Source organism: Globicephala melas, chromosome 4, assembly GCF_963455315.2.
Source record: "Globicephala melas chromosome 4, mGloMel1.2, whole genome shotgun sequence".
Lineage (NCBI taxonomy): Eukaryota > Metazoa > Chordata > Mammalia > Artiodactyla > Delphinidae > Globicephala > Globicephala melas.
The window spans coordinates 130,527,241-130,671,419 of NC_083317.1; the positions used below are offsets into that span (position 1 = coordinate 130,527,241).

At 39.0% G+C, this 144,179-nt stretch overlaps 1 protein-coding gene and 1 pseudogene across 2 annotated transcripts; both read left to right on the plus strand.

Annotated features, from left to right (window-relative positions):
* Positions 1 to 5,861: 5,861 nt before the first annotated feature.
* On the plus strand, positions 5,862 to 108,530 carry RYK (receptor like tyrosine kinase). Of its 2 annotated transcripts, none has more exons than XM_030873446.3 (15): positions 5,862 to 6,210; positions 35,753 to 35,874; positions 47,200 to 47,299; positions 49,024 to 49,158; positions 52,367 to 52,420; positions 56,081 to 56,225; positions 62,021 to 62,121; positions 65,099 to 65,233; positions 66,515 to 66,601; positions 72,029 to 72,098; positions 77,760 to 77,892; positions 78,854 to 78,963; positions 79,124 to 79,283; positions 104,012 to 104,148; positions 105,521 to 108,530. In XM_030873446.3, the coding sequence occupies exons 1-15, from the start codon at positions 5,982 to 5,984 to the stop codon at positions 105,630 to 105,632; spliced, it is 1,830 nt and encodes a 609-aa protein (XP_030729306.1). In that variant the 5' UTR covers positions 5,862 to 5,981; the 3' UTR covers positions 105,633 to 108,530. The 2 variants fall into 2 exon arrangements, with proteins under 2 accessions (XP_030729306.1, XP_030729307.1); XM_030873447.3 differs by having other exon boundaries at positions 65,108 to 65,233; positions 105,521 to 108,528.
* Positions 108,531 to 110,986: 2,456 nt separating this feature from the next.
* Positions 110,987 to 112,599, plus strand: LOC132597278 (tropomyosin alpha-3 chain pseudogene; annotated as a pseudogene).
* The last annotated feature ends 31,580 nt before the right edge of the window (positions 112,600 to 144,179 follow it).

The window sequence follows — 144,179 nt, forward strand, 5'->3', positions numbered from 1 at the left end:
TAATTTTGTTATGAATACATTTGTGTGTATACACACATACATTACACAAATATCTTTGTCTTCTTTCCACTCTTATTTCCTTTTATCATGAAACATAAGATGTATTGACTTTATATCGGTATTATTAATTTCACATCATAGTATTTGAGTTGTAGGATATCAAGAGAAGAATAAACATCACTCAAGTATTTTACCTCCACTTCTGGGGAAGAAATTAGCATGTTTTCAGTTGTACATAGGGGAGTTGTATCATGTCGGCAGAGTTATGATCTCATTGTTGTTTTTATTTAGAGATTATAGTTTAAGGAGATGTATATGGGTGCCAAGTTCACAAGTGGTGGACTTGTGATGGTCAATTTTATGTGTCAACTTGACTGGGATAAGGGATGCTCAGATAGCTGGCAACATATTATTTTGGATAAGTCTGTGAGGGTGTCTCTGGAGGAGATTAGCATTCGAATCTGTAGACTGAGTAAGGAAGATCACCCTCACCAATGAGGGTGCCATCATCCAGTCCAATGAGAGCTTGTAAAGAACAAAAAGGTGGAGGAAGGGCTAACTCCCTCTCTGCTGCCCTCTGACTTACTCCTGGTTCTCAGGCCTCAGACTGGGATTTAAATTACACCATTGTCCCCACCCCCTTCTAAGGCTTTGGATTCAGACTGAATTATACTGCAGGCTTTCCTGGGTCTCCAGCTTGCAGACGGCAGATCCTGGGACTTCTCAGGCTCCGTAATCATGACAGCCAATTCCCATAATAAATCTCCTCTTATCTCTCCTCTCTCTCTCTCTCTCTCTCTATATATATATATATATGTATATATATATATACACACACACCCACATATATTTATTTATTTATATTTATATCCCATTGGTTCTGTTTTTCTGGAGAACCCTAATACAGTTACTTACAACAACTAAGAGTGGAATATTCAATAAATACAAAAAATAGCATTTGGGAAAAATGGCTCCCCATATGGAAAAATAAAATTGTGTCATATGCCATATATAAACATAAATTCCAGATGGATAAAGGGGCTAATTGTTTTAAACGTACAAAAGCATTATAAAAACACAAAAAATATTAATTGTGGAGTTTTTCTTAAGCAAGACACAAAATGCAGAAGCCGTAAAGGAACAGATTGTGAGATTTATCTAAAATGAAAATCCAAAATTTAAATTAAGTAAAAGACATCATAAGCAAAGTTAAATGACAAGGGATACAGTAAAAGAAAATATCTACAAATCAAGACAAAAGGCGAACCATTCACTAGAAAAACAGGCAAAAGCTGTACATTGAATGGGCAATAAATACCTACAAGAAGTTGCTCAACCTCACTGGTAATGAGGGAAACTCAGATTAAAGAGTTATTTTTTCTTTCACCAGACTGTCAAAAGCAAAATGAAAAAACCCTGATATATTACCTTGTCTCTTTCATTTATGCCACTGGTGGAAGGGTACATTGGTAAAGTCTTTCGGAGGGCGATTCAGTGGAATCCATCAACATTAAAAGTTAACTCCCTTTAACTCAGCACTTCACTTCTGAGAATCTGCCCTTCTGAATATCTACGTACGTGCACAGAGATGCACATAAAAGGATGTGTGGTCCATCACCAGAACTGTGAAATCTAGCACTGTCCATCCCAACCAAAATGCCTCTGTGTGTCCTGTCATGCAAGCATCCTCAAGACCTCAATTCATTTTGATCAGGGAAAAAACAAATCGTGTCAACAATTACCCATTTCTGTAAAACTGAAAGAAACCACACACATACAGTTCCATGTATGTGATACGTGTAGGTAAATGTCTAGAGAAAGGGCTATAAGAACATACGTGAATCTGGGAGGTGGTGGAGAGAGATGATGACTTGTGTCAAAGAGGATGTTCATATTTTCTTCCAGGACTTTGGTGCTGCTTGACTCATTCACACTGCAAGTGGAGGGAGAAGGTTTAAAAAGTAAACTGCTCCGTAGTACACAGAGCAGTGTTCCCAACCGCCACGTGCAAAGGAAGGGGGTGTTTGCAGAACTTAGAGCCACCCCTTTCTAGATCCCTCCCCTAGCTGAGTGAGTGCAGTCTGGGTTGGGAGTTGTTCTCAGGGCTCTGTGAACTGGGCGTCTATCCTTGTGGACACGAATGAGCCAGGCTCTGAGTGGGCATAAGACTCCACGCATGAACACCCCAGTCATTTCCCTTAACCAGGATGTCTCACCCCTTCCCCGCTGGACCCCGACGGCCCAGTGCTTCCACCCACCCACCCTGCTGCATGTCAATCCCAAGGCTGGCCTTTTTTTTTTTTGCGGTATGCGGGCCTCTCACTGTTGTGGCTTCTCCTGTTGCGGAGCACAGGCTCCGGACGCCCAGGCTCAGCGGCCATGGCTCACGGGCCCAGCCGCTCCGCGGCATGTGGGATCCTCCCAGACTGGGGCACGAACCCATGTCCCCTGCATCAGCAGGCAGGCTCTCAACCACTGCTCCACCAGGGAAGCCCAAGGCGGGCCTTTTTTAGGAGCAGTGAAACAAGTCCTGATGATGGTAGTTTCTGGGCCTGAAATTTGTCTCCTGGAGGAGAGTAAAGTCAACCACAGTGACAAGCAAAACCAAGAGCGGGGCAGTGGGTGGAGCAGGATGACGACTGTGGCCTTCATTTCCTCCAGGCAAAGAAACCTCAGAAGGCTGAAGTCAGGGCTTCCCAGCATTTTCACACTGAGGCTTATTGGGAAATTTCAAAAGTTGCCACGCACACCCTGACCCAGGAGGGAGAGGGGACTCCTTCTTCAGAGATTGGTTGGGTGTTGTGTGAGACCAAGTACCCTGCAGAGATAGGAGAGACTGGGAACTGGTTCCCCCTCTGGGGAGTTCAAGTATTAGGAAGTCAAAATTTTAATCTTCTTCAGAAGTTAACATTTGAGTGTAGATTTTAACAGGTGAAGGATGAAGCCATGTGGATGTCAGAAAGAAGAGCATTCCAGGTACAGGGAACAGCAGTGCAAAGGCCCTGAGGTAGGATCGTGTCTGATGCATTGGAAGTACAGCAAGGAAGCCACTGTGGCTGGAGCTAAGTGAGTAGGGGAAGAGTAGAAGAAGACTAGATTGGACACAAAGGGAGGAAGGTGAAGAATGAGAACTACCTTGACATCTTGTAAGGACTTTGCCTTTTATTCTAGATGAATTAGGGAGCCATTGGCAGCCTAAGAGGCAGGGAGTGACTTGATCCAGCTAAGGTTTAACAGGATGGCTCTGGCTGCTGTGTTGAGAACAGACTAAAGGAATAAGGGGAAAGCAGGGGGTCAGGGAAGCAGCAACTGAGTCCAAAAGAGAGATGGTAGAGCTGAGATTTTCTTGACAGAGTGGCCAGCATCACTTGGAGGGCCTGTGATACTCTTTGGGGGACAGGGACTCCTTAGAACAAGGGATGCAATGTGCATACCACTTCTCTGTGTGCTGCTACCCCTCGAAGGTGTTACTGCTGTTAGTCTGGGGCAGGGCCTAGGAATTAGCATTTTTGCATGTTCCCAGGTGATACTACTGCTGGTCTGGGAACATTGACAACCACTAGCTTTTTCTTCCTAGCACTGATGAAAATGTGCAATTGATGTTTATCATACCTCCTCAAGGAAGCTCTTAAGTCACCCCTGCATCCCTGGGCCAACCATGATGCCTGGCATTAATGTCTTGAGCTTGGCTCTGGGCCAGGCATGGTGCTACCTGGAATGAAGGTCTTGAGGATCCCTGGTCTGAATGGTTGGAGATAACTGGTGATGAAATTTCCAGGAAGTGGTCATTAGAGGGAAGAGGTTAATTATAATAACAACAACAATGGATGTGACACCCACCCGTTCCTGTGTCTGCCTAGGTGTTTTACTGACATCTTCTCCAATTAAATCCTGTAAAAGCCCTGTGAATCTGGCATTATCCCCCTTATTTTATAAATGAGGAAACCAGAGGCTCAGAGAGTTTAAGTAATTTTCCCAAGGTCACACCACTAACAAGTACCAGAGCCCAGCCATGCCTGACTGCCAGACAGTTCCGTGCTCTGCTGACACCACACTCTCCCTCAAGAAGTCACTGATAAGAGGAGATTGCCTTAAAGACAGGGGCTTCCTTACAGGGGGACTGTGAGTCATTTTAAAAAATGCCGGAAAGATGCCATCCTTTAAAAAAACTCCTACTGTCTGAATTGAGAGCCTGTTCACACAGCACATTACCAGCCCCAAGCCCTTTTTTTTTTTTGCGGTACGCGGGCCTCTCACTGTTGTGGCCTCTCCCGTTGCGGAGCACAGGCTCCGGACGCGCAGGCTCAGCGGCCATGGCTCACGGGCCCAGCCGCTCCGCGGCATGTGGGATCCTCCCGGACCGGGGCACGAACCCGCGTCCCCTGCATCGGCAGGCGGACTCTCAACCACTGCGCCACCAGGGAAGCCCCCCAAGCCCTTCTTGACAGAGCCCTGGTCCCCTAATAAGTAGCAGTGGCTGCCCCAAGAGAAGTATTTTTGCTGACCTTTGTGGCTTTATCGTTCTCAGGTGGAGCACTTTTCCTCAGCCCTCACCCTCTTCTCAGCCTCCTCCTGTAGAATGATGGGCACAGTATTCTGTGCTGGGGAGTTGAGGCTTGACAAATCAAGGCTGGTTTATCTCTAAACTCAATCCATCCCTCTCAGTAGAGAAGGAGAAATCAAGTTCCAGGACTTCCCGCCTCATCAGCCCGGCTCTTCCGCCACCCACCCCAGAGAATAAAAATAGCAGCCTCCCAGGGCCTCACTGCTCTTGCAGCAACTGTGCACTGAAGCTGGGTCTGGCCCGGGAGCAGCTGTTCCCAGAGGCACAGGCCTGGTGGGAGGCATAGGGTCAGGGCAGGGCCTAGGCTGCCCACAGGGGCTAGGTGACCCAGGCCTGGCCGGGATGCTTGGAAACCTCACGAAGAGAGGCGGCACCTGGAGCAGGTTTGACGGCGACACATCAATAAATACGTCACGAGGTGCACCAGCTTGCTGGTTGGCCTTTAAAAGAGACGAGGTGTATCCGTGATTCTTAACGTCTTTCAGGGACAAGGACTCCCTGGAACAAATGAGGAGATGTACATATCACTTCTCTGTGTGTGTTCAAGCCCACACACAGCACACACTGAGAGGCAGACACATACTTTTGCACACAACTTCATATGCGGGGGGGAGGTGTCAAAGTCCAGCATGGACCACGGGTTGACAGCCCCAAAGTCAGGTTGATTATAGAGACGCAAAACGATTATAAAAAATAAAAATTTGTAATGTGTAGGAGGAATAAGGTTAAAGTTTGCAGTTTGCTCAACAAGATCTTCTTGGAAAGTAAAAGTATACAGTATATATCCATCAAAACAGACACAGAAATGTTAATGTTGACCTCCGTTGGTAGGATAAAAGGTATTTTCTCTTTTTCTCTCCAAATAAAAAACATGTTTCTCTTTTGCCATCAGAGAGGCCGCATCCAGGCATTTCCCTGAATCTGGAAGCCTACTCGGCTGCAGGCGCTGCCCGGGCCTGCCTGCCTGGACCCTTCATCCCGGGCGGGGGTGTGTGTGGTACAGACAATAGACAAGCAAACATCAGGCTGGTGACAACGTGGGGCGGGGACGGGCTCCTTTACAGGGTGACCGGGGAGCCCCTCGCCTTCAGAGAACCTGGAAACCCAAAGCGCTACTCGCCGGGCTCGGGCCCGCACGGAGGAGGCGGTGCATGCGTGCGCGCTCTCGAGGCGGCGGCGGCGCGCGCACGCGCGCCACCGCGGCCCGCCTCCCGCAGCGGAAGATGCGGCCGAGGAGGCGGCGGCGGCGGCGGCGCGCTCCGGCGGTCTGAAGCGGCGGCAGGGTGCCACGGGCCGGCGGCGCGATGAGCTGGGCGGCCGCCCCCGGCTCGGGGCTGTGAGGGGCTCGGGGCCGGGGGTGGGCGGCGGCGGCGCGGCGGGCGGCCCACGCTTCTCCTCGGCGGCGGCGGCGGTGGCCATGCGCAGGACGGCGCGGCCGGGGCCGCCGGGCCGGGGCCGCCTCCCGTGGACCCGCGGCCTGAGGGCCCCGCCGCCGCCGCTCCTGCTCCTGCTCGCGCTGCTGCCGCTGCTGCTCGCACCAGGCGCCGCCGCCGCCCCTGCCCCGAGGCCGCCGGCGCTGCCTCCCGCGTCCGCCGGGCCCAGCGTAAGCCTCTACCTGAGCGAGGATGAGGTGCGCCGGCTTATCGGTGAGTGGGGCCGCCTGCGCCGGGGTGGGCAGGTAGGGTCGGGCCCCGGTGCTTCCGGCCGCCGGCGGCCCAGTCCGCGCGACCTGGACCGCGGGCGGGCAGGCCCCAGCGCCCCGGGTCGCCTCTGGGCCCCGGCCTTTGCCTGCCTTGCTGGCCGGGAGGTGTGGTCCCTGCCCGGCCCCCGCCCTGGGCCAGCCTTCCGGCCTCCCCCGCACGTCGCGGAAAGACCCGGGGACCCCTCGGCCCCCGGCGATCTACCCCATTCCAGCCTGCTTACAGCCTCTTTAGCCTTTCGCCTTATTCCCTAGAGGCAGACTCTTCTTCCCTGCCGCTCCAAGTTTCTTTGACCTTTCCTCAACGTGTCACTCTAGGGCCCTGGATTTTGGATACTCGAAATCCACGTTTTATTTAGGTTAAATCTGCTGTGGTTTTGATGCCCCAGTAGAGGCCACACTACGGTGCTCATACTTTCTGGTTATCGTAGTTTTTTGTTTTGTTTTGTTTTTAAATGAGAGACAGAGATTGGTTATAAGGGCACTACATGTTCGTGACAGTCTCCAAATCTTGGGACCGATAAGCGTATTTTACAATAGTGAATGAATCTCCAGGTAGCCGACCTTTTAGCTTTTTCAGTACCTTTTTGGTTCTTGTGTTGGAGTTTGAACTGATTCTGAATTTCTGGGCCACTCTTCTACTTAGAATACCTTGTAAGAAAAGGAGAACTTGGCGTTGGGTCAGTTGGTGGTTCTGTGCTACCTAATTAGCTTTGTCATTGGGGAATTAATTAGAAAAATGTGACTTTGTGGATTCTGGAAATGACCTCTTAGAGGAAGTTCTGATAGAAATGGCCCCAAATGGGAAGTCTTTGGTAGTTGCAGATAGCTATACATTCACTTTCTTTTGTGTATTATGGGCCAGAAAACCACATTTTTTTTTCATTTTTATTTCATCTCAGATTTGTGGTGCGTCTAAGTGTTTGAGGGGGAAAATTATTCTTTTAAGCATCCATTAGCTGTCATTTTATTCAGTTTTTTTTGTTATAAGACTTTCTTGAGGTCTGCTGAAGTCCACTCAGTGTTAAAATGGAACTGCTTTTAAGCAGGCTGTTTAGACATTGTTACATATACGGGTTTGTCCCCTTTAACCAAAGAATGCTGTGTTTTTGTAATGTCCTGCCAGTCTATAATCCTCTTTTTAGTCTGGTGGAATTAGCTGAATTTAATTTAGCTAAGTTAAAACAGCAAATTGGATTAGTACTTGAAACAAGACTAAGGTTTAGGAAAAATAATGAATACTTATAAATTGACTCATAACATTAATTTTAAAAATATTAATGTATTATGCATGGTTTTGTAAAGGTTTTTTGGTTAAAAGCGTGTATATAATTTGTGACTTTGTTTACATGTAAGAAACCAATTGAGGTAGGGGACATGGCACAACCAGAGACTGACATTGATTGAGTGCCTGCCATATACTTCCTCCTACATGTTTTATACACATTATTTCCTCTAATTTTCTTGTGACCCAGTGAGGTGGATATCATTATTCCTCTTTTAGAGATGAGGAAAGTGAGACTTTAACTTGCTCAAGGTCACACATTTAATAATCTTTTTTTAAAAATAATCAAACATAGTGTTGACATAGGCCACAACAAGTTTCAAATTTCATTGAATGAAATAAAGATATTTATATAGAAGTTTGATTATGGCATGGTGGAAAAGAAGTCATTGCTAATTAATACTTGAAATGATGTATTTGTTACCTGATTGATGAGCATCCAGTTTGTGCCCAGGAGTGAGCTGTTGGGAAGAGGGGAGGGAGGATTTCCTCACTGATCAACCTTGGTCCACCTCTGGGACAAGGGGAACCTTCAGTAGTATTTTCTCTAATGCAAACAGAGTTGACCTGTTACAGTGGGTCTCTTGACTCTCCATCCTGCCAGATCCAGGTCCTCTCCTTCCTTCCATCTTCCTCATCTATTCTGACTTTATTTTTTGGCTGCCCCTGGCTGGGGAAGAACAATTGGGTGGGGCTGAGATGTATACCAGACATACTGATTTCTCAGAATGCAGTTTCCCACAGGAACTCTTATGCTTATGGTGTTTAAGACTACTTGAAATACTTTGTACCATGTTTTTGTATCATTATGGGTTAAATGCCTTCTGAAAGCTGACTTGGGAAACTAACCATCACTTTATAATATTTGTAAGACAATTAATTTGCAATTCCAAGTATGAAACTTATAAATAAAGTTGGTAGTGACATCTTTATAAATTGAACTGTTTGTTCTTGACATGAGAATAAGTTGTTTTAATCCAATTCATATATGCACATAGTTAAAAAAAAATCAAATAGTGCTAAAAGACCTCAAATGAAAAAACAACAGTCTTCTGCCTTTGGCCTTTTTATCCTCCGGGCCCTACTTTCTAGTGGAAGCTACTATCCCAAGCTAGCTCTTTTTTTTTTTTCCCCTGTTTTTTTTACTTTTCATATTTTGAAATCAATGTAGAATAAGCATTTCACTTCCTAGTATCATAACTGAGCAGTTGTCCTCTTCTCTTGCCCAAACCCCCCAATATAGTTACATCATTTTTAGTAAAACCAGCAGTCTGTATTTAGATTATTGTGTATATATTTATATTGTAAATTTTTATTATACATTATTATATGTATACATGTATGTATACGTACACACACACACACACACATATATAAACTCACTTGTGAGTTAAATAGTGACCCATGGTTATGTTTTCTTCTCCTGTATGTTATTGTTTATCCTGGAGCAAATAAACTATAAACTTTTTGAGTCTTTTCTATATCTATGGCTACAATCTCTCATACACTCCAAGAAATATGTTAAATGCCTTTTGATATTTTTTTTCCAGGTAACACATCAAATCATCTATCACTTTCACTTGGTTTCCTCTTAGAGACTCCCTGCTTTGGAGCCTTCCATCCTCTTCTTCCAATCTGGACAGTAGGATTATTTTTCCTGCACATACTGTACCCTTCTCTCCTGTCTTGGAGCCTCTGTTTCCTGGATCTTCTGTCTTCCTTTTTCTTTGTTTGCTTCATTTTGCTAAAGTATATCCTCAGGAGCTTACTGAGAAGGGTTGCATGGGAGGTAAATAATTTGAAGCCTTATATGTCTGAAGGTGTCTATCCTATCCTCATGCTTTATAGGTGATTTGGCTGAATTTAGAATATTAGACAGAAAAAAAAATATTTTCCTGATTTTTGGTGGCATTTTTACAGTTTTCTGGCTTTAAGGGTTTCTGATGAAAAATCCAAAATCATTCTGATTCCTTTTTTTCCTTGTGTGTTTTTTTCTTTTTTTTGTTTGGTTGTTGTTGTTTGTTTGTTTTCTGTTTTTTGAGCTTAGGGTCTTTGTCTTTAAAAAAATTCTGTAATTTTATCAGCTTCTGTGTGGGTCGTTCCTTCTGTTTGTGGTCCCTCTAGTCTTAGTGAGCCCTTTCAATCTAGAGATTCATATCCTTCAGTTTTCAAAAATGTCTGTTACTTCTGATAATTTCCTACCCATCACTTGTTTTGTTTGTTTCTGAGATATCTATTGGTTTGGTTATTGAATCTTCTGGAATTGATCTTCAGATACTCAACGTATGTTGCCTCTTATTTATATCTCTATGTTTGGAGGTGGGAAGAGGGGGAAATTTTCTTAATTTTGTCTTCCAAGCTCTTTTATTTTTAAAATTTTAATGATGATTTTAAATTTTAGAACTCTTTGTTTTCTGTTTCCATTTCCATTTCATTTTATTCTAATTTTATGGATGTATTATCTTCACTTATCTTTGAGGCATGTGTTTGTTGTTTTTAATATTTTCTGTATGTTTAACATTTTTAAAATATTTCTTCTGCTTCCTCCAATGTGCCTGTTCATTTCAGAGTTCTTTTTCTGTTCATTTAGATAGTATCTGTTGATCCTTGGCTGTCTGTAATTAAGAGTGAGATGCTGAAAAGTTGATTAGGGGAGGGCAAGCTTGTGGGTGGGTAGGTGGGTGGTCTATTGGCCTCCCTTGGAATGTGGGTGAACATTTCATTGGGAGCCCCCCCGCACACACACATATCAGCACCTTCACAGCTTCTTTGGGACTGGTCAGTGTCTGCAGAGAAGACACCTGCAGTCTGCTGCCTCTGGTGTGCTTGGTGGTACACCAGCCTCTGTGGTTCAGTTTTTTCAGAAAAACTTTGGGTCTCTTGCTGGACCTGGGGGCCCAACTGCTTTGAATGCCCCTCATCAGAGGCTCCCCCTTTGACAGGCCAGAGCCTCAAGCCAGCCTTTGGTGGCCCTTGTTGCATCCAGGGCTGAGTCCCTCCAGAGGTTCTGAGAGGCAGTGACCACTCCTTCAACTGCTTCCCATCTTGCAAAAGTTTGTTGCAATATATGTTGCATTGTCTTCTTTCCCTTTCTGTGTTTGTGGTTTAATGTCTTTGTGATTTCATTACTGTCATTTTAGAGGATTCCTAGGAGGATGGGGGTAAAGGCAAGTGGTCATTCTACAGTGTGTAAATGGTTGGGCTTTGACTATTGAAGAGCTGGTGATGTGTAGTTTTTTGGTACTAACAGTATTAGGAAGAGTAGTGGTGGTGGTCACAGAAATGGTTGACACTTGAATTTAGAGTGCTGCTGACGTGTGGCAATCTTGCCTGTGTCAGGTACAAAGGTAATCCCTGTTTTGGGTGTGTATTGTTACTTCCATAATATAGATGAGGAAACAGATGTGCAGGAAGTATGTAACTAGCTCATTCCTTGGTAGTAGGGCATGCAGTCTTGATAGAAGTCCATCGGTATAGAGACTCCAAAAGCCTCAGACGTTTTATGTGGCATCCCTGTGTCCCCAGGCCCTGCTTAGGCTGCAGTGTAGGCATCCATTTCTCCATTTTACTGATGAAGACTGATCTGGGGCCCTTTGGGCAGTGAATAGAGGGCCAAGTCTTGACTCAGTCTGGAATCCATATTGCCTCTTTGTCAGCTCTGGAGGAGCTGTGATTAACCAAAATGCTTAAGGAGTAGAATCGGCAAGCCTGCTGCCGCATGTGCTCATCTGTGGTCTTGATTATTATCTGCATTCTCTCCTGTTCTCTATCTACTTGATAATTCTAATAGCTGAGTTCCCTGGAAGTCCAGAGCTGGTGAAATCAGTCTGTGGCTGGGGCAGTACTAGGGGGTGTGGGAATAAGATGCTGATGGGTGGGGGGTATGATACAAACTGGTCATGGCAGCGGTGATGGTGGTGATAGGGAATCTGTAGGAGTCAGGGGGACTTCTGAGAATAGACTCCGCCTCACACCAATTAGATATTCACTTTGGATAACTTGCCTCTCCGTTAAAATAAATATCCTCTGAAAGAGTTAAGCGTTGTTCACATCTTTTTTAAAATCAGTTCAATACTAGTTGAGATCATTGCTCCCCAAATCAGTCCAGTAAAAATTTTTGAAGCCCAACCAAGTACCATATATTGTGGTAGAAAATGGCAATTCAAAATTACTGAATTCCTTTTCTTGAAGAACTCAAAATTTCGTAGGGGAGACTAACAGTTGTATCTACAACTATAACACTGAGATAAGAGTTATACTGCTGATTGATACATGTTTTTGTGGGAATGATTACTTTTGACTGTAGAAGGAGGGGGAGTGGAGAGGCTTAGGGACTTTCAGGAATGTGTTCCAGGAAAGGAGACATTTGAGCCTCATCTTGAAGGATGAACTTGAAAGACAGAAAAGAGGAGCATTTCATGTCAGGCAGAGAAAATAGCACGAACAAAGCCATAGCTATATGGAAGCAGATTTGTGTGAATTCAAGGAGTAGGCTAAGGTGAGAAAATTTGGCAAAACCAGGAAGTGGCAGAATATAAAGCTGGGAGGTAGGTTGCAGTTAGGTTAGGAATTTGAAGTTTATTTTATAGGTAATGAGGAACTGTTGAACTTAGGAAAGGAGAGTATACAGATAGGACTGGGTTCTAGAAAAGACAGCTTCGGCCCCAGTGAAAAGAGTGGCTTGAAGACTGAAAAGCTGGATCTGGGAAATGGGACAGAGTCAGCCTTGTGCTGGTAAGAGGAATCAACTAGGACAGTTGAGGGGGAGTGGGATGGATTTGCGAGGAATTTTCTGGGAGTTTGGAGAAGACTTAGTGGAGGACACCTCAGGGCTAAAGAAGAGGGAGGAGTCACAGAAGAATCTGAGTTTCACATTTGGGCAGCTGAACTGAAGGACTCTTTGGGAAATGGTTGAGGAAGAAGAAAGATGAGATGAGCCACTTGTTCCTCTCCTCCCAGCACCTCTCCTCCTCTTCAACCTCAGGCCAAGTGTTTGGGGGAGGGCAGTGAGGGTGTCCTCTCTGCTGGTGTCTGGCATATCCTGCCACTGCCCAGACTTTGAGGAGGTGGGTGCTGGTGGAGGTGGGTTAGCACCTTGCAGCACACTCTTAATCCTGGGCATTTGGGTAGGGTTGGTGGCATTGATGCAGCATTAATTTGAATCCATGTGTTCTTCACTGGGAGAACAAGACTGAGACATTGTGCAATTGTGGGTTTTGAGGTTTTTTTTTCCTTCTTTGTGCTACACATGTGGGAGAACTCTGTCCAGTTATGGCTAACCTGTCCCCTATGAGTCATATCCTGAGTTGACTAGTCAGTTCTGAAGGTGCTGCCTGGAACACTGTTTGGATTTTAAGGATCATTTTAGAAACAAATGAAACATGTAGGTATTTTTTTGAGCATCACAAATTGAGAAGTTCCACAGCATTACTTTTGGGGTTTTAACACAGTTATGCCAGTGTTCTGAAAAAACTTGCCAGCTATACATACTAAAACAAAACAAAACAAAAACTTGACATGAAGTAGAGCCATTAGCTACTCTGAAATTATATTATGCTTAAAAGTGTGCTTTTTTGTGTTATTGTACTTCAAGTACAATGTTTTCTAATCAAGATATTATTAAACAGCTTTCATTTATGTAGGACCTCTAAAAATGTGGTGTGCCAGAACAAAAGTGTGTATTGCTGAATTAAGTAATAAACACTTATTAATTGATTCTACTTAACTGTGCCCAGCAAGTGACAGTGCTGAATGGTAGAATATTTCTGAAAAGTAATTTAATAGGTCCCATTCTTGTTCATAAGACAGATATGTTGTGTCTTGTTCATAAATAATGAACATGTTCTTATATAAATGTCTTGCTCTCTGTCAACTATTTCACATATTTTATTTTATCAACCACTGGAAGTAGATGGCATTGGCATTTATCTATAGATAAAGCTGAGGCTCTGGGAAATTACAGAATTTGCTGGAGGTCACAGAGATGTCTAGGGCTATATGACTCTAAAGTGCATGCCTTCTCTACTCTGCTGCCTCTGAAAGTTAACAGTTCAGTCTTTATCTAACTAGATCATCTGAGGGGCTTAAACAAAGTACAGATTCCTATACCTACTCTGAGCAATTTGTTTAGGAGATCTGAGATGGGGCCCAGCCAGTGAGATTTTTGAATGGCATGTTGCATGAATTGTAAGATGTACGGCTTTTTCACATTTGAACATCTCTGAAATTGGAACCATTTCACAATCAATGGTGAATCATCAGTTAATTGACAGCTCTTTTTCTTTCTTAGTGGCATCTTAGTGGCACAAAAAATAATGGTGCATTTTAGATTAAATGAAATATAGTATTTTAACAAGGTGATTTTAAAAAAATAATAAATTTATTTATTTATATTTGGCCACGTTGGGTCTTTGTTGCTGAATGCGGGCTTTCTCTAGTTGTGGCGAGTGGGGGCTACTCTTCATTATGGTGCGCAGGCTTCTCATTGCGGTGGCTTCTCTTGTTGCAGAGCATGGGCTTTAGGTGCGCAGGCTTCAGTAGTTGTGGCACGTGGGCTCAGTAGTTGTGGCTCGCGTGCTGTAGAGAGCAGGCTCAGTAGTTTGGTGCACGGGCTTAGTTGCTCCGTGGCATGTGGGATCTTCCCGGCCCAGGGCTCAAACCCGTGTCCCCTGCATTGGCAGGAGGATTCTTAACCACTGCGCCACTAGGGAAGTCCCAATAAGGTGATACTGTGAAGGAGACAGACATAATTTGCCACCTTTCCTTTTTTTTGGGTACCTGTCACGACTTTCTTTCAGAGTTGTAAAATTCACTGGTGGTAAATTATTTACTTGTGGTAATGGCTGCGTAGTAATGTCCTTGCAGGGTAGGCAAATGATGGCAGTGAGATATTACCATTAGGTTTAAGAGCAATGGCAACTCACTTTTCAGCTAGGAAGTTGCTGGCAAGAGAAATATCAGTGGTTCTCAACCTTATTTTGTGAAAGCCTTAGGGCCTTTTCCTAGACAAGGGTGTGGATCCCACACATATTAAGTTTTGCACACTGTGATGGGGGTTCTTAGACTTTGAGGACCTTACAGGGCCCCCTGATGAAAGCTTATGGGTACACCTGAATCCCTCAAAAGCTGGTTCTGGAAGGGGGCATCTATTAACATTCTATATTTCATCCTAGGATTCTTTGACCTCCTACGTGATTTTCTTTCCTTCTAGTTTTATTGAGATTTAATTGACATAAAGCACTGTGTAAGTTTAAGGTGTCCAGCATAATGATTTGACTTACATACATCATGAAATAATTAACCACAGTAGGTTTAGTGAACACCATCATCTCATATAGATAAAATATTAAAGAGAAAAAAAATTTCATTCCTTGTGATGAGAACTCTTAGATTTCCTCTCTTAATAGTGTTCATATATAACATACAGCAGTGTTAATTATCTTTATCGTGTACATTATATCCCTAGTACTTATTTATCTTATAACTGAAAGTTTGTACTCTTTGATTACCTTCATCCAACTCCCCCTGCCGCCTGAATTAAAAAAAAAATTTGCATACATTAAGGTTTATTCTGTTGTAGTTATATGGGTTTTGACAAATGCATCCAGTATAGTATCATATAGAATAATTTTGCAGCCCTAATAAGTCCCCTGTGAAGGGGGGCATTTATATTTATTAATACCTTTCCTTATATTTTAAATGTTTGCTTTTAAAAATGTATTTATTATGTAAAATTTCAAACATTCAAAAGTAGACAGAATAGTATAATGAACCTCTGTGTATCCATCATCCTGCTTCAACAATTATCAGCTCATGGCCAGTTCTGTTTGGTCTATACTTCTCCACTCCCCAATCTGCTCCCTTGTCCTACTCCCCCTCATCTTCTGCTTGGATTATTTTGAAGCAAACTCAGACATAAAATTTTGTAAAAAATTTTTTGATATGTATCTCTAAAAGATAGGAATTCTTTAAAATTTTGTAGTAACTATTATCACACCTAAGAAATTAACAGTAATTCATAAATACCAAATATCTAGGCTTAGATCTTCCTGATTTCTAAATGAATGTTTATGTAGACTCTTGCCTGCCACCTGTTTCTTCCCTTGTCCCTGCTCCCCACCATACCATCGTTTAGTTCCTTTGGTGCCAAGCTTTTTTCACCCTAGGGTCTGCATTCGATGGTTGCTCTGCCTTATGTACTTTTCCTAGATCTTTACATGGCTAGAGCCTTCTAGATCTTAGCTTAATGTTACTTCCTCAGAGAGCCTTGCCTTCCTAGGGTTGACCCTCAGTGCCACTCTGTTCTGTCACCCTGTTTTCTTTTCCTTTTTTTTTTTAATTAATTAATTTGTGGCCACATTGGTCTTCGTTGTTGCGTGCGGCCTTTCTCTAGTTGTGGTGAGCAGGGGCTACTCTTCGTTGCGGTGCGCAGGCTTATCATTGAGGTGGCTTCTCTTGTTTCAGAGCACGGGCTCTAGGCACACGGGCTTCAGTAGTTGTGGCACACAGCCTCAGTAGTTATGGCTCGCGGGCTCTAGAGTGCAGGCTCAGTAGTCGCGGTGCATGGGCTTAGTTGCTCCGCGGCATGTGAGATCTTCCCGGACCAGACCTTGAACCCATGTCCCCTGCATTGGCAGGCGGATTCTTAACCACTGTGCCACCAGGGAAGCCCCCATCCTGTTTTCTTTTAAGTACCTGATACTTCTGTTGTTTCCATCTCGCTCTGTAGGAAGGCTAATTCTGTTTGAGTAGAGACCTTTTATATTGTTCCACTCTGTATGCCCAGCACCTAAATCAGTACCTGGCATATAGTAGGATATTCAGTAAAAGTTCAGTGAATGAATAAATGAATGAATCATATTTTCTTTTTGTTTTTTTGGATTCACTATCTTGTGCCTTACTGGGGTCATCATTCTCTTGATCATTTCCCATTGCCCGCTAAGTTATTATCCAAAAGGGGATTGGCCTGAACTTATGAATGTAAGTTTAAATAAATTAGTTTTAATAGCTTATTTCCTTTGAAGTTGCCTGATTTTCCCAAATCTCTGTCCCCTGAACCCCCCCTCTGGGTAAGGTGCCCCCCATCTTGGCTTCCATAGCTCTATACCATGTACAAACACATCTGTATCACTGTACCCATCATGTTCTATAGTTTCCCTACTGATTAAGGCTACCTCATGGCTTGGCACATAGCTGTCTCTCAGCAGACTGCTGGTCCACACTACAGTTGAAGGATGTAAAATATTCAAGAGAGATTCCGGAAAAATAATTAAAAACCAGAAAACAATTTCTAATCTTTCCTTCTGAAATGCTAACCTGCTGTTAATCCTAGCCAGTGTATTTTTTCATCTCGTACATTGTAGTTTTCATCTCTAGAAATTTGATTTGGGTCTTTTTATATCTTCCATGTCTCTACTTAACTTTTTGTGGGGTACAGTTACAATAGTCGTTTTAATGTCTGCTGATTCTAACATCTGCCAGTTCTGGGTTGGTTTCAGTTGATCTGTCATCTGTCTGTCTATCTACTTATTTTGCTTTTTTACATGCCTGGTAGTTTTTGACTAGATGGCAGACATTATGAATTTTACCCTGTTGGGTGCTGGATATTTTTATATTCCTGTAATTATTCTTACATTTTGTTCTGGGACCAGTTAAGTTGCTTGGAAGCAGTTTGATCTTTTCAGGTCTTGCTTTTAAGACTTGTTAGATAAGACAGGAGCAGTGCTCAGTGTAGGTCCAATTATTCCCCACTACTGAGTCAAGACCCTTCCGTGTACTTTCTTCATTGACCTGTGACTCATGAGGTTTTCCAGTCTGGCTGGTGGGAATAGGTGATATTCCAAAATGTATGAAGTGCTATGCACTGTTAACCTTTTGTTTTTTCTCTGCCCTTGTGTGGCTTCCTTATGCATGATCAGTACTCAGCTGAAGGCTCGAGGGGCAACCCTCTGCAGGTCTTGGAAATTCTCTCTCTGTGTAACTCTCTGTTCTCTGGTACTTTGTCCTACGTACTCTAGCTGTCTTTGTCTTTCTGAACTCTCATATATTTTGTCTGTTTTTTGATAATTTCAGACGAGAGGGTTAATCTTGTCCTGTTATTCTATCTTGTCCATAAGTGGAAATGGCCAAGGATTATCTTTTTGATTGTTTGCATCTTTTCTAAAGTTGTTTAACTCCTTAGATTATTTGTTAAAGGAGAGAATTTAGTCTAATTTCAAGAAAAAGCACTAAGGTTGTATACCTACGCATGCGTGCACATGTGCACAAATGTGGGTTTATACTAGCTAACATGGTATGAGAAAATATTGGATTTGGAATCTGCATATTTGAGTTTTAAGTCCATCTCCTCCTTCTGTTATATGTGGGTAGGCAAGTAATTAATGTTTCGGAATGTTGGTTTCCTCATATATGAGATGTATAGCAGGATGTCTGTTATCATATTGCCATAATGTATATGAAAATGCTATATAATCCTCAAAATAATTTATTTTAGTTATTGGTGGGGGATTTGTATGTTTTTGGATAAAAACTCAAATCATAGAATGTTAGAAAGAGAGGTCACTTAGACATCACCTGGTTGATTGCCTTGGGTAGCAACATTTATCACTCGCTGAGCAATTACTTATTGAATGTACAATAGGCCTTATTTTAGGGGCTTGACATGTTTTGGTGAATAAAGCAGATATAGATCCCTGGTCTCATGGCACTAACTTCTAGCGGAGAGCTAAGTGACTTGCCTTAGAAAAGAATTCAGGTAGCTTTGGAACTTGACTCCAAGTTAGCACTTGGAGTTGCTGGGAGGGAGAAACGATGTTTGTGAGTTCTCCATTGTGCTTTGAGCCCCTGGCCATAATAGCCAACTCTAAGTTACTAATGGCCTCCACGGCTGACTGAGAGTGTGTGCTCCTATTAGGAGTTGGCTATGAAAGAAATTGAATGGTGGTTATGTCAAACTGTGAGTAAATTACTCCATGTCTACTCTAGAGCTGTACTTGCAATGCATGCATGAGCTTGGTGAGATCATTTTCTTCTTTAAATAGTGCAGGAACCAATGATAAATTAGTTTCCAGAGTATCATTTTACCAGATACTAGAACATTCTCACGCTATGGCAGGGCATGCTTCATATTTTATGTTATAGTGCTAGAGATTATGGGTTACGTTTTTGTTACTATTCTTACATAGGAATTGGGGAGCACCTTTAACATCTCTGCAGTTGTGGTACAAATCACATCTTTGGGGGAATTCTTTTATGGATTTTTTTTTTAAGATGACAGCTATATTAATTGGATGTGAAATCTTGTTCCCTGATCCTGTGTTTTAGTGTCAGCCCTCTTTATAATTTCTTATCCATCTGCTGTAGTATTTTCAGATGGGGAAGGTGACGGTATTATTTGAGTCATCCATTTGAAATCAAAAGTGACAATACTCGTGAAGAGAAAAAAAGTGACCACACTCTCCCTTTGATTCCACACAACTTCTCTCAAAGGTCATATCATCACAGGTACTAGAGAGGCAAACCTGAGCACAGCATTTGTGATGGAGAGCTTTGGGTTTCCATTTTCAGGGATCACTGAATTACAGTCAAAGTTACGTACTGAAATGGAAGACACGGGAGGGGAGATGCTTGGTACTGGAATAGTTGTATCCTGGAGCCTGATCTGTTAAAGCAGTGGCAACTAATAGCCATTCCAGTGGATTGTTTTAAGTGAGCTGTTGATTTTGATCACACATCATGTACTCTTCCTAAAGTGGCAGAGTGAGGAAAGGTGCTCAGTGATTGCAGATGCTGGCTTTTCTTTGAGAGGATCAGGAGGTTCCCTTTCTTGGTGCTGACCCCCTAGCCACTTCTTAGGGACCAAAGGATGGACCTCTTGCCTTTCCTTTGAGGAGGCCAGTTTTAGGCATGGGATGAGGAGGCAGCCTGTAGGAAGGGGGTGGAGGGAAGGGGCATGTTTACTTTGTCTTCCATTGTTGATGTCTTCTTTCTCTTAAAAGCTCACTTTAATTCTTTTTATACTCTCTGTGTGTACATGTGTACTCTCAGCCCACTTCTATCCAGACATTTATGGTTGCAGGAGAAATGTAGGAGGAAAATCTGAATGGGCAGAGATCACATGAAACATCTCATTTAATCTATAAGAATATCGTTTAAACAGCTATGGGGATTGAAGATTTATGTGCTTTTTCATTTTTAATTATGAAGATAGGATGCCCCTTTCCTATAGTCTAACATTTGTAAATTCCCTTCTTATGATGTAGTTAAATATTAGGTCTCAGCTAATTTTCTAGGTATAATTCGACTATAGCTAGGTTTATGAGATTTTGATGGACAAATTGTTACTTTATTGTATTTATTTCAGTTTGTTAGTTTCCATAAACCAGGAAAATTTGAAGTAAGAGCTCTGTATTTATTTAATTTCAGCATTGATTAAAATACAGAGTATTTACTGGTTTCATACGTAGTAAGTGATTTTGGCTTTTTTCCTCTGGCTTGTATACCATACTGTCCTCAGAACCTAGAAGATTATTTTGACTAAGTAAATTTTTAACTTAAGCTTTGACTAGCATTTGGAAACCATTGATGATATCATAGAATAATAGAGTTTTGGCTGACATTTGGAAACCATGGATGATATCATAGAATAATAGAATTTTGGGGCTGAGGAGGGACTTTAACTTTATCTGGTTTAACTCCCTTGTTTTATAGTTGAGAAAATTGATGCCTGGAGAAGGTGGTTAAATAATTGATTGCCAAAGGTCACTCAGCTGCTCATTAGCAAAAACTCTGCTATAGTTCTGTTTCTACATCACTTGGTTTTCTACCTTAACTGATTCCTGATGTTTTCTTTAAAACATCATTTCCCTTAAAATTTATCTTTGATGTAGTTGATTTTTATCTACAGCCAGCCATTCATGCATCTAACATTTGAGTACCTACAAATAACCTAAGACCCCAGCCTTGCTTGTGAGGTGCAAGGTAGTGGGGAAGACAGACGTGTGAACAGCTCCTGGAATGTATTTTGTTTTGTGCTGTAAGGTGGCTCTTTTTTAAAGGGAGGTAGTTTGGTCATTGACACTAATTGACCATTGTTGTGGCCTTAGGAATCCAATAGTTAACTTTTAAAATCGTTTAGAATAATTTTTAAACTATTGTGTTATTTGAACTTGAGCTACACAGGCCAGGTCATATAGAACACAGGCCTTGAATTAGGCTTGAGCTTTTTTAAATATTGTTTAGAGGAAAATGAATATTCCTTGATGGCTGTTGAGAGTTTTGCAGAAATAACTTTGGATTTTCAGCTTGGAATTTGGGTTGTTTAAAAATAACTTATGAATAAATGTCATATTTTCTAACAATAGAGTAACATTCCTACTTTGCTGGAATTGGCAGTGAGAAATTTAAGTTTGATTATTATAGGCGAAGAACTGAAATGTTTTTCATCTTAGGTTCGAAGAGAAAACCTCTATACATTCTAATAACAAAATGCTACCTCTTCAATCCAGGGCTGTTCGCCCTTGTTCCTGCCTGCTTTCCCGCAGAGCCCCTTTCTACCTTCCACCCACTCTAGTTCCCCAGCTCTGTCCTCTGTTCTGCTGGGCCTTTCAGTTTTATCTTGTAGAGCTCCAGTTTTGTTTTGAGGTCTCCTCTGACTCTTTCATACTGCTGCTTTATCTCTTCAGCTTAACTGAAACCTGCTTTCTTCTTGTGAGTGATATTTTCCTCATAATACTTTCTAGTCACTGGAAGTCAGTTTTAGTACACTCCCTCCCCATTCATTGGGCAGGGGTCAGCTTTTTTCCTTTTCTTCTTTAAAAATAATAACTTATTGCGTGAAATTCACATGACATAAAATTAACCATTGTAAAGTGAACAGATTATTCAGTGACACTGAGTACATATACCATGTTGTGCGACCACCAACCCTGTCTAGTTCCAAAATATTTCCATTGCTCCAGAGTAAAACTCCTCACCCGTTAAGCAGTTTTTTCTCACCTCCCTCTTCCCCCAGCCTCTGGCAACCACCAATTTGTTTTCTATTTCTGTGGATTTATCTATCCTGGATATTTTATATAAATGGACTAATACAATATGAGACCTTTTCTATCGGCTTCTTTTATTTAGCATAATGTTTTGGGGGTTCATTCACATTGTAGCATGTATCAATACTTCACTCCTTTTTGTGACTGAATAGTATTCCATTTCTATGTATATACCACAGTTTGTTTCTTCATTCATCTGTTGATGGACATTTGGGCTGTTTTCACATCTTTACTATTGTGAATAATGCTTCTATGAACATGTGTGTTAAGTACTTGAGTACCTGTTTTCAGTTTTGGATATATACGTAGGAGTGGAATTGTGGGTCATGTGGTAATTCCACGTTTAACTTTTTGAGGAACCACCAAACTTTTTTACAGTGGCTGAGCCGTTTTGCAGTCCCACCAGCAATGTACAGAAGTTCCAATTTTTCCATGTCCTTGCTAACACTTGCTGTTTTCTGCTTGTTTGTTTGTTTTTTAATTAATGCTATCCTAGTAAGTATAAAGTTTTACCTCATTGTGGTTTTGATTTGTGTTTCCCTTATGACTGCTGGTGTTCATGTGTTTGTTGGCTATTTGTGTGTCTTCTTTGGAGAAATGTCTTTTCAAGTCCCTTGCCCATTTTTAAATTGTCTTTCTGTTGTTGAGTTGTAAGAGTTCTTTATATATTGTGGATACTAGACCCTTATCAAATACATAACTTGCAATATTTTCCTCCCTTTTCTAGGTTGTCTTCACCTTGATAATGACTTTCAATATGCAGGGTTTTTAAAAATTTTTTAACATCTTTATTGGAGTATAATTGCTTTACAATGGTGTGTTAGTTTCTGCTTTAAAACAAAGTGAATCATCTGTACATATACATATATCACCATCTCTCTTCCCTCTTGCGTCTCCCTCCCTCCCACCCTCCCTATCCCACCCCTCTAGGTGGTCACAAAGCACCAAGCTGATCTCCCTGTGCTATGTGGCTGCTTCCCAGTAGCTATCTGTTTTACATTTGGTAGTGTATATATGTCCATGCCACGCTCTCACTTTGTCCCAGCTTACCCTTCCCCCTCCCCATGTCCTCAAGTCCATTCTCTAGTAGGTCTGCGTCTTTATTCCTGTCCAGCCCCTAGGTTCTTCATAACCATTTTCTTTTTTGTTTTTTAGATTCCATATATGTGTGTTAGCATGTGGTATTTGTTTTTCTCTTTCTGACTGACTTCACTCTGTATGACAGACTCTAGGTCCATCCACCTCACTACAAATAACTCAATTTCGTTTCTTTTTATGGCTGAGTAATATTCCATTGTATATATGTGCCACATGTTCTTTATCCATTCATCTGTCGATGGATACTGTGGTTGCTTCCATGTCCTGGCTATTGTAAATAGAGCTGCAATGAACATTGTTGTACATGACTCTTTGAATTATGGTTTTCTCAGGGTATATGCCGAGTAGTGGGGTTGCTGGGGCATATGGTAGTTCTATTTTTAGTTTTTTAAGGAACCTCCATACTGTTCTCTATAGTGGCTGTATCAATTTACATTCCCACCAACAGTGTAAGAGGGTTCCCTTTTCTCCATACCCTCTTCAGCATTTATTGTTTGTAGATTTTTTGATCATGGACATTCTGACTGGTGTGAGGTGATACCTCATTGTAGATTTGCATTTCTCTAATGATTAGTGATGTTGAGCATCCTTTCATGTGTTTGTTGGCAATCTGTATATCTTCTGTGGAGAAATGTCTGTTTAGTTCTTCTGCCCATTTTTGGATTGGGTTGTTTGTTTTTTTGATATTGAGCTGCATGAGCTGCTTGTAAATTTTGGAGATTAATCCCTTGTCAGTTGCTTTGTTTGCAAATATTTTCTCCCATTCTGAAGGTTGTCTTTTCGTCTTGTTTATGTTTTCCTTTGCTGTGCAAAAGCTTTTAAGTTTCATTAGGTCCCATTTGTTTACTTTTGTTTTCATTTCCATTTCTCTAGGAAGTGGGTCAAAAAGGATCTTGCTGTGATTTATGTCACAGAGTATTCTTCCTATGCTTTCCTTTAAGAGTTTTATAGTGTCTGGTCTTACATTTAGGTCTTTAATCCATTTTGAGTTTATTTTTGTGTATGGTGTTAGGGAGTGTTCTAATTTTATGAAGTCCAGTTTATCTAGTTTTCTTCTGTTGCTCTTGCTTTTAATGACATATCTAAGGATCCATTGCTAAATCCAAGGTCATGAAAATTTATCCCTGTTTTCTTCTAAGAGTTTTATAGTTTTAGGTCTTATATTTATGTTGTTGATATATTTTGAATTAGTTTTTGTATATGGTGTGAGGTAGGGGTCTAATTTTCATTCTTTTTGCATGTGGATATCCAGTTGTCCCAGCACCATTTGTTGAAGAGGCTGTTCTTTCCCCATTAAGTGGTCTTGGCGCTCTTGTCAGAAATCAGTCGGCTAGGGACTTGCCTGGTGGTCCAGTGGTTAAGGCTCCATGCTCCCAATGCAGGGGTTCAATCCCTGGTCAGGGAGCTAGATCCTTCATGCTGCAACTAGAGTCCACATGCCGCAAATAAAAAAAAAAAAAAAGATCCCACACGGCTCAACTAAAGATGCCGCAACTGAAGATCCTGTGTGCCACAACTAAAACCCAGCACAGCCAAATAAATAAATAAATAATTATTTTAAAAAAATCAGTTGGCTAGGAATATATAGGCTTATTTGTGCACTCTCAGTTCTATTTCATCAATTTAGCTGTCTATCACTATGCCAGTACCACACTGTTTTGGTTTCTGTGGCTTTGTGGTAAGTTTTGAAATTGGAAAGTGTGACTCAACTATGTTCTTTTTCAAGAGTGTTTAGGCTGTTGGAGGCCACTTGCAATTCCATATTAATTTGAGAATCTGCCTTTCCATTTCTGCAAAAAAAGGGGTTAGAATTTTGATAGGGATTGCACTGATATATCCATTTGGGTAGTATTTTGACCTTAACATTAGTAATAGTGAGTCTTCCAATCCATGAAGATGGGATGTCTTTCCATTTATTTAGGTCTTCCTTAATTTTAGCAATGTTTTGTAGTTTTCAGCGGATAAACCTTTTATCTCCTTGTTTAAAGTTATTGTTAGGTATTTTATTCTTTTGCGTGCTATTATAAATGGAGTTGTTTTCTTAATTTCCTTTTTGGATTGTTTATTAAGGGACCAGCTTTTATCATGCATTATATCCTTTCTTTCTTACTTTGATTTTTGATTGTTTTGCCCCAGGACACTGACTCAGCATCCTCATCTGTTTTGATATCATTGAGGTTTATTGATACTTGTATGACCTTTGACCCATTAGAGTTGTTGCAGCCACTCAGTTGCAAGATGATCCTCAGTGACTATACCCTGACTTGCTTTCATTATTTCCCTCCCTTTATCCCAAAGGATATTAAAATCTACTGTGATTTTTTTTTTTTTTTCTCAGCTGTTACTCCTTTGACCATGCTGGTGTCCTGGTTCTCAGGTCTCTTTTCTAAATAAGGCACTCATTGAAATGGACACTTTGGACTTGGTCCTTTTCTCAGCCCTTGGAACCTCCTTGTTCTGATCAGGACACCCCAACCTACTTTCTCAGTCACTCCCCTCTACCAGGCTCTGTTTCCTGGTCTCTTAAAGAGTTACCCTTTTCCTGGCTTGTGCCCAGCTGGCTCAATATAGCATCACTGAATAAACTGTTTCCCTCATTGCCTCTCTAACCATTCCTCGCTGCCCACTTCTCTGTGGAGGCTACCACACCACTCCCAGACAATGATAAGCCTTGCTGTCTACTACCCCTGCTTTGAGATTGCATTTAATTGTTATTGTCATATTTGAAACACTAATAATTAGAAGCAATTAGAAAGAAGTAGATTATCTAGATTCTGTCCTCATTGTCTTTCACTTTTACTTAAAAATTGTTTTGAGCGTGATGGGGAAGGAAAGAAAAAAGATTACATTCAGAAATAAATGTATGATAGTCTCTACAGATTTCATCTTTTTCTAAAAATCAATTTGTTTAAAATTCTTTTTATTTTATTAATTTTATTTCCTGATTATCAGAGTAAAAACATACTGATGGGCCATTTGGAAAGTGTACAGGACCATAAAGAAGAAGAAAAGTATATGTTATTTAACCGTGCATTGGCAGTCTTTGGTAAATATCTTTCCAGTATTTTTTTCCATGTTCTCATTTTTCTTTATATGGTTGAAATCTTAGAACATGCGTAACTCTTTGATATAGATGGTACTTCACAATCTATTATGTTATGTTTTCCCTCACTCTCTGTCTTCTTACCTGTGGTCAGATTGTGGCCTATACATTTTCTACTTTATGAAATTGACTGTGCTTTTCATTATAGCTGATCACTTTTTCTAAATCTCTTATTGATGCTTTGAAAGAATTGACTTTCCTTTAGAGTATGGTCTTGGTGTGTCTGCATGTCCACTCAGCCGTATTAATTATGGATGGAGATACATGTATCAACATGCTAAGATCAGACTGATAGTTTTGTACCATGATTATACTTACATTGGGTTCTCTTCATATTTCTATTATTTTGGGAAGATTGTACTTACATTGGGTTCTCTTTGCATTTCTAATATTTGGGGAATTTTTTGGACTCCTTACATTTCATTTAGAGTTATATTCATGATGATTATACTTGAATTATTATGTATTATGTAAACCTCAGTGTAAAATGATTACCTCACGTTAGAAATAAAAGTGTTATTAACCTTTCAGTATGTTTTGGAGTAGCTTTTTTGGGGAAGGATATATAATCGGTGTATTTTTTGAGAATCTGTTGTCTTCACATATGATGAGAATTTGTCTGGGAATGTAATTCTTGGCCCGCTTCTGATTTCCCTGAAACCTATAGCTTTATTGCCTTCTCTGTCGTCTTCAGGATTTTCCATGTTATCCTTATTCAGACAGTGAGCATGCGTAGTCCAGGGATTTTCTTCTCCTTTCAGCCCCATTGTCACTGTTGCATGGAGAAGTTCTTTCTGAGCTTTGAACTTTTCACTATGAGCTTTTCAGTTCGTAGTGCTTTGCCAGATTTTACCTTTTGGTTGGGTATTTTAAGGGAAAGTTGAAGGAAGGTGTTTTAGTCATTAGAAAATTATTATTACTAGTGTTAATCTTGATATATCAAAGATATTATCTTTACCAATGTGATTTTTTAAAATTGAAATTTGTTGTTTGAGGGCTTTCTCTGTAGCTTTTACTGGCCTTCATGGATTACTCTAGGCAGTAATTGGGTTTTTGTTCAGTGCATTGCTGTAGCTGTATGCATATTTCTTTAAACATGTTTTTGAAAACTAATTTTTATTTTTCCCAGTTTAACTTAACTTTCATAGGAAATTTAAGAAAAGAATAAAAGCATAACCCATAAGCCACCATTTATAATCAATCACTTCATATTTTTTGGTATTTCCTTTCTTTTTTGAGAAATGGAACACACACATTGTACGTATACATGTACAGGGTTTCTTTTAATGCAGGTCCTCTTTTTTTTTAACCTTTTTATAAATTGAAGTATAGTTAATTTACAATGTTGTATTGGTTTCAGGTGTATAGCAAAGTGATTCAGTTATATATATAACTGAATATATATTCTGAATGTATATGTATTCTTTTTCAGATTCTTTTTCCATTATAGGTTATTACAAGATATTGAATGTAGTTTGCTATGCTATACAATAGGTCCTTGTTGTTTATTTATCTTATATATAGTAGTGTGTATATGTTAATCCCAAATTCTTAATTTATCTCCACCCCCCATCCCCTTTGGTAACCATAAGTTTGTTTTCTATGTCTGAGTCTATTTGTTTTGTAAATAAGTTCATTTGTATCACGTATGAGTGATATTATATGATATTTGTCTTTGTCTGGCTTACTTCACTTAATATGATAATCTCTGGGTCCATCCATGTTGCTGCAAATGGCATTATTTCATTCTTTTTTATGGCTGGGTAATATTCCATTGTATATATATACCACATCTTCTTTATCCATTCATCTGTTGATGAACATTTAGGTTGCTTCCATGTCTTGGCTGTTGTAAATAGTGCTGTTGTGAACACTGAGGGTTGCATGTACATGTACATTTAATTCACCAGACAAATATTTATTGAACACCTATTTTATGCAAGGGAACTATTATAGATGCCAGACATTATTAAAATTTTGCTGTATATAGTTTGTATCTTGCCTGTTCTTATTTAATGTAACATTCTAAGCAAAACTCAATTCATTAAAATTTATTTGTAACAGTCCTATTCATGGCTTCATAGTCTTTTTCAGTGTTTTTTTAGTCATTAAAACCTGTCTTCAAAGGGGAAGCTCAATATGTCACATGGATGAACAGGAGAGATTTGACTGAAGGGGTGTAATGGCTTAGAGTACCACCTTTCTCCTTCTCCAAAGAAAGAGAAATTGTTGAAAACTATTGTTCTCTGTTATGGATATATTATAGTTTATTGATTACTGCTCTGTTGCTGGTAGTTTATATTGTTACTTTTCTTCAATTTTAAATTTTATTTTGATTAATATCTTTATACATAAACATTTGAATCTATATTTGGTTTCCTTAGGATGAATTTTTCAAATTGGACTTAGTGGGTCAGAGTATAAATATTTATAAAATATTGATATATGTTCACAAATTGCTTGCTTGCCGCACACTGCCTAACATTCAGTATTGTATTTAAAGAACATAAGCATTTCTGTTACAACATCAAATACATTAAAAAAAAAAACCCTTTAAGGTTTCCAAGTCACTGAAAATAACAGGACTTATGGGAAGAATAAGGTTAAGGGCAAACCATTCAAGACCTCTGCAGTTTTCAAACCAATTACTAACAAAAGCATAATTGGTACCTTATGAGATAACTTGGACAGCCTGGTCAAACCACTTAGGGTGGCTGAGGCTGCTTCAGAGGAGAATTAAAGATGTTAAAACATAATAGGGTGGAAATCGCTGGCTTGCATGTTTTTGAGATAGTGCAGATGAGAGCAGCTTTCTAAGCCATTGGGGCTGCCATAGAGTTGGACACAAGAGAAAGTGCATCTTCCTAGGTCCAGGAACCACGCAGAGACTGGTGGTGCTCCTCTGAGGAGAGAGCCCTGCGTGCAGGTGCTTATTTTTAGTTTTCTTAAAATAGGGCTGAGAGGGCTCCTGCCTGGTGGTAGCTGAGTTGAGTAAGGGTCTTTTCCTTTTCCACTGAAAGTTATAATTCTTTACCTGCTATTACAGTCCCCCTTGCCTGGGAAAATTCAAATGTAAACTGACACAATTTCTGTGTTGTACTGGTATTGTTATTTTATTTACTAACCACTTATAAGCTAATTGGTGTTCAGGAACCTGTCTTATGACAGAACAGACTGTATTTGCTAATTTGATAGGTGAAAATTTGAACCTAATTTGAACCATTAAATTTGAACCATTAAAATGGCTTCTTTGAAGAAATTCAAACCCTTCCAAACTAGGAATAACTACCTGAGTTAATAAAGAATAGCTATTTCAGGGCTTCCATGGTGGCGCAGTGGTGAGAGGCCCACGTACCGCAAGAAAAAAAAAAAAAAAAAGAATGGCTATTTCAAAATAAATTGCTTTCAAAATCTAGTCAGGAAACAGCAACTCTGTTTAACAGTTGTATTACTGTTTCAATACCTCAATCTAGGGTAGTGAATTTAAAATTTTCAGTTTATTTTGGTGGTCATTAAGATATGGATCACAGGGCTCCAAACTTTCAACAGCTTATGTATATTACTTTATTTGTTGAGCATAGAAGTCATGGTTTTGTAGTGACTCATTTGTGGGAATGACTTCATTCAGGATTATGCAGCATTCAGTTATAGCACCAGAGAAGACAAGGAGTAGGGGTGTCAAGTCAAGTTCAAGATTGGCTGTTTTCAGGGTAGGGTATGCATGTCTTGATATAGGCTGTGGGAGAAAGTTGAGGGTACTGGTAAGAAAGTAATTGCAGTAATTGGCGTTGAGGCCAGTAAGAAGAAAATAAGGAAATAATTGCTATAATCAAATGGGAGAAACAAGAGGATTATGGACACTGGCGATATTATGAGCCCACAGAACACCTGTTGTAACAATAAAGGGAAGGAGCTGAGGAGCTACTAACTATTGAGATAATTACAGTGTAAAATTTTGGAGGTAGAGCAATTTATATATTGTCACTGTCCATAGAAATGGGTTGCTTTGGTATAGATGAAGGTTGTTGGAGTTGAGGAATAAAAGGATCATTGAAGGTTGGGTTGAGAGTGGGTTGGTCTCAGGTACATTGGGAGTCTGCCATAATAAGTCACAGGATAAGGGTGTGTAGAAATTTCATAAACTGGTTCCAGAATCCTCAGTGAATGAGGTAGCTAAGATACTGGGAAGGAGTTTTATGTGGAGTTGAATTTACAGAACTCCTAGATGTTCTTGACACTTTGAACTGTGTCTGGAAAATTTAAATATTTACACATCATTGTTATTACCAGTAATAACCTTATAACTGTTATTTATTAGGAACAATTCATTTCCCTGTGAATGATGTTTGAAATTTAAATTTGGAAGTTGTTGATCACTTAAGATTAATTCTTTTTTTCTGAAACTTTTTATGTTGGTGATAGTAACATTCTGTGGTATGCAAGCTTTTTAAGACTGGAAAAGAGAGGTAAAAACTTGTTGACTCTTTAAAAAAATTTAGGTAAACTTTACATACAATGAAACATGCAGATACAGTTGGTCGAGTTTTGAAAAATGCATACACCTATGTAACCACCGCCCCCATTAGATGCAGAACATTTCCATCACCCCAGGAGGTTCCCTTTGTAATCAGTTCACCAATCTCCCTCCCAACCCCCTCCCAAGCAACCACACTAATCTGATTTCTGTCACCACAGATTAATTTTGCCTGTTCTAGAACGTTATATAAATGGAATCATATAGGATGTACTCTGTGTACAGCTTCTTTGACTCATATTGTCTGTGAGATTCATCCCTTTTGTTACAGAGTCTCAACAGTTTATTTTCATTGCTGAGTAGTATTCCATTGTATGAATATACTCAATTGATTATTCATTCATCTGCTGATGGACATTTGTGTTGTTTCCAGTTTTGGCTATTCTGAATAAAAGTGTTATCAATGTTCACATACGAGTTTTTTTGTGGAATCATATGTTTTTATTTCTTTTGGATAATTACCTAGGAGTGGAATTACTGGGTCTGAGTAGGCATATGCTTAACTTTATAAGAAACTGCCTGTTTTCCAAAGTAGTTGAACATTTTTACCTTCCCAGCAATGTATGAGAGTTGCAGTTGCTCCACATCCTTGCCAACATTTAGTCATTCTTGTGAGTGGAAATGGTATCTCATTGTGGTTTTAGTTTGTATTTTGCTGATAACTAATAATGTTTAGCACCTTTTCATATGCTCATTGTCTATTTACATATCTTTTCTTACAAAATGTATGTTCACATCTTTTGCCTATTTTATTTAATTGGGTTGTCTTTTTAGTTTTAGTTCATAAGAGATCTTTATTCTAGAAACAAGTCCTTTTAGGTGTATGAGTTGTGAATATTTTCTCCCAGTTTGTGACTTGAATTTCATTTTCTTAGTATCTTTTAAGGAGCAGAAGTTTTTAATTTTAATGATGACCAATTCACCAATTTTTTCTCTTTGGGTTCGTGGTTTATGTGGCCAGTCCAAGAAATCTTTGCTTAATCCAGGTTGTGAAAATAATCATTTTCTTCTAGAAGCTTTATAGTTTTAGCCTTTACATTTAGGTCTGTAATCAATTTCAGATCAGGTTTTGTAATATGTGATATGTAAGATAGGGCTCAAGATTTTTCCCCCCATACCTTTATCCATTTGGTTTAGCATCACTTTAATTGAATTGCCATTGTGCCTTTGTTGAAATTCCATTGACCCTTGTGGGTTTAGTTTTGGATTCTGTTTTGTTCCATTGATATATCTATCCTTATACCAATACCACACTGTCTTGATTACTCTAGTTCTTCATCCTGTTGTGAAATAGGATGATAACTGGAATCCTTACATTACCTATGAGGTAGTGTGAGTCTTCCAACGTTGTCTTTTTCTTTTTTCTTCAAGATTATTTTGGCATTTAAATTTCATTTTAGAGTTAATTTGTTTCTTCAGAAAATCTGTTAGAATTTTGATTAGGATTACTTTAAAGCTATAGATCAATTTAAGAAACTTGACATCTTAACAGTGTTGAGGCTTATCTAAGAGAATGGTATCTCTCCACTTACTTAGGTCATCTCTAATTTTTCTGTCATGTTCTGTAGTTTCCAAGTAAAGAGGTCTTATCTTTAGTTAGAATTATTTCTAGATACTGTTTTCTTTTATGTTATGGTATTGATTTTTAAATTTTATTTTCCAATTGTTGCTAGTATATAGAGATACAAGTAATTTTTTGAATATTGGCCTTGTATTCTGAGGCTTTGCTAAATTCATGAATTGGTTTTAGTAGTATTTTATTAATAATAGATTTCATAGTGTTTTCTCTGCACATGTAATCCTATCATCTGTGAATAATGAGCTATAGTTCATCCTCTCTAACTTTTATACTTTTTGTCTTATAAATTGGCTATGACCTCCAGCGCAAGGTTGAATAGAAGTGTTGGAAGTGGACGTCCTTGTCTTGTTTCTGATCTTAGAAATAAGAATTTAAATTCACCATTGAGTATGATGTTAGCTATAGTGTTTTTGTAGATACTCTTTACCAGACTGAGAAGATTTACTTCTCTTCCTAGTTTGCCCAGTTTTTTTTAATCATTATTAGGCTTTGAATTTTACCAAATGCATTTTCTGCATCTATTGAGATGATCTGGGTTTTTGCCTTTTATTCATTAATGTGTTTAATTATATTGATTTTTAAAGGTTTACCTTTTATAAACACTTGGTCATGATGTATTAACCTTTTTCTATATTGCTGGACTCAGTTTGCTAATGTTTGATAGAGAATGTGTCTATGTTCACGAGGGAAGTCAGTCTAATTTTCTTACGATGTTTTAGTCAGGTTTTAATATCAGTGTAACATAAAATGAGTTAGGAAGTTCTTTGACTGTTTTCTGAAAGAGTTTGTGCAAGATTGGTAGTATATCTTCCTTAAATGTTTTGGTAGAATTCATCTGGACCTGGAGCTTTGAGGGAAGATTTTTAATTATTTGGATTTTTAATTTCTTCTTGTCAGTTTTGGTAAATTCAAGGATTTTTTTTATCTTACCTAAATTACTGAAATTGTCATTAGGTTGTTCATAATATTCTTTTTTTTAACATCTATAGGACTTGTAGTAACGTTGCCTCTTCCTAAATATTGTTAGTCTGTGTCTCCTTTTTTTCTTATTTATTTATCTATCTATTTATTTATTTATTTATGGCTGCGTCAGGTCTCAGTTGTGGCATGCGGGATCCTTTGTTGCGGTGCGCAGCCTCTTCGTTGCGGTGTGCCGGCTTCTCTCTAGTTGTGGCTCATGGGCTCCAGAGCACGTGGGCTCTGCAGTTGGGTCACACGGGCTCTGTAGTTGTTGGGCGCGGGCTTAGTTACCGTGCAGTGTGTGGGATCTTAGTTCCCCAGCCAGGGATCAAACCCGAGTCTCCTGCATTGGAAGTCCGCGTCGTACTCTTAACCACTGGACCACCAGGGAAGTCCCTACTAATCTTTTCAAGTAATCATCTTTTGACTTTATCCTTATGGTTAATTTCTATATTGTGGTATTTGATCAGAGAAGGTAGCCTGCATTATTTCAAGTTAGAATCCATTTTGTAAAATGTGTAATGGGGGCTTCCCTGGTGGCGCAGTGGTTGAGAGTCCGCCTGCCGATGCAGGGGACACGGGTTCGTGCCCTGGTCCGGGAGGATCCCACATGCCGCGGAGCGGCTGGGCCCGTGAGCCATGGCGGCTGGGCCTGCGCGTCCGGAGCCTGTGCTCCACAACGGGAGAGGCCACAACAGTGAGAGGACCGCATACCGCAAAAAAAAAAAAAAAAAAAAAGTGTAATGGGTCTAATTCATGATTAACCTCCCTTGTTTCATGTCCCATAATTACATTGTTCAAATTATATGTCCACACTAAATTTTTATCTGTTTTGATCTTTTGTTTTCTGAAGGATGTTAGTTTCCAACTATGATTGTGGATTTATTTCTTCTTGATTTTTTTTTTGGCTTTCTATATTTGAAGCTCGTTTGTTAGTTGTACTACTGTATCTTAGGTTTTTATGAATATGAACTTTTTCTTACTAATAAATTCATATTAATTAATGAATTTATTAATATAAAGTCTTTCTACCTTAAGTTCTAATTTGTCTCATGTCCGTATTGCCATATTTACTTCTTTGTTTTTCTCCCCCTTTTAACCTGGCATATATTTTAAAATTTTGTTCTAGGTATTGTATATCTCTTATGAACAGCATCAATCTAGACTAGAGTAAAAAAAATTTTTAAAAACAAGCAAAATTTAAGCTATTTACAGTTATTGTGTTTGCTGATGGCCTTCTTTGTACCCAGCTTTCTTGTTGCATTTCCCTCCTACCTCTCTCCCACCTTCTTACTTTCTTTCCCCTACCCTCCTTTCTCCAGCCCCACCAGTCCTCCCTCCCCAATTGTTTGCTAGCACTTCCTGTTCTGCTGGCAGGGAGAGCCTTTTGCAGAAGACCTCTAACTTTCTCTCATTGCATTTGGTTTCCTCTATAGGATCAATAAAGCAGCGCTGCTCAACCAGTGCAGCAACTTTCCCCTATGTAAGCCTCAAATCTCATTTCTGAATTAATGATTGTATTAGATTCAGTTCAGAAATGAGAAAACTAATTTTACAGAAGAAATGCCTATAGCAGAGTTATTCATTTCTCTATCTGTATCTTAGGAGGTGTGAGAGCCTCACCTTGACCTCTTTGTATACCACAAGGTGTTTTAGACTCATGGTATAAGGCTCAGTGAGTGTGAAATTTACATTTCAGTTGGCCTCCCCTGTACCTTTTTCCCTCCTATGTGTGGAATATGTGTCATGCATTACTAGAGGGACACCTGGTCACAACTTTTAATAACAGTAAATCAATTGAGAGAACTTACTCCCTGCTTTCATTCTTAAAGTTCTTTTGGGTTATCATAGAGAAAACCTCTGATTCTTTACCTCTCTCAAACACTTGCTATTATCCCCTTCCTCCCTTTTTGTAAACAATGAACTGGGCTCAAGCTCACTGCCTTGGTGTAGGCCACAGTATTTAGCATTTAGTAATGTTTTGTTTTCCTTTTAATTGATTTATTATATTTTTTTTTTGGTTACCTTGTATTTTTTCACAATAATTACTGGTTTTCCACTCAAGATGGTGATTAAATTTTGCCTTTAAAATTTTTATTTTAAGAAGGGGTATCACAAAATTGAGAAATGTGATGTGTGTTTGAGGTTGGATGTGACCTGGGCAAGAAAGTGATATGGCAATGAGTGAGATTTGAAATCTCCAACATTTCTCAGGCATCTCGATTATTTCTCTTTTTATCTGCAGTTCTAACTTGTCTAACAAGTGTTTACTGAGCATCTGCTTTGTGCAGAGGACTGTCCCAAGAATACGAGAAGTATGGTGTTCTCCACCTTGTAGTTCAGATTGGGAAGAGGACGTGTGTCTGTGTGGCAGTGGTGTTGAGTGTACCTTGGTAACATGCCGTCCAAGCAGCCAGTGCGTCGTACTGACAGAAGCCGAGGTCATCTCTGGCTGGGGTCTTGAGGCCTTGGTTCACATTAATATTTTCACCCAGGTGCCCATCTCTCTTCCTAAATCCTCATCAGTTTTGTGGGGTTAAGGGGCTTTTGTTTGTAGGCATTTCTCTGAGAAGGTCTGTTTCCAGAAGGAAGTGTATCACATTGGTGGTTCTCGGAAGACAGCGTGGCTCCCAGAGTTGTGGCTCCAGCACCCCTGTGCTTAGCTGGAGGACCCCTTAATTGTCCTGAGTCTCAGTTTCTTAATCCTTGTTGGCGATGATGAAATCCTGTGTTCTTCCTACTTTGTAAGGCAGCACATGTGGGATATGTTTGTGATGTGCATTTGTACATCAGTGTTATTTTTATAATAATCAGTATTTGAAATACTGATGGTTAATGCTTTTGAGGGTATTATGGGCGTTTAATTTTTTTCCCTATTTTTTTTCTAGGTCTTGATGCAGAACTTTATTATGTGAGAAATGATCTTATTAGTCACTACGCCCTATCCTTTAACCTGTTAGTACCCAGCGAGACAAATTTCCTGCACTTCACTTGGCATGCAAAGTCCAAGGTAAGAGAGCGGTCAACCAAAGATGCCAAGACAGGACCACCCAGGCCCAGAGGCTGAGGCAAGGACTGTATCTGAGGAATGGGCTGCCAACCACACAAGGGGGTCAGTGGGTGGTGGGCTGTAGCAGTACTGGATCTTTTCAGATTTCTATTTTAAATCTTGAGCCTAGTCCTCTAGACTTTCTCAAATCCTTGAAAATGAAGGTAGTCATCATTTATGTGACTAGCTTATGGCAGAACACTTACATCTTTTCAAGCTTTTCAAATAGGGATGTAGCTCTAGCTTGAAGAGGGGACAGCTGGACCTGTTAATGACGATGCTGTTACTGTTATGATGAAGTGATATGAGTGAGGGGTGGGGGAATTTGTAAGTTAGGTGTTTCAGACATGTTTGAGGTATTGGATATAGTTCTCCCATTTATGGAGAAGTGGTAAAAGTCAGGTACAGCAGACGTAAGCACCTGTGTGTAACTCTGACGAACCTCTTGCCTGGTTTGCTTGTTGCTGAATTCTTCACATTTCTTCTGACTGTCTGGGCTTCTCTAACATGATAAGTTTTCTCTTAGGTCAGAGAGTGAGAGGCTGAATGTAGAGCCCACCTCCCCCGATCAACTTCAGTTTCTTTTGGCACCATTATATATAAGCTTCTGAGTAGGGTTTTATTTGGGAAATAAAAATAGTTTTTGCTACTAAAAACAAATAAGAATACCTACTGCACAGTTTATTTTAAAATTATTATAAAGTGGTATTTGTCCTTATATTTGTTGCAGGTCATTTAAGTTTGATCACTTTAATATAGATCTTTTTTTGTCTACTTAGAAAACAATAATAGTTATTGGGAAAATTCAAATATTATAGAATTGTTTTAAGAACTGTTAAGACTTTGTACCTCTGTACCAAGAAGTAATCATTGTTTATAATTTGGTATACTTCAAAGCTCATTTCTTTTTCCTTTTTAAACAAAAAGGGGATTTTCTAACACATGTGTTGTACAGTGTTTCCCCCCTACCTGATACTATGTCTTGGCATCTTTCCATTTCTCTACTTTCAGATTTAACGCAGTCTCTTTAATGGCTTTATAATATGATATCATATGGATGTACGATGTATTGTTATTTGTTAAGTGCCTCATTGATGCATGGATTTTTTTTTTTTTTTTTTTTTTTGCGGTACGCGGGCCTCTCACTGTTGTGGCCTCTCCCGTTGCGGAGCACAGGCTCTGGACGCACAGGCTCAGCGGCCATGGCTCACGGGCCCAGCTGCTCCGCGGCATGTGGGATCTTCCCGGACCAGGGCACAAACCCATGTCCCCTGCATCGGCAGGCAGACTCTCAACCACTGCGCCACCAGGGAAGCCCGATGCATGGATTTTTAATAGCATTTTACTGTTTCAAACAGTGTTTCCTTTCACTATTACAAATAGTTTCTTCACTTCATTTGGCAAGCAAAATCCATGGTAAAAACAATTGGTAGTTCATCTTTTGTTGCTGTTTCTAACTTTATTATTGATGAATATAGAAACAAAAAATATGTGTGTGAATGTGTGTTATGTTTAGTATTAAGAACATTAAGAACATCTTAATTTGTTAAGAAATTTTTGTGTACTTTTGGCATTATTTCTGAGTAGTACGTTGTGACCAGGAAGTGAAATGACTGGGTCAGAGACTGTGCATGATTAAAATTTTGATTGATATCGCCAAATTCGTTCTCCCTTCCCTCTCTTAAGATGGTACCAATAAGCCAACATTCCTTACAAAGTGAATAAGAGTGCTTCTTTCAGTTCACCATTTAATGCTAAATATTTAAGTGTATTTGTTTGCCAGTCAGATAAGTAAAAATGATTATATAAATATGCATATATCCACATTATTATATATACTCACATGTACATTAGAGAAACGTACACACATACACATACATGCATTAAAACGTAGCTGCAGGAATGCTGTGATTAAAGTTGAATTAGCTTGGATCCTGGGTAAAGCATATGTGCCTTGCTGTCTAGAGCACCTCAACTGTCCAACATTATTGCCTTGGGGTATCCAAATGGGGGGGGGTGTTCTTTTAGGAGTGGATAGATCTCTTTAGGGTGAAATCTGCAAAAACAGAGAGAGAAATTTCATGTGAACTAAGAACATATGGTAGATGGTAACTTGGATATACTGAAGTGCCAGCATAAATCATATAGGTAATTCAGAAAAGGTTCACCTGAGACATTTTAATCTAAGGTCTGTTAGTTTGAATGGGTAGACACCTGGACTCTTCAATGAAACAGCTATCACATTTTTCAGTATTCTTATATAACATTGTGTGACATTATTATTTGGGGCGGGTAACTTTTAATTTTGATATAATTTCAAACAGAGAAAATTATAAGAACAGTACAAAGAATTCTCAAAGAGTATCCTTTACCCAGGTTCACTAATTGTTACTGGTTTGCTCCATTTACTTACTTTGTCATTCATTCGCTCATTCTCCCCACACTCATGCACACATACTTTTTTCCGTTGAACTGTGTGCAAGTGAATTGCATGCATTGTGTCCCTTTACTCCTAAATATATCAGTGTATATTTTCTAAGAACAGGGTTAGGAACTTAATATTAAAACAATACTATTATCTAATCTACAGAACTCATATTTCATCAGTTATCCCAATCATGTTCTTTATAGCCCTTTTTTCTCCTGTGGCCTTTCTTTGTGTTTCTTGACTTTGACATTTAGGAACATACAGGCCAGTGGACTGTCCCTCATTTTGAGTTGTCTGAGGTTTCCTTCTGGTTAGATTCCGGAATGTCTCCTTGGTGGTAACACTACAGCATTGCTGTCCTCCACAGTGCACACGATGTCAATTTGTCCCCTTACTGTTGATGTTAACTGTGATCACACAGTTCACCAGGTTTCTCCACTGTAAAGTTCTCTCCTTTATAATGAACAGGTAATCGTGGGGAAATAATTTGAAATTATGTATTAAAATCCCATAACGCAACACCCTTTCAACCACTAATTTTTGCACCTGTGTTTAGAACTAGGTTTCACTTTTAGCCAGTGTGATTGTTTCCTCTCACTGGAAGAGGTGATCTGCACTGGGTAGCCATTTGGTGGTAGTGCTGTAGAAGGAATTTAAACATTGTGGAGTGGCAGTCTTAAAATTTAAGTTCCCTTGCAACTCTGAGATCCATCGTTTCTGTGAATCTTTCAGGCAGAGAAGCTTTTTATATTCTTCAAAAAATTGATGGTTAGTCCTTTGTTACTTTTCCTATCTTTAATGTTGATGAATACGAAAACAAAAAATAACATATATTTTAAAATAGTGAAAAATCTAATGAAATAGTAGAGATTCTATTCTGGGTAAGCTGCTGACTTTGAATAGGATGTGATTGTTTCTGGGCCCACTTGGGGAAAAAAATGCTGATATACCATGAGAATATTTTCTGGGCAAGTGTATGAGTAGTGACTTATGAATAAAAAGGCAGTGTGGGATGTGGCAGTTAGAATTGAACAGAATTAAACATTCTATTTTCATTCATTTTTAAAAATATACACTAATTTTTTTTTTTTCATTTAGAGTGAGTTTCAGGGGTCTGACTGCTGATAGTGGGTGCCTGAGGAGTTTTAGGAGCCTATCACAAGGAGGAAGTTGGAGTGGAGGAGAGCAGATAGAAGAAGGGGCTCAGATGAATATATATGTTTGAACGGGAAGCAGTGTTGGCGTGGGTACATTTTGGATTAGCAGGAGCCTTGGTATAGCTCTTTTGTACTTTCATGTTCTTCACATTATCTTGTAGAGCATCATTTCTAAACTACTTCTGTGGCGGGTATTAAATACCATCATTAATGCACATTTGGACTGCTCTTGCTGGTATGATAGTCCTCGTAAGGCAGAAGCTCCCTGAATTGTTGGAGGCCATCACATTTATTTACACGTCGAGGCCAGAAGCCTAGAAGGGATCCTAGACTCCTCCTTCACCTTCCCAGTCCAGATTATTCCCGCTCATAATTACACCTTAAATTCGTTTCCTATCTCTCTCGAGACTAATGCCTCATCCTTAGTTTGGGCTTTCATTGTTTCTTAACTAGATACAGAAATAGTCTTCTAACTGGTCTTGCCTCTTGACTGACCTCTTGCTGTACCCCCCGCAAAGCTGTCCTAGGGCTCTCGGTTGCCATCAGAATAAAGTTCTATTTCTTAGGGAGCCTTCATGATCTCATCTCTGCCTTTTCTTTTTCTGCCTGCCCTCCTGCTAATTGTTTACTGCCATTTTTTTGGGGGGTGTCTGGCAATTTCTGGAATGCCCTGTACCCTGTTACATTGCTGCTGTTTGCTCTGCTAGAAATGCCCCTTCCTCATTCTTTACCTCATTAACTCTTTTTATCTCAAAACTTACACTTGGTGTCACCTCTATTTCATCTATGTCAGGTGCCCTTTTCTGTACCCACAGTGACCTTCTCTTTCCTCCCTCATAGCCCTTATCATACTCTAAGAATATTTTAGTAGTTGATTTTCTTGTCTGTCTCCTTCCAAGGTGCTGAGCATGTTAAGGGTAGGAACCTCTTTTGTCCTTTTCTGTGTCCCTTGTGCCTGGTGTAGCACCTGGTAGTTAGTTACAGGTATTCCTTAACTGACTATGGAAGAGATGCACAGGTAGAAGCCACAGGGCACAGCTCAACAAATGGGGAACTTCTGAACAGTTAGAGCTTTTCAAAGTTAGAATGTGCTGCTTTAGGAGTGGTGGATTCCTGTATCTAGAAATGTGAAAACATAGGTTGGGTACACTTGACAAGCTAGTTGACAAACTAGTTGCACACCTGGGATTTTCCAGATATTTCACTTTGAATAAAGTTGTAAATTTGGAAAAATGAATGGAATTCATAGTTTGAATATATAGCTAAACTTATCTCACAGTTCATCTGTACCAGGTGTAAGAATTTAGAGGAAAGTGCTAATCATGTTATATCTTAAAATGTTTTATAGTAAAAAACTAAGGAACGTGTGTACATTAAATCTAATTTCAGGTTCGGCTTCCATTGCAGCTCCTAATTCCAGTTTTAGGTCATAATATCTTCGGTGATTTTAGCACAGTTGTTTAATTGAAGTTTGTCTATTTTAAAAGTTAATCTTTTTTTTGTTTTTGTTTTTGCCGTACGCGGGCCTCTCACTGTTGTGGCCTCTCCCGTTGTGGAGCACAGGCTCCGGATGCGCAGTCTCAGCGGCCATGGCTCACGGGCGCAGCCGCTCACGGGCGCAGCCGCTTGCGGCATGTGGGATCTTCCCGGACCGGGGCACTAACCTGTGTCCCCTGCATCGGCAGGCGGACTCAACAATTGCGCCACCAGGGAAGCCCTAAAAGTTAATCTTTTGAGTATTTCATTTATGCATATGGTACAAAATGCAAAAGGCATAGGGGTATACAGTGAAAAATAAATCCCCTACACCTTCCTAGTACCATCCCCAAGCAATCTAGCCACCTAGTTCCCCTTCCATTGGCAACCACTGTTACCTGATTCTAGTCTCCCCTTCTAAAGATAGTCTGTGCATAGATAAGCATCTGGGTGTGTGTGTGTGTGTATTTTTTTGAAATGGGAAAATCATGCAAGGGGCTAGGAGAGACATGTTGGAGAGTTCTTCACCTGATCATGTTGGCTCTGGGATGCAATCAGGAACTTTCAGAAGGAGGGCCATGGCTCCCAGGCTCCAGCACTTTGTAGTTCTTGCTTTTTAAGAATTGCCAGAAGATGAGGTATTTGCTTCCAGAGATCTCCAGGCTTCTTGGTATTTCACTTCACATTGTAGATATTTTAACATTAGTTTTAACACATCAGAGCTTTTGATGATAGTGTTCTCCAGTGTATACGTGATTCTGTTTTATCTTGCCGAACAGGTTGTGGTCTTCTCAGAGGCTGGAGCTGTGTCTTATTCATGACATTGTGTCACACTGCCTTAGTGAGTGGTTGGTAAATGTGATGGGTTAATTGCATTTCCAGATGGGATGAGAACTCTGGTGTTGCTTGTCTTTCACAAGGCCACACACTCAAAAAGAAAAAAAAAAAAGACTACTGGTGGCTTTAAGAAATAATTAGTTTCTTCTGTATTCCAGAACATTCTCCAATATCCAGAAAAAAACATGCAACTGCATCTGTTAAGTGTCAGTAGATATTTTAGATAGCTGAAAGGCAAAAATATACCAAAATGTAGCAGAATACAATCCCCACTCACTCCCATCCCATAGCTGATATCTGGTTTCAGGAATTCATCATTGTCAGGAGGGTCTGCAGGGAACTTGTCCAGAGTTCCTACAGCAGCCCTGGGGCTCAGCCTGCTGTATCGCCTGCAGAGTGGGGTTTCTATGAGAAATGCAGCACTTCTGGTAATTTCAGAGGAATTAAAAGCCTATTTGGCTGTAGGCAAGTGTATTCACTTTAAATCTGTACTGTGTTCCAAAAGGAAGTGGCTTTACTCAGCAGCTGCCTCTTTGCAATTGCCATTTGTTTCCAAGTAAGGGAAGATTACCAAAAATGTTTATTTCTTAGCTTATTCAAATATTTATATTTTCTCTAGTTTCTTTTCTGAAGTATTTTGGCTCATTCTTTTTTCTGATAAACAACTGCTGTTCAGATTTCCTTTGTTCCAGTAGATTATAAATGTTAGCTTTAGAGCAGATCTGTTTCTTCAAAGGATCATTGGCAAGTGAGATTCGATATAGAGCGATACATGCCAAAATAGGAAAAAACTGGCCTTTAATAATGGGCAGTTTCTAACCCCAGAAACTGCAATTTAAAATTTTATATTCTGAAGGTTCCAGAGGGAGAAGAGAACTGCTTTGGAATGCCTTTCACGTTTAGGCAGAGAGCATCAAAAAGGGAGGAAGCAAAGGACAGGCATGGTGCTTTCACACTTAGTGTTCCAGGCTGCTCTTGGCCAAAGGTTTGGGCTTTTCAGAAATCTTACTCAGCCCGTTCACCACCTCTCTCCATGCCCCTGACTCTACCCAGCTCCACTCACAAGCTTACTTCTCTCCCTCCTGCCCTTCTCCGCCCCCAACCCCTGGCTGCACTGAGACTCTCCAGAGCTAGTCTTGTTCCCGCCTTTAGCACTGCAGATAAGGCCTTTGACCCTGTTTGCCGCTGGCTTTATCTGCTGCCCCAGGGGTTCTGGTCCCTGACTAGCTGTGCCTCTGCTTGCAATAACTGAGACCTAGAATAAAGGAGACAGCAAGTGTGGGGAAGCATAATAAGTTTGGTTTTGAATCTGCCACATTTGAGAGCTGTAAGATTATTAGGTAGATATGTCTAGTAGGTAATTGGGCATATGGGAGAAAATGAAGATATAGGAGAGTGAGAGAGATGAGTTGATGACACAAAATCCCATCAGTGGTGAAGTGGGTTAGAACTAGTATACTAGGAGAGAAGGGTTTATCATTTGGAGAGGAGAACAGATCTCTCCTTGGGACTGGTGCGCAAAGGTTGAGTGTTCTAAACAGATCTGCCTGGAGCTGAAAAGAAAGGCAGAAAGGGGGTTCCTGTGTGCCAGCCGCAGGGGACAAGAGCATTGTCCGAGAGAAGGGAAGTGGAGAGGGCAGCAGGTGGTGAAGCTGTGGATCCTGTGAGATTTGGAGTGAGAAGACTAGGGAGAGAGGGGTGAGTGGGGAAGGGATTGCTGAGCAGGATTAACGGCCTGCCCTGAAGCTGGGGATCATCTTTGTGTCGTAGCAACTTTCTCTTCCAGGTGTGATTTCCCCCAGCAGTGCTGGGCAGCAGAAGTAGAGTGAGAGGTGGTCAGAGTCCTGATGGCAATACGACTGTGTCGGTAACTAGTCTTCTTTGGGGCACAGTCTGTGGGAAAGTGAAACCAGGTCACTAGCTAGGCTGGAGAGGATGGAAATAGCTTTACTGGCTATTGCATCCCAACTATGAGCATAGCCCTTGGCTTACAAATGTGCTTCATAAATGTTGGTTGAATCAGAGTGTTGGAGACAAAGAACCGGTTTTATAGGAATCAGATGTTATGATGGGATCTTTGATAGAGTGGGATTTTTGCATTTGTTTTGGTTGTGGGGCAATTCTTCAGTACATAGGAATACTGAATGTTAATATTGAAGCCATCAGGAAGATGGCAGGAGACAGAGTGAGGCAAGCGCCCAGGCCTCTGCAGAGTCCCTGTGTGTCACTGATGATGTTGGCGTGAGAAATAGCCGTTATGAGTAGAAGTTGGGAGCTTCAGAGTATAGGGGGTTTTGCATGAGGAAGGGGTGTGTAGGACCTAATGATTCTGAAAGAATGCTGACCCTACTGTCTAGGCCCTGAGGGTTGAGGGTTAGGAAAGCCAGTCTGGGGGAGAAGGTGGGGAAGACACTTATGAAGAGGCTGAGAGTATGGGAGGCTGTTTAGAATAGTGGCGTTCCCAAGATGGGGGACAAAACAGAAGGGCAGCAGTATTGTTCTTGGCAGGGCATAGGAAAGCTTGTGTCAGAATCTCTGGGGTCAGTAGGCTGGTGCTTACGGGGAAGTGCAGCAGGGCCTAGGGTAGCTACTCTGGAATGATTGCTGATGCCACTGGGGTCTGCGTTTATTAAAGGGGGCCTGTGCCAGACTGACAGGTGTGTCATCTTAATTATTTTATTTGATCCTCATAACATGGTTATGCTAGCCTCATTTTATAAAAACTGAAACTCGGAAAAGTTAGTAATTTACCTAATGGTCACACAGTCTCATGGTTCTAATCCAGTTCTTGCTGACTGTGCTTAATTTTTTTTTCATGCACTTGCCCTTCATGTATTGCCTTGTTTAGAGGTAGCATGGATATAGGGATATAGTCAATGCATTCTCTTAATCTTAGTCAATGAGTGTTGCTGGGAAAGCCTGCCCATTCTGGGCCCAGACTTTCTGGGCTGCAGCTCTCTCTCACCCCCTAGTGGCAGTGATGGTATTTTGGCCTGCTAAGATGAGAGGGAACACTTCTAGCCAAGGTGCCACTAAGTCACTGATGTGCAGCAGCAAGAACATTCCCTTTGTTGTGAACGTGGCACTTACCGAATACAGCCTTCAACAATTGTTTGTATACCTATCTTAACTGTAAAGCAATACTTTAATATTTGCATACTCCCTACAGCGTTCTGGGACTTTCAAGGAGCATGTGAAAAGAGAAACCCAGAGGGGGAGTTACAGTCATTGGATTGAGCCCTTCTTATCCATGGTTTAAACACCTCCTGACCCAGTTAATACTCAGGTGTCCATCCTTTCTTTTATAATCTGGAAGATTACTCTTTCCCTGTTTCCTCTTTGTTAAGTCTTTTTTTGTTGGTTTTTTTCATTAGCATATAAACATGTTTGAGTATCTTCCATTGAAAAAAGAAGAAAGAAGGGCTTTGAAATCTACCCCACCACCCATCCCCAGCCCTGCTCCCCACCATTACCTGATTACATTCTTCCTAGTTAAGTTTCTTGAAGAACGGTTTCTTGGACCTCTTTTCTACTACTGTTTTCCTAACCCACTGCCCTTTGGCTTCTGCCAGTCCCAGCCTCCACCAAAAAGCCCTTGTGACCACTGACTGGGAGAGGGGTACCATTCTTATTGAGTCCCCAAGGGCAGGACAAAGAGTAGTGTGAAATATAAGGCCTCACTGAAGGTCTTGAAGGTGGCAGCCATTCTGAATTTCACCTATTGCTTTGCACTTTGAACTCTTTCTTTCATGAACATCTCTCTAGCAACAGGATGTATTTATTGATTGATGCTGATTGGTTCTATTGAGCCACCTGTGTAGGCCAGGTATTGATAGAGAATATTGGTGTTCCCAGGACATCTTCCTAGTCACCCCTCTTCCTTTCCTGATTCTGAATCACTTGAGAAATAGATCCAGAGGTTAGATGGGCATCCAAATATAAACTTTCTCAGTGGTGAAAGCTGGACTAGAGAATGTGGCTTAGATATTCTATGAGAAATTTGTACATTGGAATCTGCTTGTGAGGTGAGTGGGTCTGTAGAATAGACCTTCATCCCAGTCACATGCAGGCCCTCAGAGCTTGGCTTTTATCAAATAGAGAAGACATTGGTGACTAGTCATGGTCTGTAAATTATACATCTCAGCCCCTTGGCTCTTCATATCTATCTGCCTCTCCAGGGCTTCTCTGTCAGTGGCTGTAGTCCTCAGCAGAATTTCTGAATCCTAGATGGCAGATTGTACAGGAGAGTGGGGGTACTGTTCTGAGCATGAAATAGAGGGTGGCTTACTGGATTGAATTTTTATCCAATTGAAAATTCCTAGGAACAAATGCACAAACATAACAAGACAGAAACCGAGTCATAAATACAGAGAACAAGCAGATGGTTACCAGAGGAGTTAGGGTAGAGGGGGACGAAAGAGATAGATGAGGGAGATTAAGAGGTGCAGACTTCCAGTTGCAAAATAAAAGAGTCAAGGATATGAAATTTACAGTGTGGGCAGTATAGTCAATAACTAAACAATATCTTTGTGGTGATGTATTGTAACTAGACTTATTTTGGTGATCATTTTGAAATGTATAGAAAAATCACTGTTGCATAAATGGAACTAATATAGCGTTGTAGGTCACTTATACCTCAAAAACAAACAAACATACAAAGAAACACATAGAAAAAGAGATCAGATTTGTGGTTACCAGAGGAGGTGGGCAGGGGGAATTGGATGAAGGCAATGAAAAGGTACTACAAACTTCCAGTTATAAGATAAATAAGTGCTAGGGATATAATGTACAACCTTATAAATAGAATTAACAATGCTGTATGTTATATATGAACATTGTTAAGAGAGTAAATTCTAAGAGTTCTTATCACAAGGAAAAATTTTTTTCTATTTCTTTAATTTTGTATCTATATGAGATGATAGATGTTCCCTAAACTTATGGTGATAAGCATTTCATTATGTATGTAAGTCAAATCATTATGCTGTAACCGTTTTAAACTTATATAGTGATATATGTCAATTATATCTCAATAAAACTGGAAGAAAAAAATAAACACACCCCCAAGACAGTAATCTAATGGGTCATGTAAGAGGCAATGCAGTCTGGTGGGGAAAAGTCTTAGAATCAGATGCAGCTGAGCTGGATTCCCACTCTAGCTACTTTGCATATATTCAACTTCCCTGGCTTGGTTTCTTCCAACTGTTTAAAACAAAAGGAACATTCCTAGCACTGTTTCTGACAATTTGGACTTTTTAAAAAATAGCTAGATTATTTGTTCTTATGAAAGGCTCATGCATTCATTAGTTAATGACCTAAATCAGTGAGGTCAAGCTGTTGGTGCCTTTTCTGTTATGATGGATCCAGTTTGTTTATTTCTCCATTTTACAGGTTGAATATAAGCTGGGATTCCAAGTAGACAATTTTGTGGCTATGGACATGCCCCAGGTCAACATTTCTGCTCAGGGGGAAGTTCCACGCACTTTATCAGGTGAGTCTCAGTGACAGAGTTTAACATACTGTTTTTAACTGTGTCCCATGTACTCTCAAAGAACAGTTAAACTACTGATAATGTAGTATTCTACGCACACACGTAGGTATCAGACACATAAGTACTTTGAAAAGTAATTTTTTTAAATAGGGGTTATTTGGACTGTTTAAACCATTTCCTCTTTTCCAACCCTTCCAGAAGTGTCTGCACTCAGCTCTTCTCTATCTCCTTATATGCATTGTTGGCCCCCAGCTGGGTCCCTTTGTCTGGTCTTGTTTCTCTTCCGTTAGTTCCCACACTGCAGCCCTGATAACTGCCAAACACTCACTTCCGACCATGTGATATCAAGCCCCTCAGTGCCCCCACCCCAGTCAGCTGAGTACATTGCACACTCCCCAGCCAGTGTGCTGTGTTTACATCTGCCCCTGCCTGCCTGTCTAAACCTTATTGCTGCATTTGCCCCAGTGTTCCAGCAGTGCCATGCTACATGTAGTTCTCAGAGCCATGCCTTTGCACAAGCTGGTCTCTGTATTTGGAACCATTTTTTCATCTTTCCTGCTTGTGAATTTCTATTCATACTAAATATTCTGCAAGACTCAAAATCTGTACTCTCCTTTTCCTGCCTCCTCTCCCTCCATTTGTTAACTCTTCTGTATTTAACTGTTTTGAACTGATCACATTATCTTGTAATTCTTTCTTTCTCCCTCTAGCCTGTGCCACCCTGAGGGCAGGAGCTGTCTTTTTCAGCTATCTACCCTGGGTGCCTAGCATAACATCTGGAACAGGATAGGCACTCAGGACATGTCTGAGTAAAACATTTAAGTGTCATATTTACACCAATTTAACTACTTTTGAGCCAGCCTTTTGAGAGAGGCTTCTGAAGATGTGAGATTTAAAGAAAACGAAAAATTTTTAAACTTGACAGTATAAGCCCCAGTGTTATGGAACTTTTTTGACAGTCTTACTCACTGTTATTAGTGACATTCATTAATCCAAGCTTTAAGAAAACATGGGAAGGCTGGTTAATTTTTATGGGCCAGTAAAGAAATTTTAAAATGCCCATATTGTTCATATGCTGATGTAGATGGTAGAATGATGTATTCTAAATTTGTAGAAAAAGAGTCTTAAACTGAAAGATTGGAAAAAAAAAAAAAAAGTGCACCAAAGTCTGTTATCCCCTTGCTTACATTAATTGATTAAAAGCCAGTTCCTGTTTAGAAAGGTTTTTTTTTTCTTTTTAATTCATAGTTGAGAATTTATCAGTTTCATTTACAGGTTTATTTTTAATCTCTTCATTAAGAATAATACATAATTGCATTTTGGTGGTGAATTGTCTTTCCTTTTTTATCAAGTAATTTTTGTTATTACTGTTGATTGTGACTGATGAGGTAGTAGGGTTTGCCTTATGATTCTGTAGCTTTATTATAATAAGAGAACTTATGAGACAAATTGATATATTAAAAATCATGAGCAAATTTGAAAATAATTCTCTTCCTTTATGTCTTGGTTTGTTCTTTAATGCTAACTTTTATATCTGTAATGAATGAAGTACTTAATGTCCAAAGCTGTGTAGTCTAAAGATAAGTTCTCTGAAAGTTTCTGCTTAGTATGTTATGTAAATGTATTATTTGTAGTTTTATTGAAAACAAAATAAATTCTAAATTATTCAGTGGGCATTAATGTTGATTTTTAGAAAATTAAAATATTTTTTCTTTTTTAAACAGTGTTTCGGGTCGAGCTTTCCTGTACTGGCAAAGTAGATTCTGAGGTTATGATACTAATGCAGCTCAACTTGACAGTAAATTCTTCAAAAAACTTTACAGTCTTAAATTTTAAACGAAGGAAAATGTGCTACAAAAGTAAGGAATTTATTTACCAAAGTATGTGTTTTATATAGATGTGAGAAGGTCAAAAATAGATTTTGTCATCTTTTTACAGATTTGTGATCAAATCTTGATTATAGTTGCAAGTGAGAAAAGAGAGCACTAACTGATGAAATTCCAAAATAATCATCTAGATAGCTTGTAGCCAGGAATCTCATTCAGGCCCCACTTACTTCCTGCTTTCTCAAAATTTTGATCAGAATTGCTAAGGACGTTGTCCTTTAGGAATGTGAAATAGCACTAGTGGCTGAAGAGGTAAAGAAATCAGGTAATTTTGATAGGGACCCCTGAGTAATGGGGTGTTAACTATGTTTCCTTTATGAATTACCATTATGTAGAAGAATTGCCCTGGGGCCAGAAAGACCTGCGTTAGAATTACAGCTCTGCTCTTGACAGGATAATTGGAACAGGTTTCTTAACCTAAGTCTCAGTTTTTTTCATCTGTAAAATGGCATAATAACCTGTTTCAAGAGATTGGTTGGTTGGTTGATTTTAGATTAATTGAAGCTAATCACCTGAAACTTAGAATACCATATGTGGGTACTTAATACATGTTGGTAGTTTTTGGTTTTGAATAATCTGTTGCTCAAGAAATTACAGTGGATATGAAAGAGCTTCAGCATGCTAGGTCATAGATCAAAGAATTTTAGAATTCTCCTTAAAGGTTATCTAGTCCAACCCACTCACTTTTAAGTTCCAGAGAGATTAAAGTGACCTGAATTTACAAAGTCACATTGGTAGAGCTGGTTAGTATCTAAGATAGGAAAAAAAAAAAGCTAAAGAAAACCCCTCTAAACTTGCTGAGTGCTTACTGTGTTCCAAGTGCTTTACACACATTAAACCCATTTAATGCTTATAGCAGCCCTAGGCAGTAGGTTCTCTCATTATCTCCGTTTTCTGAGGAGCAAGCTGAGGCTCAGAGAATCCAACCAACTTGCCAAGGCCGGACAGCTAAGTGGTGGAGCTGGGTTGCAAACCCGTGCTCTTGCTTCTTTGGCTTCTTTGGCAAACTGTCTCTTAACACATTTCCTAGTCAAAGTTAGTGCTGAGTGTTATGAGAACGCCTGAGGCCAGCACATGAGTTATAATGGCTAATGTCCAGATAACATGCCAGTAAAAAAGCTGTACTGCATTAGAATGGGCATTTTTTAAGCTCTAATTTAATCTTTTAATTAGAGTAAATGTAAAGTAAACAGTTACTCTCCATGTATATTTTCCCCAGTTTTATTGAGATATAATTAACATACATCACTGTATAAGTTTAAGGTGTACAGCATAATGGTTTGATTTACATACATTGTGAAATGATTATCACAGTAAATTTACTTAGCATCCATCATTTCATATGGATACAATAGAAAGAGCAAAAAAATAAAAAAATTTTTTCCTTGTGATGAGACCTCTTAGGATTTACTTTCTTAACAACTCTCACATATATCATACAGTTAACATATTGTGTTAAATAACATATAAAGTACACAGTGCTGTACGTTATATCCCTAGTGTTTATCTTATAACTGGAAGTTTGTACCTTTTGACTACCTCCTCCAGTTCCTCCTCCCTCCTGCCTCTGATAATAACAAATCTGATCTCTTTTCTTACGATTAAAAAAAAAATTGATTCTTTAGATTCTATATACATATAAGTGAGATCATAGAATATCTCATAGTCTTTCTCTGTCTGACTTATTTCACTTAGTATAAGACCCTCAAAGTCTATCCATGTTGTTGCAAATGGCAGGATTTCCTTATTTTTTATGGCTAAATGGTGTTGCATTATGTGTGTGGTGTGTGTGTGCGTGTGTGTTTGTGTGTGTGTGCATGCACATGTATTTTCAGCACTTCTTTATGCAGAATGGACATTTTTAGTCTATGGCCACACCACCCTGAATGCGTGATCTCGTCAGAATGGACATTTTTAAAATGAAAAGTTAGTCCCATGTTAGCTTTGGTGTTTTGATACATTTGTCAGTTCTTACATATCCAGTTATACCTTTATGTAATTTTAAAGCCAAAGAAGACTTCAGAGACACTAGTTCAACCTAGTCGTTATATAATATGAGGAGACTGGGACCTGGAGTGGTCACCTAAGCGTGCATAGGCAGTCAGTGAGGAATGCAGAATAGGTGGTTCCTGGCCCCTAGGGAGGTGGCGCTGCCTGTACCACGGCGCTTCATCTGTTAGTGCTTAAAGGCAGAATGTTGGTCAAGTGTGATGGGGTCTGTGGAGCCTACTAAGGTTAATGATTAGCCGATATTCAGAATAATCCCATACCTTCTCCATTTTCTTTAATATGTACATGAAAATTAACAGTTGATGTAATTTTCTATTCTGTTTTAGACTTAAGTTTAATATAGTACCACCCTTTTTATTTGGTGGTCATACTTCTGGCCACCCTAATCATCCAGTTTACATTCATGACTCTTTAATATGTGATCCTAATATATTTATATGATTTTCCAGCTTACTACATTTGGAAAACTGTCTGCCACAGAAAACATACATGTACTGTATATGTTAATGGGTGTTACTGGGAAGAAAATGTTCCTTTATGAGGGTGTAAATTATTGGATCAGACAGGTTTTGTTACTCTCAAACTCCTCAGAGCCTTTGCACTCTGCTAATGTGCACTGTGAACCTCCACAGATGTTATAGTATGTAGCTTTCCCCAGACTTCTTGACCACAAAAACCCTTTTTCATTGAGCATCTATCTGTAAGTAATACCCATTGGCTAATATAGGCATAGACTATTGATTGATGAATATAGTGATGATTATCAGAATAGTAATGTAGCATTTATTATATATATATTTTTTAACATCTTTATTGGAGTATAATTGCTTTACAATGTTGTGTTAGTTTCTGATGTATAACAAGCTGAATCAGCTGTATGTATACATATATCCCCATATCCCCTCCCTCTTGCATCTCCCTCCCACCCTCCCTATCCCACCTCTCTAGGTGGTCACAAAGCACTGATCTGATCTCCCTGCGCTATGCAGCTTCTTCCCACTAGCTATCTATATGTGTATTATCTTGCAACAAATACCTTGTTACTTAGTTCAGGGACTTCTGTTAGAACATAAAGCTATGTGAGAAAAAATTCAGAAAATATAATTTGGTATTTAAGGATTTTCATGGAAAAGAAAGAATTTCTAAAGCATCTTTTATCTTTTTAATTCAGAACTTGAAGAAGTAAAAACTTCATCCTTGGACAAAAACACTAGCAGAACTATTTGTAAGTGTTACTGTATTATCTTTTTCCATCATTAGGGATGAAAAATGATGGATTGCAAATGAACATGGTTTTGTGTAGCTTGGATGTTTTGTGGTTTCCAGTTTGTCAAAAGATTAAATGACGCCATGCTGCTTATTTCACTGATGTTTTGTAGATTGGTATGTTCAGATGAAACTATTAGAATATTGAAAATTTTGTAAAGCAAAATTCATACATATTTCATGTGATCTAAAAAACTTTTATAAGTAAGAATTTATATCATCATTTCAAATGGTCATAATTAAAGTATGAACGTGAAATATGTGTAAGATCTTCATCTGTTTAACAGAAGGATAGAAAATCTAATTCATGGCCTGGGTAACCCTCAGCTAGTTTCATCCAGGTGAAAATACAGGCTTAAATATCCACATTGTTTAAACCTACAGAGCAGAAACTTGAAGGAGATTTTTATTTTTTGATAATGGTTGTGTAAGGTAGTATAACTTAGACTTCTTTTTCCTTTTCTGACATGAATACATTATTAACTCTTACTCTTCCTGAATTTAATAGCAGTGTCTTAAAATGTTACTAGATTTCTTTTTATGGAAGTAAACTAAAACAAAATCGAGGGAGGGAATTTCAAGTATGCAGAAGTCAAGAGAATGTTTTGATGAACCCCCATGTGACCATCACCCTGCTTCAGTAATGATCAACATTTGCCAGTCCTGTACCGTTGATTCCTTCCTCCTTTTTCAGTTGGGTGCATGGGTGGGGAAGGATAGAGTAGTACTTTAAAGCACATCCTAGGCATCATATCATTTCACCCCATAAATGTTTCAGGGTAGGTAACTTTTTAAAAGGCCATCAAAAAAGCCACAGTCACCCAACACCTATTCACTTGTATTTGATTTATCACATGTAACAAAATTAACTCCTTAATATCTTCTGATAGCTAGTCCATGTTCAAATTAACCTGATTGTCTCAAAATTGTCTTTGTATAGTTTCTTCCCTGAATCAGGATCCAAATGAAGCCTACACACACTGTATTTGGTTGACATGTATTTTATATTAATCAGAAACCACCCCCTTCCCTTCAATGTCATTTATTTGTTGAAGAAATTGAGTCATTTGTCTCATAGAATTTTCCACATCTGCATTTTTGTGGTGTCATTTAACATGTTTTTCTCTCTTCTAAACTGGTAGTTAGATTTTGTACTTCGTTAGGTTGAGAACCAACTCTTTTGGCTAGAATAATTCATAGATGGTAGTATGTGCTTCCTAGTTTATCTTTTTTATCGCCTCAAGAGACACAAAGCATCTGGTTGTCTCAAAGTAGACCATTTTTGAAGGTAAAATAATATGAGATTTGTCTGCCTTTTAGAAATATTTCATTTGGATTTGTCTTTGAGAAGAAAATAAAACTATTTTTTAAAATATTGCTGCTCTCCAACTTTACTTGTAAAATTCTGGTGATTTTATCTGTTTCTTTTATGCTAGTAGGGTTATTATTTCTGACAAGCAGAATACAGTATTGCGTATCCTTGGTCTCTGTCTGCCTCTTCGTTGCTCCCTCTCTCCTCCGTTCCCTTTCTGTGTATTCATCCATCTAACGTTTACTGAGAGGCTATGATGTGCCAGGTGGTATGATTGAGGCAGAGGATTAAACTGAACAAAGCAGATTCTGTAAGCCCCCATGGGTTTCTAATGTAGCAGAGGAAATGGAGTTGCAGTACCAGTGACAACAGTATCTTGTGGCAGGCTGTGACGAGGCCAGCACAAGGGGCTTTGGAAATCCTGAGGAGAGGGGCAAGTAATCTCCTCTGGGAATGAGGGTGAGCTTCCTGAGGAGGGTGGCATCTCGTCTGAGACCTGAAGGGTGACTAGGTGGTGGCAGGTGAAATGTCAAAGTGAGGGAATGGGAACAGTGCATACACAAGCCTTGGAATTTGGAGGTAGTCAGGCGGGGCGCATTTGGGGACCTGCCCAGCAGAGCGGTACCCTCTCCTCTGCCTTGGAGTGTGCTGAGATGGATACTGCCAACATCAGCCTTTGGGACCTTCCTTTCCCACCCCTTCAAGGTTGAACGGCCTGTGGCATTCTTAAGGAAAGTCATACCTTCATTCAGGCTGCTGTCAAGTCTAGCTGCCCTAGAAGCCATTCGGTCTCTCTGCATTGATCTGTTCTGGTTTATTATTTGTTGATTCAAAGTTTAACTTTTAGAAAGCAATCTTATTTTTAAGTTTTTGAAAGCTATGACTTTTATCTTTTGTCCTGACCTATCCCCATAACTCCACATTTGTATTTCTGTCAATTTGACATCTCCATGTAGATGTATACTAGGTACTCTTGGACAAAACAAAACTCTTGATTCTCTGTTTCCCCAACCTGCTTCTTTTTTCTGCTTGTAAAGGTACCTTATCCACCTAATTCTTTAAGCCAAAGCTTTGCTTCCTCTTTTTCTTTCTACCCCGGTTCAATCCATTAGCAAACTCTGTTGACTCTGCTTCCCAATCCGTGAACTTCTCACCTTCACCATAACACTCTTGTCCAAGCCACTGCTCTCTCTTTCTTGGACTGCTGTAGTAACCTGATTTGTTCCTGCTTCTGCTTTTGCTCCTCCCCACAGTATTCTTTATACAGCATGCAGAGTCATCTTTGTTTCTTTTATTTTCAAGTATGATCATGTGTATCATTCCTTTCGTTGAAGCCTTGCAGTGACCTCCTATATCATTTAGGATAAAATCCAAATTCTTCACTAGAATTCTGATGTGAGTACTCATCAAAACTTACATGAATCTCCAGTTACACCAGTTCTGTTTCTATTTCTCTGTCTTCCATTCTGCTTGCTCTTATCATGCGGATCTTTGTTTCTGTGTCTCTTTCTCAGTTGTTTCTGTGTGTATGTATATACATGTGTCTCTGTGTCTTTGAATTATTTCCGCTATTGCTGAGGCTTTCTTTCTTTTTGAATAGTGTTAAGGTGACTGTTATTTTATTTCATGAGTATAGTCTTGTTTTCCTGCTTTTATCTTTAAAAACAGATAAGCAAAATAATTTCTGTTACTCTCAAAAGTGAAAAAGATGAAAGGTTTGTTTGTTTGTTTTACCTGTGGGTCGCTCTACTGTATATCCCTCCCCCTGTGAGTTAGTGGTCATCGGCAACAAAGATGTCTGATCTCTCCGTACCAGGTGTCACTGTTGAGGAAGGGTCTGTAGAGCTTGCTGTCCAGTATGGTAATTACTAGCCACGTGTGGCTATTTAACATTAAATTAATTGAAATGAAATAAAATTAAAACTTCAGTTCCTCCATTGTACTAGCTACATTTCAAGTGCTTAATAGCCACAGGTGGCCAGTGGCTGCTGTATTGGAATGCACCCCATAGAGCATTCCCCTATTGGACAGCACTGCTATAGATGTTTTATTATATGTATACCATTTGTAAATTTTACTCATTAACCAAAAGTTCTATTTAAAATCCCTCTTTTACTACAACAAAAACACTTTTTAAATTGTGTGAATTTACATCAACATGCTACTGGTAACTGATCTTATCAAAGAATGGACACATGAAATGAAAATCTTTTACAAAGAACAGGGTACTCATTGTGTATTTTAGGTCACAAAGCAATTGATGATATTTGTTTAAAAAGCTTAATGTGCTGTTCATTTTTATTTCAGATGATCCTGTACATGCAGCTCCAACCACTTCTACACGTGTATTTTATATCAGCGTAGGGGTTTGCTGTGCAGTAATATTTCTTGTAGCAATAATATTAGCTGTTTTGCACCTTCATAGTATGAAAAGGATTGAACTGGATGACAGGTATCGTATATATTTTGGGAAAGGAAAAAAATAAAAGCAGTTGTTGGCATTTACATGGGAGCCCACACACACCCATGCCCACTGGTGCACAGTGGTGCAGGGGAAGAAGGATGGGAGGCTTTCCCTAGCCAAGGGAAAAAATACTTGAAAAAATACTGTCTTTGTGTTTCTCTAATTTTATTTTTAAAAATCTGTGAAGTCAGAAGTTAGTTTATTAGTTGGTGGAGAAGTAGTAGAGATCAATTTTTTCCCTATCCCCTTTGACATGACTCTCTTCTAGACTCTTAGTACCTTTTTGAAATAGCCCTGTTTCTTTCTCCTAGTTTGTCCCTCCATCACTATCCATCCTTCTATCCATCCATCCATCCATCCAATTTATTAACATTTATTGAGAACCTGCTATGATTTAAATCATTAGTTCTCAACCTGGTCACACATTAGAGTCATGGGTAAGCTTTTAAAATACATCAGAACTTAGGTACCCCCTTCCAGAAATTCTGATGTCATTGGTCTAGGGTGGTGTTTGAGCGTCAGTATTTTTCTTAGAGCTTTCTGGATGAGTCTAATGTGTAGGCTTTGAGATACACTGGATTAGATGTTATGCTAAGTGCTAGGAATAAAAAAAAAGTAATGATATACTTCATGGCTTCAAGTATTTAATCTTTGACATTAACCCATATTATAAAAGATTGTAAATTTGATGATTGTGGTATGTGTATTATAGTGTGGGAATAAAACAAGTGCCCGTCCCAGCCTGGGTGAGTCAAGATGACCAGGAGGACGTTATAGCCAGGATAGGGTGAGAGGTAAAGATGGAATCATAGACAGGTTTATTTTCCTAGTGCACAGTTCTCGTTTCCCTCCTCAGTGATTCCCAGTTGCTGACTGAAGACATTCTCAGCTTCGTGACTTGGCTTTCAAGGCACCCTCCTTTACAGTCTGGAGATGAGCCTGCCTTGTCTCTCATCCTTAACTTCATGCTCCAGTTAAATGATTATTTTTTCCTCACTTTTGCCCTACACTTTGCCCTCCAGGACTTTTGTTCATGCTTTCCTTTGCCCACAGGGCTCCCTGCATTTTCCACTGGTTCAAACCATTCTTAACATTTCAACTCCATTGCCATCTCTTCTATGAACTCTTTTTTAAGCCTCCCAACCATCAATTTCTCCCTCCTCTCTTTGTCTCTCTCTCCTTCCCTCTCCGTTTCTCTGTCTCTCTCTCTTTTTGGTAGCAATTATTTTACTTTTTCCTTCTAAAATCAGTTTTTGTGTACTTGTCTCTCCTGCTGGAATGTAAGCTTTTCCCAGTTAGGGAGCAGTGCATCTTACTGCTGACTTCCCAGTCCTACATGGTGCCATACGTACAGCGGGTAAGCATATGTGTGGCAGAAACAAAAGCACAAGGGGATGGGGATCCTGGTCGGATTAATTCCTGCCCCTAACTACTCTCTGTCCCCTCTGTTACCCTTTCTTTATCTGAGTAGAGAAAGAAGAGGGAGGAGGTCAGAGTGAGAAGGGAAATTCACGGGTGGGGTGTTTCAGAGTATGTTTTGTATATATGGTTGTGTTACTTACAATCAGGTTTTGTAGAGAAAGTACTGAGGGGGAAGTGAAGTAACAGGAACATTTTGATGGGACTTAGAGAGGATATGGCAGAGTTAGAGGTCACTGGAAGGCATGGCATTTAGTGGTCTGTCTTGATAAACACATTCTCCTTGAATGCTTGCTGGTGGTGGTGGGGGCTCTGAACCCACAGAGATCAGAGTTGTGCAAGAACTTCAGAATCCATGGGGCTTATACCTTTGCTGCTGAAATAATTTGTTACCACCCATGAATTGGTGTTCCAGTTCTCTAGTTTTCAGGCAGATGTTCCCAGACATTGACTGAATAGAAGCAGCTTTCATCATCACTTGTTTTCAGAGTACAGCCTAGTGGTTAAGAGCATGGACTGGAGCCAGCACGTCTCTGAATTCCGTCTGTGCTACAGGCCCAGATAGAGGAAGTTTTGTAGCTGCTTTATGTCTCAGTTTTCCTCATCTCTAAAGCAGAGATGATCATGGCACATACTTTGTAGGCATGTTGGGAAGTTTTAGTGAAATAAAAGTGTAAACTCTTAGAACAAGCCTGGCATATAGTAATTGCCATTATTATGATTTTTCTTTTCAGAAAGTTGCAGTGTGTTGGTAGTGATGGACTAATTTCTTCTTCATCTCTTTCCTATTCTACTAGCTGTTATTTATTACATGCCAGGCAAGCTAATAGTGGTGACTAGAAAGTTCCCATCCAGTGATCTAATAGCATTTAAGAGACACTGCTTCTTCCCTCTGTGCTGGGGCCACTGAGTTAACAATGGCTACCATTTCATTGAGTGCTATTTACCAGTACTGTACCAAGCACTTTACATGTATTATCTTATTTGACACTCACAGCCACTTATGGGTATGGTACTGTCCTTGTTTTAAAGATAAAGAAACAGGCTGGAAGAGATTAAATAACTTTTTCAGGGTTGCACTTCTAGGACCAGGGCTGAGCAACAGAAGGGACTCATTATTGTTGTAATAGCTGTATTGTAATAACTCAGTACTGTAATTGTATAAATCACTTGTTATATGCCAGGCACTGTTCCATGTGCTTTTACATCCATTAATCCTCTTAATCCTCACAGCAGCCCTGTGAGGTTTGATGGGACCCATGGCTCCATGGAATTGCTTGCACAGGGATGGTACAGAGTTCTTCCATTCCTGACACTCAGGAGCCAGAGTCCTCTTATACACAGAACTTATTTAGAGGCAGAGAATAAAACTGCCTGAGGTGTGCTCATGCCAGGGGCAGTTGGAGCCCAAGTGTGTGACTTTCCCTCTCCTGACACTATAAGCTCATCTTCTCAGTCTCTGTGTTGTGCCAGATGAGTGTATTCTGGAGATGCAGAGCTTTTGTAAAGTCCTTCCACAGAGGGATTGATCTGTACCCTGTCTATACTGTAGTCTTTCCCTGTTAGCTTGCAACTATAGGAGAGTTCACTCCTTTGTGGGATACATGAACTTGTTATTTGGCAATATCTTCATTTTCCATTATCTGCATTGCCCCATCACCCTTGCCATTACTGGTGACAGGGTCCCTTTTATTTCCCCCTATTCATTTCTGTATTCCCCTTATTCAGTGTCTAACAGGTATCACTGAATGAATGTTGCATGAAGAATTTGTTGAATGAGGAATGAGTAGAGAGAGACAGGAAACCATTCTGTTAGAGCAATAATTCTTTCCCTCTTTCAGTATATATCAATAGCTCATGTCAGCAGCAACTCTTCTGTGTGGTTTATAGCTTTCTATTCCAAGGAAGGGTGTTTTTCTCTGTTTATGGATTGATTGATTCAGTAAGTGTTAATTGCGCTCTCACTAAGAGTTGGGCCCACTTGAGGCCTCTTGTGCCAGGCCCTGGCTTAAGTGCTGGGAAGGGAGGAGTGAACAAATAGGTACTTTTCCTGCCCTCGTGGAGTTTACAGTCTGCTTGGGCAAGATAGATATTAAACCAAAAATCCCTGCTAGAATGTAGGCTTCATGAGGGTAGGGATCTTTGTTTCTTATGTTCACTGCTGTATCCCCAGCACCTGGCACAGTATCTAGCATCTAGTATACACTTAGTAGATAGTTTTTGAATGAATAATTACATAAATGAATTACACAGAAAAATAGAGAAATATAAATCATAATAAGCGCTCTGAAGGAAAATGATGATCTTTGCCCTAAGTTCTAACTTCAACGCTAAAGCAAGGTTAATGTCTTCATAACTAAGCTTACTTGCTTATGAAAGTCAAATGAGATAATTTATTTAGACTGGTGTTAAACTATTAAGTGCTAGCAAGTGTACATTTTTATTTCATTTTTTACCTCATGTGATGTAGCTATGTAGATATTGAATTTAATAGGTATCAGGGGTCGATCCCCAACTGCTCCGTGCTTCTCTCATAACAGTAAGTCTGGGCTTTCAAAGGTGTGTTCTGATCGCTTAATATTAGTGCTGTGCTTATTGTAGGGACCACTAAATATGGATGAGCGCATAACATCTTTGTATGCCCAGGCTTTTCAGGAATTCTGAGGTGGTACAAGAGTGCCACCTACTGTTGAGCTGCTGAAGAGAAACACAATAGTAAATAATTTGGGGTCTGTGCATATTTATTCAACCTGTACATTGGTTGCAGGTAATATTTGAATTATACTTTCACATACATTATACAACTTGAGCCTCACAAAAATCCTGGGAGGTAGGTTTTCTTAGTCCCATTTTATGGGTAAGTAAATTGTATTGTATTACTTCCCCCCTCTTTGGGGATGATGATGCTTCTCTCCTCTCCCCATTATTGAATCCTGGACTTTTAACAGATTTGATTTCCGACGTGGTCTTTGAGTAGTATGTACTCAGAACTCCAAAAACAGGTGCCTGGTGGTTCCAGGAATTAAGGATGTATAATGTTGGTAATAATATGCATAATTAGTAATAATAACTTGTAAGTGTATGTTTGAGGGCAGGGCATTGCCCTAAAAGGATTATATTTTTCATGTAATCCTTTTAGCAACCTTTTCAGGAGGTAGTATTATGGTTATTTTATCCACGAGGAATTTGAGGCTCCAGAAGCATTTTGCCTAAGGTCATACAGCTAGTTAATAAATGGTGGTGCTAGCAGTTTTGATTTCAAGGTTATGCTCTACATCTCTTCACTGTACTGTCCCATACCCACTATATGTGTAGACCTATATAGATCAATTTTTGAGTAGCAGCTTTTTATCATTATGTGTTTTTTTAATCATTAGGTTATGAAAATACAGAACTATTTTGTGGGGTGTGGTGATTTAAACAATTTTCATATTTAGGAAATTTGGGAGCCTCTTATGGGACTCTGCCGATTCTATAGCTAAGGGAGGCATGGAAAGTAGACCTTCCTCCTGAGGAGATGACATCCTGCCTGTGATTTCACTCTTCATGCTGAATTTCTATGCTTCACTTCTCCACTGCTGCAAAAATACAAGGGCTGAGGCAGTGAAATTGGAATGTGTGCAAAGGTGACCCTGGGATAAGGTCGTCGTCCACTGACAAGACAAAAGAACATTATCTGTAGTAATCTTGAGTATGGGGTTCACATTTATTTGAACCTACCATTTTCTGGGTCTCCTCATTACTTAAAGAATATGGCATAATAGAATGCTTCACGTGCTAGAGATTTCTAATAAGTTCTGTAAATTCTAAAAAGGTGGGATTGGGGAAGTAGAAGCAGCAAAATGTATATGATTAAACAGATTTGAACCAGGTAGGAAGTCCCTTCCCAAGCTTTGAGCACGTTGGCACGTTTGATTTGCTTTCATACTCCATCATCTGTAGGCCATTTGATTTTGGACCATCATTAAAAGAGGCCTGTCTTTATGCTCCTTTTCTTAAAAGCAATCTAATTGAGCGGCATGAGCTCTTTTCCTAAGAGATGGTTCCCTAGCATAACATTTTGTGAGGTTCAGGACTGCTATCTATGGTGTCTGAGGAATACCACGTTTGTGAATGACTATGATATGATGAACTTGCCTGGTGGTTGTGGAGATAGAAAGGAAGGAAAAAATAGAGCTCTACGTTATGAGGCAGATTAAAATTTCAATATGGAACATTTGTGATAGAGATCCATGCATTATTGTGATCTCGGTTAGGGTTTTAAGCTGGTTATAATGGCTACGTGCATTTTGTATGTATGGAAAAAGGAAATTTCTCATTGAAGCTGACTTGCCAAGTATTTCTCTCTTAAAAATTGTTTGCAGCATCAGTGCCAGCAGTAGTTCCCAAGGGCTGTCTCAGCCATCTACCCAGACGACTCAGTATCTGAGAGCCGACACACCCAACAATGCAACTCCTATCACCAGTAAGAGTTAATTTAATTCTAAAGATGGTTTACTAAAATTGTCTATGTTCTGTCTTTCCTTGGTCCTGTGTGGTTAGTTACGTGTGCCATGCTGTGTACATAGTATCTAACATGTACAGAATTAGGCTTTAACTTTTGCTTTCTAGAGCATTGAATGAAACATTCCAAAATTGGAGTATTAAAATTTTAGGTTTAACGGCTAGAATTAGTTTTGGGGAGGTTTCTATAGATTATATTAAGAGGGCTGCTGAACCATCTCTATACAAATTCAGAAGGAAGATTTTCAGGTAGTTAGATAGGATAAGCCACTGATCTCTATGAAGGCAGAGACTTGGATTTTAATGAATTATTTGATGGTCTCATGGGCTGTGGTTAGGACGTTACATTGTCTTCTGATCATGATGGGAAACTAGTTGCCATTAGAGTTGAGAATGGGGTCTGATTTCCTTTTTTTGAACAGGATTTTGATGAAAGTTTTTATACTGTAACATGTAGATGTTTGGGGGAAAATAATCATTCTTAGAGTATAATTTAGACATAATGAGGACTCAGTCACCATACAAATAAGAAACTACACAATCATCAGGATAGGCAGTGGACTACAAGTCAGGGCTCAACTCAGTGGTGCCATTGATTAATGAGGTTCTTGTAGGCAATTAACTATTATCTCCCCTGGGCTGACATTTACTCTCTAGCAAACTAAAATTAAGGAGTATCTGTTCTTCACCCAGTGCCCTCTTGTGGTCTTTCAGTACTGTTTCTCATTAAGAAGTACCAGGATTCTTTGGAGAAACGGATGATTCCAGGACTGGGTCGGGAATGTGTAAGATAAACCTGGGACATTTGCTGAGCCAAAAATCCAGGAAGCTACTAAAGACAAGAGCTCCCCAAAATGGGACCATTGAGCATCAGAAAGAATAATGACTGCAGTGGATTGGTGAAGTGATGTAAATGTGAAATGTAAAAATGTGTAAAAATCCACAAGTTCGTAATGATACTTTTTAGAAAAATCAGTCATTATGGGAGTTAACTAAGGCACCAAGTTAACTAAGACATTATTATGCCTTACTCTGACAACTGGCTACCTGAACTATTTCACAGTAACCAGATAGTGCTGGTTTATGAAGGAAAATGTTTTTTTACAGAAAAATCCCAGCTAATAAATGTGGAAGGAATGGTAGAATTAGAAAATCATACTTGCATCCCCTAATAAAATATTTGATTCAGGAAAAGTTCGTTAGTGTTTTAAACTATACAAACAAAGGGAAGTAGGGAACTTTACCATTTGAGGGATCAGAGTTTCACTGCCTGAATCCACTACTGAAACTTAGCATCATTAAAAGTAGGACAGCTAGTATTTTGTGCTCCCAGATGGAGTATTCTTGTCTCCCCTCCCCCTCCAAGAGTTAACCTGGATCTAATCAAGGCTGTAAAACTGACTTGCAGTTTACAAGAAATACAGGGATAGGGAAACAAGTTAGATGACACTAGAAGAGGCAGATGCTGGACATTCTCCAGGATAATTGACGCAGTTTCTTTAATAAGATGTGGCAAGAAAAACGAAAGGGAAGGAGGGGGCACTCTAGCTTAAAAGAAATCTAAGAGAAATCATAACAGCAGTTAACATCTCCACCAAGGAAAGAAAGACATAAGTTCCTCAGGAAATATAATGATAGATGTGAGAGTAGTCCAAGCTATTTATAAGAAACACATCATTGCTTTTAATGTCTAGCTGTCAAGATTTGCTCATTAGAGTCAATTCTTGATGGTGCATATAACCTTAAAGAGGTAGATAGTAATTTATTATATATGCTAAAAGCAAAATGCATTTTAAAAAGTCAGTGGAAATACATTTATTTGTTGACAAATTTTTTTATTTACCACCAATAAGAAGTTTATTTGTTTTGTAGACATTACCTTAAGGAGATAGATACTTCATTTCTTACGTATGATAAAAACAAATAGTGCTTTTAAGAAAACCCAATGGAAATATATTTGTCTATAAATAAAAGAAGAAAGGAGCGGAAAAATTACTTGAAGACAAAATAGCCAAGAGTTTTCCAAAATAACAAAACACAACAGTCCACAGATGCAAGAAACTCAGAGAACTCCAGGAAGGATTAAACACTCATAAGTGCATTCATAAATGCTCACATATGCACACACACCTAGACATAATCATGGTCAAAGTGCTGATCAGTGGAATCAGGTTTTGTCAGCCTAATCCATCCATTATAAAGGTTTCCAAAACCTTTCATGTAGTTCTTCTAGCAGCCACTGATGACCGTTGTCCAAGTCCACCCATTCTTTACGGATTTTTCTTCCCCAAAATACTATTCCAATGGGGATACCATTCCAATTTCTGCTTGCTAACACTAACTTTTATTCTGACTTTTTTTTTGTGCAATGAGAATTTTAATTGATGGCCAGAAATTTTGTTTTGCCGTCATCATATTAAGAATGAATGGGAATTAGGGAACTGAAAAACAAATATGAATCTCACAGTGGTATGACTAGGCTGTATGGATGCCAGAATGATTAAATCAATTATATGTTTTTTTAGAAAAGATATTTTTACAAACATGTCTTCATTTGAAAAGGTTTTTTTTTGTTAGGAGACTGTATTAGAAAATCTTTGGAGAGAAAAGCAGTCCATATGAGGGATTACATTAAATTCCATGAATCAAAGCTTGTTTCATTTGGCTGAAAAGCAGTTGAAGTGGTGGCAATATAATATTATTTTTAGTGTTTCTTGTTTTAATTCTGCATTTTAAGATTTTGGGATAGGTGGGAAAGTGTTTCTTTAAAATTTATTGTGGCCTTCATAAGTAATTCTCCCTGTTCGTGTGTGTGCCTTTTTCCATTTATGATTCTTACATTCATTCATTCCTGTGACTTGAGTCCTGAGGTTCTAACTGAACTAGTTGACCCTGATGCCATAATAAGGGTATTTATATTTCTTGGTTTGGCTTTGTTGGCTCCTCAGGTTATCCTACCTTGCGGATAGAGAAGAATGACCTGAGAAGTGTCACTCTTTTGGAGGCCAAAGCTAAGGTGAAGGATATCGCAATATCCAGGGAGAGGATAACTCTAAAAGATGTACTCCAAGAAGGTACCTATTATCTCAAAATCAGGTTTTCAAGGAAGAAATGTTAGTAGTATAAAAATTTTTTTGTTTCAGAATTTAAGAATTTCATCTCATTTTGAGTTTAAGGCTAGAAAGCAGTGCACAATTTGTTTCCTCTATAACACTGATTTTTATTTTCCCTTTCTTTAGATTTTCAATTTGCCTTAATATGGACAGCTTTGGTGCAATTGTTGATTTTCAAGTATATTAAGGCATGATTATTAGTGTTTGTCACCTTTAAAGTATATTTTCTGTTTAGTTCTTGTCTGAAGGTGATCACTACCTAGCAGGACTCTTTGAAGCATTCTAAGTAATTCTCTCTGTGATGGAAAGTGTATGGGTTCTAGCAGAAGGCACATGCATGGGGATTGGAGTTATGCCCAACTTCCAATCCCAGTCCCACAATTTATTACCTATGTGACCTTGGGGAAATCATTTCCTGTTTTCCATGTCCAGTTTCCTCTTCTCTAAATTTGGACTCCGTTGTCTACTCTTAGACAGTTATGAAGATTAGATGAACTGATGTTCATTAAATGAACTAACACATGATAGGTGTTTGAGAGATAGGACCCTGCCCTTCCCCCTCTTGCTGGTCCTTGCTTTCTTTTTTGAGTTTCAAGGTATTGATTGGGGAGAATGCTGAAAGAAGAAGACAGAAATTAATAATAAAATACTTTATTGAGCTCTTCAAGTTGTTAAATAGAGAATTACTTTTTCCCCCCTTCCATAACTCAGTTTGGAATGTTTTGGATGCATGTGAGTCATTCTGAATTCATCTGTTTGGTTGAGATACTTGTAGGTCAGTCACAGCCACGGGAGGGGCTTGAACTGTCTCCAGTGGCAAATAGTAATTAATGGAAGCAGATTTTTTTGGTGTTTTTGAATGTATGAGGAGAGTCCATTTTTCTCCTTTGTCGTTGCTCTGAGGCTAAGCCTAGAAACTCATAAATGTTTCTACGGATACCCCATTACTGAGCTCCAGTGCTCCTGTCTATATCATTGGTTTATTTAGGATATTTCAGAATGAATTCTCATATATAGTTTAAATTTGGTATTTCAAAAGGCAAGTTAAGATATTTTGTAGTTAAAAAGAGCCCTTAACAGTCATTAAAAAACAAAGATTTGAGTCTTTTTATGCTAGGGCTGGAGTAATGTTGATCACATTTTCCCTTGTTATGTTTAAGTTGTATTGTGCCAGAAAGTTTTGTACTTATAGTTTTATGAACGTTATCATATGATCTCAATAATTATTATTTTTCCTTTTAGGTACTTTTGGGCGTATTTTCCATGGGATTTTAGTAGATGAAAAAGATCCAAATAAGGAAAAACAAGCATTTGTAAAAACAGTTAAAGGTAGGATTTTATTTCCCATTCCGTTTCCATACTGCTTTTCTGTCTAAGGTGGCTTATGTCAGCAAAATTGTTTCAGATTTTCAGTGTGTGCCAGACCTTAATCATTAATCAGTCCATGTTAATTTAGCTCATACAATCTAAACTTTTAGGAGATTTGTGTTGTTTTCATTAAGGTATAGAACATAGAAGCTAATAAATTAAGACATTATATATTTATTAGATATTACTCAGGCTTCTAAATAAACTGCATCCACTTGACTTCATTTTTGCTATATCTAATATTATGTTTTTCCTAGGTTAAAATTCTTTGGTTTTTCCTTCTTAAAAAACATTGATAGTAGTTTTCCCTCCATCTCAGCACCCCTCCACCCCCAATACTGAGGACTTATAAAGAAAAAAAATGACCCCCAGACCCACTGAACCTTATGTGAATAGGTGCTATTTGCCTTTCTCTCACTCCCTCTCCTCCCTTTTTTTTGCTGTGTGTGTGTGTGTGTGTGTGTGTGTGTGTGTGTATTATTTCTTGGTAGAGTTTTGCAGGTATAGCTGTAGTTGGAATTGCTGCCCCACGAGGTGTTTACATTTAAAATATTGATAGTTGTTGCCAGATTGTTTTCTAAAAGGTAGTGATAGTTTATATTTTCATGAACAGACTACCTATTTTCACATATTCTCCTTTTGGAGAAACGTGATGCTTAATTTTTCACTTACTGATTTCACTTACTGATTTATATAAAATTTTCAGTTAGAGATTCCCTATCAACATACACTAGAATGTTTTTATATGGCTTATTGCCTAATACTGGTAAATTAGCAAGTCCTTTTATAATATTAGAATTTTAATGATTTATAACTGATTTGTATATTTAAGCTTTGTAAAAGCTTCAGTAATTCTGAGGTAAGTCTATTTGCTCATTTTAAGAGAGAAAATGTAATTTAAAGAGAGCTTAATGTCTGACAGTGTCTGATGTAAGTTGAAATAACTAGTTATTAATTTTGGAAAAACAAATTTAGCATTCCAAATGCAGAAATTGAGGGCAAAATTAAATTCAGTTTTATGAGTAGGAGGTGACAATTTTGTGAAGCTCACAAAGTTAATTTATAAGAACTTATGTTTCTAAATTTAGTTAAAGGAGTTCTTAGGAAGCATGAAAGGTTTGTGTTTATTGTTTCTGAAAAGTTGGGCTGTACTAATCTAACAAAAAAACTTTGGAATTTGATTTCTTTTAATTTAGCAAAATTGCTTGTTTAAGGATGCTATAAACACACACTTTCTTCTTTCTAAACAGATGGTTTAACTTACTGTTAAGTAAGTTAACAGTTAATAAAATGAATTTATTCATTCACTTCTCCTAACCCCAAAACACTTCTAAAGATTGAATTTTAGGTTTGGTCCCACTAGGTTTTCTGACTAGTTTTGAAGGATACTTTACATAGTACTCTTGGTAGATGTAAAATTTGAGCCCTAAGTTTAATATTGTCTGCCTTTTGTTACAGTTTCTCCATTTTTTATAGGAAACATTCCCCCTTAATTCTAATATTTCTTCTGGGGTTTGTAAATAGTCTATGGATAATTTAGAACTGGGATATTATTAATTTGTTCTGAAGGAATGTTGAATTAACAAAAGAGGTTTCTGTATAGAATTGGGTTGATTTAGGATTGGAAATGGGGGGAAAGGAAATAATAGTGATAAGAAAACACAATGCAGATACTGGGACTGTTTCACAAGATAAGATTTCTCTTTCCATGTACCTTTGAATTGTAGTCACTTGCTTGTTTCTCTGTCTTACCACTGTAATTATAATGTTCTCTCTGAGCTAGACGGAAACAAGAGAAAGCATAGTGAGTCCTTAGCCAAGATGTGGTCATGATTTGCGTGGGAAACACAGAGGAAGTGTACTGACCACGGTATTTGCTTTAAAATTGTTAGATAACTCCACATGATTGAGTGTCTTTGAGATTTATTCTTTTGGAATGTTATTTTTTAATTGAAGCTACGTAGAGTTGACAAAGTTCTTTCACAAATATGTATGCTTTGTTACATGCTATACAATTAGAAGTGCAGCTAAAAATGCAAAAATAATTTTTTAAAAGATCAGTTACTTTACCTTTATTTTTTAACTTATTTATTTTTATATTTATTTTATTTATTTATTTGGTTGCACCAGGTCTTAGTTGCAGCAGGTGGGCTCCTTAGTTGCGGCTCACCTGCTCCTTAGTTGCAGCTTGCCAACTCCTCAGTTGCGGCATACGAACTCTAAGTTACAGCATGTGAACTCTTAGTTGTGGCATGCATGTGGGATCTAGTTCCCTGATGGGAATCGAACCCGGGCCCCCTGCATTGGGAGCGTGGAGTCTTAACCACTGCACCACTAGGGAAGTCCCTACCTTTGCCTTTAGGCATAAGCAGGAAATTGGAGTTTGGCTTCTTAAAAGTTATCATTTTTCACAGAGACTTAACGGATATCCCAATATAAATTTCCAGAGATTGAAATTAGGAATCTGAATTTCACACAGTGAATATTGTGAAATTGAATTCCATGAAATAAATGAATTAATTTGAGGTTATTTGTATTAAGTTCTTGTTTTCTTTTATAGCTTCTAATTTTTTACAAATTAGAAATAAGTAGGGTTTTGTAAAAATCATTTTGTTCTTGTAACTTTTAGAATGTAAATTATTGTATAGTATTCTTTTCAAATGTATACATCTTAAAGATAGACCTTTCAGTATTTAAAATTATAAGACTAGGACCAGACTGGGTAAGGTATCCAGGAAAATGATTTTTTCTTACTAAATGTATAAAATTATTTTTCCTCCAAAGTTTCCTTAGCTCATTATCCAGCTCAAGTGTCCCTGGCTTAATAGAACATGCTTATCAAAGTTAAAATCTTAAAAAATTATGCAAAAAATGACACATCCTGAAATTACCTTTCATTTTACTTGGATCTCTGTACCAGTTGACAAGAAGGTAAACTCTTACCAAATGGGTACAGACCTCCAACTATTACTAGTTTTCAGTTCTAAAAAGATCCTTCCAGGGCTTCCCTGGTGGCGCAGGGGTTGAGAGTCCGCCTGCCGATGCAGGGGACGCGGGTTCGTGCCCCGGTCCGGGAAGATCCCACGTGCCGTGGAGCAGCTGGGCCCGTGAGCCATGGCCACTGAGCCTGTGCGTCCAGAGCCTGTGCTCTGCAACGGGAGAGGCCACAGCAGTGAGAGGCCTGCGTACCGCAAAAAAAAAAAAAAAAAAAAAAAGATCCTTCCAGTCCCCAAATAGTTCTGGCCATAATTTTATTAACACTTATTTAGATTACAGAAAGAGTAAAAAGGCATATTCTGCCATTTACTAAATGTTCCTAAATTTTAAGCAGTTTTTAAACAACTAGAGTTTATTTCAGCAGACATTGAGGTAAAGTGCTTTTTCAAAGAAGTAGCAAGTATTCCAAGTCCTTGGCTTTTTGTCTACCCATTTTGTATTCCTACAAAAGTTTTAACTAAGTGAAGCGGTCTGAAAAGGGAACACTAATATCACGTAATGAGAGAGGGAGTGATTCCACGGGTTAGTCTTGGAAGTAAATGAAATTTACTATTTCTCAGCTTTGACAGCTCCACTTTTAAGGATTGAGTGTATAATCATGGTGCCTGAGTTTAGAGGTCTGGATTTTACTGTTGGTTTAGCATTTTACTAGGTAGGGCTGGGAGGTGGATCTTGGCTTTGCCTATCTTTCTATCTTCTTCTCCCTCGTACTGCATTGATCAGAAGATCTATAAATTATTATTACTATTTTTTAAATTGTTGGCATACAAATCTATTATTGGCTTCTTTGAAAGTATTTTTAAGGGTATACTGTTAATTTTGTTTTTGGTATTTAAAAACCATTTAAAAAAATTAAAACTCATTTTCAATTTTATAATGAAAATATACTATTCACTTAATGGAAATGTTCTTTTCAGACAGGGGAGAAAATCTTCTATATTTATTAAAATAGTGGTCCGTATAAGAGAAGGCATCCTTGTAGATTTGTGCAAATATTTAATGGCTTCAAATTCTTTTGAAGGTGCAGACTAAAGATATTGGTAAATTGCATTATCATGTTTTATTTCAAAAACATTGAACTAAAAGCCAATTTTAGTTCTGTTTGTTACCTGGACCAAAAACCATGAGTTCAGAAGCTAAAAATAAAATGGAATAATCATGCTAATTTGGGCTATTATATGAAAATTAAATCTTTTTCTACCAATATAATAGTAGTTCTTTTTGTTTGTTTAACCACATAGAGGTAAGAAGAAGAAAACAATAAAATGCACCACCATCTCCAGTCAGAACTCCTGTGGTCATTTTTTTCTAATTCTATGTTTGTAAGGTTAGAAAATTTAAACAGGACAGAAAGGTGCAAAATGTAAATTCTCGCATCTCTAAAAGTAACCACCGTAAACAATTTCCTATGATTCCCTCTGTGAGTAAGAAGAAAAACACAGCCAAATATATCTAATTTTCCAAATAAATTTGATTTTGAAATATAACTGATCGCACAAACACAGTTTTTCATCTTGCTTTTAAAATTTAATATGTCTTGCAGATTTTCCTCTGTCAGTACATGTAAATCTGACTTTTTTTTCTTAAGGTAGCTGCATATTATTCTTACGTGCTAATTTAACTAGTTCTCTGTGATGGGCACTTTGGTCTTTGGTTGTTTTGAGTTTTTTTGTTATAATTGAACAGTATTCTTGTTATGTTATATATAGACGAGCTTTTATGAGTAGACTCTTAGCAGTGGGATTGATGATGGTAAAAGGTATTAAAAATTTTGTTAGATGTTGTTTCCCCCACCTACCCAAGATACTGTGGATGAGCCTGTTTCCTCACACTCTTGCCCAAACTGACAGGTAGCTGACTTTTTTGTCTCTTCCAATCTGATGAGGAAAATGGCATCTCCTCGTTTAATTTGCATTTCTTTACTGAGGAATGAAGCAGAAAGTCGTTTTTTTAATTTTGCTGGTCATTTGTGTTGTTTTTTTAGTAAACTATATGTTTATATCCTTTGCCTCTTTTTCAGATTTTTTCTTATCGTATGAGTTCTTTAAAGAAGGGGGGAAAAGACGAAATCAGCCCTTTATATGCCTTATGTGTTACAGATATTTTTCCAGTCTATTGTTACTTTGTCTGCTTTGTTTCTGGAACATTACTTAGTTTCTGATTTTTACGTAGTCAAACTTATCCTTAATGGCATCTGTAAATGTTGACCTTGTCAATGAGACTCTACCTATTACAATAGAATTTTAGGCTAGACCTATTTAGATTTGCCTGTAACTTTTGATGAAATTTACCATACAGTTAGAGATAGTTACTTACTAATACCAGAAAATATTGATGTCATATGTATAATATTATCATACTATATATGACAGTGTCTTTTTCTTTATGTAGATCAAGCTTCTGAAATTCAGGTGACAATGATGCTCACTGAAAGTTGTAAGCTACGAGGTCTTCATCACAGGTGAGAGGAGAAGCCACCCAGCATTGTGTTAAGCATGGTAGCATTGTATGCTACATTTTTAAGAATGTTGTAATGTGCTGTTAATAGAAAGCATTTCTGGAATAGCTTAATTTGTTTTTTTCCTGAATATAAAAGTGAAATGCATGCTCATTGCACAAAATTTTAAAACACAGTAAAATATAAAGAAGAGTATGTAAGCCCACATCTGGATAATTATAGCTGAGCTTTCAGGAAAGAGTTTATATTTATGTGCATCTTTCCCTTTAAAAAGTAGGATAATGATATACATATGCTAAAAAATATTTGTTATGAACTGTTGAACATGTAGAGTACCAAAGAAAAGAATAATAAACACCAGTAAGCCCACCTCCTGAATACATTGGTGGTTAACATTTGCCATTTTTGCTGTGCATGTTTATGTATCTATCATCTATTTAGTTAGATATAGATAGATATTTGCAAGTGTGGAAATATTTTAAACTAAATTGGATATCTTAGCACTTTCAATGCATTTCCAGCATGCATTTTCCAAAAAGTTGAGGACATTTTTCTATATAATCACAATACCATTATCTTTAACAAGGTTAACACACTTCTTGATATATGGCAAAACAATGTATCTAACTTTTCATGTAAGTAACTATAAATTCACATCCACATTTAAAAAGACTACATAATAGTTCATTGAATGGATGCACCACGTTTTATTTAACCAGTCTCATCATTAGTTTGCAGTATGATTTTTAAAAAATACTTACAGTTCTGTATATGAAGAACTTTTTTTAAAAGCTTTATATCAGTCCTTTTCACAGAGCTATAATAAGAGATTCTATCTTCTGAGCCAAAAGGGGCATAATTATAGTATCACAATGTGCAGTATCAATATTTGGGCAAGGTTTTTGTTGTTGTTGTTTTAAAGCACTATACAGAGTCAGCTTAATTTGTGTGCCTACTGAAAATTTGATCACATATGTTTAAAAAATGGAATGGTGACCATCATGGTTGGAAGATATTTATGGACTTCTGGAAAAAAAAGAAAGCGATGTGTGCAAAAGGCATTATGCATTGTAATTTCTGTGTACTTTGAGCAGTTACTTGAGTTCTGCCAAAAAATAAGATGACTGTGCAGAGTTTTATTTTTGAATTTTATTTATACTTTGGTTCATAGTCAAAAGAATTTGAGAACCTAAAAAGAAGGCAGCTATAGTAAGATCAATAAAATGGTAATGAAAATGAACTTGAGTTTTTTGGCATTGTGATGGTGGAAAAGAAGACAAATAAGCCAACATTAAGGAGACAATTATTTTTACTGTGATTGAACATAAAACAACTCTTAGCTTCTGGGCAAGCAAGGCTGAAGGAAACAAAGTTTGATACATCTCAGTATTAGAAGGGAAGGAAATGTACATGTTTCTTGGGGAGAAAACTTTTTCTGGTTTCACATTCTGGGACAGATGTCATTAGCTTTATCATATACTTGGGACATTGATTAAGATAATGAACAGATATACTTTTTAGTTTCATTGAAAATAAAAAAGCCAGAGACCTTTGAAAAAAATTGACCACACAGTAATGAGGGACTAAAGATGTCCTTTTGAAGGATTAAAGTCATGTGATTTAAGAATGTTACCTTCCATTGACCTGATTCACTGATTCATTCCAAGAATAGAAGTCATTTGCAGAGGAATGGATAGATAACTGACCCTTTAAACTATATTTTCTAAAAAAAAAAAACACACACACATTTTGTTTCCTCTGAGTAACAAAGCAAGAACTGGGTAATGATCAATTGGGAATGTCCTTTTTGACAATGTTCGGAGTACTTGATTTATTATGCTGACCCTAGCAGGAAGAACCAGAGTGTTTAATACTAGTATGTAATGTTAACCTAGTACTTACGTACTTAGCTAGTATTCTTATCTTGATGAAAGGTCTGTACCACATCAGCACAGAAGTGGGTGGCAGGGATATAGACAAAGCCAGGATTTTCTCAAGAAGCAGTTTTATATCCACAGTAGCCCAAAGGTGCTTTGGCTGAAAAATGTTCAGAGCAAGCATTTGCAGCATTTTCTCAGGCAGCTTTAAGCTATAGGATTTTCCAGCATCCAACTAGGATGAATTAGTAGCCCCAGAATACACTTAGGTGGTGGAATGGGATGACTTATACTGAATTAGGGTTATTTGTTACTGTACATTCAGTGATTAGGGAATGTCTTCTAAAGGCAAGTTATGGTTTGATCCTGGTTAATTGTTCTTCCTCATCATAAAGTGATACCAGGACTCCTGGTTTTTAATGAGCAAAACACATTGTCAATGTGTAGAAAGTATATGGTTCTTTCTACTCACTGTAGCAATTTATTTCATTTTTAAGGGGACTAGGGCCTATAACATTTCTTTTGACCCCTGATGTCTAGACTGTTCATGGCTCTGTGTATGCATACGTTCTCATTCATTAAGTGCCCATTTTGCACTTGGAACACTGCTAGGCATGAGGGTTAAAAATGAAATAATGGGCTTACCTGGTGGCGCAGTGGTTGGGAGTCCGCCTGCCGATGCAGGGGACACAGGTTTGTGCCCCGGTCCGGGAAGATCCCACATGCCACGGAGCGGCTCGTCCCGTGACCCATGGCCATTGAGCCTGAGCGTCCGGAGCATGTGCTCCGCAACGGGAGAGGCCACAACAGTGAGAGGTGCGCGTACCACAAAAAAAATTAAAAAAGAAATAATGATCTTCAGTGATCATATTATAGAATTTATCAAGCAAACTCAATACACTCAGCAAGAAATGACACCTAGTTTCTGATTTTACCTTTTTTAAAAGACTAGTTTTGGTATGTAATTCATCATGTTTACTTCCTGTTTTAACATTCCGTGATTAAGAGTTTTAAAGTGTTGAAATATTTTAAAGCATCTTGAAATTCTTTCTTTTCATTCCTTTTTCCACTGGAATTTTTGAGAATAATTTTTATTATAAGTTAAAATAGCTGTATAAATAAAAGATAGCTGTTGATCTATTTAAATTCCATCAGACATGCTTTATAAAAAGTACTCAAGCTATTTCTGCTTGTAGTTTGACTCTCCATTGGCCCAAGGGTGCCTGATGATGGGCACTTTGCTGAATGCCTCATGGCTCTCACTCTGCAGGCACGCTCGGCAAGACTGAGAACTGGACCAGTTCTTGCCTCAAGTCCCTGCAGAACCTGCCTTTCCTCTATAGCACCTGCTTCTGCCTCATCCGCTCTTCTTATGGATCCCATATCTTCCTCTTTATCTTCCTTTCCTTTATAAACTGGGCAGAATGAAGAGCAGCCATTTATTCTTTGAAATATTTTCATGCAGCTTGTTACTTCTCCCAGAGGGCTTTTAATCCTCTGGTGATAGAATAAGTGATTTGATCTCATCCAGCAAACTTCCTGTGTTTGGGTCAGATTCCTTTAACTTTGCTCAGTGAATTTCAGTCATGAGGAAGGGTGCAGAGAAATAATTTGGGGAGGGTTAAAGAGATTGGGCAGCTCTTCATATTACTCCTGAAATCATGGTAGGCAGTTAAACCTGAGTGCACACCTGCTGTAGTCATTTTTTCCCACTTTTATTGAGAAATAATTGACATACCTCAGTGTATAAGTTTAAAACATACAGCATGATGATTTGATTTACATATATTGTGAAATGATTACCATAGCAGGTTCAGCTAACATCCATGTTCTCATATAGATACAATAAAAGGGAAAGAAAGAAGAAAGAAAATTTTCTCCTTGTGATGAGAGCTCTTAGGATTTACTCTCTTACCCACTGTCCTGTATATCACACAGCAGTGTTAGCTATAGTCATCAGGTTGTTCAGTACATCCCTAGTACTTATTTATAATTGGAAGTTTGTACCTTTGACTGCCTTCCTCCAGTTCCCCCTCCCTCCATCCTCCTGCTGTAGTCATTTTAGTATGTGTGGGTCTCGGTGTGAAAAGAGGCTCTGTCTTGCTGCCCTGGGAGGGAATGTCCAGTGATCCAGTGGAAAACACAAGGTTTTTAGAATCAGATGAAGATTTGAATTTTTTCCACTATGTGCTGGCTGTTTGTCCTTGGCAAATTACCTCACCCCTTACCACCTTCATGGATTCCCTCGCCTGTAAAGTGGGACTAATCATCACTGCCACTCTTGGGCTGTAAGGCAAGCAGAAGCCTTACAGAGAAGTTGCCGCATACAGGTTTACTGATCTCTGAGTCCTCATTTTCCCGGCTCCTCAGGGTCAGTGCTTTCCCTGTTAGTAACTCCTGCACAGCAGGAGGGGGGCCCCACAGCTTTCACTTCTGCACTGTTAGGCCAGAATCGTGTGACTGTGGTTTTAAAAGAGATACATACTCAATTGAGACAATTTAGGAAATACAGAAAAGCAAGGTAGAAATGACCTAAAGTCTCGCAACTCAAAAACAACAACTCTTGGCATACTTCTGTGCAGAGTTGTATTTGCCCCCATACTTGTAATTATCCTGCAAGCATATGTGAATTTTGTATCTTGCTTTCCTATAAGTAAGCTTTTACTCATATTCTTGTAACATCCCTTTGTGACTATTTAATTGTTATATACTATCCTATTATTTGGCTGTACTTCCTTACTTTTGGACAGTCTTGTTGTTTGCAGCTTTTACTATTAATACTGCATTAACTATCCTTGTTCATATAGCTTTCATATGTTTAATAATATTTCCTTATTAATATCCTTAGAGGCAGAATTTTCCAAGTTAAGGAGGAGGAATGTTTTTCAGCTTGTTGTTTGGTGTTACTTACCAAATATTTATTAAATGCTTATTTCTGTGGCACAGAAGACAAAGCATTGGGTGTAAAAAAGGAGTTCACTTTAGTTTTTGCCATCTAGGAATTTTCAGCTTAGTGGGGGAAATGAGGTAATTATGTAAAAAGTTACATAGCCTTGGGAAAAATTAACAGTTATTTCCAGGTACCAATGGAAGAGGTGTCATTAGGCAATAGGATGAAAGTATGTGTGCCATGGAGATTTTAAAAGGAACAAGATTTTTTTTTTACTGCATGCTTGGCCTTATTTGTATATCACCGCAACATTGTATGGCTGGTGGGATCCCCATGTTAGAGGTATGGAAACTAAGGCCAAGAGAGATGGTCACACAGACAGTAAATGGTAAATTTAGGATTTAGAAATCCCATGTGACCTGCTAAGAACTTCTTGGCTTTTTGTGACAGTTTCAAGCTCTTGATTATCATATTCTTTTCTGCAGACTTGCGTTGGGGCCCCCCTTTTTTTTTTTTTCTTTTTTAAGCGTGATAATGAACCAAATGGGCTGTTATCATATGCTCATGGTCAACTCATTTTTTAGGTCCCTTTGATTACCCTTTAGAGTAGAGATTTAGTGTGGCTAGAGTGTGTCTTAAGAGAATCTAGTCCACAGGAAACAACTTCTGAGTTTATAATTTTTCCCTATCAAGAAAGTGGGTATGTGGAAAACATTAAAGTCCAGTCTAAAAGAGCATTTATAATTTTACATTTTTAATGGTTATATGTTTTTAAGTAAGTTTGAGATTTTCTTGTTTTGTTTTAGGTTATCTTTATTTTATTACTTTTTGTTAAAAATAACCCCCTGAAGTTTCAGATTTCACTTGTGTTTCTCCTGATTTTTTATTATTTTATAGAAATCTTCTTCCTATTACCCATGTCTGTATAGAAGAAGGAGAAAAGCCCATGGTGATATTGCCTTACATGAATTGGGGGAATCTTAAATTGTTTTTACGGCAGTGCAAATTAGTAGAGGCCAATAATCCACAGGTGAGAAATATTTGCCCACATACCAATTATTTACCAGTAGCTTCTAATATCTTTGAAGGTAGATGTTAACATTCCTGTATATAAACTGTTTGGAAGTCTGTAAAAAGAAACTCAAGGTTGAACCAGAAGATATTGCTAACCTATTGATTTAGAGAGAGATGGTTTGTGATTCCTGTCTTGAGGCTTACACTCTGCTGATGCTGAAGGTTTTCCATGTATAACCACTGTGTATTATTCATAATCACCTCAAACCCTCTGTGACACCATCTCAGTCATTTTCCTCATAACTCTTTGAAGGTACTTGTACCAGATCTCCCTTCTAGGAATGGATATAGACCTTACAGAGCCATTTGGTCCATGTTGTACAAAAAAAAAAACAAAAAAAAAGCTGGTGGTAGCTGGAGGTGTAGATTGTCGGTGATAATTTGGTAGCCAGGGTTTCCAGCAAGTGGTTGGCAGCCATAGCCCACCAGCATCACCTGGAGAAGAATTTCATTCCTCAACCTACAGTCCTGGCACATTAGCTCTAGAGGAGCACATCAGAGAGAGCTGTAAACTAGCATTAGTTTGAAAATGGTCTCCGGGGGATAACCTCCTAATAAAAGCTTAATATTGTAAAAGAAAAGAACAAGTTATTGAATAATAAACATTTGAAATATTACCCTTAGAATTCAGCATTCATTGAACAGATGTTTATTTAGCTGCTACTGTATATGCTGGATGTTGGGGAGATACACCTAACAGATGAGAGTGAAGTAAATGGTAAATTACAGTACAGAATGATAAGGACTGTAGTAGGTATAAGTATAGGAAGCTATGGGAACATGTTCTTGGTCAAGAAGTAGCTTTTTAAAACTTAGTGTGTAGGTGTATTTTGGGATGGAGTAAGATTGTGGAATAAAATAACTACCATCAAAGTTTTTGTGCTAACTGCAGACATTGTCATTTTCTGTTACCACAGGCAATTTCTCAACAAGACCTGGTCCACATGGCTATTCAGGTTGCCTGTGGAATGAGCTATCTGGCCAGAAGGGAAGTCATCCACAAAGACCTGGCTGCTAGGAACTGTGTGTAGGTGCCATGAGCTTGTCACTGTCATTTGATATTTAGTGTTCCCTGAATTTGGGTTCTCTCCAGGAGTCACAGTGGGAACTGTGTTGTATTTATGAGTGATTGTGGTCCATATTTTTTCAGTATGCAATTGTATTTGATGTTCATATCTACTTTTCAGCATTGATGACACACTTCAAGTTAAGATCACAGACAATGCCCTCTCCAGAGACTTGTTCCCTATGGACTATCATTGTCTGGGAGACAACGAAAACAGGCCGGTTCGGTGGATGGCTCTTGAAAGTCTGGTTAATAACGAATTCTCCAGTGCTAGTGATGTGGTAAGTACTGGGACCCCCAGATATCAGCAGAATGGAGGAGGCTCCAAATGCTTTTAAAACGTTTTTCAATTTTTTTAATCTGATAACTGTTCCCCGAAGTTTTTTATTCAGAAAGCAAGTATAGTTAGCTTTCTAACTGTCAGCTAGTTTGTGGAGATAAGCTGTGACCCAAACCATGGCCCATCACTGTGTGTAATGAGATAGGTAGACACTATCCCAGTTTTAAAGGTGATGATATTGAAGTTAGGTTTTTTTTTTTTTTTTTTTGCAGTACACGGGCCTCTCACTGTTGTGGCCTCTCCCGTTGCGGAGCACAGGCTCCGGATGCGCAGGCTCAGCAGCCATGGGTCACGGGCCCAGCCGCTCCGCGGCATGTGGGATCTTCCCGGACCGGGGCACGAACCCGTGTCCCCTGCATAGGCAGGCGGACTCTCAACCACTGCGCTGCCAGGGAAGCCCTGAAGTTAGGTTTTTTAAGTCTCAGAATGACCAGGTGGCTGTCAGATAGTAAAGATTTATTGTTTTCTTTTTTTCAAATGACCTCTTCCAAGTTTTATGGCCTGTATAACTTACAGTTCCCCAGATGTCACTCTCTTCCTTTTTGTCAGTTTCTGGGTGGTTCTGTCTATTCAAGCAGATCATATAGTGGGATCCTTTCGACTTAGTGATGTATAGTTTCAGAAGCCACAGTTACTCGTGTGTATTTTGTAGGCATTTTAATTGTTTTTAATTTCTGCCACTTTTTAGTTTGATTTGGAAAATTAATTTATTTCCCTATCTCTTGCTTAATGCACTTTATTATTATGGCTGAATATTTAGAGATTAGGTAAAACTTCTGCTTATAAGGCCCCCCTGTATCACTCAATATCTGTTAGTGTTACATGTAAAATTTTATAGAGTAATTTGCTTCAAAGTTTCAGCTATAAAAATTGGGCTTACCATATCATTATATCTTGTGTCTCAGTGATATATTTTATTTATAATATAGGGTTTCCCTTTTACTAACTTTGTGTGGGTTAAGGACTACTCTTTTAATACCAATTTCCCTCAGTGTATTAGTGTCCTGTGGCTGCTGTAACAGATTGCAGCAACCTTGGTGGTAAAACAGCAGAGGCTCATTCTCTCACAGTTGAATTCTGGAAGCCACATGTTTGAAATCAGGGTGTAGGCAGGGCCGTGCTCCCTCCAGAGACCTTAAGGGAGAAACCATCCTTGCCTCTCCCAGCTTCTGGTGGCTCTTGGCACTCCTTGGCTTGTGGCTGCATCTCTCTGCTCCATGTTCATACCACCTTATCCTCCATGTGTCTGTCTCTCGAAACTCCCTCTACCTCTCTCTTACAGTGATACATATGATTGCATTTAGGATTTATCTCATAATCCAGGATATGTTTCTACTCTCAAGGTCCTTAACTTAATCACATCTTTTGTCATATAAGGTAATATATATAGGTTTCGGGGATTAGAATGTAGACATATCTTTGGGGCCACCATTCAATCCACTATACTCAGTAATTGAAATTACCTAAGATTTCCTTATTGAAAAACTAATCTTCCAATTTAAAATCCTTGAAATGATTTGTTAAGGGAGGAACCCTCTCTTGTTACTATAGTCTTTTTTTTTTTTTTTTTTGCGGTACGCGGGCCTCTCACTGTTGTGGGCTCTCCCCTTGTGGAGCAACAGGCTCCGGACGTGCAGGCTTAGCGGCCATGGCCCACGGGCGCAGCCACTCTGCGGCATGTGGGATCCTCCCGGACTGGGGCACGAACCCGTGTCCCCTGCATCGGCAGGCGGACTCTCAACCACTGCGCCACCAGGGAAGCCCTATAGTCTTTTAATTTAATTTTTTTTTTCTTTTTCAGGAGCTAGGTTAGCTATTTGATATATTGTGCCTTTCTGCATACCACGTGTTTTGATGAAATGTGCTCACTTGATGTGAATGAGCAAGTTACATATATAGTTTTTAACCTTTTTTCATGTAAGTGAAGGTCTTTCATTATGCATATCTTCAAAATACTTTGTTTTAACTTAATTTAAAATCAACTACTCTCTGAAAAGAAAAAAGAAAAGCTTATCTGACACTTGTGAGATGGGCAGAATAGATATGAGTGATGATGCAAAGGATGTTTTCTGCTTCATGGAGCAGCTGCAAAAGTTAATAGTGGATGGAAACTTGTTGCCACAGTCTTTCCCAGCCAGAGTCATGGGGCCTTTTGGAGAATGGGTGGAGGTGGGAGGAATAAATCCTGATTCTTAGACACAGAGCCCTGAGGGTTCAGCTTGTATAGCAGTGGGAAACTAGGCCTAGTCTGTTCTTTCAGAGCTGTGATAATAAAATAAAATTTCTCTAACATTAATGTCAAGAAGTTAAAATTCCAAGTAAAGCAATACAAATACGCCAAGCAACTTACATAGTTCTCATAGTTATTTAAAGAGAACCTGGACTTCTTTTTGGGGGAAGGAGGGGTTGCTTTTTTTGTTTTTGATGTTTATTTTTCTCAAATGATGTTTAAAAAAAAGGAAAACAGAGCTTGATTTAGGCTAGCAAACAGCTGCTGTATTGAATGACAGTAAGGACCAGTTATACTCAGATGCTTGTTTTTCAAGTTGCCAAATCTTTATTCAGAAGTTCTGAATTGTAGGTGGGATTCTTTACCAGTTTCTACATTAAGCAAAGCCATTTTCATGGGGAAAAAAATTGAGTTTAACTTTGGTTTTAGAACATAGTTCAAAAACATAATATCAGTTGAATTAGAGCTACATGGTTTTCAAATCCACCCCTTTAGTAGAAAAGCCTGCATCTGAACATTTTTGAATGCAGAAAAGTAGAAGAAATTTTCCTCACATCTTCTTTGAAAATATCATTCCATATTTGATTTAAAAGATTAATTCACTCATCTCTTTGGGATGTTAATATTCTTTTTAATGGTTGATTTTAAAATTTTATGGTTTTATTACTCATTGAAATATAGCATGGTTGCCTTAACAGAAATGAGGTGGCAGTTGTGGTGAACCCAAAACTAGTCTAATGGGCAGGAAATAGAAGATGTTTCTTAGATGGCAGTCTATAATACAAAGATGCCATGTAAATTCAAGGAGATTGGGAATTGTTCGATTATTCTCTTAGAAAAAGGAATATTGATAAGTAATATTTCAGAGGGGTATGCAAGATGGCCAGTAGTACTGTTAGCTTGCACAGTGGAAGCCCCCAAAATATGCATGCTTAACTTAATGTATTTGCTTATTTCTATATAAGTATTCCATTGTATATTTAAGCAGTAATAGGAAATTTTTTTTAGGAATTATTTTTTATAACACTTATGATCACATATTTCACAGGAACTCCAGAGTGAAAATTAGATGATACACTTCAACTAATGAGACTATAGTTAATAATACATTTCTAAGCAATGTGATCTGCATCTCTTCAGCTGGGTACACTGTGCTGTATTAGCTGGTAAATTCCATATGGAGGATATATGGCTTGGTTAAGCAAATATTTCAAAATCATACTTAGAATTAGTTATTCTTACAATTATGATATTTTACAAATTTTGCAACAGTTCACATATTTTGTGTAAGAACTTGCCTTAACAGGAGAATTACTTTAAAATCATCACCACTTTTAGCATGTCTCGGCATAAACTTACTTGAAGTGTCTGTGTGACCCAAGTTCTTCTGAGCTGTACTTAGACTGTGATGGTGAGAATACCCACATTGATTTACGTTTAACATGGTCAACTCCTAAAATGTTCAGATTTTTCTTCTTTAGATTCTTATAAATTCATTTCCTTTAACATGTATTTTTCCCCTAAATATCTTTTGCCTTGGATAATTGAGATTGAAAGGAATGGGAATACTGTTCTGTTTCCTATGACTGTGATGGGGCTATTTAGTGTAAAAATCCTGCCTTTCTGTTTTGTGGGATTGAGTATTTTTTGAATTCTTGTGTTGAAGCACACGTTAAATTGCTTTTTAACATTTGTATTGAATTGTGTATACATAATCGTTATGCTGTGCTTCTACTTTTCCTTTATGGATTAAATTGGGGTTTTAAAAAGTTACATTTAATATTGTACTTTCGGGCTGTAAAACTTCATTCAGAGTCAAATGCAAAATAAGTAATGTAACCCCATTCCCCCCAGAATATCTACACATGTAAAATACATATTTTAGCTATTAATGTAGCATCTAACAAATGATATTACTGCCTTGGAGGGAAATTTTCTCTGCCCTTGAAAGACCCTTAACATTTTTGCATTCCTTTATAGTTAAAAATTCTCCCTGATTTATTTGGAAATACATTAATGTTTTCTGTCTTAAAAATAATACATTGCATTTCTGGGTTGTGTTTTAACAGTTTTTACTGGAAGGATTCAATATTTTACTATGTCAAGATTGTTATAATGTTAATATCAGCTTTTAACTGTTGAACTTAGGAAATATGCACAACCAGATTTGACTAGTTATAAATCTCTAATATTATTCTAAGATATGACATCATCATAGCCATTATTAAGAATTTCTGGATATTGTTTTTACTCTGCTTTCATCAGATGTGGTACTGCCATAGATCTTTTTTGGTGACTTTCTTTTCCTTTATTTGAAAATAGATTTCTTGATTTATGTCTTCTTTGAATTATTTAGCTAGTTATAGTAGCTAACATAATTCTGTAAGAGGCTACCTTCTATTAAGAGACTGAATGCAATCAGGAATACACAATTAAGAGTTTTCTCTTGGTGGTTTTCTTGCCTTTATGGTATTACATTGTGTTTACAAAGCATTTTCTTGGGACAGAAACAAGTCAAGGAAATGATTTCCATGTTAGTCTTATCAGTGTGGTTTATGGCAATGAGGAGATCCTTTAAGGTATTCAAACAGTTTTTAGGGTGCATGGCATATGAAAGTGTGTTCCTTGACATTTCTTTTGTGAACATTAGAGATTATCTCCAGAAGAAGGAGAGAAATCCGTAGTTATGCAGATATTCTGTTTGCTGCAGAGTGCTTCTTATTGCTCCTCTTTGCCCAGTGCCATGGAAAGTCACTGCCACAACCCTGAAAAGACTTGTGCAGGAGAAACTCACATTCATAATATGCCCATGAAGAGTGGTCTTCTGAACTACTGTGGTATCAGAGAGAGCTATAGTTTTCAGAGAATGCTTATTACTTTTAAAAGAATAGAAAACTTTCTATTTTATTCCATTTCTTCATTATTAATTTTAGAATAATACTTAGAGTCCCATTATTTAATTTGTTTCCATTATGGTTGCACATTTTACACATCAACAGTCTTAGACTTACTATTTAAATATTCATGTTAAGATGAATTGATTAAAAGACATTAGAAAAAAGCTGGAGAGGTGAAAAAATCATTCAGACATTACTTTAGGAAATAAAGATTTAAATTTTAATTTTATTAACATTAAGAAAATATTGTTTAGTTTTATGAAATAGTCCTAATATTTCCTGGGAATGCGGAATAAATGGATTTACTTTAGGAACAGTTAATATATTTTCAGAGTGAACAGTTCCTGTCTTGTGATCAAGTAGTTGCACTCAATTTATTTTCTGTATTTGGCGCTCCTTGAGAATAGATATTTTCCTTAAGAGATCTTGTGAACATACCCTTCCTTTCCTTTCCTGCCTTGTCCTTATCATTCTATTTAATATCCCCTTCAAATAGCCCCAGTGTTCTGATAGAGCAATGTCTAAGCATCTGATACAGTGGAGGAAAGTACCATATATAGCAGATATGTGTGATGGCTTGGTAGGCATCCAGTATTAGATCCTAGGACAGATTTGGTCTCTTTTCAGTCACGTAGGACACTCTGTGCCTAAAGTTTGCAGATTTTTGAAGTTGAGTTAGCAGGCATGTACTAAATTTGATACCTGATGGAGTCAAAATGCACTTTCTATATAGTCATTGTACACTTGGGTACATTTGTTTAGCTGGAATAGAAAAGTATTAGCCACAGTGATAAGTATAAAGGATTATTAAGATTTTTAGGTGATAGTTTACACTGAAGAATTGTTAAAAAGAACCCTTTAAAGGTCACTTGTGTGAATTTATTAATTGGATCCTGGCCCCTGGCCCTTGACTCCACTCAGTGTGCCAGGGGCTTGGCCCACCACTGTGCATCCAGTAAAGCTTTTTTAAAGTAGCATAATTCTATAGATACATTTTTCCACTGTGGTTATTGGAAAGGCCTGGAAAATACGTGTCTGAAAAATGAAAATTCGTAGAATAGTATAGCTTCAAAAATTGGATATTCAGAAAGGGGTATATACTAATAAAGCTTGTACCTCGAGTACGGCATAGTGTTAGTTTTGGAAACTTGTGAAAATTGTTTAGTTAATGTTAATGAAAGTCGATTAAACTCAAGCTTCCACTGCTTGGAATGTTACTCTATGATATTTTGATCTTCAGAGTGAACTCTTAATTAAAGGAATTGGTAAAGAGAAATCCAAACTCCTTCGCCTTGGTTTTCAGAACTTCTGTTCCTTATCTTCATGTTTCAGTTTTATATTTTCTACTGTACGTTTCTTTATATTCTGCATTTAAGCCAATCCGAAATTCCTGCTGAGTCCAAACTCGCCAGGTGCTTCTATGCCATTTAATTTGATCATCTTTGGATCCCAGAGAATTGTATCTACTTAATGACACCCATAAAGAATTCTTTATCTACCTAATAATGGCACCTATCACACGCTGCCTTTTATTTTCTGGCACAAGTCATTTTTCCCAGAACAGGCAGTGGGGAACTCTGACTTAATTATTTTCCTTTAGAAGGTTTTCCATATTTACAGAATTAAAGTTGTGTGTGTGTGTGTGTGTGTGTGCACGTAGCAGTGTTAATCTTATCCTTAGAGAGCTGTGTAAAAGAATCTTGGAGGGCCTCACACTGTCCTCTTCTACCCTCTGTTTCCATGTTGAATCCTCATTTTTCTCCTTGTCTCACTCCTACAGACTTCAATTCAGAGATCCCATATGTTCTTTTGACTACAGTTGTTATTTATGAGTAAATGATTTATTAATTGACATTTGTGGCCTAAGGTCTCCCTCTTAAGTATTAGATATATTGCATAGATGCCTACTCTGCTTTTGTGCCCAGGGCCCATGTTTCTGAAAACATAAGTGCAATCTTTGCACTGTAAAGATGCAACACAATTGAGGACAACAGGTAGACTGTCTGGTTTGAGGGGAAAACATGATTGATTTGCTATGGGGCATGTTAAGTTCAGGATACTGATGGGTGGAATGTAGGTCTGGAATTCTGGACAGACATAGAAGCAGGATATTAGAAATTGTACATCAGCTTCGTAAAAGTGTGTGATAGAATAAACGAGAGTTTGTTGAGCTCAGAGGTGGCGAATATAAAGAGAGAAGAAAGCCAAGAGAAAATGTAGGGAATATTTACTTTAGTTAGTGAGACAGGAAAGATGAACAATGAATCAAACAGAAAGGTAAGAAGAGAATCCAGAGAATGCTGTGTCTTAGAAACCAAGGAAGGAAATAGTTTCAAGGAGAGTCTAGTCTCTAAACATATCTGCAGTAGTCAGAAAGGATGAGGAAATCTTTGAGGGCTTTTGAACAGGCAGGTTTAGTAAATCATTAAAGATGGATATGGTTGTTAAGGGCTCTGTGGGAGGTGAGAAAGTGGAGACAATAAATAGATTACACTTTGAAGAAGTTTAGCTATGAAAAGGAGTGGAAAGATTGTAGCTTGATGGGTTGGCAGGATCAAGAGAGGTTTTATTGTGTTAATGTTGTGTTTTATTTTACTGGGTTTGTTTGGTGTGGCTTTTAGGCAGGGAAGCAATGGGGAGAAAGAGATGGACTTGTGATTATTGGAGGGGAGGTCCAAGAGATGATAGGTGAACGGGCTCAGAAGCCCATGTAAAGGTATAGTTTGGCATAGGAGGAGGTATACCTCTTGTCTGAGATGGGAATAAAGCAAGAGATGGGAGAGAGAAGGTACAGAAAATTCTTGAAGAAGGATCTCTCATTGACCTATGGGACAACTTCAGTTGCTGAATATAGTTGTAATCGGGGTCCACAAAAGCATGCATTGGAGATGCGGGGCAGTGGGGGACTAAAAGAATAATGAAGAAATAACTGAAATGTTTCCAAATTTGATTAAAACTATAAATCCACAGATCTAAGAGCTCAACAAACCCCAAACAAAATAAGCACGAAGAAACTAATGCGTTACACATTATAATCAAATTGCGCAAAACTAGCGATAAAGAGAAAATCTTAAAAGCAGCCATAAAAAAAAGAATGTTAATATACAGAGGAACCAGGAAAATTTCTCACTGGAAGCCATGCAAGGGAGAAGACAGTGAAGCAACATCTTTAAACATCTTGAACATCTACTGTAAGAAAAAACTTATGTAGAATTTTATATCCAGATAAAATATCTTTCAAAAACTGAAGGGGAAATAAAGACTTTTCCAGAAATAGAAAAACTGAAAGAATTCATAACTAGCAGATGCGCACTATAAGAAATGTTAAAGGAAGTCCTTTAGGAACCAGCCAGATGGAAATACGGGTCTGACGAAGGAACAGAGAATACCAGAAATGGTAACTGCATGGGTAAATGTATACAGGTTTTTTTTCTCATTACTTAAATCGTTTAAAAAGATAATTGAACATATTTTTATGTGCCTTGTGTAGTAATTGGTAAAATAGACAGCAAATCAGTAAGGATATAGATTTCAATGACAGTACCAACCAACTTGATCTAGTTAACAGTTATAGAACACACCATTCAACAACAGCAGAATGCATATCTGCAGGTTCACATGGAATATTTACTAAGGTAGACCACATTCTGGATCATGATCAAGTCAATAAATTTAAAAGGATTTAATTCACACAAAGTAGGGTTTTGTGAACACAGTGGAATTAAATTAGAAATCAAAAATAGGAATCTAGGACTTCCCTGCTGGCATAGTGGTTAAGAATCCGCCTGCCAATGCAGGGGACACAGGTTCAATCCCTGGTCCGGGAAGATCCCACATGTCACGGAGCAACTAAGCCCGTGTGCCACAACTACTGAGCCTGTGCTCTAGAGCCCATGAGCCACAACTACTGAAGCCCGTGCTCTGCAACAAGAGAAGCCACCACAGCGAGAAGTCCGCGCACCGCAATGAAGAGTAGCCCCCACTCACCACAACTAGAGAAAGCCCGCGAGCAGCAGCAAAGACCCAATGCACTCAAAAATAAAAATAAATTAAAACAACAACAACAAAAAGGAATCTAGAAAATCCTCAAATATTTAGAAACTAAATAATACACATTCAAGTAACCCATGTGTCAAGGAAGTAATCAAAAGGGAAATTATAAAGTACTTAGAATTGAATGAAAGTAAAGACACATTTCAAAATTTGGGGGATGCTGCTCAAGGGCGACATGTATACTATTAAACATCAATATTAGAAAAGAAGAAAAGTCTCAAATTAGTGACCTTAGTTTTCACCTTAACAAACTAGAAGAAGAGCAGTTTAACTCCCAAGTAAGTAGGTGAAAGGAAATAATAAAGATTAGATGGAAGTCAGTGAAATATGAAACAGAAAAACAGTGGAGAAAAATCAAGTGAAACCAGTGCTTAACTCTGAGAATATCATTAATGATGAATCTTTTGCCAGACTAATCAGGAAAAAAAGAAGTTGCAAATTAACGATATAATGAATGAGAGAGGTGATATCATTAAAGATTCTCACAGGTATTAATAGTAAGAGAATATTATGAACTTTTTCCCAATAAATTTAGACACAGGTGAAATGGACAAATTCTTTGGAAGATAAGAATTTTCAAAGCTCACTCAAGGAGTAGATAATCTGAATAGCCATATAAAAGTTGAATTTTTGTTTTTTTTTGGCCTTGCTGCGTGGCTTGTGGGATCTTAGTTCCCCAACCAGGGATTAAAGCCAGGCCCTCAGCAGTGAGAGTGTGGAGTCCTAACCACTGGACTGCCAGGTAATTCCCCCAAAATTTAATATTTAGTTAAAAACCTGCCCCAAAAGAAAATTTTAGGTCTAGATTAAACTCTAGGGCACTGCCAAATGCCTTCAAACATTTAAGGAAGAAATAATAAAAATTCTATACAGTTTCAGAAAGTTGAGGAGAGAATACTTTCTAACTCATTCTGTGAAGTCAACATTACCTTGAAACTGATCTACAGATCATTATCACTCATGATCACAGATGCAAAAATTAAACAGAAGTTTAGAACCCATGAATATATTTGAAAATAATATTATGACCACATAGGCTTTATCCCAAGAATACAAGCTTTTTCAGTCATTTGAAAAGTCAAGCAGTGCAGTTTACTGCATTACATATAAAAAATAAAAACCATATGGTCATCTCAGTAGATGCAGAAAAAGTATTAGAAAAAAATCCAAAATTCATTTCTAGTAAAAATTCCTAGCAGTCTGATAAAGGGCATCTACAAAAACAAAAACAAAACCCTATAGCTGTTATCATACTTAATGCTAAAAGGCTGAATTCTTTTTACCTAGTAACAGTAATAACAAGGGCACCCACTCTCATCAGTATTGTTCTCAAGGTTCTAGCCAGTGCACTAAGGCAAGAAAAGGAAATAAAAGGTAAGAAAATATTGCATAGGAAAAAGTAACTCTTTATTTGTGGGCAACTTGATCGTCTATGAAGAAAATCCAATGTGATATACAAAATAGCTACTAGAACTAATAAATGAGTTTAGAAAGATTACAGGATATAAGATCAATGTACAAAAGTAAGTTGTATTTCTACATACTAATAAAAATCAGAAATTAAAAGTTTTTTAAAAACATAAAAGCATCATAAAATATGAAATTCTTAGGAATAAATATGACAAAAATTGTGAAAGACCTATATGATGAAAACGCTATGAAACACTGTTGAGAGAAATTAAAGTCCTACATAAGTGGAGTGGTGTACCTTGTTTGTTGGCCAGAAAACTCAATATTGAGATGTTAGTTCTCTCCAAGTTGACCTATAGATTCAACACATTTCCGAAGAAAATCTTTGCAGGCTTTTAATTTTTATTTTTATTTTTTTGTAGAAGTTGACAGATTGATAAAATTGATATGGAAAGGCAAAGAACCATAGCCAAAACAGCTTTGAAAAAAGAAAGTTATGGGTCTGATTTCAAATTACAGTAATCAAGATAGTTGTGGTATTGGGATTAAGGTAGATAGGTAGATCAGTGGAACAGAATAGAGTATGTAAAATTTGACCCACATATATATGGACAACTAATTTGCAACAAAAGTGCAAAGGCAAGTCAATGGAGAAAGGATTCTCTTCCAGTCCTGGAGCAACTGGATATCCAGCTACAAAACAAATGAACTTCAATTTATACCTTGCTCCATGTACAAAAATTAACTCAAAATAAGTCACAGACCTAAGTGCATGACCTAAAACTATAAAACTTCTGGAAGACAATAATAGAAGAAAATCTTTGGAGCTTTGCCATAAGCAAAGATTTCTTAGACAAGACACCAACTCAAGATCTGTAAAAGAACAAATTAGACTTTATCAAAATTTGAAGCTTGTACTTTTTGAAATAGTGTTAAGAGAATGAGAAGACAAGTCACACTCAGAGGATATATTTGCAAGTCATATATCTGGTAAAGGACATATTTGCAGAATATATAAAGAACTCTAAAAATTCAGTACAGGTATTCCCCACTTTTCAAAAGTTTGCTTTATGCCACTCCGCTTTTACGAAAGACGTATGTTAGTACCTGTTTTCACAAACCAAGAGAAATCGAAAGAAGATTTTTGGTTTTACAAAAAAAAAGGTGAAAAGCAAAAACAGCATTCAAGTGTTTGTTTTGTAGCAGCCATTATAGAGGCATCTTGCACCCCAGGCAGTGAGAGTGGCCCCACCAAGCTCCTTCCCCAGACACTACACTCAGCATCTCAGTATCAAGCCACCATGGCTTTGAACTGTGCTTGTGAGCATCTGTGATTTATCTCGATTTATATTGTGCATGTGTTAGTAAGATGTGTTCTAAAGTAATTGCTGCCTCACTTTATGGCATTTCTGTTTACAAAAGGTTTCATAGGAATGCTCTACTTTCAGATAGCAGGGTAAATAAAAAAGCTGTAATAAAAAAGCAACCCAATATAAAAATGGGCAAAATATTTCAACAGACACTTCACCAGTGAAGATATATAAATGGAAAATAAGCACATGAAAATATGATTAACATCATTAATCATTAGGAAAACGCAAACTAAAACCACAACAAAATACCATTCCCCACCCATTACTATGGCTAAAATTGAAGACTGAAGTCTTTGCAAGGATATGGAAGAACGGTAGCTCTCTTATACCGCTGATGGTAATGTAATATGGTACATACACTTCGGAAAACAGTTTTGCAGTTTCTTTCTTTCTTTTTTTTTTTAAGTATGAGATATTTTATCCTTAATAAATTTTTTTAAATTTATTTATTTTTGGCTGCGTTGGGTCTTAGTTGTGGCACGCAGGATCTTCATTGTGGCCCATGGGCCTCTCTCTAGTTGTGGCACGAGGGCTCTTCACTGCAGCACGTAGGCTCTGAAGTTGTGGTGTGTGGGCTGTCTAGTTGAGGCCTGTGGGCTCAGCAGTTGGGGCATGTGGGCTTATTTCCCCCATGGCCTGTGTTCCCTGACCAGGAATCGAACCTGCATCCCCTGCATTGGAAAGCAGATTCCTAACCACTGGACCACCAGGGACAATTCCCAGTGTGGCAGTTTCTTAAAACGTTAAACATGTACATACCATATCCAGTCATTTTGCTCCTAGGTAAATGAAAGCATATGTCCTTACCAATACTTGGGCATAGATGTTCATAGCAGCCTTATTTTTAGTAGCTAAACCTGGAAATAATTCAATGTCCATCAACAGGTAAGTGGGTAAACTGCTGTATTCATACAATGAACTACTGTTCAGCAGTGAAAAGGGATGAACTGTCAATATATCATGGATGAATCTCAGAATCGTTATTCTGAGTGAAAGAAGCTAGACAAAATGTACAGTTTTAATAATTCCATTTATGTGAAATTCTAGAAAATGCAAACTAATGTTAGTGGCAGAGAGCAGATTAATGGTTATTTGGAGATAGTGGGGACTGGGAGGAAGGGATTAGAGCTGTAAGAATCTTTGGGAAGTGATGGATATGTGATATGTTCATTATCTTGATTGTGGCAGTTGTTTCAGAGGTGTGTACATATGTGAGAATATATCAAATCGAACAGTTTATTGTATGTTGGCCATACTACAATAAAAATACATAAAAACTGTCTTCTGTCTTTGCTGTCTGACCACCACTGCTAACACATCTAAGACTAGTTCCTAAGTTTGCAGGATCTTAGGACCCAGCTAGGACTCTTAAAAATATTGAGTTCCAGGCCTCAGAATTACTAGGATGGGGCTAAGGAATCTGTAATTTTAACAAACACTCCAGGTGATTTTTCTTATTACTCAAGCTTGGAAAGCACTTGTCCCACATTAAGTTAATTCCACTTTGGTCATCTGAACCTATTTCCATATATGAGAAAGGGATGTTAGGTTTCCAGTGTTAACAGAAAGGCCTACCCATAAAACACTTGATTATGCTTTTGCTATGGTCAGATGAGATCATTTAGAATTGAACAAAATTTTTTTTCATCATATGTAATATATTGAGGTCAACCTGAAGTAACAGAATGGAAATCTCTGAATAGTCCCAACATTAGTGAATATTACATCAAAGAGTAAAAAAGAATTATTATATACTTTTTTTTTCTCTTTCCCTTTTTTTATTTCTTTTTTTAAACATCTTTATTGAGGTATAATTGCTTTACAATAGTGGGTTAGTTTCTGCTTTATAACAAAGTGAATCAGTTATACATATACATATGTTCCCATATGTCTTCCCTCTTGCGTCTCCCTCCCTCCCACCCTCCCTATCCCACCCCTCCAGGCTGTCACAAAGCACCGAGCCAATATCCCTGTGCCATGCGGCTGCTTCCCACTAGCTATCTACCTTACTACGTTTGTTAGTGTGTATATGTCCATGACTCTCTCTCGCCCTGTCACAGCTCACCCTTCCCCCTCCCCATAACCTCAAGTCCGTTCTCCAGTAGGTCTGCGTCTTTATTCCTGTCTTACCCCTAGGTTCTTCATGACATTTTTTTTCCTTAAATTCCATATATATGTGTTAGCATACGGTATTTGTCTTTTTCTTTCTGACTTACTTCACTCTGTATGACAGACTCTAGGTCTATCCACCTCATTACAAATAGCTCAATTTCGTTTCTTTTTATGGCTGAGTAATATTCCATTGTATATATGTACCACATCTTCTTTATCCATTCATCCAATGATGGGCACTTAGGTTGTTTCCATCTCCGGGCTATTGTAAATAGAGCTGCAATGAACATTTTGGTACGTGACTCTTTTTGAATTTTGGTTTTCTCAGGGTATATGCCCAGTAGTGGGATTGCTGGGTCTTATGGTAGTTCTATTTGTAGTTTTTTAAGGAACCTCCATACTGTTCTCCATAGTGGCTGAACCAATTCACATTCCCTCCAGCAGTGCAAGAGTGTTCCCTTTTCTCCACACCCTCTCCAACATTTATTGTTTCTAGATTTTTTGATCATGGACATTCTGACAGGTGTGAGATGATATCTCATTGTAGTTTTGATTTGCATTTCTCTAATGATTAATGATGTTGAGCATTCTTTCATGTGTTTGTTGGCAGTCTGTATATCTTCTTTGGAGAAATGTCTATTTAGGTCTTCTGCCCATTTTTGGATTGGGTTGTTTGTTTTTTTGTTATTGAGCTGCATGAGCTGCTTGTAAATTTTGGAGATTTAATCCTTTGTCGGTTGCTTCATTTGCAAATATTTTCTCCCATTCTGAGGGTTGTCTTTTGGTCTTGTTTATGGTACCTTTGCTGTGCAAAAGCTTTGAAGTTTCATTAGGTCCCATTTGTTTATTTTTGTTTTTATTTCCATTACTCTAGGAGGTGGGTCAGAAAGGATCTTTCTGTGATTTATGTCATAGAGTGTTCTGCCTATGTTTTCCTCTAAGAGTTTGATAGTTTCTGGCCTTACATTTAGGTCTTTAATCCATTTTGAGCTTATTTTTGTGTATGGTGTTAGGGAGTGATCTAATCTCATACTTTTACATGTACCTGTTCAGTTTTCCCAGCACCACTTATTGAAGAGGCTGTCCTTTCTCCACTGTACATTCCTGCCACCTTTATCAAAGATAAGGTGTCCATATGTGCGTGGGTTTATCTCTGGGCTTTCTATCCTGTTCCATTGATCTATCTTTCTGTTTTTGTGTCAGTACCATACTGTCTTGATTACTGTAGCTTTGTAGTATAGTCTGAAGTCAGGAAGCCTGATTCCTCCAGCTCCTTTTTTCATTCTCAAGATTGCTTTGGCTATTCGGGGTCTTTTGTGTTTCCATACAAATTGCGAAATTTTTTGTTCTAGTTCTGTGAAAAATGCCAGTGGTAGTTTGATAGGGATTGCATTGAATCTATAGATTGCTTTGGGTAGTAGAGTCATTTTCACAATGTTGATTCTTCCTATCCAAGAACATGGTATATCTCTCCATCTGTTTGTATCATCTTTAATTTATTTCATCAGTGTCTTATAATTTTCTGCATACAGGTCTTTTGTCTCCTTAGGTAGGTTTATTCCTAGATATTTTATTCTTTTGGTTGCAATGGTAAATGGGAGTGTTTTCTTGATTTCACTTTCAGATTTTTCATCATTAGTATATAGGAATGCCAGAGATTTCTGTGCATTTATTTTGTATCCTGCAACTTTACCAAATTCATTGATTAGCTCTAGTAGTTTTCTGGTAGCATCTTTAGGATTCTCTATGTATAGTATCATGTCATCTGCAAACAGTGACAGCTTTACTTCTTCTTTTCCAATTTGGATTCCTTTTATTTCCTTTTCTTCTCTGATTGCTGTGGCTAAAACTTCCAAAACTATGTTGAATAAGAGTGGTGAGAGTGGGCAACCTTGTCTTGTTCCTGATCTTAGTGGAAATGCTTTCAGTTTTTCACCATTGAGGATGATGTTTGCTGTGGGCTTGTCCTATATGGCCTTTATTATGTTGAGGAAAGTTCCCTCTATGCCTACTTTCTGCAGGGTTTTTATCATAAATCGGTGTTGAATTTTGTCAAAAGCTTTCTCTGCATCTATTGAGATGATCATATGGTTTTTCTCCTTCAATTTGTTAATATGGTGTATCACATTGATAGATTTGCGTATATTGAAGAATCCTTGCATTCCTGGAGTAAACCCCACTTGATCATGGTGTATGATCCTTTTAATGTGCTGCTGGATTCTGTTTGCTAGTATTTTGTTGAGGATTTTTGCATCTATGTTCATCAGTGATATTGGCCTGTAGTTTTCTTTCTTTGTGCCATCCTTGTCTGGTTTTGGTATCAAGGTGATGGTGGCCTCGTAGAAGGAATTTGGGAGTGTTCCTCCCTCTGCTATATTTTGGAAGAGTTTGAGAAGGATAGGTGTTAGCTCTTCTCTAAATGTTTGATAGAATTCGCCTGTGAAGCCATCTGGTCCTGGGCTTTTGTTCGTTGGAAGATTTTTAATCACAGTTTCAATTTCAGTGCTTGTGATTGGGCTGTTCATATTTTCTATTTCTTCCTGCTTCAGTCTTGGCAGGCTGTGCATTTCTAAGAATTTGTCCATTTCTTCCAGATTGTCCATTTTATTGGCATAGAGTTGCTTGTAGTAATCTCTCATGATCTTTTGTATTTCTGCAGTGTCAGTTGTTACTTCTCCTTTTTCATTTCTAATTCTATTGATTTGAGTCTTCTCTTTTTTTCTTGATGAGTCTGGCTAGTGGTTTATCAATTTTGTTTATCTTCTCAAAGAACCAGCTTTTAGTTTTATTGATCTTTGCTATTGTTTCCTTCATTTCTTTTTCATTTATTTCTGATCTGATTTTTATGATTTCTTTCCTTCTGCTAACTTTGGGGTTTTTTGTTCTTCTTTCTCTAATTGCTTGAGGTACAAGGTTAGGTTGTTTATTCGAGATGTTTCCTGCTTCTTAAGGTGGGCTTGTATTGCTATAAACTTCCCCCTTAGAACTGCTTTTGCTGCATCCCATAGGTTTTGGGTTGTCCTGTCTCCATTGTCATTTGTTTCTAGGTATTTTTTTATTTCCTCTTTGATTTCTTCAGTGATCACTTCATTATTAAGTAGTGTTGTTTAGCCTCCATGTATTTGTATTTTTTACAGATCTTTTCCTGTAATTGATATCTAGTCTCATGGTGTTGTGGTCAGAAAAGATACTTGATACAATTTCAATTTTCTTAAATTTACCAAGGCTTGATTTGTGACCCAAGATATGATCTATCCTGGAGAATGTTCCATGAGCACTTGAGAAAAATGTGTATTCTGTTGTTTTTGGATGGAGTGTCCTATAAATATCAATTAAGTCCATCTTTTTTAATGTATCATTTAAAGCTTGTGTTTTCTTATTTATTTTCATTTTGGATGATCTGTCCATGGGTGAAAGTGGGGTGTTTAAGTCCCCTACTATGAATGTGTTACTGTCGATTTCCCCTTTTATGGCTGTTAGTATTTGCCTTATGTATTGAGGTGCTCCTAGGTTGGGTGCATAAATATTTACAGTTGTTATATCTTTTTCTTGGATCGATCCCTTGATCATTATGTAGTGTCCTTCTTTGTCTCTTTTAATAGTCCTTATTTTAAAGTCTATTTTGTCTGATATGAGAATTGCTACTCCAGCTTTCTTTTGGTTTCCATTTGCATGGAATATCTTTTTCCATCCCCTTACTTTCAGTCTGTATATGTCTCTAGGTCTGAAGTGGGTCTCTTGTAGACAGCATATATAAGGGTCTTGTTTTTGTATCCATTCAGCCAATCTGTGTCTTTTGGTGGGAGCATTTAGTCCATTTGCATTTAAGGTAATTATCGATATGTATGTTCCTATTCCCATTTTCTAAATTGTTTTGGGTTCGTTATTATAGTTCTTTTCCTTCTCTCGTGTTTCTTGTCTAGAGAAGTTCCTTTAGCATTTGTTGTAAAGCTGGTTTGGTGGTGCTGAACTCTCTCAGCTTTTGCTTGTCTGTAAAGGTTTTAACTTCTCCATCAAATCTGAATGAGATCCTTGCTGGGTACAGTAGTCTTGGCTGCAGGTTTTTCTCCTTCATGACTTTCACTATGTCCTGTCACTCCCTTCTGGATTGTAGGGTTTCTGCTGAGAGATCAGCTGTTAACCTTATGGGGATTCACTTGTGTGTTATTCATTGTTTTTCCCTTGCTGCTTTTAATATGCTTTCTTTGTATTTAATTTTTGACAGTTTGATTAATATGTGTCTTGGCGTATTTCTCCTTGTATTTATCTTGTATGGGACTCTCTGTGCTTCCTGGACTTGATTAACTATTTCCTTTCCCATATTAGGGAAGTTTTGAACTATAATCTCTTCAAATATTTTCTCAGTCCCTTTCTTTTTCTCTTCTTCTTCTGGAACCCCTATAATTCGAATGTTGGTGCATTTAATGTTGTCCCAGAGGTCTCTGAGACTGTCCTCAGTTCTTTTCATTCTTTTTTCTTTATTCTGCTCTGCAGTAGTTATTTCCACTATTTTATCTTCCAGGTCACTTATCCGTTCTTCTGCCTCAGTTATTCTGCTATTGATCCCATCTAGAGTACTTTTAATTTCATTTATTGTGTTGTTCATTGTTGCTTGTTTCATCTTTATTTCTTCTAGGTCCTTGTTAACTGTTTCTTGCATTTTGTCCATTCTATTTCCAAGATTTCGGATCATCCTTACTATCATTATTCTGAATTCTTTTTCAGGTAGACTGCCTATTTCCTCTTCATTTGTTAGGTCTGGTACATTTTTATCTTGCTCCTTTATCTGCTGTGTGTTTTTCTGTCTTCTCATTTTGCTTATCTTACTGTGTTTGGGGTCTCCTTTTTGCAGACTGCAGGTTCGTAGTTCCCGCTGTTTTTGATGTCTGTCTCCAGTGGCTAAGGTTGGTTCAGTGTGTTGTGTAGGCTTCCTGGTGTAGGGGACTAGTGCCTGTGTTGTGGTGGATGAGGCTGGATCGTGTCTCTGTAGTGGGCAGGTTCACGTCTGGTGGTGTGTTTTGGGGTGTCTGTGGCCTTATTATGATTTTAGGCAGCCTCTCTGCTAATGGGTGGGGTTGTGTTCCTGTTTTGCTAGTTGTTTGGCATAGATTGTCCAGCACTGTGGCTTGCTGGTCGTTGAGTGAAGCTGGGTGCTGATGTTAAGATGGAGGTCTCTGGGAGATTTTCGCCGTTTGATATTATGTGGAGCTGGGAGGTCTCTTGTTGACCAGTGTCCTGAAGTTGGCTCTCCTACCTCAGAGGCAGAGCCCTGACTCCTGGCTGGAGCACCAAGAGACTTTCATCCACATGGCTTTCTGTAGCTTGGACTTTTCCTGGGCTAAGTCCAAGGTACTAGCGGGGCTATGTTCCTTTCTGGAGATTCTAGGGGAGAGACCTTTTAGGGTTGGTGGAGTTCTCACCTCACATCACTCTGATCTATATACTTTTTAAAAAATAAATAAATTTTTCATTCATTTATTTTTGGCTGCGTTGAGTCTTTCATTGCCGTGCACGGGCTTTCTGTAGTTGTGGCGAGTGGGGGGCTACTCTTGGTTGTGGTGTGCGGGCTTCTCATTGTGGTGGCTTCTCTTGCTGCAGAGCAGGGGGGCTCTAGGTGCACAGGCTCAGTAGTTGTGGCATGCAGGCTCTAGAGCACAGGCTCAGTAGTTGTACACAGGCTTAGCTGCTCCGCAGCATGTGGGATCTTCCCAGACCAGGGATTGAACCCGTGTCCCCTGCATTGGCAGGTGGATTCCTAACCACTGCACCACCAGGGTAGTCCCGAGTATTATATACTTTTTGACAAGTCACATCTGTATATGTTGTTAGTGAAGAAAAAATTTTGTATCCTATATATTAAGAAGCTGTAAAATAACACAAGCTGGGAGAAGAGAAATAAGATGAATAGAAGAACACTGTTATTCTCTACATGTTCTTTAAATGGATGTAGCAAGAGCCTTTTATAAAAGTTTTATAAAACTCTGGAAAAAACAGGCTGACCTTCTCATTGCCCCCTTTCCAAAGACGTCAAACAAGAGGAAATTATAGAATAAGTCTGTCTAAATTTTAAATGGTTCAGTTATCAGAAGACTTTAGAGAGCAAGTTTTCCACAAATTATCCTTGTGCTGTTTGGTCTTGATTTTTTTTAGAGGGTTTGTGAGCCAACATGTAATTAATCACTTTTTTTGGTTGTTGGCTTGTAAGGAAATGAAACTGGAACTTTCCCTTTGGGTTTATTGTTCTTTTTTTGGTGTTTCTTAGTGCTGCAATATGTAACATAAGGAACTTAGATGGGTGCTTAGTGGTAATGTGGATACAACAATGTGAAAGAAGTATTTTTTTTAAGTCATCTTATATATTTTGTACTGTTATGGTCCCTGTGTACACTCCAGGTCTCAGATACCACCAGCATTACTATGAAAGTCTTACAGTCAGAAGTTGTTAGAACATCCCTTGTCAGTGGATGGGGTTACTCATCAAGTGGCAGTATCCACTTCTTACCAGTTCTTATTGTTTCTTCCTCCAAAATCTAGTTTGGATTGATTATTCCTTCCGCGAAGCTGCTACCGCAATCAGTGAATAAGAACAGACCCATCTTATCTTGTAAATAAGGGGTAGGAACACCCTTCCAACTAGCTTCACTTCTTTGGGCTCTGTTCCATCTGTGTAGTGAACTACCTTCCCTGTGGCAATTGGACACTATTTTATTTATTTATTTTTAAAAATTTTTAATTTAATTAATTTATTTTTTTGGTGCTTTATAAATAAATAAAGATTTTATTTATTCTTCGTTGCTGCACGCGGGCTTTCTCTAGTTGCGGCCAGCGGGGCTACTCTTTATTGAGGTGCGCGGCCTCCTCATTGCAGTGTCTGCTCTTGTTGCGGAGAATGGGCTCTAGGCAGGCGGGCTTCAGTAGTTGTGGCTCGCAGGCTCTAGAGCGCAGGCTCAGTAGTTGTGGCGCACAGGCTTAGTTGCTCTGCGTCATGTGGGATCTTCCTGGACCAGGGCTCGAACCCGTGTCCCCTGCATTGGCAGGCGGATTCTTAACCTCTGCACCACCAGGGAAGCCCTGAACACTATTTTAAAAATTAAGCATTACAATGACTAATTACTGTCATTATTAAAAGTTCATATAAAGTTTAAAGACAAACACCTGTATGTCAGCAGGCACCTTCCTTTAACTTTTATTAATTTGAAATCGTTTTTCCATTTTTAAGCAGAACAGAAGATTCCCCTTAAACCAATAGGTTTAGGGAAATTCCTGTAGACTCTGTCTCTATGAAGATTTTAAAAATATACATCCGTCTGAGCCCTGTCTCTTCCCTCCTCCCAAAGCACAGACCTCAAGGATGGCCGTTGTTCTACCTTAATGGTAACAATTAATAAAAAAGATATTAAGTTCCAAAAAGCTAAACGCTTTGGTTTTGGTATTTAGGATAATGCTGGCCTAAAAATGAGTCGAGAAGTGTTCCATCCTCCCCTGTTTTCTGAAAGAGTTTGTGTAGGATTGTACTGTGGTTTGAATTGTGTTTCCCCAAAAGATAGGTTGAAGTTCTAACCCCTATACCTCAGAATGTGACCTTTGGAAACAGGGTCATTAGAGATATAATGTTAAGATGAAGTCATAATTAAGGTAGACAGTAATCCAGTATGACTGATATCATTATAAGAAGAGACACTGGCATGCAAGGGGAGAATGTTGTGTGAAAACAGAGGCAGAGATTGAAGTACTACAGCTGCAAACCAAGGAACACCAAGGATTGCTGGCAAAGCACCAGAAGGTAGGATTAGGCAAGGAAGGATTCTCCCCTGTGGGTTTCAGAGTGAGTGTAGCCCTGCCAACACCCTGATTTTGGACTTCTAGCCTCCAGAGCTGTGAGGCAAATTCTGTTGTTTAAACAGTCACCTAGTTTGTGGTACTTTGTTATGGCAGCCCTAGGAAACTAACATTGTATTAGGAAACTAATATTGTATTTTTTTCTTTCAAGTTTGATAGAATTCATCCAGTGAAATTGGATGCAGAGTTTTCTTTGTGGGAAGATTTTAAATTTTGAATTCAATTTCTCTAAGAAATATTGGGCTGTGTAGATTTTCTGTTTGTTCTTGTATCTATTTTGGTAACATATATATCAAGGAATTTGTTCATTTCATCTAAGTTATTGAATTTATTGGCATAAAGTTGAGTTGCTTATAATATTTTTTGATGTCTGTAGGATCTGTAATTATGTTTCCTCTTTTCTTCCTTGTATTGGTTATTTGTGTCTTTTTATTTTCTTTCATCAGTCTGGCTTAGGGTTTCTCAACTGGGGGCAGTTTTGCACCCTCCCTCCTGGGGGTGTGGGGCATTTGGCAATATCTGGAGACATTTTCAGTTATTACAACTTGGGGCATCCAGTGGGTGGAGGCCAGGGATGCTGCTGAACTAAACATCCTGCCATGCACAAGACAGCCTCTCACAACAGAGACTCATCCAGTCCACAGTGTCACTAGTGCTGAAGTTGGGAAACCTGTTCTAGGGCTTACAGTGTACACCTTCTACTTTCGAATATTATGCCACTTCATGTTTAATATAAGCAGCTGCCAATACAGTATTTCCACTCATCCCCTTCCATCCTTTATGCTATTATGGGCATACATTTTACTTCCATTTATATTATAAACCCCACAGTGCATGGGATTTTGCTTTAAACAGTCTATTAAGGAAATTTTTTTTAATTAATTAATTTATATTTTATTTTTGGCTGTGTTGGGTCTTTGTTTCTGTGTGAGGGCTTTCTCCAGTTGCGGTGAGCGGGGGCCACTCTTCATCGCGGTGCGCGGGCCTCTCACTATCGTGGCCTCTCTTGTTGTGGAGCACAGGCTCCGGACGTGCAGGCTCAGTACTTGTGGCTCACGGGCCTAGTTGTTCCGCGGCATGTGGGATCTTCCCAGACCAGGGCTCGAACCCGCGTCCCCTGCATTGGCAGGCAGATTCTCAACCACTGTGCCACCAGGGAAGCCCTAAGGAAATTTTTAAATGAGGAAAAAATACCTAGTTGTTGTTCATATATTTTTAGCACTCTTCATTTTTTGTATAGATCCAAATTCCCATTGGTGTTTTTTCTTTCCACATGAAGAACTGCTCTAACGTGTCTTGAAGTGTATGTCTGCCAGTGACATAGTCTCTCAGCTTTTGTTTGAAAAACTGTATTTTGTCTTCATTTTTCAAGTACATTTTGGCTTAGTATAGAATTCTCTATTGACAGTTTTAAAAAATATTCTAAGATATCATTCCACTGTTTCCTTATTTGCCTAGATTATAATAAGAAATAAAACTATTGTTCACAAATATAAGGCTTTAAAAAATCTGTATACTTTAGAATAGTATTTCATTATTATTGAACAAAATAACTTAAAATTTGATGCACTGTGCTTAGATTTTATAAACAGACCTGTTGTGTTTTTTTCCTCTTTTTCCCTTTCCTTTTTCCCCCCTTCACTTATAAAAAGTGTTTTTTGGGGCAGGTTATTTCTCTGTTTCCTCATCTGTAAAATTGGGCTACCAGTGATTCTCATAGGTTCGTTGTGAAAGTTAAAAGAGAAAAAGAAAGAAAAATGAAAACAAAATGTCTACAACTTGAAGGTATTCATAAACATGATAGCATGGTACACAGGTATCTTCCTCCTCATCCACCTTCAGCTCTCCTGACCTCAAGGCCCACGCGTGGCAGCAGATCAGTGGGAGCCCCCAGTCTGAGTCTTGTCCTGCCTCATGGCAGCAGCTTTGTGGAGACATATTCCTGCCGTCCACACACTGTCCTGAAGCCACAGGCAAACTGAGGAGCCCTGGCTGGACCATGACTGAGCACTGTTGCCACTGCTTATGATTTCTGCTCCTACCAATAGTTTACATGTTGATTTTAAATAAATCTCATATTTTACCCAAGCAAGGTTGGAAGATATTCTTCCAGTATACTTTCATCTGTTAATTTAAATTATCTGAACATAGTAAAAATCCATGACATTATATTTTACATGATTTGCATTTTCCACTTTTCAGCTCTGCTGACTAGCTATGGTATTTAACACATTTACATATTAGGAAAATTTTAGACATAATTAACAGTTTTGGGTGGTGGGGCTTGTAATCAACAGTAAAAATAATTCTTTCCCATGGCTCTAATTACCTTAGAATATACAATAATGATATTCACATTAAAGAATGCATTCATTAAAATGTTCCTTTCTGTCCAACAAGAGAATCTAACTGGGTATGGTAGACTTCTTTTTATAAATAACATTTTGCTTTCATTAAGAGTTAATAGATCTGCTGGGACTTCCCTGGTGGTCCAGTGGTTAGGACTCCACGCTTCCAATGCAGGGGGTGCAGGTTCGATCCCTGGTCAGGGAACTAAGATCCCACATGCCACGCCTAAGATCCCACATGCCACACACACGAAAAAAGTTGATCAATCTGCTATTTTTGGTCCCTACCTGGCCACAGGCAGCAGCACTCTGACAGCTGTTTTAAATATCCCCTCCTGGCCACAGGCAGCAGCACTCTGACAGCTGTTTTAAATATCCCCTCACGGTGTTGCCGTTCTTCTTCTCAGTGGGCCTTTGGAGTGACGCTGTGGGAGCTCATGACTCTGGGCCAAACACCCTATGTGGACATCGACCCGTTTGAGATGGCCGCGTACCTGAAAGACGGTTACCGAATAGCCCAGCCGATCAACTGTCCTGATGAACTGTAAGTTTTTTCTGAGCTTGAAGACATGGATTTCACTCCATTTACGACGTTTGGATAAAAGAAAAAGAACAGGTGTCCATACTTGTACAGAGACTTCCCTTTTGAGAATAATGCCTCTTTGGACTTGAATTATACTCCTGTAGAGAAACTACAAAGTCAGCCAGACTCATTCATTCTTTTTAAAGCATTTGACATTAGGACTTTTTGCATCTCATATTTGTAGTGATTAATCTAATCCAAGAGACTTATGTACATAGTGAGAAAACACTGAACACTGTCAGTTTTCCTGTGTAGAGTGAGGACCTGCACAGGAGCCTTAAGCCTTTCTTAAGGATGAGCCTTAAGGACATCCTTAGTTATAAAGAGCCTTTCTCATTGCTGTTGTGCCTTGCCAGCTGGTGTGAACTGATATACGTATAAGGAAGATGTTCTGGTCTGGTGAGTGGGATAGTTCCTGTTTCCTGCTTTTATCACATAGCTAGTCTTCCCATATAATGGGATCAGAGTGGGCAGGAGGCTGTTCAGGGGTGATTGAGTCTCAGTTCCAGTATCCCTTGAAGGTTTTTTTTTGCGGTATGCGGGCCTCTCACTGTTGTGGCCTCTCCCGTTGTGGAGCACAGGCTCCGGACGCGCAGGCTCAGCGGCCATGGCTCACGGGCCCAGCCGCTCCGCGGCATGTGGGATCTTCCCGGACCGGGGCACAAACCCGTGTCCCCTGCATTGGCAGGCGGACTCTCAACCACTGCGCCACCAGGGAAGCCCCCCTGAAGGTTTTTATACTGTGGCAAGGTGGCAGCTTTTGCACAGATTTTACTGTAGATCCAGGATTCTTACAGTTTAGTTAAAGGTTCCTCTTCTTCCAAGTTCTTTCTTTCAGAACTCAAATACAGTTGACCCTTGAACAATGTGGGTCCACTTACGTGTGGATTTTTTTCAGTGATAAATACTACAGTACTACATGGTCCATGGTTGGTTGAATATGCGGATGAGGGGGAACTGGGGATACGGAGGGCTAAACTATAAGTTATGCACAGATTTTTATGCAGAGAGTCGGCACCCCTCACCCCTGTGTTGCTTAAGAGTCAACTGTACGGGATAACACAGGTTATTATTTTGACTATGTTTTAGGTAGTTATATACAATCTCTATTTGCTGATATATTTTGACATGTTGCAGAATTGAAATCCACAGATATCATCCAGATAATTCATTTTAGCTCTGCCAACAGATAGTAATATTGATTGATTTTTTTAATATATCGTCCTCTCCACGCCCACATTTAGATAGACAACATAACTGGTATCATATTGACCAAAAGGTTAGGAGTACTATATCATCACTAGCCAAATTTTCTGGTCTTGTCACTCTGCAGATTTGCTGTGATGGCTTGTTGCTGGGCCTTAGATCCGGAGGAGAGACCCAAGTTCCAGCAGCTGGTCCAGTGTCTCACAGAGTTCCATGCAGCCCTGGGGGCCTACGTCTGACTCCTCTCACAGTCCCCCAGCGTCAGGAGGAAGGAGCCTGCCAGGGCTCACTTGCAGCCGGTCACGGATGCCGCATACGCCACGCAACGCCGCAGAAGCACATTTGTCTTCCAGAGCACCGTGCCTTAGGAATGCTTTAGAATCGGAACTATCTAAGGCAGACTTAATGATGTCAAATATTTTCTAGATATCACTTTCATTAGGTTGAACTGAAAATGTTTTTGTAAATTTTTTGGCCAAAAATTTTTTTAAACATAGTTAACTTTGGACTAGGGGTACATTCTTACAAAATAAATAAACAGTTTTTAAAATTGTTTAAACACAGGTATTTGGAATAGCTACCTTAGTGCAACTGCTTTTTATTTTTTTTACTTCATCAAGGTAATGTAGGTGATTCACCTTTAAAGTTTTTTGTTTGTTTGTTTTAATATTTATCACTAGTCTTGGGAATGGTTTGTCTTCAAGATGCAGTACTTTTTCTTAGGAAAAGAAAAACAGAAAAAGATGTCGGTTTGCCTTGTACAGGAAAAGGCAATATTGGAGGAGGGACACTGAAAGAAAAGCTAGAGGGGAAAAAAAGAGAAAAATACTTATTAGAAACTGCCCTTCCATGGAGAATTGTTCTTTATTTTTTTAATGAAAAGGAGTTCTCCTTTCTTATTTTGGGGGAAGTAGGAGCTGAGTTCATTGAAACATCTTAATTTTGGCAGAACCTAGCATTTCTGTGAGCCAGAAGTGGGTTTGGGACAGGTCAGTAGTGAACAGTGGCGATCTTATTTATTTTTACTCTCTGGAAAAGGAGATAACACAATTCCAGAAAGTGAAATCTTGTTTCTAAGGTTAGGAATTCTTTTTATTGCACCTAGAATAGTGCCATGCACAGAATGGGTGCTTGAGTTGTTTTGAGTAAAAAAATGTAAACAGGTAGATTTTGTACCTATCTTCAAGGCTGGCTTAAGTATAAAATGGTTTTTTAAAAACACCTGAGAAATTAAAGGATTTGTTTTATATTATGACAGTATTGAAAATATTGTTCATAATGAATGATTGGTTGTGTCTGGTAAGTCTTTGAACACACAACAGCTAGATAGCCCTGTTTCATTTCATGGGTGTCTCACTCAGACTCCCAAGCCCTAACACGAGTGCAGCTGACTCTGCTCAGCCTCCAGGTTCTAATAAAAAGTTGAGATTATTATTACAAGGAAGTATTACAGCACTGAAACTTTTCTCCAGAGCCGTTAAATTCAGGGTATGTATATATTTATACTTGGCTAGAGTTGGCCTAAGGCAGAGTTGAATGGACCTCTTAAATAGCTAGGCGTGCATGTGCCTGCCTCTGCTCCCATTCTCACAGGTACATAGGAGAGAATGCGTAGCAGTTGGAGGCTTTTGCTGTTCTTAAAGGAGCTTTATGAATCAGCAGCACATCTGGGAAAATAGCTCACATGATACGTGCTCTGTCACAAGCAGGCCAAGAGCATGATCTTTCTGTATGCCATTTATTAACACTGGTTCTTTGGTTTTATGAAATACTCAGCCCCCTAAGGGGCCAGCTTTTTCAAAGCTCTTTGAACTTTGTAAGTTAGAGAAGTTTTGGTTGACAACCTGCAATCTTAGAAGGCATTCAGTCAACAAATATTTATTTATAGCGTTTATTATGTATTATTATGCACATGAAGTGAGTGGTTCCGCTCTAGCATCCCTTCCAACATTCAGTGCATTTTTTTAATATGTTCAGGTTAGTGCATTTTTTATATATCACAGTTCTGTGCACAAGATCGGTTCAAAGAAAAAAGTGCTGTCATTGACTTCTGTCCCAAATTACCATGTAGTAAGAGGTGCTCTCAGTTTGCTTGGATGTGTGGTGCCTTTAACCATATCTCTGTTTGTAAGCTGTTTTATTTTATGTATGTATATTTGTTTTAGAGGTGGTTTAAGACTTTAAATAGATTTTTCTTGCAGAACTACTTGGAGTCACTGACTTCAGTGAAAAGAGCAGTTACGAGATTTCCATGGCTGGGCTTTTTCCAGTGGTTTGTGAATATTACTGAATAGATTTTGTAGAAAATGTAATTTTTATAGTAAAGAAGCAAATTAGCAAAGCACTGATGTGGTATAAGCTGGCCCTAGTGACCAAGAGCTCTATTATATTCTCTCCTTTCTCGTAACACCCCCATTGTAAGAAAATTTTATTTATAGAAGTAAGGAGGATTGGGTTATTCATTCATTATGTATTTATTGAGCGCCAACTGTATATCTGGCCTTCAAGGTATGCAGGGAACAAGACATAATGTTCCTCCCTTTCTAGGTCTCACATTCTGGTTAGAAGAAGCAGATAATGAACATAAGTAAGATTTTGGTAAGTGCTATAAAAAAAAAGTACAGAGTGGTATCAGAGAATAACTTTACATGTCTTTAGTCAGGCTTCTCTGAGCAGGTGGCATTTGAGCTGAGATCTGAGTAACAAAAAGCCACCTATGAGAAAATCCAGGCAGAAGGGACATAATTGCAGAAGCATTAAAGCAGGAATGAGCTGGCCTCCAGTGTCAGCCCTTCCTGTTCATCCTCCAGCTGCTGCCACTGGAAGAAGAGAACAGAGGCCAATGTGGCTAGAATGTAGTTAGGGAAGAGGTCTGGGAGATGTAGGAACAGACATTGGAGCAGGGTTGGGGGTGGTTGTAAGCCATGGGACACATTTATATTCTAAGTACAGTGGGATTTCATTCAAGGAGTTCTAAAAATTTTTTTAATTTAATTTTATTTTTTAACATCTTTATTGGAGTATAATTGCTTTACAATGGTGTATTAGTTTCTTAGTTACAATGGTTAGTTTCTTAGTTACAATGGTGTGTTAGAATCAGTTATACATATACATATATCCCCATATCTCCTCCCTCTTGTGTCTCCCTCCCACCCTCCCTATCCCACCCCTCTAGGTGGACACAAAGCACCGAGCTGATCTCCTTGTGCTATGCGGCTGTCAAGGAGTTTTTAAATAAGGGAGTGACGTGATCTGATTTGCAATTTACAGATTATGCCAACATTTTTGTGAAGATTAGACTGTAGGGAGGCAAGGGTGGAGGCAATGAGACTATAAGAAACTGTTGCATAGTTTAGGAGAGCAAAGATAGTGTTTTTGGACTAATCAGAGTAGTGCAGGAGATTGGGAGGGGCAGATTGGACCTGGATCCATTGGATGTTGGAGGGTGGGGTGGAGAAGGAAAGAGAGTGATCAGGAATAACTAGTTGGTTTGGAGCTTGAACATATAGTCTGGCTGTATGGCCAAACTATATACTGAGATGGAAAAAAAAAAAACTAGGAGGAACAGGATTTTGCTTTAGCAGGGGGAATTAGTAATTTGTTGTAAGCCATGTTCGAGATGCCAATTGGTCATCTAAGTGGAGATTTTGAGTAGATAGATGAGAACCTGCAGCTCAGGGAGGAGGTCTCATTGAACATATAAATGTAGGAGTGTAACATACAGACCATATTTAAAGCCATGATATTGGATGAACTTGCTTCGGGAGCCAGTGTAGATGGAGAGGAGGTCTTGGGACGGGGTCCTGGTAACTCCAACTTTTAATGATCTAGTGAAGGAAGAATAAATAACAGAAAAAGAGAAGAAACCACTACAGTTGGAAAAAACAACAATAAAAAAACAGGAAAAAAGGAAAGAAAGCATTTCAAAGTGGAAGAAGAAGCCTGTATGGGATTTGGCATTATGCAATTATTGACAGAAGCAGTAGGGATTGGAGCAAGTGGAAGTGTAAATACTAGGTGGGACAGTAGAGACCCTACTTGAAAGTTTTGCTGTGAAGGGAAATGGAACAGAACTAGAGGAGATCAAAGAAGTATTGGGGTGGGGGGTTGTGGGGGCAGGCACGGGACATGTTTGTTTTCCAGGAAATGTTTCACTGGTGATGGGAATGAGCGAGCAGAGGGAGAAAAATCCCTTTGGGTGTGGAATACTCTTCGTTCTTGTCATTTGATCTGCAAGCATGAAAGCCTCTCCGCTCTAGCCACCAGCCTCTCGTTTTGGTAAAGGTTATGTTTTTATTGGGGGAAAATGCGAGGGTGAAGGGAGGTGGTACACAGAACTTTAAACGTTTCCATTATATGAAAACCTGCCTTTGTTGAGGTTGCTTCCTTAGGACCTGAGACCTGCCATGGTCTTGCTTACCATCATCATCTTTTGGCCTCTTGCCCTGAAACTGCTGGACTGGCCTTGGTCTGTATCCCACCTAACCAGCCTCTGCCAGAGTAATGCTTCCTAAAACTGAGCTGTCCCTGCTCAGAACCGTTCAGCCCCTTACCAGAGCCTGCAGAGTGGAGTTCAGAGCACCTAGGTGTACACAGCCTCCACTCATCTCTGCTGTGTCCCCTCCTGCTTCACCAGCTTACCACTTTCCTGCCTGAGCGTGGTGCTATTTCATGTGTCCTTTCCTATCCCTGTGCCACACTCTACTCCAGACTGCCCAGTGCCCAAGAGACTCCCCTGACACCTCACCCCGCTCCTCCAGGCTCTGCCATAGTTGCTTTTCAGCCTTGTTCCCTGGGTTTACATTCTGGCAAAGCTAAGATGGGGGCTTATTTTTACCACTTGGCTGTTTATATTTCTTGAGGATAGGAACTTGTGTTTCACTCAGGTTGAATCTCCACTGCCTACTTAGTGCTTGACATATTTTAGGGCTGAATATTTAGTGAATTGGTAAGTAAAAACACCTAAATTTGCACATGAGAGCAGTTAGGCTTTAAAAAAAATGGTAACTGTAAAACATCTCATTTAAAGTACTGTGTTCTATTATAATGTGGTATTTATATTCAAATTTAAAGGGTTTAAGTTTTATGTAATATAAACCAATAAAGCATGAAATAAAAGGAGACAGATTGGTAGGGAAGACCATATCCCACCCCATTGCTGGCTTAAGCAACCCCCAGCCCCACCCCCAGCCACCTTTTCATTGATACTTCATTTTCCCTTCTTTCTTTGGTCGCAGAAACAATTAGCCTGATTGCAAATTCTGTTTCATACTTCTGTAAGGTCAACTTTATTTGGAGTTGTACATGAAATAATCATCTCAAATGAAGTAATTCATTGACTTGAGTGGAAGATTCTTTTCCAGGTGTTACTCTCCCATGCCCTGCACCCCCACCCATACGATAAAAAGGAGGTGATATAATTTATGGGGCTAGAAAAGAAAAACATAAACAGTTGCTTGTTAATAATTTTTGTTTCTACGTTCATTTTTGCCCTTAATAGTTCAGAATAACATTGAACTTAATCCTCTGGGACACATGAACATCATGCATAAGTGTACTGAGAACATACATTTTATATATAAGTAAACTGAAACTCTGGGCCTTTGTTTTCTCTCTCAGAGTGCTGTTCTTTAAGGATTAAGGCTGACCAGGCCTAAAGGGTTTAATGGGAGATGTCTTCTAACCCTTCAAAGAACAGATGTTAGAAACGTATTTAAAAAAAAAAAATGGGGAATCGATTATAGTTTAAAGGATTCCTCTTTGAGCAAATAATAATATGCCATTGGCGGAGAAGCGACCGCAGCTCCGGGCAGAGGAGGCAGGAACCCGAAGGCGAGCAGGGGCCGGGCGGCACCATGGCCGGGATCACCACCACCGAGGTGGTGAAGCGCAAGACCCCGCTTCTGCAGCAAGCAGGCCAGGGACGCGGGGGAGAGGGCCGAGCGCCTCCTGCGGAAGTGTAGGAGAAAGGCGGCCCGGGAACAGGCTGAGGCGGCCTCCTTGAACCATAGGGTCCAGCTGGTTGAAGAGCTGGACTGCGCTCAAGAGCACCTGGCCGCTGCCCTGAAAATGCTGGAGGAAGCCGAGAAAGCTGCTGATGACAGCGAGAGAGACATGAAGGTTACTGAAAACCGAGGCTTAAAAGAGGAAATAAAAATGGAGCTCCAGGAAATCCAACTCAAAGAAGCTAAGCACATTGCAGAAGAGTATGAAGAGGTGGCTCTTAGGTTGGTGATTATTGAGGGAGACTTGGAAGGCACAGAGGAGCGAGCTGAGCTGGCAGAGTCCGGTTGCTGAGAGACGGATGAGCAGGTCAGACTGATGGACCAGAAGCTGAAGTGTCTGAGTGCTGCTGAAGAAAAGTACTCTCAAAAAGAAGACATATGAGGAAGAGAGAAAGATTCTTACTGATAAACTCAAGGAGGCAGAGACCCGTGCTGAGTGTGCTGAGAGATCGGTAGCCAAGCTGGAAAAGACGGTGATTTGGAAGATGAACTGATATGCACCAAAGAGGAGCACCTCTGTACACAAAGGATGCTGGACCGGACTCTGCTTGACCTGGATGAGACGTAGAGTGCCCTAGTCCCGCCCTGCGCTGCCCCTCCCTCTGACCCCGACCGCTGAGGCCAGCCTGCCTGAAGCTGACCTTTAAGCTGAGGGCTGAGCTTTAACTGGAAAGCTGCTTTCTCCTTTTGCCACGTCTCCCACCCCTACCCCTGTGTCCTTTTCGCCAAACTGTCTCTGCCTCTCCCCAGAGATTCCATTTGGGCTAGAGGCTGAGCACCTTTGGGAACAACGTTTAAGGGAATGGAGCACAATGCTAAATGTCTTCAAAAGCATGCTGTGATGTATGCATTTTGTAATTATCTTTTTTGTTGTTGGTGTAGCAGCCATTTGTAAAACATTCCAGATACTTCCATAGTTCTGAAGCAGCAGTCTAATCCCTTTCTCACTTTTGGAAGGTAACTTTTCAGCTTAATACATATCGCCCTCTCCATAGAGGAGGGAAAAAGGTATGGGCCTGCCTTCCTGAGAGCCAAACAGCCCAGAGAAGGACTCCATTTTGGGAAGCCTCATTGCTCTGCAAAAAGTCCCCGCCAAACCAGAAAGGTGATTGCAGAATGAGTTAGCCAAAACAAAAACAAAAAAAAACCACTGTTCAGATTTTCAGCTTTACAGTATTTTGGGGCAACTTTTTTTTTTTTTTCCATCAGAAGTGACCAAACGAAATTAAGATGGTGAGACCTCTGAGACGAAATCCTTGTCCCAGCTCTACCCCTTTCCCCACCACCCACAGAATGGATCATGTGCCCCTTATTTTGAGGTGACCACTTATTTGCTCTCCCGCCTCCTTGAAAGAAAGGAAAGAAAATTATGTTTTACCGCTGATTTAGCCATATGAAACTCATCACCCTTTTCTGGGTCTGAAGCTGCTGTCTCTAAAAGTGCCATCTCATTGTACATTGTGTCAGTGCTGGAGAAATCTTGAATAGCTTATGTACAAGTGTTTTTAAATTTTATATTATTTTGAAACTTTGCTTCTTTGGGGCTGGCAGTGTGCTGGTCTTTTAAAGTTTCTTTCCCTACCCGATCCCCCCTTTTTGGTGAGGTTTCGGTGAGGTCAGTTAGGTGTGCATCCTTCAGCAAAATTGGCTTTAAATGTACTCTCCTTTGGTGTCGTCTCTTTGGGGGCCGACTGGGAGAAAGAAAAACCAATAGTGTAACTGTTTTGATACTGAACATTGATAAATGTCTTTTTGAAATAAAGAACCAGGCCCTCCAATAATAATAATAATATGCATTTGCTCGTATTTGGTTCATCAGTGTTTTAAAACTAAAGCATTTTTTAGCGATTTGTTTTTAGAGAGGGGTAAGCACTCCCTTGGCAGTATACAAAAATTGGGAAAAACATATATAGTTTGAAAATAAAATAACTATTTACCCTTTAAACAAAAAAATTGACGCTGACTCCATGGTGTCTGAATGTTACATTTGGAATCAACTTTTTGTGTCTTTCGGAGTCTACTTTTTTTTTCCTTTTCCTTCTTGGCTCCAAGAATCAGCCCAGGCTGATGTTAGATAGGCGTGCATCATTAGGGATAGCCTTTGGCTGCAAGTGATAGAAATACCACTATAATCACTTAATGAAATACAGGTTTATTTCTCTCGCATAACAATTCCAGAGAGAGACAAACCAGGGCTCGTGCTGTGATCCCAGGATATCATCCATTACCCGCTACCTCCATTTTTGCTGCCCTGTCATCTTTAACATGTTTTTGTTCTAAGGGGACCCCCAGGGCCTAGACTTTTAGTAGGCAAGAAGATGAGAAAAAGATGAAAGGCAAAAGACACGAGTTACTTGAGTCTTTTTTGAGGAGACAACTTTCTCATAGTATACTTCCACCAACACCTTACTGGACAGAACTGTAGCACATGGGTACCCCAAGCAGTCCAGCATCTTGGGAAATTGGTTTTGTTGGATTTTTTTAAACAGCTTTATTGAGATTTGATTCACGTGTCACCCATTTAAAGTGTACAGTTCTGATTTTCAGTATGTTCATAGAGTTGTGCAATCATCACCACGATTGAATTCATTTTTACCAACACAAAAAGAAAGCAACCCCATGCCCATTAGCAGTCACTCCTAATTCCATCCCCACCCCTGCCCTCGGCAACCACAAATCCATTTTCTGTCTCTCTAGATTTGCCTATCCTAGACCTTTCATGTAAATGGTATCATACAATATGTGACTTTTTATGTCTAGCTGCTTTCACTTAGCGTAACATTTTTGAGGTTCATTCATATTGTAGCATGTATCAGGGTTTCATTCCTTTTTATTGCCAAATTTTCCATTGTAATGGATATATATATATATATATATATATATATATACACTATTCATTCATCAGTTTGTGCACATTTGAGGAAACTTTTTAGTTGAGCACATTCTTACCTTGAACAAAATTTGGCTTCCATTGGTAGGAAAATAGGGATGGCTGTTGGTGGGCAACTAGCAATGTCTGCCCCTGTGCAGAAATGGGGTAAGGGACTGGTATCTGGCCTCCTTTAGCAGTATATCACTGCTTAAGAGTATTGTCAGTATGAGAGGAAGTGCAGTGGTTATGAAGTCTTTGCCAATGTAAAGAGTGCCCAGTCAGCTAGTTTTCAGGTTGGTAAGTACTGCCATTATTTGAGGAGAAATCCTGGTAGGTATTACTAGGTAACATTTTAGCCTCTATGTCCAGAAAACCCTACTATACCATCCTGATCGCTGGTACTTTGGCCTCGGCCCTACTGTTTTCCACGAGTCCATAATTCTGCCACCACTTTATATATTTGGCCTTGCAGGGATATTTTTGTTCTCCTCGGTGTTTGGCCTGCGGTATCTCCCACCAGGTGCCTTTCCTCTAGCTTCATGGTCTGACTACCTAGGGCCTTTGGAAGTAAGCTAGAGATTAGCTATCTGTCTCCATAAATATTATTAAAAGATCTTAAACATTTGTTTATTCATTTAATGAAATATCACATGAATCTACTGGACTATATTTTATATGCCTTTTTAAAGACTCTTTGCATTCATGTAAGGTTTGTTAATTTTGAATTGGAACTATTTGGTGATAGCATTACTTACTATATATCTAAGGAACACCTTAGATGTTGTCTCCATAACTCAGAGAACAGGACATTCTGGACACTCTGGTAGACTTGAGGAGGAATTGGTCATAGGCCCTGGCCCCAGAAAAGTACTAGAGTTCATATTCTGAATGAAGTTCCTCTAACTCTGACTCGCTCAGGCCAGAATGGGTTTGACTTGACCGTAATCTCTTCGTCAGGAAGTGCAATGTCCTGATAAACCTGTGTTTAAGTTTTGTGTTGGGATCTCTAGGCAGCGTCCCTCTGGCCTTTGCTCTTTTTTTCCCCTTAGAAAGACCCACACGTGACCTGACTGAAAGGAGGGCAGCTTTATTTGACCTGACAGGCATTCTTGGTCAGCTAAGCAGACTCTTGTCTCGTGGAAAGTACTCCCTAGGGTCCTTCTTGCCTGTTCTGGGAAGGCAGGAAGAGGAAGAGACAGGAGACCGCAGCCAGGTGCTACGCGCTTTGTGAAAATCTGGGACTGGCTCTGCCCTGAGGCCCTGCCCCCATCTCCACTGTCCTTGCTGGCCACCTTGGCCGTCTTCCTACTCTTCAACATCCTGTTGCCAGCCTCACCATCTGGCTCATGTGTCAAATGTCCCTCTGAAAGGAACCTCCTTCCCTTTCCATGGGATACAACATTTCACATGCATTAAACAATAAGATTTAAAAGTAGATATAAAGATTGCTTTTTTCCCCATAACCATCTTAGCATAGCATCGCATTTTAAAGCTGAAAGAAGGGTAACCTAACTTTTGTTTTAGGAAACTGAATTCAGTATCACTTCCCAGACACAGGATGAAAAATAGGCTTTTTCTCATGATGATTTTTAGGGAGGTGGGTGGTTTTTTCCAGGAAGGGGAATTAATTTATTGGAGTAGTCACTAATGCTCCAAAAGTGGGCCCTTTAATATATATCTGTCTAATCAGTGAATGGGTTTTTGTTTTGTTTTTTAGATCTGTGGGCAGTTTGGTATTAGAACATAGTGTTCAAGGCAGAGAGTAGCAAGAGAGAACGTGCCAGGGGTAAACGGCAGATGTGTCACAAAGGGCCTAACATACTGAGAGGTTTAGACTATGTTCTGTAGGTGACGGAGATTCAGTGGAAGGCCTCCATCAGGTAGTGATGTGGTCACATTTGTTTCAGTGATGTTAGTGGCAGGTGCCCATTGCTGACTATGTGTCAGGCATTGTGCTAGTTGCTTTTCATGCATTATCTCATTGAGTCCTCACAATCCTGTTAAGTAGTATTGTCACCTCCATTTTGCAGTTGAGGAAAGGAAAGCTGAGGTGGGTTGCACAGGTAGTATGTAGTGGAGCTGTGAATTTAATCCAAGGAGTCTAATCAGAGCACGGAGAAAAGGACACCAACCATTGAGTTAAGGGGAGAGGACCACAGTGGTGTGTAGAACATGGTGGGAGACCCTGCTTGGTGGTCTCCACATTTGTTGTGCCATAAGACAGGATTGTTGAGAGTGAGAGGTTGGATGGGGGCCTGATAAACATGAGAGTTGGAAGCTTTGACTAGGGGAAATTTGCAAGGGAGCTGATCAGGATCAAGTGCAGGTGGACCTCAGCTGAGGCCTGGAGATGGGACTGCCCTGATGGGTTACGGCATTTTTCTCCACACATTTGACAGTAGTAGAATCTGCTGTAACAAGGAGTGGGTTAAATATGATAAATGTTTATTTCTCTCTCATGTTACAGTGCAAAGGGAGGAAGGTGGAGTGCCTCATTTTTCAGGACCGCTCAGGGTCCTCGGGCCCTTCCATCTTGTTCCACCATCCACAGACTGTGGCTGCATGGCCAGAGCTGGGCTCTACATATCAGTGTTCCAGCTCCTGAAAGGCAGTAGGAGCAGAAGTGGAAAGCAAATAATTTCCTCTTAGGTAAGAGAGAGGGAAGTTGTACACATCACTTCTGCTCACATTCCATTGGTGGGAACTTAGGCACCCACCCGGCTGCAAAGAAGTCTGGGAAATGGGTCTAGCTGGGCAGCCATGTCACCAACTAAAACTCTAGTGTTGTGGAAGAAGAGGAGAATAGATCTGGGGCCCAGCTAGGAGCCCGCCACAGGAGAGAAGGCTGACTGGGGGGTTGATGGAGGATTGTGGGTTTTCTGGACAGGTGTGAGGAAGGCAGTGCAAGAGAGTTTAGGGTGTTGGTAAGATGTAGTTCAGATGGTCAGCTGTGAGCTCCAGCTGGGCAAGGTAGTTAGACCAGAATATTGAGGCCTGGAGCCTTGTGTCTAAGAGGTTGCAGCATAGATGTGAGATGAAAAGGGTCAGTAGTTTGTGGGTAGAGTGTGATCTGGCGTTGGGTCTAGAGGTGGCCTAGTCCTGGGAGATGGTAGAGCCGTGGGTTTGGGAGGGCGACACGGTGAGACGGAGGTGTCCAGAGGTGAGGTCTTCCTGGAGCGTATTCAACGTTCCCTGCAGGGGCCAGACTTGCCACCGTAGCACACAGTTCCCTCCACCATCTGGCCCTGCTGTCCCCCTCACACACACCTTCTTCCCCTCCCTTGCTCTCTACTCACTCACGAAGCCAGTGGTTCTTAGACACACATCCCTTTTGTGCCTTCACACGTAATCTCCCTTCCTGTAAGTGCTGCACCATACCCCCACTTCCCATCCATCCAGGTAACCCCTCACCTGCAGAAACCACCATGCATGTCGTCTCTCCCAAGAGACTGTCCTTTTAAAATTTAATTTTTAAACTCTTTTTGCAGCTTTATTGAGGTGTAATTGACAAAAGTTGTATATATTTAAGGTGTACAACGTGATGGTTTCATATAAATATACATTTTGAAATGATCACTACAGTTAAGCTAATTAGCATTCATCACCTCACATAGTTACCTTTTTTTTCCCACTATCCCCCCTCCCCCTCCCTTCTGGCAACCACCTGTTTGTTCTCTGTAGTCTGTTTCTGTTTTGTTTGTTCTTTTGTTTTTTAGATTCCACATATAAGTGAAATTATACAGCATTTATCTTTGTCTGAATTATTTCACTTAATATAATCTATATTGTTGCAAATGGCAAGATTTCATTCTTTTTTATGGCTGAGTAATATTCATGTGTTTGTGTGTGTGTGTGTGTGTGTACACCACATCTTCTTTATCTGTCCATCTATGGATGGACATTTCAATTGTTTCCATATTGTGGCTATTGTGAATAATGCTGCAGTGAACATAGGGATGCGTATACGTTTTCAGATTAGTGTTTTCCTTTTCTTTGGAAAAATACCAGAAGTGGAATTGCTGGTTTGGATGGTAGTTCTATTTTTAATTTTTTTGAGGAAACTTCATACTCTTTTACATAGTGACTGCTACACCAATTTACATTCCCACCAATAGTGCATGACAGTTTCCCTTTTCTCCACATCCTTGCCAAAACTTATTTGTGGTCTTTATAATAGCCATTCTGACAGGTGTGAGGTGATATCTCATTGTGGTTTTGATTTACATTTTCCTGATGATTAGTGATGTTGAGCATCTTTTCATGTGTACGTTGGCCATCTATATGCCTTTGGAAAATGTCAACTCTATTCAGGTCCTCTGCCCATTTTGTAATTGGGTCATTTTTTTTTGATGTTGACTTGTATGAGTTATTTATATATTTGGGATATTAACCCCTTATCATATATATGGTTTACAAATATCCTCTCCCATTTATAGGCTGCCTTTTTGTTTTGTTAATAGTTTCCTTTGCTGTGCAAAAGCTTTTTAGTTTGATGTAGCTCCATTTGTTTATTTGTGCTTTTGTTTCCCTTGTCCGAGAGGCCGTCCTTGATCCCTAGCCTTATAAAGCCTCCTCTTGGCTTCTCTCTGGGTACCAGCTAGCGTCTTCCTCTGCTTATTTATAGTTTGTAACTGAAGCTTACATACGGCCAGTTTGGCCTTCCTAATCCTCTATGTACACACTACGTATCTGCAACTAACCGGCCGTTTCTTTGCTTATATTCATATCAAATTTCTGAGACAGGCCATCTCACTGGCCCAGCTCATCTCATCCTTTCATACCAGAGCATAGCTAACCTGTGTATTACCTACCATCAGCGGATCAGTCATGTGCAGGAAAGCAGAATGAGCAGACCTAGAGCTTGCCCAGCTGCTTCCCATGCTGCATTCAGTGCTATGGCTGTGACGTGTGGACACGAGGCACCCCATCATGGCTTTATCTTCCTGCCAGGCCTTGCGTATAGGAGGGGTTTTTAGGGAGATACAATTTGGCTGTTTGTCCTCACCACTCAGGAATAAATTTATGTTGTACCAAAGGGATTCGATCAGCTGGTTGAGTATTTGGTCGTTGGTCTGTTTATTCAACTAGAACACTGAGAAGCTCTGCCAGGCCCTGGGAATGGAGAAGGCTAGGAAGCCACCCTGTTCTCACAGTCTAGTGGGGGTAGCAGAGGAGGACAGAAGAGGGGGCTTAGGGTGTGTAACCAGCCACTTATGGTACAATGAGTATGGGAGGAAAGGCTCTGAAACTGTGGGCACCCCCAGGGTTCCAGCCCCAGAGAGCCTTCCTCGAGGGCCTGGTAAAAACCTGCGAAGCCTAAACACTTGGAGAGGGCATCTCGAGAGACATGGGGTGGCCCCTGGAGGGGCAGTGGCCCCCGTTCTAAGGGGGAGCGGCTCGAGCCACTGTCTGTGGGATCAGAATGCTGCTAGGGTTTGTGTGTGGATTACGTGCACACGCGCGGCCCTTGTTCATCTGAGTGGCCATCACTTCCGTCCTGGAGTTTGGTTTTCTAATTGGTGTGAGGAGAGCCTGTGTCTGTGAACTTCTGCTCCCCACCCCCCCAGCCCCCCAAACCCAGTGGCTCAGACCACTTTGGTCCCCGGGTATGACTGCAGCTTTGCACACACCCTGAGGCTGAGCCTCAACCTGACAGTAAGGAAATCGTTTGTGGCATCAGCTGGAAGCCGTCTGGCTGCCCTTCTCCCCTTGCTCCCCCCATTTTTATTAAAACTTTTCTTTGCAAATCCAGTTCTTTCTATCCAAGAATTTGTTTGTTGGAAAACAAATACTCCATTTCCCAGAGATAAAAACCAAAAATGTCCATCTTGTGGAAAGCTGCATCACATTGGGTCAAGGGGGACTTCTCAGGATGGTGAGAGCAGTCTGGCCTGGCCTCCTGGCCCACACTACCGTGGTTGCACCCAGGGCAGGAGCTGGGGAGAAGTTGGGGGGTCAGGCCTGAGGTGGCCCCACGAGGCTGGACCTCCCCCAGGAGCTTCAGGTTTGACCCTGAACCTTTCGGGGAAGTCCCTGCAGAGGCTGGGCAGGAGAAGCGGCCCCTCTCACGCTCCCATCCGGAGGCCCTGCCCACCCTCTGCCCCGTCTCAGGAAAACAGACACCTGCTGTCTTTGCAGAGATTTCCCAGGCTTGGAGAAAACCCTCTGGGCCATCACACGCTCACTGAGTACATGGCTTACTGGGAAGTCTGCTGTTCAGGTGACAGCGTTCAGTGTCCCTTGGTCTGAGAGACCAGCCTTAGTTCCCCTCTTTCTCTCAGCCCCTTGCTCAATCCCCTACTTCTAAAACGCATCCCTGCACCTCCACTTCTCTTCACCGCGTCACCAGCACTCTGGTCCAGACCTCCATCGCTCCTGCCCGGACACCTCAAGCCCTTCCTAACCCAGCTACCCTCCAGCCTCCCTGACTCCAGGCCACTCTCCTCACAGCTGCCTGAGCCATCCTGTGACGGGGGACCCTCCTGACCAAAGGCCCGTCTGAACCATCACAGTGGATGAGTGTGGCACAGCTGCACAGATTCTCCAGAACAGCTGCAGACCTCAGAAGCCTGGGCAGGAATTCCAGAAGGAATTGCACAGGAAATATCACCTCCCTCCCCTGGAAGCTGCGGGTGAAGGGAGGAAACCACAGGAAACAGAGCAAGGCCAGGGTGGCGATACTAGACAGAGGACTTCTTGGGCTGGGGAGTGTTCCCAGAAAAGAAGCCACCACTGTCTGGGTGGTCACCTGGAGGCCTCGAGGTCCCTGGGGCTCAGGAAGAAGGAAGGCTGGCCCCAGCATGACCTCGGGCTCCTTTGCTAAGCTGCAGGCCAGGCCAGGGGCCCTCTCAGAAGCCCAGCTGTTCTTTGTCGCGAGTCACTTTGTGCTGTGGTCTGTCCAGCTGGTATTCCACAGACTGTCGTCACTGTCCTGTCCCTCACTCTGGCCCTTCCTGTCCCCCTCGTCCTCACCTTAGCCCTCTCCCCCATGCTGGCCCCTCCCTCCCCTACCCCCTCTCTGACTCGGCCCCAGTCAGTGGCTCCTCTTTCTTTCTTGAAAAAGTCCATCTCGTGTTCCTGGGACACCCCTCCCCTCTCTCAAAAGACCCTTCTCATCTCTCCCTCTTGCCAACGCTAATGTCCCCTCCCACCCTGGATCCCCTCCCAGGGTGGTCTTCATTCCCTGTGATTTTCCTGTCTCTGGTGGTCCCTCCTCGATCCAGGACTTCCCTCCACTCTCCATTCAGTATCCCCTGCCTGGTACCATCGCACTGCCTGGAAGAGGAGGGCTCAAGCACCCCTGGGGCATCTCTTGGCTTCCTCGGGTGTCAGCACCCTGACCTGGGACTAGTGTCCTTACTCTCTGGGATGCCTTCCTCTGCAGGTCCCAAGACTCCCAAGGCGACCAGATTCAGTGTCCTCAGTCCTCCTCCTCCTGGCCCTACCAACCACATCCCCCTGCTTGAGACCCTCTCTTCCCTCAGTGCTTCTCTCCTGGGTTTTTTCTTCCTCTTACCTTCTACACAGACTTCTTTCTCCCCCATCCCCCCAAATGTGAGGGCTTCCTGAGGCTCCTACCCCAGTCTTCGTTCTCCATCATGTCCCTAAGGTGTTCCATCTATGCTCAGATTCCTGCTCTGTGCCCAGCACCTCCACACCTGGGGCTCTGGTCCAGGCCTTTTTGAATATCTCTTCCTGGACATCCCCACCTGGATGTCACACAGCTACCTCAAACCCAACACAGACAACACAAAACTCATCCTCTCCATTTTCAGTCCTCCATCAGGGCCTCCCCAGGGAGCTACCTTCACTCCTTCTGCTGTGGTTCTTACTGAGTCATCCAGGAGCAGAATTTTGGGTCTCTCTGACAAGCTCTCTCCAGCCCCCCATCCTCCTGAGAGTCTTGCCTGTAGGCCAACCTCTCCTATGCCCTCTGCTCCCTCCCCCAGTGTTTGGCAATAACAACTTGTTTGGGTCTCCTGTTCCCATTTTCTTCCCAGTGCTACCCTGGTTACCAGAGTTACCTTCTTTTTCCTTTTTTGAAAATCACTCAAGCATTCTGAAAAACTGGTATGAGAAATGTTTTCCTTCAACAAGTATGGATGCATAGCTTCACGTGCACATCAAAGACGTGTATTTTGGAGTCTCTTAACATTGTAAGCTCCCTAAGCAATGAAGGACCAGTCCACCCTCTCCTCTGCAACTTCTTCCAGCACTTAGGACTTATGAAATATTATGATTTCTTGGAGCAAAGAGTAATTTTACTGACCAAATAAAGGTAATCATCCCACTTCCCACTGAGAAATATACACATATGGAATTCATTATTCCAAGAGTTCCTACTGGCAGAAAAAAAATCTAAATGTATTCAAAAACCCTGGAGAAACGTATGCCAGAGACAAGGTTGTTTTCTAAGACACACACTCCTGAAAAAAAAGAGAGAGAAGGATGGACTTAATCCTTAATGCTGATCTACAGGGTGAGATGTCCGTGTGTAGGAAGTTTTTACATGAGACCAACTGATGGGGTGCCTTTCCCACAGCATAGCATAGTGCTGGCTCATATGTTTATGCATTCACTCAACCTGTATTTAAGCATGTACATGATCCAGCTAGAGTTCCTGGAGTTGCTTTTCTAGTAGTGATAACAACTTCAGCCCAACAACCCTGACCTCTGGACCCAGACCTGAGACCACAAGGCGCCTACTGGGGTTGGGCTGCTGCCTGTGGCCGTGAGCCACTAAGGAAATGACCCATGACCTAGACATCATCGACTCCCTGCTCTAATTCGCCAGCACAAACATCACTTAGAATGTCATTCTGAAGAGCTGACACTGTTGGCTGACCTACCATGGAAGGGAGGCATCAGGAACTGCCATGGTGACTTCATGACAAATGTCTTCCCTCACTCCTTCTTGCCCCAAGAATTAGGTTCCTTGATTTATTTTCAAAAAATTTTATGCAGCAAAGTTAGAAAGTGCACAGTACCTTTGTTACAAATACACTTTCTCATCTAGGCACAGAATACCAGGAAGCAGCCTTGAAATTATTTTCCAAGATCTAAGGAAAATATATTTTTGTGCAAGTGTACTTGCTACATTAAGCATTTGATTAACTTCCTGTTGTCTGGGAGGAAATGCCAAGTGTGTATATAGGAGTAGAGTATAGTGTGGGGTTAATTAATCTTTAACAATAAGAGGGAGAAACAAATATTTTGAAGTCTAATGTTGCCTCTTCCTACCTTCCATGTCTCTTAACCTCTAATATTTTTCTTCATTTTAACTTTCTGTACTGCATTCTGGGTAGCTTTTTGTAACCTAGCTTCTGATTCACCAATTCTTTATTTTTTTTTTTTTTCCAGTTGTGGTTCTTCTGCTCTTTAATGGAATTTGGGTTTTAAAGTTCAGTGTCTGTATTTTTCATTTCTAAAAGCTCTCTTTTATTCTTGTAAAAATATATCTCCTTTTACCTAAGTAGTTGCTTATGTTTTTCATTGCACCTTTTGTTTCTTTAATTATTGTACATATTCCTTTTTAATAATCTGGATCTATTAATTCCATTTCTTGAAGTTCTTAGAAATTTGAAGCTGTTCATGCTTTTGCTGACTTTCATTTGCAGTGGATTCTTTTCGCATGTGGTCCATAAATTTGGATTGTGACTGCATGTTCTGCCTGGCCTTATTTGTCAAAATCTCATGGGACAGTAAGACACGAATAAGAAATAATACAGGGCGGGGGGGCAGGTGGTGGCACAGGAAGGATGACAAAAATTGTAATTATTTCCAGATTATTTCATTATGTACCTAGAAAATGCAGGAGACTCAACTGACAATTAAAACTAATAAAGCTATCAGACAAACTATTGGAACTAATAAAAAAGCAAAAGCAACAAAAAACAAAGGAAAGAGGCCTAGTAAAGAATAACTTACTAAAACCATTAGCATTCCAAGAAGCCAACAATACCCAATAAGGTTACCTGATTTTTTTAAAGGATTTTATAAAAAATAACTTTAAAAACAGCTATATAATATGCTTAGGAATAAACAGGTCAAAAAATGTGCAAGACTTATAAAAACCTATCAAACATTACTGAAGCTATTGAACTTTTTAAAAAGGAACCCTGAATTAATGGAGATGTCAAACATGTTCCTGGATACAGAGATGCGAAATTATAAACATGTCAGTTCTTCCCCAATTAGCTAATAGGTTCAATACAGTTATAAATGAGCACTTTTTGAATGAACGTGGGAGGAATTCCAGTGGGACAGAATGGCTAGAGGGGGCTAGAGTTGGGAATTTCCCTTCTGCCAGGTGGAAGGCTAGAGCTGACTAGAGTGGGGTATTTCAAGAGAAAAATTACAAGGTATACTAAAAGGCAAAAAACAATTTGAAAAGACAGCAAACATCAGAACTGGACGTGGGAGGGATATTCGAATTATCAGACGACAAATTTAAAACAACTGTGATTAATGTGCTAAGGGCACTAATGGATAGAGTAGTCAGCATGCAAAGACAGATGAGCAGGGGCTTCCCTGGTGGTGCAGTGGTTGAGAGTCCACCTGCCGATGCAGGCGACACAGGTTCGTGCCCCGGTCTGGGAGGATCCCACATGCCGCGGAGCGGCTGGGCCCATGAGCCATGGCCACTGAGCCTGCGCGTCCGGAGACTGTGCTCCGCAACGGGAGAGGCCACAACAGTGAGAGGCCCGCGTACCGCAAAAAACAAAAAACAAGAAAAACAAAAAACAGATGAGCAGTGTAAGCAGAGGAAGAAATGCTAGAGATCAGAAGCATGACAGAAATGAAGAATTCCTTTGATGAGCTTATTAGTAGACAGGAACAGCTGAGGAAAGAATCTGAGCTAGAAGATATCTCAATACAAACTTCCAAAACTGAAAAGCAAATAGAACAAAGACTAAAAGACAAAACAAACAATCAAAAAAGAGCAGAATATTCAAGGTCTGTGAGACAACACAGAATGTGTAGCACACATGTAATGGGAGCACCAGAAGGAGAAGAAAGAAAGGGACGCAGATATGCTTGAGACAGTAATTACTGGAAAATTTTCTAAGTTAGTGTCAGACAAGCCACAGATCTAGGAAGGAGCTCAGAGAACATCACGCAGGATGAATGCCAAAAAAGAAAGAAGGAAATAAAGGAAGGAAGGGAGGGAGGGAGGAAGGAGGGAGGGAAGGAAGAGAGGAAGGGAGGGAGGGAGGAAGGGAAGGAAAGCAGGAAGGAAGGAGGCAAGAAAGACTAGGCATATCATTTTCAATCTACAGCAAATCAAAAATAAAAGAATTCTGAAAGAAGCCAGAGGGAAAAAACACCTTACCTACAGAGGAACAAAGGTAAGAATTAACATCTGACTTCACCTGACAAAACATGCAAACAAGAAGACTGTGGAGTGAAATTAAGATGTAGGGAGAAAAAATACTCACCAACCTAGAATTCTTTACCCTGCAAAATTTCCTTCATAAGTGAAAGCGAAATAAAGACTTTCTCTGACAAACAAAAATTGAGGGAATTTGTTGCCAGTAGACTTTTTTTTTTTTACAGGAAATGTTAAAGGAAGTTCTCTAGAGGGAAGGAAAATAATATAAGTTGGGAACTTGGATCTATACAAAGGAAGAATGTTGAAAAAGTAGTAAGTGAATGTAAAATAAAATGAACTTAGCAGGCTTATTCTAAAATTTATCTGGAAGAAAAAATGTTCAAGAATAGATAAGAATATTTTGAAAAACATAGACAATGATGATGATTGGTAGTAGTGATGATGGTTGGGGGGGTGTAGATTATTAAGGATTTGAAAAATGTATCACTGGAACAGAATAGAGAGGCCAGAATTGGGCACATTTACATGTGAATATGGGGGAATGATTTTTATTTTTATGAATTTTTTTTTTTTAATTTTTGGCTGTGTTGGGTCTTCGTTGTTATACGTGGGCTTTCTCTAGTTGCGGCTAGCGGGGGCTACTCTTCGTTGTGGTGCACAGGCTTCTCATTGCGATGGCTTCTCTTGTTGAGGAGCATGGGCTCTAGGTGTGAAGGCTTCAGTAGTTGTGGCACATGGGCTCAGTAGTTATGGCTCATGGGCTCTAGAGCGCAGCCTCAGTAGTTGTGGCACACAGACTTAGTTGCTCCGTGGCACGTGGGATCTTCCTGGGCCACGGCTTGAACCTGTGTCCCCTGCACTGGCAGGTGGATTCTTAACCACTGCACCACTAGGGAAGTCCCTGGGGGAATGATTTAAACCATATTTTCTTAAGATAAGGAAACTATTCAAATGCTGGTTTTGAAAAATTATCTATTTGGAGAAAAATTAAATTAGAAAGTCATCTTACAACCTTCTCAAAAATTAATATTAAACAACCTTATGCTACAAATTTAAATGTGTTAAAAATACAATAGAAAAAAATTAATTTTCAGACTATATAAAACAATAAATAAAAGATAAACAACCTGATATGAAAAAACTAGACAAAGGATATGAATGTAAAATTTACAGAGGCGAACATAAATATGTTCAACAAACACAAGAAAGAGGTCACCTCCTCTGAAGTCAGGGAGATGCAGTGCAATGCAGCAAGAGGATCTTTTCTTTTTTTTTTTTTTTTTTTGCGGTACCCGGGCCTCTCACTGTTGTGGCCTCTCCCGTTGCGGAGCACAGGCTCCGGACGCGCAGGCCCAGCGGCCATGGCTCACGCTCCGCAGCACGTGGGATCTTCCCGGACCGGGGCATGAACCCGCGTCCCCTGCATCGGCAGGCGGACTCTCAACCACTGTGCCACCAGGGAAGCCCGGATCTTTTCTTTTTAATAACATGTATCAAGAATTAAACTCACTTTTAATATCAAGTGTTGATGGTGAAGGAATTTGGTACCTTCACATACTGTTGGTAGACCTGAAACTTAGTAGGGCATTATTTATAACTGTAGCAAAAATAGACACAAACTTATCAACAAGAGGCAGGTGAAGTATGGATACTGCCTAGTAATTAAAGTAAATCTGGAGGAACTGACCTGGGAGAACATCTTGTTTGTTAAATGCAAAAAACGAAGTTGCAAAACACTATGTACAGTAAGATGAACTTTATGAAAAAAATAAACTACAAGCAGGACTCTATAAAGGTGTAGAGAGAAGTCTGGAAGGGTACATGCCAAGCACCCAAGGAGTGAGAAGGGAGTAACAGTTACTGAGTGTTTGCTTTGTGGCATGAGATTCTTTACATGATTCTTTACAGATTCTTTACATGTACTAGCTCTAAACTTCCCAGCAATTCTGAGGGTATAAAACCCTGGAGACTCTTAAATCTAAAGATTTGTATCTTTCTGTAGTTCAAGGACATTTTCTGAAATTATGTATTTGATTGTGTACTCCCCAGAAGTCTGTTTTCCCTTTCTATAACTCTTCCTGCATTGATTCTCTAGATCTTTTCATTTTTCTCTCATGTTTCTCACCTCTTCGTCTTTTTGTTCTATGTTTTAGGTCTCAGTGCTTATCAAACTTGAGGTGCACCCCAATCTCCTGGAAGGCTTGTGAAAATACAGATTGCTGGGCCCCACCCCCAGTTTCTGATTTAGTAAGTCTGGACTGGAACCCAGAAACTTTCATGTTAAAAAGTTCCCTGGTGATACTGATGCTGGTGGCTGGTTATCACATTTTGAGAACTACTGTTCTCAGGTATTTCTTTCACTTTGCATTTTTTTAGTTTGACAATTACATTTTTAATTTTCATGGACATTTTTATTGTTTTCAATTTTTGGATGATTTTTTTCCTTTGTCTATGGAAGAAAAACCTCCTAAAACCTCACTGAGGATACTAAGTAGATTTTTTTAAATGTTATTTCCTATTCCCCACACTATCCCCGTTTCTCCTGGGTTCATAGCTCTGTTTGTTTATCTTGTTTCTTTTTTATGGGTCGTTGGTTTTACTCAAAGGTCTGGGGATCCTTGGCTATCCATTTATATCTGTGAATGAAGGATTTGTGTTTTAATATAGGTGGCTCTTACTGGTCTTCTCTACCAGCATAGGATCTAGTTTTTCAACAGCCCTCTCCTCCAAGTTGGAGCCTTGAGCATGTTGACTGGCAAGATTCCATTTAGAGGTCATGACCAGGACTACTTCTCTCCCAGCCCCCCCCAAAATGGGGAAGTCTTTTCTTGGGATGGCAGCACTGGCACGAGGAAGCCCAGGCTTCCCCCCAAATCCTGTTTCTTTTATAGGGCACCCTCTGGTTAGGCCTGGGTGGGTGCCATCTTGGCCTACTGTTGTGCTGACTCAAGACAGAGGCAAGCATAGGGTGGATGTTCTCTCGGACACAATTCTTTCCAGGTGGGCCTAAGACTCGCCATGATTTCTCCTCCCCACTGTCTCCTGCCCTCTGTGCCTGTACCTTCTGACAACAGAGTCTTCCCAGGCCCCCGTGAGCAGTGGTTCTTACTTTCTAGGCATCTACCTCTGTGGCTGCTTCCTCTGCTCTGCCCATCAGGATGGTCCCATCTGATTTTCTTCAAACTCTTCTGGTGGCCCCCTCTCCCGTTCTTAGTGCTGTACTTTTTATTTCCTTTTGCCATTTTTTAAACTAGTGTAAGCAATGTTAAAATGGGACTCTTCAGTTTGTCTGAGTCACCGATGTGATAGACAATCAGATTCCACCAAGTCTGAGACAGACCACCACATGCAGAACTTATAAAGAAAATGTCCAGGGAATGTTCCATTTCAAGAATACAAGGGAAGAGCAAGGAAAAAGAAATTGGGAGAAGTTCTTTGGAGACAGTCTTATTCTGAATCCCCCCCCCCCACCTGCCTATAGGCCACCCACAGAAGGGCTGGGCCACAGTGAACAAGAGGGAGAGCAGGGAGCAGGGAGAGAGAAGCTGACTAGCCTCCTAACCCTGCTCCCTCCTCTTTCCTCCAGCTGCTCTGTAGGAGATTGGGAAGAGCTGGCCTCACTCCCTTTGCCCCCTACACTCTCACAAGAAGCCTGTGAGTCTGGGTAGCTGCTCTGTCTCTGGTCCTCACTCTCCTTTTTCTCCTACCCTGCCTTTTCCCTCTTCCTGCTTTCATTCCTCACATGCCTCTCCCCTCTCTCATTTATTGCCAATAATACCAACCTCACATTGCTAAGTTCTTATCGCCACTTATCAAGGACTATTACACTCCTCCCTTCTGCTCTCTTTCTGTTTATTCAACAAACACCACTGCAGACTGTGGTGGTGGATCTTAGAGGACAATAAGAACACACAAGCACAAACAGTGCTATCAATCTCCAAGAGAGGGCAATGTGAGGGAGGGGCCCCAAATTCAGCCGAAGGTGTCAGGAAGGCTTCCCAGGAGCCAAGTCTTGAGGAAGAGTAGAGCTGGTCAGGAGAAGCGGATTTGGGAGGAGTCTTCCTGGTCAGAAAGAGCATCGTATGCAGAGTTCTAGAGACACACCAGAGGGTCACACATTCAGAAAGTGACATGCTCTCCCACTTTATTGCCCTTATTATACACCTCAACCCTGAGGGGTAAGCAGTGCAGTGTAAAATACCTCTATTTTACAGATCAGGAAACTGAGGCTCAGAGAATCCATTCCACAAGCACTTCCAGACCAGCAATGTTTGCCAGGCAGTGCAGGAGAGGCTGACAGTGAAGAGAGAAGGATTTGATTGTTGCACTGGACTAGTCATATTAACTATAGGATTCTTGAGACTGGAAGATTTTTATTATTCAAGAGTGATCAGAAAGCCATGGAACCTGCTGGAAATTTTACTAGGGGCAGGAATAAAGGTATTTTCTGCTTATACTCCCTGTAGTCCCACTTGTTCAAAGTACCCATGTTTCTACATGCTGTCCATTTTTTTTCCCATTAAAGCCCCCAGTGTATTAATCATAGTTATTTTAAATTCCTAGTCTGATAATTCCAAAATCTCTGCCATATTTGAGTCTGGCTCTGATACTTTGTCTCTTCAGATTGGATGTTTTGATGTTTGTTTGTTGTTGTTTTTTGCCTTTTAGCATGCCTTGGAATTTTTTGTTGAAAGCTGGACGTGATATATTGAGTAAAATGAACGAATAGGGCATTAGTGTGAGGTTTTATATTTATCCGTCTAGGAATTAGGATGTGTTTACTACTTGCTGTAGCTGTGGTGTTGGAGGCTAAAATTTCTTTTAGTGTTCTTGTTTTTGTCTGCCCTGTTGTCATTAAGTTTCCTGAGAGACTCCTTCTTAAATAGGACCTGAGGTTTGCAACCTTTTAGCTATAAGTAATCCCCTGTTGTTGTACAGGAGTTCTGTAGACATGGAGGTGAGGTGTGGGGTAGGGGACGCACTCTATGGTACTATGATTGGATCTCAGTCTTTTAGTAGGCCTGTGTCCCTGAGTATCATAAGTGCTTCTCAGCTCCCTCACCCCTTAAGTGAGACAGGAAGGCTATAGGGGACTGGAGTTGAATATTTTCCTTTCCTCAGATTGGTTAGTCTTGGGCAAAACTCAAGTCAGCCAGGCTATGGTAAAATAGTTTCTCTTGAGGGCAGGCAATGTTAAGGAGAACAGAGAGCTCTGGGCGTATTCTAAATTGGTTACTCTCTCCCTCCTCTGCCAGAAGCAAAAGGGGAACCTTCTCCAATCTTCACATGAGACGCAGAGGGGCTCCTGGAAGTAAAAAGGTGTTGGGAATCCCCACGACTGTCCCCTCCAGAGTTTTTTGCTCTCAAGCTTGTCTATGCTGAGCTTCCAGCAATTTGTCAATTATAGTTTGTGCTCCTATCAGTACTGGCTCCAGCTGCAAGCTTCTGGTCCTGGGATTCTCCTGGTAAGATATGGTTCTGTGTATTCATCTGTTTCTCTAGTTTTCAGGGAAACAGGTTGCCCTATGATGTCAGTTCTCTGTGGATCTAAAAAAAGTTGTTGATTTCCAGTTCGTTTAGCTTTTTTCTTGTGCGAGAATGAGGGTGATGACTTCTAAACTCTCTACATAATATTCCAAAGTGCAAATAACCCAAATGTCCATTATATGATGACTGGATAGACAAAATGTGGTATATCCATCCAACAAAATATTATTCAGCTATAAAAAGGAATGCAATACTGATATATGCTACAACAAGTATGAACCATGAAAACATTGTGCTAAGTGACAGAAGCCAGTCACAGAAGACCACATGTTATATGATTTCATTTATATGAAATGTCCAGAATAGGTAAATATGTAGAGACTATAAATGTTAGGGTTTATTTCGGACTCTCAAGTCTATTCCATTGTTCCATATGCCTATCCTTATGCCAGCACCACACTGTCTTGATTACTGTAGCTTTGTAGTAAGTTTTGGAATCAGAAAGTTTAAGTCCTCCAACTTTGTTCTTCTTTTTTGAGATTGTTTTGGATATTCTGGGTCCCTTATATTTCCACATGAATTTTAGGACCAGCTTGTCATTTCTGAAAAAAAAGAAAGAAAAAAGCCCGACTAGGATTTTGATTAAGATTGCATTGAATTTGTAGGTCAATTTAGGGAGTATTGCCATCTGAACAATAAGTCTTCCAATCCATGAACATGGGATGACTTTCCAAAGCTTCTTTAATTTCTTTCAACAATGTTTTGTAGTTTTCTGTGTACAAGTCTTGCACTTATTTTGTCAAATTTATTCTTAAGTATCTTTATTCCTAAGTATTTATTCTTTCTGATGGTATTGTATATTGAATTGTTTTCTTAATTTCATTTTCAGATTGTTTATTGCAAGTATATAGAAATACAGTTGATTCTTGTATGTTGACATTGTATCCAGTAACCTTGCTGAAGGACTATAATTGATTTTTTATATTGAATTTGTACCCAGCAAATGCACTAAACTCTCTTATTAATTCTAATACTTTATATTGTTGTGCAACCATCACAACAACACAATACAAAATGTATTGATGGACCTCACAGTCTTTAATCTGTTATGTGGCAAACTAATTGATTGATTGATTTTCTAATAATATACCAGTCTTGTATTACTTGAATGATGCAACTTGATGATGATGTAGCATTCTTTTTGTATCTTTCTGTACAATATCTGATATAATAGCATTTTTTAAAATGATTTTTAAAATCTATGTTCATGAGTGATAATAGTTTCTAATTTTCTGGTCTTATATTTTCTTTGTCAGATTATGGGATCAGGGTTTTGATGCCAAGCCCCAAAAGGAAAAATGGATTGGGGATATTCCTTCTTTTCTATTCCCTGGGAGAGTTCACGTATGGTTGCAATTATTTATTTCTTGATTAATTGTGGACACTGTTGAAGTGACTTGGACCTGGAATTCTCTTTGTGACCAGATCTTTGACTACTGATTCAATTTCTTTGGAAGCCTATGAATATTTAGTTTTCTATCATCCTTGAGTTATATTTTCCCTAGCAACTTCCCTATAAATTTCAAATGTATACATAATATTTACAAAATTATTTTGTTATACTTTTAATGTCCATAGTGTTGGTAGTTATTTCACTTTTTTAATTCATGATATTGGATACTGTGCCTTCTTCTTTTAATGATGGGTCTTATCAGAGTTCAATTTTCAAAATCTTTTCAAATAATAAACTTCTAACTTTGCTGATCCTCTCTATTGCATCTCTATTTCATAAATTCCTTTATTCCTCTGCATTTATTTGGATTTGTTTTGCACTTTCTCTACATTCAAATATTTATTTTAAGTGTTTTTTCTTTTCTAATATATGCATTACAGCCACTACCTTTTCTTCTAAATATTGCTTCAGCTGTATCACATGAGTTTTTTAAAAATATATTTTTGGCTGTGTTGGTTTTTCATTGCTGTGTGTGGGCTTTCTCTAGTTGCAGCGAGCGGGAGCTACTCTTCATTGTGGTGTGTGGGCTTCTCATTGCAGTGACTTCTCTTGTGGAGCATGGGCTGTAGATGTGTGGGCTTCAGTAGCTGTGGCTCGTGGACTCTAGAGTGCAGACTCAGTAGTTGTGGCACATGGGCTTAGTTGATCTGCGGCATGTGGGATCTTCCTGGACCAGGGATCGAACTGGTGTCCCCTGCATTGGCAGGCAGATTCCCAACCACTGTGCCACTAGGGAAGTCCCTGGATCACATGAGTTTTGTTATTTACCATTTTCATTATTATTCAGTTCAAAATACCTTCTGATTTCCATTACGATTCCTTAACCCACTGGTTATTTAAGAGTGTATTCACTAATATCAAAATATACAAAAATTTTCTAGTTATCTTTTTTGTTGTTGCCAATTTCTAGAGTAATGGCATAGTGGTCACAGAACATGCTCTATGTGTTTTCATTCTTTTCAAATTTGTTTTATAGCTTTATGGTAAATTTTTCTAAATGTTCCACATGTGCTTGCAATGGACATGTATCCATAAGTTGTCCGGTACAACAATGTATCCGTAGGTCAAGTTTCTTAATAGCATTGCTCAAATGAGCTCAAAAATATTGCTGATTTTAGTATACTTTTTCTATCAGTTACAGGTAGAGATATGTTAAATTGGCTAAGCCAGCTTTCTTTTAGTTAATATTTACATGATATATTTCCTTCCTCCTTTTTACTTTAAACCTTCCTGCTTCTTTATAACATATAGCTTATAAATAACATCACTTTTGTTTTGATTTTATGTAGTTAGATAATTAATTACTAGTATATTTCAACTTAATTCAAATCCATGTACTTACTGTTTGTCTCATAGGTCTCATACTTTTCTCTCCTTTCTTTTCTTATTTTTGAGTAGGTATATATTTTAATAATTTCATTTCCCCTCAATTAGCTTCTAAGTATACTAAGTATACACTCTATTTTCATTCTTTTAGTATTTACTCAGAAAATTATAACATTCATCTCTGATTTACCAAAGATCAGTATTAGTCAATACCTTTACTTACCTCTTTGGCAAAAATGACCTTAGAACACTTTAATTTCGTGTAATATTTTCCCATTGTTATCAAATGCAGTCTGTTCCATTACAATGTTTCTTTAATGATTAGCTCACACATGATTGATAAATAATGATGTCAGCATAACTCAGAAACTCTGCTAGTTTGCATGTGATTTTCTCCAGCATGTTAGTGTTTTGAAGCCATGAGAGGCAAGCTTTCTTATAATTAAAGACAAAGCCTTAGTGTGATGTGAAGACCTTAAAAAAAAAAGCTAAAAATTCTGCAGAAGTGCCTAACTGTAGTGCAAGCAGAGGCTGTTTTAGTGGCTTTAAGAACGTCTAACATACTTGGTAACTTTAACCATCTGGGTAGCTGAGAGTGCAAATGAAGAAGCTGCAAAGAAACTACTTCTGTGTAGAAGTAAGCTTTAATTGGTGAAGTCTACTCCTGAATTGTAATTTTTTTTTGCAACTTGTTTTTGTTGTTTAACATATGAAAATTTGACTGTTTTTAGTATATAGTTCTATGAGTTTTGAAACAGGTATAGATTTTTATAACCACTACCATAATCAGAACACTTTTTTTTTTTTCCCAGCACTTTCAAACTGTTGTTCCACTTCCTTCTGGCCTCTTCGGTTTCTGATAAGAAATCCATAGTCATTTGACTCTTTGTTCTTCTAGAAGAAACGATTCATCATTGTTTTTTTTATTCTTCCTGCTTTCAAGATTTTTTCCCTTCTCTTTATTTGTCAGCAGTTTAATTATGAAGTGTCTAGCATGAATTTCTTTGGGTTTATTATCTTTGGGGTTAATTTAACTTCTTGACTCTATAAGCTTATATTTTTCACCAAATTTGGGAAGTTTTTTAGCCTTTTTTCTTCATGTATTTTTTTTTCTACACTACACTTTTTCTCTTCTCCTTCTGCAACCGTGTTGACAAAAAGTTTGACAGTTTCATATTGTCCCACAGGCTTCTCAGGCCCTGTCCATTTTTTCCCCCCCAATCTTTTTCTCTCTGTTGTTTAGATTGGATAATTTCTTCTGATCTATCTTCAGATTCACAACTTTTTCCTCTGTCATCTCCATTCTATTACTAAAAGTCCATCCAATGAGGTTTTTGTTTCAGTTATTGTATTAGTTTTAAAATTTCCACGTGGTTCTTCTTTATAGCTTCTATTTCTTTGTTAAGACTTTCTATCTTTCTATTCATTTTAACAGTTTCATCCTTATTTTATAATAGCTGCTTTAAAGTCTTTATCAGATAATCTCAATATTTATGTCATGTTGATGTTTGCATCTGTTGATTGTCTTTTCCCATGAGAGTTGAGGTTTTCCTAGTTTTTTGTATGCCAGGTAATTTTGGATTGCATCCTGGCCATTGTGATTATTATGTTATGGGATACTGGGTCTTGTTTAAATTCTATATAAAATGTTGAAATTTTGTTTCTAGAGGCAATCAACTCACTTCAGTTCTGGCTGCAAACTCTGATCAGCCTTCTGTCATTTGTGGTTTTAAATAAGTTCCATTTTCAAGCCTTTGCAGTGCTATTCAGATCTGTCCTGCATGTATGCCACCTAGTGGTCAGTCTGGGTCCTAGAAAGCAGTCTATCTCTTAGTTTAGTTCTCAAAACCTTTGGTATGCTGTATAGAATTAGATCTATGCATGCACAATTCAGAGGTGAGACCAGGATTTCATAAACAAGTTCATGGGTTTGTTCTCCCAAGCTCCCTCTTCTCTGCAAACTTCCGCATACTTTTTATTTCCCTGTGGCTCCCTATTGTGGTCCTCTGGCTAGAAAACTAAAGCTGGAGCTCTAGTTATCCCACTTCCCACAACTGCAGCCATGTCTTGGGCCAAGTGGCAGAACGATAGAGGAAAAAAAAGAGCAATGCGGGTTTGCCTCACTCTCTTGGGGTGCTCTTTTGACTACAGATAACTCTGACAAAAGCGTAAGGGTCCCTCCCTTAAAGTTTTAGGCCCATCTGTATATCCTTTCCTGGAAATTGTCAATTTATAGCCTTTGCCCTTTTTCTAGGCAGGTGGCTTGTCTCTTCTGTCTCTTCTTTTCACTGTAGTTCACTATATATTCTGGATATTATTTATTAGCTGATATGTTTTGTGTAAACATTTTCCTCCAGTCTATCACTAATTTTTTCTCCTTTGTTTTTATATAATCAAATTCATTTGTTTTTTTCCATTTGCAATTAAAAAAATATGTCTTAAGAACTCCTTCTTATCTGCTAATTATAATAAACATATTAGCCTAAATTTTCTCCTAGTAATTTTACAGATGAGTTCATATTTGTGAAGGGATAAAGCAACTTTGTTTCCACTTCCACATTATATAGTTCATTGTTCCCAAATCGTTGATTGAATATTCTATACTTTCAAACACTCTTTTGCAATGCAACTTTCAATATATTTAATTCCTATGCATCCATAGTTTTCATTCTGTATTCTCTATTCTGTTTAATTATCTACTTGTTTATACCTGAATCAACACCATACAGTTATAATTATTATAGCTTTTCAGTATGCTTTGTTATATTAAAGGCCACATTCCTCACTTATCACTTTTTTCTTGTCTTTTCAAATCATCTTCTATATTCTTGAAATTCTCTCTTTCAGATGAATTTTGGAATCTCTCATAAAATCCCTTTAAATGTTTCTATTGTAATTTCAGTTAATAATTACATCTTAGTGAATTGACATGTTAACAGTCATCCCATCCACTATCACAATATATTTTCCAACTATAATCTATTATTTGTATGTCTTCCAAAATTTTGTAATTTGCTTCATATGTCTTTCACAATTCAAAGTTATTATTATTACACATTAGAAAAGTAGAAATAGAAGTTTTATAGACTTTTGAAAAAATGAATGGGAATTTTTCAATTATAGTTTTAAAATGTTTTTTGCTGGTAAAAGAAAGTTACTTGTTATACTCTCTTACTTGTTCTGACAATTTATCAATTGGTATGTTATAAAATTTTCTATGTATTTGAGTATATTACCAAGAGTTAGACAATTTTGTCTGTTTATATTTTTTCTGGGTTTATATGTTATTTGTTTTTTCTCCCTTGGAAAAAGCCTTTAGGACAATCTTCAATATTTGCAGTTGCCTTGTTATTTTACATTAATGAAAATACTTCCAGTGTTTCATCACTTACTCTGATGTCTTCTGTAGCTTTCTGAGAGATACTTTAAAAGAATGCTTTTATAGCATCAATTAAGAAGGTCATTTTCCCTTTCTTCTTAATCTGTTAATATAGTAATTTTATTTTTAAATTATCTAATGTTGAACCAACTATACGTTTCTGAGGTAACTCTATTTGGTTATAACATATTGTTCTTTTGATATGATCCAGATTTTATTTTCTAATAATTATAAAAGTTAAATGTAACTTTATAAGTGCAGCTACTCTACTCTCATTTCATTGTACTACACTTGCCACTTTTTGGTTTCAGAGTTATATTGAGAAATTGTCTACAAGTTTTTAGGCTCATAGCTATTGTCATCTGTTCTTTGAAAGTCTGATAGATTTCCTGTGCACAGTATATGATCCTAGTGCTTTATGTAGAGGGAAATCATTGAAGGATAAACAATTTTTATTATTTATGTTTTAAAATTAAGTTATAATTTATATGCAACAAAATGCACAAGTCTTAAGTGTTTATTTTAATGAATATTGACAATTATATATGTTGTGTAATCCTCACTCAAATATTTTCCAAGAAACTCATCCATAAATTCAGGTTTCCCCCAGAAATAAACCCATGCATCTATCTATGGTCAATTAATCTATGACAAAGAAGGCAAGAGTATACAATAGAGAAAAGACAGTCTCTTCAATAAGTGGTGCTGGGAAAACTGGACAGCTACATGTAAAAGAATGAAATTAGAACACTCCCTAACACCATACAGAAAAATAAACTCAAAATGGATTAAAGACCTAAATGGAAGACCAGATACTATATAACTCCTAGAAGAAAACATAGGCAGAACACTTTTTGACATAAATCGTGACAGTATCTTTTGGATCTATCTTCTAGAGTAATGAAAATAAAAACAAAATTAAACAAATGGGGCCTAATTAAAATTAAAAGCTTTTGCACAGCAAAGGAAACCATAAACAAAATGAAAAGATAACATACAGAATGGAAGAAAATATTTGCAAACGATGAGACCGATGAGGAATTAAACTCCAAAGTGTACAAACAACTCATACAGCTCAATATTAAAAAAAAAATCTAATAAAAAATGGGCAGAAGATCTAAATAGACATTTCTCCAAAGAAGACATATAGATGGCCAAGAGACACATGAAAATATGCTCAATATCGCTAATTATTAGAGAAATGCAAATCAAAACTACAGTGGCCACACTGGTCAGAATGGCCCTCATCAAAAGGTCTACAAATAATAAATACTGGAGAGGATGTAGAGAAAAAGGAACCCTCCTATACTGTTGGTGGCAATGCAAATCGGTACAGCCACTATGGAGAACAGTATGGAGGTTCCTTAAAAAACTAAAATAGAGCTACCATATGATCCTGCAATCCCACACCTGGGAGTTTATCTGGAGAAAACCGCAATTCTAAAATATACATGCACCCAATGTTCATAGCAGCACTATTTACAATAGCCAAGACATGGAAGCAACGTAAATGTCTATCGACAGAGGAATGGATAAAGAAGATGTGGTATACAGTGGAATATTACTCAGCTATAAAAAAGAATGAAATAATGCCATTGCAGCAACATGGATAGACCTAGATGTTATCATACTAAGTGAATTAAGCCAGACAGAGAAAGACAAATATCATATGATATTGCTTATATGTGGAATCTAAAAAAAAATATCATACAAATGAACTTATATACAAAACAGAAACAGACCCACAGACATAGGAAACAAATTTATGATTACCAAAGGGGAAAGAGGAGGGAGGGGTAAATTAGGAGTTTGGAATTAACATATACACACTATTATATATGAAATGGATAACAAACAATGACCTACTGTATAGCACAGGGAACTATACCCAATATTTTGTAATAACCTGTGAGAAAAGAATCTGGTATATGGAAATTCTTTCATAATTGAAAAATATTCTTCTCCAAAAATTATGTCTTATTTCATGTTCTCAATATTGGGGGGTTTTCTAAACTGTTTTTTTGTCATGCTCTTCTCTTGATCACACTTGCCAAAGATTTGTCTTTTTTATTGAATTTTTCAAATAACCAGTTTTTAGTTATATTGATCACTTCTGTTTTAAATTTTTTTTTATTGACTTTGACATGTTTCTTCTATTATCTTTGGTCTATAGTTTTTAATATGTTTGTTTGTTGAACTTATTGAGTTTAAAACTTATTTCATTAATTTTTAACCTTTCTTTCTAATAAATGCATTTAAGGCTATAAGTTTTTCTCTGAGTATGTGTTTGGCTACAAATCACAGGGTTTGAAATTTAGTGGTCTCATTTTTATTTAGTCCTACACATATTTTTTAAATAGTGATTTTAAAAGACCCACTTAACGGGCGCTTCCCTGGTGGCGCAGTGGTTAAGAGTCCTACCGCAAAAAAATATATATATATTAGTTAAGAGGGCAAATTTTACATTAAATGTGTCTTTTTTTTTTTTTTTTTTTTTTTTTTTTTTGCGGTATGTGGGCCTCTCACTGCTGTGGCCTCTCCCGCTGCGGAGCACAGGCTCCGGACGCGCAGGCTCAGCGGCCATGGCTCACGGGCCCAGCCGCTCCACGGCATGTGGGATCTTCCCAGACTAGGGCATGAACCCGTGTCCCCTGCATCGGCAGGAGGACTCTTAACCACTGCGCCACCAGGGAAGCGCCCTCTTAACCATTTTTAAGTGTACATTTCAGTACTATTAAGTATATTAACATATTGTGAAATAGATCTCCAGAATTTTATCATCTTGCAAATCTGAAACTCTATACCCATTAAACAACTCCTCTTTCCCTCTCTCTTCAGCCTCTAGTAACCACCACTCTACTTCTTGTTTCTATGAATTTGACTAATTTAGATACCTCATATAAGTGGAATCATACAGTATTTGTCATTTTGTGATGACTTATTTCACTTAGCATAATGTCCTCAAGATTCACCCATGTTGTACATGTTGACAGGACTTTCTCCCTTTTTAAGGCTGAATAACATTGTATGTATGCATGCACCACACTTTGTTTTCCCATTCATCCATCAATGGACATGTGGATTGCTTCCACTTCTTGACTATTGTGAACAGTGCTTCTATAAACATGGGTGTGAAAAAATCTCTTCAACACCCTGGTTTCAATTATTTTGGATATATACCCAGAAGAGGGATTGCTAGATCGTATGGCAGTTCTAGTTTTAATATTTTGAAGAAACTTCATACTGTTTTCCATATGTTATACCACTTTACAAATCCACTAATGGTGCACAAGAGTGCCAATTTCTATGCATCCTTGCTAATACTTGTTATTTTCTACTTCTTTCTTTTTGTTTTTAGTAATTGTCATCCTAGTGGCTCTGAGGTGGTATTTCACTGTGGTGTTGCTTTGCATTTTTATGATGATTAGTGATGTTGAGCATCTTTTCATATGCTTTTTGGCCATGATATATCATCTTTGGAGAAATGTCTATTCAAATTCTTTGCCCGTTTTTATTTTTTTTTTAATTTTATTTATTTATTATTATTATTATTTTTTTGCGGTACACAGGCCTCTCACTGCTGTGGCCTCTCCCGTTGTGGAGCACAGGCTCCGGATGTGCAGGCTCAGCGGCCATGGCTCATGGGCCCAGCCGCTCCGCAGCATGTGGGATCTTCCCAGACTGGGGCATGAACCCATGTCCCCTGGATCGGCAGGCGGACTCTCAACCACTGCGCCACCAGGGACGCCCTCTTTGCCCGTTTTTAATTGGGTCATTATATTTTTTTCTTGTTGAGTTGTAGGACTTCTTTTTATATTCTGAACACTAGACCCTCATCACATATATGACTTGCAAATGTTTTCTTCCATTCTTTATGTTCTCTTTTTACTCTGTTGATGATGTCCTTTGATGCACCAAAGTTTTAAACCTTGAGGTAATCCCATATGTCTATTTTTGCTTTTGTTGCCTATGCTTTTGGTGTCATATCTAAGAAAACATTCAGCCCAATATCATAAAGATTTTCCCTAATGTTTTCTTCTGAGACTTTTATAGTTTTAAGTCTTACACTTAGGTCTTTCATCCACTTTGAGTAAATTTTTGTATATGGTGTAAAGTAAGGGTTCAATTTCATTCTTTTGCATGGGATATTCAGTTTTCCTACTACTATCTGTTGAAAAGACTATAATTTCCTTACTCACTGGTCTTGACATTCTTGTTGAAGATCACTTGACCATACATGTGAGTATTTATTTCTGGGATCTCTATTCTATTCATTGATTTATGTGTTGGTTTTTTTGCCAGTATCACACTGTTTTGATTACTGTACCTTTGTTATATGTTTTGAAATCAGGAAATATGAGACCTCCAAATTTGTTTCTCTTTTTCAAAATTGTTTGGCTATTCAGGGTCTCTTGGAGTACCATATGAATTTTAGGATGTATTTTTCTAAGTCTACAAAGAATGTCACTGAGATTTTGATAGTGATCATGTTGAATCTGTAGATCACTTTAAGTAGTACAAACCCATGAACAAGGGATGCCTTTCCATTTATTTGTATCTTCTTTAATTTTTTTCACAATGTTTTGTATTTTACAGTGTACAAATCTTTCATCTCTCTGGTTAGGTTTATTACTAGATATGATTCTTTTTGATGCCATTGTAAATGGATTTGTTTTCTTAATTTTCTTTTTTTATTGAAGTATAGTTGATTTGCAGTACTATATTATTTTCAGGTGTATAGCATAGTGATTCAGTATTTTTATAGATTAAACTCCATTTAATGGTTTTATATAATATTGGCTATATTCCCTGTGTTGTACAATATATCCTTGTAGCTTATTTATTTTATATATAGTAATTTATACCTCATATTTCCTTTCCTTTATCTTGTCTCTCCCCACTTTCCTCTCCCACTGGGAACCATTAATTTGTTCGCTGTATCTGTAAATCTATTTCTGTTTCAGTGTATTTATTTATTTGTTTATTTTTTATATTACATATATAAGTTAAATTGTATGGTATTTGTCTTTCTCCACCTGACATTTCACTAAGCATAATAGCCTCCATGTTGCAAAAAGCAAAACTTTCTTTATTATGGCTGAGTAGTATTCTGATAAATACATATATATATACGGAATACATATATATGTATATATTGGAATATTTATATCTTCTTCTGTATCCATTCATCTGTTGATGGACACTTAGGTTTCTTCCTTATCTTGGCTATGGTAAATAAGCTGCTATAAACATTGGGGTGCATGTGTCTCTTTGAATTAGTGTTTTCATTTTCTTCGGATATATATCCCTGAGTGGAATTGCTTGGTCATATGGTAGTTCTATTTTTCATTTTTTGAGGAATCTGCATATTGTTTTCCATAGCAGCTACACCATTAACCTTCCCACCAACAGTGTACTAGGGTTCCTTTGCCTCCACATCCTTGCCAACATTTGTTATCTGTGGTCTTTTTGATTACAGCCATCAAATAAACAGGTGTGAGGTGATATCACATTGTGGTTTTGATTTTCATTTCTATGGTGATTAGCCATGTTGAGCATCTTTTCATGTGCCTGTTGACCATCTGTCTGTCTTCTCTGGAAAAATGTCTATTCAGGTCTTCTGCCCAATTTTTTATTGGGTTTTTTGGTGTTTTTTTGATATTGAGTTATACGAGCTGTTCATATATTTTGGATTAACCCATATCAGACATATCATTTTCAAATATTTTCTCCCCTTCAGTAGATTGCCTTTTCATTTTGTTGATGGTTTCCTTTGCTGTACAAAAGCTTTTAAGTTTAACTAGAATCCATTTGTTCATTTTTTCTTTTGTTTCCTTTGCCTGAGGAGACAGATCCAAAAATATATTGCTACAATCTATGTCAAAGAGTGTTCTGCCTATGTTTTCTTCTAGGATTTTTATGGTTTCTGGTCTTACATTTAGATCTTTAATCCATTTTGAGTTTATTTTTATATGTGTTATGAGAAAATTTTCTAATTTCATTCTTTTACATTTAGCTGTCCAGTTTTCCCAGCACCACTTATTGAAGAGACTGTCTTTTCTCTATTGTATATTCTTTCCTCCTTTGTCATAGATTAATTGACCATTAAGTACTTGGATTTATTTATGGGCTCTCTATTCTGTTCCATTGTTTTATAGCTTTGTGTCTGAAGTCAAAAAGTGTGATGGCGGGAGGTGGGGCTGGAGATGGAGGGGCTAAAGCCAGAGCCAGATATGAATCAGTGTCTAGTTCTCCTATTCTCAGTGTCTGTCACTGCCCTGTTGGGTCAGTGTCAGATCCCAAGATGCTGGAGGAGGAGCCCTGAGAGTCAGGTCTGAGCTGGTTTTATTACATATAGTTACACCCTCTCCCTCTTCTCAGCAATGGCAGCTTTTTGATTACTTATTCAATCTCCTTACTCATTATTAGTCTGCTCATATTTTCTGCTTCTTCATGATTCAGACTTGGTATGTTGTGTGTTTCAAGAAATAAATCCATTTCTTCCAATTTATGTATACAATTGTTCATAGTATTCTTTTTTATATAAAAAATGAACTGTTTTTATTTCTGTGGCACCATTTGTAATATCTCCTCTTTCATTTCTGATTTTAGTTATTTGAGTATTCTCTTTTATTATTAGTTAATCTAGCTAAGATTTTGTCAGTTTTATCAATCTTTCAAAAATTTATCTCAATTTTATTGATTTTTTTTCTATTGTTTTTCTATTCTCTATTTCATTTTTCTCTTCTCTCATCTTTATATTTCCTTGCTTCTGCTAGTTTTGGGTTTAGTTTTTTACCCCTAGTTTCTGTAGGTGTAAATTTAAAATGTTAAATTGAGATCTTCTTTTTTAATGTACACATTTACAGCTA

What these genes read in the sequence shown, in the direction of transcription:
- RYK (XM_030873446.3), top strand. Translation starts at nt 5,982, where the DNA reads ATGCGCAGGACGGCGCGGCCGGGGCCGCCGGGCCGGGGCCGCCTCCCG. An exon ending in AAGGAAAATGTGCTACAAAA is followed by an intron (nt 49,159 to 52,366) that starts GTAAGGAATTTA and finishes TTTTTAATTCAG; the next exon opens with AACTTGAAGAAGTAAAAACT. An exon ending in TCTCCAGTGCTAGTGATGTG is followed by an intron (nt 79,284 to 104,011) that starts GTAAGTACTGGG and finishes TCTTCTTCTCAG; the next exon opens with TGGGCCTTTGGAGTGACGCT.